We start from the raw sequence: 144,179 nt of genomic DNA on the forward strand, positions 1-144,179 counted from the left end.
ATAAAGAAGCATAACGGTACCACCATCGAAGTAGATAACTACCGGGTTGTTCCATATTCCCCTTTATTATCAAAAACATTTAATTCACGCATAAACGTTGAATACTGTAACTCTGTAAAGGCAATCAAATACATATGTTAATACGTCAACAAAGGCAGTGACATGGCAGTTTTGGGCTTGCAGTCCGAAATCAGTGATATCGACGAAATCGTACAATATCAGACTTGAAGATATATAAACAGTAATGAAGCTGTTTGGTGAATTCTTTCATTTCCGATTAATGAACGAAGTCCACCTGTTGTTCACTTAGCGGTACATTTACAGAATGGTCAACGTGTTTATTTTTTGGAATCCAACGTGCAACAAAGAGCCCTGAATCCACCGGATGCAACGTTAATTGCTTTCTTTTCGTTATGCAAAAATGATTCTTTCGCAAAAAACTGCTGCATACTGAAGTGTCTTCGTATTACACCTGGAATGCTAAAAATAAAGTATTTGAACGTCGAAAACAGGGTATGTCAGTTGACGGCCAACCTACCATCATCAAAGATACGACGATAGGAAGACTACACCGTTCATCCCAATCAACATGAATGCTTCTTTCTATGCCTGCTTTTGATGAATGTACCCGGTCCGACGTCCTTTGAGTATTTGAGAACTGTAAACGGTACTATACATGACACTTACCGTAGTGCATGCCAAGCTCTGAATTTATTGGAGAATGACCAACACCCTATAACTGCATCAATGACGCGTGCGAAACATCAACTCCAAGTCAAATTCGTGCATTGTTTGGAATCATACTAACAACTTGCTCTCCTTCAGCTCCTACAGAGTTATGGGAAAAATATAAATCGAAAATGTCCGAAGATATACTCCATCGAAAACGGTTAGAGACGTCAGATATGACTTTTGATTTTACATCAGAAATTTATAACTACACTTTAGTTATTATTGAAGATTTGTGCGTATGTATGGCAAACAAACCGAAGATATACTCCATCGAAAACAGTTAGAGACGTCAGATATGACTTTTGATTTTACATCAGAAATTTATAACTACACTTTAGTTATTATAGAAGATTTGTGCGCACGTATGGCAAACAAACCTCTTCAGGATTTGGGAATGCCTTCACCTAACCGTATCGCTGCTGTTTCGACATGTGTAGAATTGGATCGTGAAAAAAGTTACAGTACGAATGATCTATTGTCGTATGTACAAATTAACATTTCCAAGTTAACGTCGGAACAAAAAGACATTTATGATAGGATAGACTCAATTTCAGGACGTATACAACTACCTGCTGATTTCTGATGATTTCTTTATGATACGGTAATGTATTGTGTCGATAACAACGTTGGAAAAATTTTATTTTTGGATGCGCCAAGAGGTACTGGTAAAACGTTTGTGATAAAACTGATTCTGGCATCAATTCAATCAAAAAATGATATAGCGTTGGCAATTGCGTCGTCCGGAATAGCCGCAACGTTGCTGCCTGGTGGAAGAACTGCTCATTCCGCTTTGAAATTGCCTCTGAATTTGCATTCTACAGAAACTCCCACGTTCAATATTTCCAAATCATCTGGGATGGGGAAAGTATTGCAGCAATGCAAACTTATTATTTGGGACGAGTGCACAATGGCACACAAAAAATCGCTCGAGGCTCTGGATCAAAATTTGAGAGATTTGCGAGGGAATTCGAAACCCTTTGGCAGCACATTAATGTTGCTTGCGGGAGATTTCAGACAAACATTACCTATAATACCTAGATCAAACCTGCAGACGAAATGAATGCTTGCCTGAAAAATTCTAATTTATGGGCACACGTAAAGACATTAAAATTATTTACAAATGCGTGTCCGATAGCAAAACGATGACTCTGGTCAAACATTTTCAGGTCAATTGCTGGCTATTGGAAACGAAAAGCTCCCAGTAGACTCAATCTTCATGACGTCTTCATGACGACATGATGAAATGACGTCACTCGACAGACCCACAGACAAACAACTTATTTTTATTTATATAGAAGACTAGCTGTTGGGGTGGAGCTTCGCGCCACCCCAACACCTAGTTGGTGGGGCGCTTCGCGCCCCCCACAAGCCCCCCCGCGCATGTAAGTCGTTACGCGCCATATTAGTTACGCGCCATTGTAGTTGTGTCCTTGTGTCCCACCTGTGAATATAGATAGATTTATATATGTGTTTCAATTGCGAATATACAACATTTTTGGCTTTCCCACTACTTGGAGCTTTCCGTTTCCAATTGCCAGCAATTGATCTGAAAATGTTTGACCAGAGTCATCGTTTTGCAATCGGACACGCATATTTGTAGTTAATTTTAATATTTTTACGTGTGCCCATAAATTAGAATTTTTCAGTCAAGCATTCATTTCGTCTGCAGGAGTTAAACTACGTAAAAATTGCGAATATACAACATTCTTGGCTTTCCCATTGTCTGTGCATATACAAAGCCGTTTGCACTAATAATAACGTCATATGCAAACGCTCTTTTTACAAACAAACAAACATGCATACACACAACTCGTTTTTATATAGATAGATAGATAGGTAGATACAATACAAATTAACTGCGTAAAATTTGCGAATATACAACATTTTTCGCTGTTCAATTGTCGCTGCATATAAATAGATTGTCAGGTTTACCGACCCTCGAACATGCAACACACAATTGTCCATGGGAAAAACAATCAGTATTAAGATCTATACCACATTTTTCTAATGATTGACCTTGAGCTTTGTTAATGGTGATTGCAAATGCTAATCGAATTGGGAATTGCAATCTTTTAAATTGAAAAGGCAGATCCGTTGGAATCATGGGAATGCGAGGAATAAGAACAGCCTCAACCTCAAAAGGCCCTGTCAAGATTGTGGCCTCTATTAGGTTTTCCATTGTTTTTTTTTACGGCAAGTCGCGTGCCATTGCAAAGCTTTGGTGGGTTGATATTTCTTAAAAGTATTATTGGTACGCCTATTTTTAGTTGTAGCACGTGTGGTGGAAACCCTGAAAGATCTATAGAATTTAAAAATTCAGATGGATAATTAACCGCTTCATTTGGTTCCAAAACTGTGTCGACTGACTTGTAAAGGACTGCCTGGTCTCGAATCTTGGTCAAAACAATATTGTTGATTTCGTGGACGTCTATATTTTTGGGTGCGAGAATCGCTCTTTCACTTAGCCATTTATTATTTTTATAATTTTTTAGAATATTCGGAAATACTTTTTCAATCAATTAATTTCTGGACGTCACTAAATTACAGAAATCAGCAGGTAGTTGTATACGTCCTGAAATTGAGTCTATCCTATCATAAATGTCTTTTTGCTCCGACGTTAACTTAGAAATGTTATTTTGTACATACGACAATAGATCACTCGTGCTGTAACTTTGTTCACGATCCAATTCTACACATGTCGAAACAGCAGTGGTACGATTAGGTGAAGGCATTCCCAAATCCTGAAGAGGTTTGTTTGCCATACGTGCGCACAAATCTTCTATAATAACTAAAGTGTAGTTATAAATTTCTGATGTAAAATCAAAAGTCATATCTGACGTCTCTAACTGTTTTCGATGGAGTATATCTTCGGACATTTTTGACTTATATTTTTCCCATAACTCTGTAGGAGCCGATGGAGAGCAAGTTGTTAAAATGATGCCAAACAATGCACGAATTTGACTTGGGGTTGACGTTTCGCACTAATGGGGAATATGGAACAACCCACTGGTTATCTACTTCGATGGTGGTACCGTTACCATTGTAGGTTCTTCAGTCATTTTACAATTAGAAATTTCTCTTTCAACGGTCTTCTTACAATTAAAAATTTGTCTTTGAACGATATTCTTAAATACCTGTGTCCTGGTCGTCATTTATATTCCCTGTGTCCCGGCCGTCATTTGTGTCCCGGTATCCCAGTCTGTAATTTCTTTTTGAGTGTCCCGGTCGTTATTTATATTCCCTCTGTCCCGGTCGTCATTTGTGTCCCGGTCTGTAATTTCTCTTTGAATGTTTTTTCTTTTTAGTATTTTTTAGTTTTTTACATTTTTTCTTTTTTCAGTTTTCTTTTTCTTCTTTATTTTTCAGCTTCACTATGAAATACATATCGCCGAACCTTTGTTTTTTTAACTAAAATCTGGTAGGCATTGATGACCTTATCCGAGTCAAAATCCCAAACCCAATCATCATCGCTATCATTTTCAGTTTTGATATGTTTCGATTCTCGCTGTCCAGGTGGATCTTCATCTAACTGCGTGGTTTTGCGTTCTTTAGCCTCAAGCCTGTTTCCTTGCTGTTCTTTTGATTCCTCGGCACGCTTTCTTTTCTGACTTTCTCTATCAGCAGCAAGTTTTTTGGCATAGACTCTTTGAGCATCTTCATCGGCTTTTGCCATTGTAAGTTCATCAGTCATTTTAAACTTAAACATTAATAGATTTCTACGTGAACATATATGTCTTAAATATCTTTAATGACGTCACCGTCATAGCAAAAATGACGACAACTAACTTCATGACGTCAGCTGACACAGAAACATGACGTCACCTGATCCACAGACAGACACACAGACAGACAACTTATTTTTATATATATAGAAGAAGATAAGATGTCTATCTATATTCACAGGTTAGACACAGGGACACAAATACAATGGCGCGTAACTAATATGGCACATAACGACTTTCGCGCGCGGGAGGGCTTGGGGGGGGAAGCTAAGCTCCCCCACCAACTAGGTGTTGGGGTGGTGCGAAGCGCCATCCCAACAGCTAGTATAAAAATAAGTTGTATGTATTTTTGTGTTGAGGGTTTGCATATGACGTCTGAAAAATAAAGAAGAAAAAGAAAACTGAAAAAGGAAAAACGTAAAACACAGAAAAAAAAACAAAAAAAAAGAAAAAAACTAAAAAATAAAAAAAAAATTTAAAAAGAAAAACCGAAAAAGAAAAAACCTAAAGAAATAAAAAAAAAGAAAAAAGGTAAAAACTAAAATGAAAAAAAGCTAAAAAAAACTAAAAAAAAGCTAAAAAACTAAAAAAAGAAAAACTAAAAAAGAAAAATTAAAAAAGAAGAGAAAACATCTATATATATATAAACTGGGAATTGCACAAATATTTCAATATATTTTGACAATAGATTAAAGTAATTCGAAAACCTTAAAACAGATACCCAAAATTTTTAGGTTTATTATAAATTGTTGAGCTTTAGCATGCTTGGCACGTAAAGATTTTTCCAAGTGTCAATATGAGAATGAACACTGACAAATTGAAAAACTTTGAAAAAGATTTAAAAAGAAAAAAATTAAAGCATGTTTGTTTTTGTTTTTTTTTTTAAAAAGAAAAACCTAAAAAGAAACAAAAACTAAAAAAAAGAAAAAAAATAAGAAAGGAAAAAAACTAAAAAGGAAAAAAAATCCAAAAAAAACTAAAAAAGCTACAAAACTAAAAATAGAAAAAACTGAAAAAGAAAATAATTAAAGCATGTTTGTTTTTTTGTATGTTTGAGGGTTTGCATATGACATCTGAAAAATAAAGAAGAAAATGAAAACTAAAAAATAAAGAAAAAGGTAAAAACTAAAAAAAAGAAAACTAAAATAAAAAGGGTAAAAAAGCTAAAAAGAAAAAAGCTAAAAAAGCTACAAAACTAAAAAAAGAAAAACTAAAAAAGAAAAAAAAAATTTAAAAAAGAAAAAATTAAAAAACAGAAAAATCTAAAATGCAAAAAAAAAGAAAAACTAAAAAAAGAATAATATAAAAAAGAAAAAACTAAAAAAGAAACAAACTAAAAAAAGAAAAAACTAAAAAAGAAAAAAATTAAAAAAGAAGCTATATCTATACATCTAAAAATAAGTTGTATATATGCATGTTTGTTTGTTTGTGGGTTTGTATGTGACGTCATTATAAGTATATAAGGCTTTGTAAATGACGTTATTATAAGATGACACTATAGACCGGGACACCGGGACACAAATGACGACCGGGACACTCAAAGAAAAATTGAAGACAGGGACACTGGGACACAAATGACAACCGGGACACCGGGACAGAGGGAATATAAATGACGACTGGGACAGTCAAAGAGAAATTACAGACTGGGATACCGGGACACAAATGACGACCGGGACACAGGGACACAACTACAACAGGGACTCCGGGGGGCACAGGTGGATATATAAATGACGACGGGGACTCAGGGAATGTTCGATTAGCAATCAACATCAACAAAGCTCAAGGGCAATCGTTACAAAAATGCTGTATAGATCTGAATACGGATTGTTTTCCCATGGACAATTATATGTTGCATGTTCAAGAGTAGGTAAACATGACAATCTATTTTATATGGACAGACAATGGGACAGCGAAGAATGTTGTATGTTCGCAAGTTTTACGTAGTTAAAAATATATATATATCCATCTATTTTCACAGGTGGGACACAGGGACACAACTACAATGGCGCGTAACTAATATGGCGCGTAACGACTTACGCGCACGGAGGGGCTTGGGGGGCGTGAAGCGCTCTCGCCAACAAGGTGTTGGGGTGGCGCGAAGCGCCACCCCATCAGCTAGTCTGTTCATAAAAAAATTCATTAAAATTCTAATCCTATGTTTCCAATCAAACCCCTCAGAAATCCCGATCTGCCACTGAATAAGGGAGTATAGATTGCTGTTGCTTCCTGGGGGGATTTTGCCCCCTAAAAATAAATTTGCACATTTTTACATCAGAGGTCGCTTATAATCAAACATTGGAAAGAGGCTTGGGTGGTATTTGGACTAAGGATAGCAAAAACTTTTTTTTCATTTTATAAAATTTGTGTGTTATTTTTCTGATATAGGGTACGTAACCCCATTTACCCCTCTGTTTATAATTGGTCACAAATTATTACCTTTCAAGGGAATGTACTGTAAGATGGCTGAATATTTTGTGCCAAAATGAAATTTTATGTGGTGAAATGCTGAATTTAGTTGCAATGACTATAAGATATACCAGTCATCGTCCCCTTGCGGGTCCCACCTTCTCCTCACAATCATCAATGATTACTCAGGGGATGCAGCTAAGTCCCTGCAACAAAAATAAAACTTTAAGCCAAAAATAACCAATTATTGTTTAAAAGGAAAACAAGAAAAACAATGGTTCCCCATTATTTGCCGTAAACTGTAACTTGTTTAAGATTTTTCTTGTAACGAGTGATTTGAAATTCTTAGGGATCCTGGAAAAATTGGAGAGTTTATCCAAACTAATCTGTTGGCATGGTGAACCCATTTTGGAGGAATTTATTTTTTCACTGGCCTGCTGAAACTTATTTTATTGAAACGATTTTATTTTTTCACTGGCCTGCTGAAACTTGATGTCACTATGCTTATTCAAACGTCATTGACGACATCGATTGACAAATTACGTCATTATTTTCTCTTGGCACAAGTTTTTCTAAGATCATTTTTGACCTTTTTTAATACAAAAGTTAAAAAGAGCAAAATAATTTGATAATTTCGGGCTGCAGATTTGGGTGTCCAAAGTTTTGATTAGTAGAATAATAAAAATAATACTTTCAAAATTCTTTATCATTCGTTCGTCACATAATAATTGCTATTTAAAAAAAATTCCATTCATCAAAATTCTATAAATTTAAAGTGAAAAAGGAGAGAATGACAGTATTTGCTCTTTGTAAATGCTTCTTGAAAACGAATATTTTTATAAAAAAAATTAATCAGCATGTAAAGTATGCCAGTGATGCACAATTTATTCTTGAATACTCATCAGTAATCCAGAGTGCTGGGCTTTCTGTAGATGAAACATTGAAACAAGTTAAAGATGAAGTTGCTAGAAGGAAGAATGTTTTTAATAACAACAAGAAGCGAACTGAGGAAATTAAGATAAAATATAAACGTTTGCATCCAGAAATATTTAAATTACAGGAAAACTATTTTCATGAAAAATTCATTAAAGTTACTAAGTTGGTGTCCAACTCATCCCCTGACCAATTGGCTTTGCAGTTGGAAGGAAATAAGCAAAAAAGATACTATTCGTTTCCTGTATTTTCTAATAAATTCTGTGACCTTCTCTTAGAAGAATTGAAGAACTTTGAAAATGCTGACGTCCCCAAAGGAAGGCCTAATAGTATGAACAAATATGGCGTGCTTTTGGATGAGCTTGGATTCAATGAAGAATTTTTGAATGCTTTTAGGACAGAATATCTTCAACCAATTGCTGTCAAACTTTTTCCAGAATATGTTCTTGACGGACTCGATACCCATAAAGCATTCGTTGTTAAGTATAAAATCGGCGAGGATGTGGACCTCGGATGGCACCATGATAACGCTGAGGTGACTTTAAATATTGCTCTAAATGAGGGTTTCGATGAAGGAAGTCTTTATATTGGCCCAATGGCTGGAGAAGGAAAAAGTGTTACTGTTTCAGAAAGCACAGTTGCAGAATACAGTCATAAGAAAGGATGGGGTCTACTGCACAGAGGTCTTCAAATGCATGGTGCTATGCCAATCGAGCATGGAGAAAGGTACAATATGATAATATGGGCTCGTTCATCATCAGTTCGGAATCACAATTGTCCAATGTGTATGAAGAAACCGGATTTGGAACCTGTTGATGTCGGCTGGGGAGACGGCTTCACTATGTGTACCAGTTAGGCTGTGTAACAATATTTTTTTTTTCAAGTTCTTGCTGTCGGCACCTGAGTAATTATTATATGATAATTTTGTTTATACATAAGAGGTATATTGAAGCCACGTCGAATGGGAGTACGCCAGAAATTTTAGCACTTTTGTTAATTTAAAGGCATATTACCTTTTTCTTTTATCCAATAAATTTCTATTTATTGTTGTGTCATCTCTCATAAACCGTTTAAAATATGGAACGTGAAGAAACTCAAATTTTGACTGAGGCCAAATGCGATGCAACTGACCTTTGTGAAGAATCAGTAGAGTCTACAGGAGCTAGAAATGCCATTGAACAGGATATAAATACTCTTGACAAGCAAATAGCATTACTTAACAAACGATATTCTGAGAATGTTGACAAACAACAAAACGACGTTAGCCATTCTGCTGCGAAAGATGGCGAAAGCACAGAAAGAACTAAAAGACGCAGACACCGAAGGTAAAGGACTAATAAGGCGAGTTGTGTTGATTCTAACACTGATAAAGCACCTGATAGAACAGGTAACGTGGAAACCTGTATTTTGAAGGAGGTCAAACGAGATGTCATTGTTGGGGGTCATCCTTGTATAGAAAGAGTTTCACAGGGCCGGAGCACAAAATGTTATGGATCAACAAGATCAAGAAAATCTGGTAAAGACGGATCCTCGTAAAAATTTAGAAAGCTTGCCGGAAAGAAAGCATAACGCCGAATATGCAATTAGCCTTTACAGAGGCAGAGGGGCTACAAATAGTGACACCTGTGGGAGGGGATATATGCGTGGCATAAACAGAAGCCGAGGACAATCATTTAATTCTAATAAAAAAAGAGGCAGTACGTATGATGGTGATAAAGGCAGAAGAGGATCACACTTCAACAGAGGTGGAAGAACATCTGACGACAGAGGTAGAGGAAGGCCCGACTTTAACAGAGGTAGAGGAATATCTGACAACAGAGGTAGAGGAAGGGCCGACTTTAACGGAGGTAGAGGAATATCTGATGACAGAGGTAGAGAAACGTCTGAATTTAACAGCGATAGAGGAAGGCCAAGTTTTAACCGAGGTCATGGAAGGTCTGAGTTTGGCAGAGACAGCGAAAGAAAATACTTTAACAGTGGCAGTGGAAGGCCAGGTTTTAACAGAAGAAAAGGAAGAAGAAGCAGCTATGTGACAAACGGAGGCAATGCAAGCTACGCTCAAAGCAATCTATATATATAAAAATAAGTTGTTTATGGGTCTGTTGAGTGACGTCATGTCATCATGTCGTCATGAAGTTAGTTGTCGTCATGTTTGTTATGACGATGACGTCATTAAAGGTATTTAAGAAAATCGTTCAAAGACAAATTTTTAATTGTAAGAAGATCGTGGACGGAAAAATGTTTAATTGTAAAAAGACTGAAGAACCTACAATGGCAACAGCCGAGGAAGCTGCTCAAAAGACAAATTTTTAATTGTAAGAAGATAGTGGACGGAAAAATGTTTAATTGTAAAATGACCGAAGAACCTACAATGGCAACAGCCGAGGAAGCTGCTCAAAGAGTCTATGCCAAAAACTTGCGGCTGATAGAGGAAGTAAGAAAAGAAAGCGTGCCGAGGAATAACAAGAACAGCAAGAGAACAGGCTTGCGGCTGGTAGAGAAAGTAAGAACAGAAAGCGTGCTGAGGAATCACAATATATATGTATAAATATATATATATATATATATATATATATATATATATATATATATATATATATATATATAAACTAGCTGTTGGGGTGGGGCGCTTCGCGCCCCCCCCCCCCAAGCCCCCCCGCGCACGTAAGTCGTTACGCGCCATATTAGTTGTATCCCTATGTCCCACCTGTGAATAGATATATATATATATATATATATATATATATATATATATATATATATATATATATATATATATACATATATATATATACTAGCTGTTGGGGTGGCGCTTCGCGCCATCCCAACACCTAGTTGGTGGGGCGCTTCGCGCCCCCCAAGCCCCCCCGCGCGCGTAAGTCGTTACGCGCCATCGTAGTTGTGTCCCTGTGTCCCACCTGTGAATATAGATAGATTTATATATGTGTTTCAAACTACGTAAAAATTGCGAATATACAACATTTTTGGCTTTCCCACTACTGGGAGCTTTCCGTTTCCAATTGCCAGCAATTGATCTGAAAATGTTTGACCAGAGTCATCGTTTTGCAATCGGGCACGCATATTTGTAGTTAATTTTAATATTTTTACGTGTGCCCATAAATTAGAATTTTTCAGGCAAGCATTCATTTCGTCTGCAGGAGCTAAACTACGTAAAAATTGCGAATATACAACATTCTTGGCTTTCCCATTGTCTGTGCATATACAAAGCCGTATGTACTAATAATGACGTCATATGCAAACGCTCTTTTTACAAACAAACAAACATGCATACACACAACTCGTTTTTATATAGATAGATAGATAGATAGATACAATACAAATTAACTGCGTAAAACTTGCGAATATACAACATTTTTCGCTGTCAAATTGTCGCTGCTTATAAATAGATTGTCAGGTTTACCGACCCTCGAACATGCAACGCACAATTGTCCATGGGAAAAACAATCAGTATTAAGATCTATACCACATTTTTCTAATGATTGACCTTGAGCTTTGTTAATGGTGATTGCAAATGCTAATCGAATTGGGAATTGCAATCTTTTAAATTGAAAAGGCAGATCCGTTGGAATCATGGGAATGCGAGGAATAAGAACAGCCTCACCCTCAAAAGGCCCTGTCAAGATTGTGGCCTCTATTAGGTTTTCCATTGTTTTTTTTTACGGCAAGTCGCGTGCCATTGCAAAGCTTTGGTGGGTTGATATTTCTTAGAAGTATTATTGGTACGCCTATTTTTAGTTGTAGCACGTGTGGTAGAAACCCTGAAAGATCTATGGAATTTAAAAATTCAGATGGATAATTAACCGCTTCATTTGGTTCCAAAACTGTGTCGACTGACTTGTAAAGGACTGCCTGGTCTCGAATCTTGGTCAAAACAATATTGTTGATTTCGTGGACGTCTATATTTTTGGGTGCGAGAATCGCTCTTTCACTTAGCCATTTATTATTTTTATAATTTTTTAGAATATTCGGAAATACTTTTTCAATCAATTCATTTTTGGACGTCACTAAATTACAGAAATCAGCAGGTAGTTGTATACGTCCTGAAATTGAGTCTATCGTATCATAAATGTCTTTTTGTTCCGACATTAACTTGGAAATGTTATTTTGTACATACGACAATAGATCATTCGTACTGTAACTTTTTTCACGATCCAATTCTACACATGTCGAAACAGCAGCGATACAGTTAGGTGAAGGCATTCCCAAATCCTGAAGAGGTTTGTTTGCCATATGTACGCACAAATCTTCTATAATAACTAAAGTGTATCTATAAATTTCTGATGTAAAATCAAAAGTCATATCTGACGTCTCTAACTGTTTTCGATGGAGTATATCTTCGGACATTTTTGACTTATATTTTTCCCATAACTCTGTAGGAGCTGATGGAGAGCAAGTTGTTAAAATGATGCCAAACAATGCACGAATTTGACTTGGGGTTGACGTTTCGCACTAATGGGGAATATGGAACAACCCACTGGTTATCTACTTCGATGGTGGTACCGTTGCCATTGTAGGTTCTTCAGTCATTTTACAATTAGAAATTTCTCTTTCAACGGTCTTCTTACAATTAAAAATTTGTCTTTGAACGATATTCTTAAATACCTGTGTCCTGGTCGTCATTTATATTCCCTGTGTCCCGGTCGTCATTTGTTTCCCGGTATCCCAGTCTGTAATTTCTCTTTGAGTGTCCCGGTCGTTATTTATATTCCCTCTGTCCCGGTCGTCATTTGTGTCCCGGTCTGTAATTTCTCTTTGAGTGTTTTTTCTTTTTAGTATTTTTTAGTTTTTTACATTTTTTCTTTTTTCAGTTTTCTTTTTCTTCTTTATTTTTCAGCTTCACTATGAAATACATATCGCCGAACCTTTGTTTTTTTAACTAAAATCTGGTAGGCATTGATGACCTTATCCAAGTCAAAATCCCAAACCCAATCATCATCGCTATCATTTTCAGTTTTGATATGTTTTGACTCTCGCTGTCCAGGTGGATCTTCATCTAACTGCGCGGTTTTGCGTTCTTTAGCCTCAAGCCTGTTTCCTTGCTGTTCTTTTGATTCCTCGGCACGCTTTCTTTTCTGACTTTCTCTATCAGCAGCAAGTTTTTTGGCATAGACTCTTTGAGCATCTTCATCGGCTTTTGCCATTGTAAGTTCATCAGTCATTTTAAACTTAAACATTAATAGATTTCTACGTCAACATATATGTCTTAAATATCTTTAATGACGTCACCGTCATAGCAAAAATGACGACAACTAACTTCATGACGTCAGCCGACACAGAAACATGACGTCACCTGATCCACAGACAGACACACAGACAGACAACTTATTTTTATATATATAGATTCTTTGCTGTACTATTGTCTGTCCATATAAATAGATTGTCAGGTTTACCAACTCTTGAACATGCAACATAATAATTGTCCATGGGAAAACAATCCGTATTCATATCTATACCGCATTTTTCTAACGATTGCCCTTGAGCTTTGTTGATGGTGATTGCTAATCGAACATTCTCTGTGTCCCCGTCGTCATTTAAATATCCCCCTGTGCCCCCGGCGTCCCCGTTGTAGTTGTGTCCCTGTGTCCAGGTCGTCATTTATATTCCCTGTGTCCCGGTCGTCATTTGTGTCCCGGTATCCCAGGCTGTACTTTCTCTTTGAGTGTCCCGGTCGTCATTTATATAGATATATAGATACAGTTTCATTTCAGTTTCTTTTCTTTTTTAGTTTTTTCTTTTCTTAGTTTTTTTCTTTTTTAGTTTTCCTTTTTTAAGTTTCTTCTTTTTATTGATTTGCTTTCTTCAATTTGTCAATTTTCATTCTAACATTGACACTTGGAAAAATCTTTACGTGCCAAGCAAGCTAAAGCTCCAACAATTTATAATAAACCTCAAAATTTTGGGTATCTGTTTTAAGGTTTTCGAATTACCTTAATCTTTTGTCAAAATATATTGAAATATTTGTGCAATTCCCAGTTTTTTTAGTTGTTTAGCTTTTTTTAGTTTTTTTTCTTTTTAGTTTTTTTATTTTTTAGTTTTATTTTTAGTTTTTTACCATTTTTCTTTTTTCAGTTTTCTTTTTCTTCTTTATTTTTCAGACGTTATATGCAAACCCTAAATACAAAAATACATACAACTTATTTTTATATATAGATAAGATATAATCTGGCGTAACAGACATAGTGTAACAGACATAAAAGACAGACAACTTATTTTTATATATATAGATTTTTATATATATAGATACAGTTTCTTCTTTAGTTTTTTTTCTTTTTTAGTTTTTTCTTTTTTTTCAGTTTCTTCTTTTTATTGATTTGTTTTCTTCAATTTGTCAATGTTCATTCTAACATTGACACTTGGAAAAATCTTTACGTGCCAAGCATGCTAGAGCTCCAACAATTTATATTAAACCTCAAATTTGGGGTATCTGTTTTAAGATTTTCGAATTACTTTAATCTATTGTCAAAATATATTGAAATATTTGTGCAATTCCCAGTTTTTTTTAGTTTTTTCTTTTTTTTAGTTTTTTAGCTTTTTTCAGTTTTTTTTTTAGTTTTTTTCTTTTTTTAATTTTTTTAATTTTTAGTTTTTTTTTTAGTTTTTTCTTTTTAGTTTTTTTTTTAAGTTTTTTACCATTTTTCTTTTTTCGAATTACTTTAATCTATTGTCAAAATATTTCGAAATATTTATGCAATTTTCAGTTTTTACATTCTAGTTTGTTTTCTTTTATATATATAGAAGATATAATCTGGCGTAACAGACAGACAACTTATTTTTATATATATAGATATATATATATATATAAATAAGTTGTTTGTGGGTTATGTCTGTCTGTCTGTCTTTCGAGTGACGTCGTGTTTGTCCGCATATGACGACTGAATTATTTCACACTAATACAAAAGAAGAAAAAAACTAAAAAAGGTAAAAACTACAAAAAAACTAAAAAGAAAAATAAAACTAAAAAAGCTAAAAAACTAAAAAAAAGGTAAAAAACTAAAAACTAAAAAAAAAAACAGAAAAAACTAAAAAAAGGCAAAAACTACAAAAAAAAACTAAAAACTAATAAAAAAACTAAAAAAGCTAAAAAACTAAAAAACTAAAAAAAGGTAAAAAAAAGGTAAAAAAAACTAAAAAAACTAAAAACTAAAAAAGAAAAAAACTAAAAAAAAGGAAAAAACTGAAAAATAAAAGAGAAAAAGAAAACTAAAAAAATATGAATAAAAATAAAAAAAATAAAAAAGATAAAAACTACAAAAAAACTAAAAAGAAAAAACGAAAAAAAACTAAAAAAGCTAAAAAAAAGGTAAAAACCAATAAAAAAAACTAAAAAGAAAAAAAGGAAAAAAAAACTAAAAATTTTTTTCATCATATAATATGACGTCTGAATTATTTCATCATATACCAATTCAAAAACGAATGTATTCAAGCCGATGTAGCTGAGTTGATAAGGCGTTATGTTCCAGGTTCTAGGTTCAAGAGGTTCCAGGTTCGAACTTTGGCTTTAGCATTAATATAAAAGAAGCAAAAATCTAAAGAAGGTAAAAACTACAAGAAAAAACTAAAAAGAAAAAAAAGAAAAAAATCTAGAAAAGCTTAAAAACTAAAAAAAACTAAAAAAAAGGTAAAAAACTAAAAAAAAACTAAAAAAAGGAAAAAACCATAAAATAAACTAAAAACTAATAAAAAAAACTAAAAAAAGCTAAAAACTAAAAAAACTAAAAAAAAACTAAAAAAGAAAAAAAAACTAAAAAAGGAAAAAAACTGAAAAATAAAGGAGAAAAAGAAAACTAAAAAATATAAATAAAAATAAATAAACTAAAAAGATAAAAACTTCAAAAAAACTAAAAAGAAAAAAACTAAAAAACCTAAAAAAAAGGTAAAAACCAATAAAAGAAAACTAAAAAGAAAAAAAGGGAAAAAATTAAAAATTTATTTCATCATATACCAATTCAAAAACGAATGTATACCGGGATGACGACCGGGACACAGGGAATATAAATGACGACCGGGACGCAGGGACACAACTACAACGGTGACGCCAGGGGCACAGGGGGGATATATAAATGACGACGGGGTGTGTCCCCGTCGGATTCGAGGCAATGTTCGATTAGCAATCACCATCAACAAAGCTCAAGGGCAATCATTAGAATCATGAGGTATAGATCTGAATATGGATTGTTTTTCCCATGGACAATTATATGTAGCATGTTCAAGAGTCGGTAAACCTGACAATCTATTTATATGCACAGACAATGAGGCAGCGAAGAATGTTGTATATTCACAAGTCTTACGTCGTTAAAAACATAAATTGACTTTGCATCCAGTTGAACTTTATCCTTTTCAATCTTAGACATCGTGACGGATGAAAACTCGGAACAATCTATATATATAAAAATAAGTTGTCTGTGTGTGTGTGGGTCTGTCTGTCGGGTGACGTCATGTTTGTGTGTCGACTGACGTCATGTTTTCAACTGACGAAATTACAGACCGGGACATCGGGACACAAATGACGACCGGGACACCGGCACATAGGGAATATAAATGACGACACTCAAAGAGAAAGCGACCGGGACAAAAGGAATGTTCGATTAGCAATCAACAAAGCACCGGGACACAAATGACGACCGGGACACAGGGAGTATAAATGACGACCAGGACATAAGTAAAAAAAAACTAAAAAAACTAAAAAAAAGGTAAAAACTACAAAAAAAACTAAAAAGAAAAAAAACTTAAAACTAATAAAAAAAACTAAAAAATCTAAAAATCTAAATAAACTAAAAAAGAAAAAAAAAGAAAAAAGGAAAAAAATAAAGGAGAAAAACAAAACTAAAAAACGAATGTATATACAGACCGGGACACCGGGATACAAATGACGACAGAGACACAGGGAATATAAATGACGACCGGGACACAGGGACACAACTACAACGGGGACGCCGGGGGGCACAGGGGGATATAAATGACGACCGGGACACCGGGACACAAGAAATATAAATGACGCCCGGGACACTCAAAGAGAAATCACAGACTGGGACAACGGGACACAAATGACGACCGGGACACAGGGAATATAAATGACGACCGGGACACAGGGACAAAACTACAAAGGGGACGCCGGGGGGCACAGGGGGATATATAAATGACGATGGCGACACAGGGAATGGTCGATTAGCAATCACCATCAACAAAGCTCAAGGGCAATCATTAGAATCATGAGGTATAGATCTGAATACGGATTGTTTTCCCATGGACCATTATATGTTGCATGTTCAAGAGTCGGTAAACCTGACAATCTATTTATATGCACAGACAATGGGACAGCAAAGAATGTTGTATATTCGCAAGTTTTACGTAGTTAAAAACATATATATATATATATATATATATATATATATATATATATATATATATATATATATATATATATATATATATATATATATCACAGGTGGGACATAGGGACACAACTACAATGGCGCGTAACTAATATGGCGCGTAACGACTTACGCGCGCGGGGGGGCTTGGGGGGGGTGGGCGCGAAGCGCCCCCACCAACTAGCTGTTGGGGTGGCGCTTCACGCCCCCCAAGCCCCCCCCCCCGCGCGTAAGTCGTTACGCGCCATATTAGTTACGCACCATTGTAGTTGTGTCCCTGTGTCCCACCTGTGAATATATATATATATATATATATATATATATATATATATATATATATATATATATATATATATAATATATATATATATATATATATATATATATATATATATATATATATATATATATATATATATATATATATATATATATATATATATATATAAATATATATATATATATAAATAGATTGTCAGGTTTACTGATTTTTTGAACATGCAACATATAATTGTCCATGGGAAAAACAATCCGTATTCAGATCTATACCTCATTATTCTAATGATGTGTCCCTGTGTCCCGGTCGTCATTTATATTCCCTGTGTCCCGGTCGTCATTTGTGCCCCGGTCTGTAATTTCTATTCGAACAATCCCTGTGTCCCGGTCGGAAATTCTTTTGGGAAAAAAATGGAACAGGACAAGCCTTCTTGTGCCATTGAGGCCTTAATTAAATGTAATAGGGAACTTTTCCCTAACATGTTCAAGCTACTGAAAATATTTGCTTCTTTGCCAGTGACTATTGCAACTGCTAAGAGGACTTTTTCTACTCTGAGACGATTAAAGACGTACCCGAGAAACGCGTGTGGACAAGACAGACTAAGTGGACTTGGCTCTCATATATTTCCTCCGAAGCCATAAAATCTCAACAGAGGAAGTGATCGATGAATTCGCTGGAAAAAAGAACAGAAGAACGGATTTTGTCATTTAGATTTTGTAGTATTGTTGTATCGCTTTCTTAAGATACAATTACATGTTGTGCTAAACTATTTAAGTCTATTTCACAGTCAACAAATTTACAAGCAAAAATCTTCCCGTACTTGAAATTAAAAGGCAATAAGCTTCCAACTTTTAAATTATTATGCTCAAAGGAACAGATATGATATATTAATGACATTCTGATGTCTCAAACTCCTCTTATTTTTTAATCAAAATTCTCGAGTCAAACCATAGTTTTTGGGTCTATAAACTCTTAAGAGTTTAATTAAAAGTTCTAAACCGCCAAAAAAGCGTGATTTGACAGAAAATTTTTGAAAATTTCCGGGGAAGGACCATACCCACCAGGCCTTACCCCACCGTGCTTTAACCCCTCCCCCAAAACAAAATCTTGAGTAAGACCTTGTGCAGGCCTAAGTGCAGATCAATGTGCAGACTGAGTTCGATGTTTTTTTGCTGCCAAGCACTGTCAAGTATTTCCTTTTGTTTCTTGTCATTGTTGCTTATGACAAATTCTAAAACTATATTTAACACTCTTTTGCAGGACAAACATTGTGCTTTATACCTACCAATAAAGGAAATAATAGGGAATTGTCACGCTCTTTCCTTCTACAATATTGTTGACACCTGAAAAATCAAAAATTTCTATTTTCTTCATCTTTACCCTTCACAGCAATCATTATCTAATTCTGTTCTTTCTTCAATGTGTCTAGTCCATCTGTTTTCTGTTACAAAAAAGAAAGAAAAGTTCCATTTTTAACGTTGGCGATTTCATCAGAACCTATTATCTTTGCTATCGGCTAAGGAGTAAAATTTGACAAAAGTATAAATAAAAAATTATTTTATTAACAATAGAAATGCACACAACTCATTAGCAACTACGCTCATTAGCACAGTTAATGTTAAGTCATGGAGTCATCATAAAAAGAATGTTGACAATTGAGGAACTAGATTCTTTATATTAGACTGCATAATAGTATATAAACAACTTTTAGATTTTCATGAACAATTCAAAACCATCATAAAACTAATTATGAATAATCATAATTAAATAATTTCTAAATTTAAAATAATATTTAATTTATGCTAATAGTCCCCCCCCCCCATCTTCTTTCCCGGTTAAAGTCTATTGTATGAGACAAGCACGCACACAGGGAAAACTTGGAAGCTCGAACCTCTCTTCTTCCAAATTTTACAGTTTTCGAAGCATTCCAAATTGTATCTTAGAATCTTCAGACTATCGCTATTTAGACGAATTTGCCCACCCCAACCCCACCGCGAAGCTACGTTTCAGTGTGTGCACTTGTATCAATATAATTTAAACGGTAACACATTCTAGCAAAAATTTATCAATAATTTTTATAAACATCGAGATGTGGCACAGAGCAAGAAATTTCCCGATTGCTTTTCTCTGCAAGAAAATAATTATCTCTTTCTTGTCTCCGTTTTATAAGTTTAAACTTTGCCATTAGTATTTGCAAAGTCCTTAGATTATATTATGAATACTGGCGTCAATTCAGGGAAAATTAGAAGGGGAGTGGGGCAAATTAGTTGTTTTTTATTTTTTGACTGAACATACTTTAAAAAAGAAATTTTCAATGCAAATACCCCGCAAAACTGCTATATTCATAATTTAGGAGGCACATGCCTCCCTCCAATCGATGCCACTGATTGTGAAAGGTTAAACATATTTTATTTTCAATCAGTAAATAATATACAAAAATAAATTCCATTAAAAAATCCTATAAAATCAAAATTCATCTGAAGGAAACGTAGAAAATAAAGAAGATGATAAACTCAGTAAAGTTTACATGGTTGTCAGAAGGCAGGAAGAGAAATATTCAGACGAGTTTTGAAAAAGACACCCCATTTAAGAATGAACTTTCCCCAAAACATCTGATGCAAATCATTTAAAAATAAATAACTGGACTTCAATTTTTTAAACTGTCGTAACAATTACCCTAATTTCTTCGAACTTTCTTAGAAGTTAAACAGTAATTACGCAGATAAATCTAAAGAACACAAGTTTACTCTTAAAAGACAGAAATACAAAGTCGGCTTTAATCCCAGTAATTGCATTATTGATAGCCAAACAATAACATTAATCAATAATACAAGAACATTTGTAAAACCCCAAAAAGATATTTTTAAACAAGTGAAAGTGTATGAACAGTTAAAATAGTTTATATTGAAAGCGAGCCTTTTCATTAAGCAAAAATTTCTGCACATTTTATAGCCCGATCAAGTTTAGTATTAGATACTCTGGTAAAAGAAATTTACACACAACATGATTTTTATAAGTTTGATGAGAGCACAAATGATTAGCGGCGTCTGTTTGGCCCAAAATAAAATTGGGGGAGAGGAACTCAAATGGAGTTCAAATGGAGAGGAACTCAAATGGAGGCAAACTAGATGTTGTTAAGTCTCATAGAAAAACATCACCAAAATTTTAGGAGATACAAAACAATTTTTCATGTAAGAATTAAAATAATAAAAAGGAGGAGGGTTTTTGGGCTCAAATTACTCCACATCTTAGAATATACATGATAAAAGTACACAAATGAGCGTCTCAAATGGTCCTATGGGGAGGGGATATTCTAGTTATAATCCTTGAATATCAGGAAAGAGGCCAAAACCCCTAAATGAGAAAGAATCTGCGAATTACATTGCTTAGAGGCTTTAACACATTACAGAAAAAGAGGACAATTGCTGGTATATAGAGACACACCGACTCCTCCTCCCCGTCCTATATGTCTTCTGAATACTTCTCTATAGATAGGTACGTTCCGCCTTAAGATGAAGTCAGTCATGCAAATATCAGCAAATTTATTACGCGCTATTTCTGAACTGGACGAACGTTCAAGAGGAAATATGTATCCTTATCATCCACGGGCACTTGCATGGTAACCATAATTAGGTTTATTTCTTTCATCTTCACATGAAAACTTTTACAAGCGCATAAATTTAAGTTTTCACTCCTTAGTAAGTGCAAATAAGGACATGCAAGTAAAAAACACTAGCATTTCACTTCAATAAATTACAAACTTTACAAATATACAGAAAAGAGAAAACACAGAAACAGTAACGAGAAAATTGTTATAACATTATGAGATCAAAACATAAACTATAAATAAAATGAATTTTACACGCAAATGTACATAGTTAATATCACATTGCTAAGATTTTTGAACTCCTCATGTCTTGGGCAAGTTGTCAGAGTTTGGCGAAGACAGAGCTGTTGGTAAAGCTGGGACGACTATTGGCAACAATGTACGAGCACAAACAATTTCTGAAAAAGATATTAAGTCTCATTAAACTAAATACCAAAAAGTAACATCACCATATGTACCGATTAAGAAACTGGGGTGAAGTAAAATTATTCAACGGATTCATGTGTTAATTGAGCTGAGAAAATTAATGTTAATAAATATTGTTATTAAATATTTTATTAAATATTAAATGTTAATAAATATTGTTAATAACACAATTCATGTGTTAATGTGTTGAGAAAAAAGATTCCAAGAAACGAGAGCTCAGGGTTTCCGAGGCAGAATCCCCACATTTCCTTACTAGGTACAACACACAATCATGGGGTACATTTAGAAATCTTCGCACTGAAAATTAAACTAAATAATGAAATGCCAATGAAAGGCATTTTCCCAATTCTAGAGGGGGCAAAAATCTAGGGGGTTATCCCTGTCCCTTCGATTGATGTCCCGAATTTGAAACGCTTCCAACCCCCTTATTGCAAACAATGAGAAAGAGTATATTCACGCAAGTGAATAACAAAATTATGAAACAAATTAGATGAAACTTAGTTCTTCAAATAGTCCCCAAGCGTGAAAAAACAAAGAAACAGAGAGTAAGCGTATACAAGTATTGTGACAAAAAGAAACATTTTTCTCTTTTTACTGGCTTAAAGTTTTCTAAAAAAAAAAAAAAAAAAGAAAATACATTTAGCCTTCTTTTTACCGGCTAAAACATAAAAAAAAAAAATATCTATCCTTCTTTTTAGTGGCTAAAAATTTTCTGAAAAAACGCATTTACGTTTAGATTAATTTTTATTGGTTAAACATTTGACACACAAACTACACGTATCAACATAAGCTCAACTAATCTTGCTAGAAATATGACAATTTACGCATAGTATTTTTTGAGTCGTGGAAATGGACAGGCTATAAAATTCCCCCCCCCAAAAAAAATGAAATGTGATGTCTTTATAACAAGCGCACGAGGGCCGTAGGTGCGAGCGATAGGAGCAAGGCGACAAAAAGCTGGTGAAGATAGTTCTCCTGTTAGTTACAGTTACATGGCTCCCATTAACTAAATTTATTTGATCCAAATTTTTTTTTGATCCAAAGAGTTTAAAAAGATTTTAGTATCAGTGTCTTTCATGAGGGAACTTTATAGCATCTTAAAATAACAAAAAACGTATTCAAGATCGTCCCATATATCCTTTTTTTTCTTTAATAAGTGTTTTAAGCTCCATAAAACTGTGATCTATGACCTATTCTCTAAAATTAAGTTTGCTAAAGATAATCCAAAATATTACCTAGTATACATCAAAGAAGAAAAGAGGAAAATAACGACGTTCTATCTTTATGTGTTGTGAAAGTATAACATTTTGAATAACATAATTCATATTCCGAAAATGTATTAGTCACACTCAACGATAATTCTAAAATATTCCCTTGCAGAACTCTTGTTGATTGCGTACAATACAAAACACCGAAAATATCTGGAGACAGTTTTATGGCATAACAATTTAAAAGCAAGGTATTAAATTCAAGCTTAGCAATGGAACCGACCAGAATAAAATAGCGCCCTTAAAATAACATAAAACTAGACTTAAAACAATACTTAAGGCTTTTTGTCACTCGTCATGTAATTGACATGAACTCGACAATTTATCGCAAAACCAAGATACAATACTGCAATAAAACCTGACCAAATCAAAGCCATTGCCTGCTTAACGTGCATGTGCACAAACTGAGTTCAGAAATAAGAAGTAATAACAGCGGCAGTATAATAAGAAATTTCAAACGAGACTTAATTTTGTTATCTCCAAAAGATTTGGAGATGGACTAAAAAGTTTCAGCAGTCGAAAGGGGGTTTAGAGGGGTTAATGACTACAAACACTGACTAAAAAGCGTCATTTATGAGAGAGAAAAATATCACGAATATCAACCAAAAAAGCAAGATATTTGAAAATTGGCCATTCCTCCATTGTCTTAATCGACTTATTTTTCTAAACTGGTATCAAAAATTCTAGCACGGTTATGACTAAAAGGTTTTCAAAAAAAAATATTCGTCTCATGAGGTTATTAATTTACAAAACAAAAAAGACAAAGAAATTTTAGGTTGTTTTATAGTCATGACTGTAAAAACTAAATTTGGTACATAAAACCACTAGTCCGAAACCAAGCTCCTAAAGCAGCTTCGTTTCGCTTTTTATGTCAACCAATTCTTGTCTCCTCACAACTGTTGGTCTGGTAGCATCTGCTAGTCGCAAAAGTTGCAGCTTCTTCTAGTGGACCGCCAATTCAGCTTCGTTAGCCACACAACAAATTACACTCTTAGTTCTACCACTCGCCGAAATCCATTAGAATCAGAATGGAAAATATCAAATCCCCAAATCACAAATGAGGAAAATGTAGCAATGACAATTGGCTTTATAACAATTATGTGCTTTATCTTTATATACAGAACTTGCTGAATTGACGCTGATAATATGACTAACGTGGAGCAGCTCTATTTTTGACAGAAACTACGATGTTCGTGACACTACTTTTTAATAACCCTGTCGAAGAGTTTGGTCGCAAAGGAGTAATCCTATGGAGAACTATCCTCAGAGGGCTGGCAGCTATGATTAATCACTAGTAAAGGAATTGCAATTCACAATAATAATAAAATAATACGCATTGAAAAAGCCGAGTTCAACTTTACTAAATTCCACAAGCTTGTCAAGTGTCAAAAATAGGATAATAAAAGATATTTTCGAGATTGGATTGAATTACCAGTGAAGCCATAAATACAAAATAGGTAGGAAAAATACCTATTTAACCGCACCTCAAAAGAGCAGCTGTTTTATTACCATGGTTTTTACAGTGATCTCGACTTTTATATCATGGTGTAATTCAAAAGATTACACAGTAAGTGTCAAGGCAAAAGAAACAACTAAAGAGATCCAAAAAGGTTCTCGCCTTTTCAAAGAAAAAAATCTAACTGCTGAAGCTAGGTCTGTTTTCGCCACTCTTCTGTTCGAAAGCTTGGTTCTATATGTGTTTATGATGTGCCACAAAACACGTTTTATAAGATGCCATGATAAAAAAAAAGTGAGATGGAACTAGTATTTTGAGCGGTTGTACAATTTTAATATCAGAATGGTGCTGAGATTCTTGTTTTGTGCTTTTCGGCCATTAGTCTGCGGCCAAACAAAAAACAGGCGATCTCCAGATGGGGTAGAGGAGGGTCACAAGAAAGTAGTCAAATGGGAACTTGTACCACACGGCCAGAACTTTGAATAGATCGGAGGGGAGGAAAAGTGTGGGCATTAGTGGTGCAGCGAGTTGTTCGCAGAAGTAGCAGTGGTATAACAGCACTGGGACTATTGTTATTTTATAACTTCGAATTAAAGGACTCAATTTGCTTAATCAGTAATACCAGCCATCTGCATCAATGAAACCAATACTTGAAAATATCAGTCAATCCTTCAAAATGACACAACCAATAAAGCGAACATTTATCATACTTTAGCTAAAATTATATATTTTTCCATGGATTCTGTTATATTTGCAAAATATATTTGATTTGCGCCACTTCATAAAAACCTGTGTGATATCGCGGTATTGCATTTTTTGATTATGGCGCTGGATGTTAGACACCCTTCCACAGTTAGGAGGGGGGCTATTGGTCATTACCCCGACCCGTAATGGTCAGGATCGTACAATGGGAATTTATGTTGGTAGAACCGCATAATGGAGGGACCGAATTAGGTCGAAACAATCATGAACAAACCAATTAAGACATGGAATTAAAAGTGAATGTTGAAACAATTACAACATCACGGTATTCCAAGGGATACCCCTATGCCCCAACAAACTTTCTAGGTCGCTCACGTAGGCTAGTAATACACCGTCCCATCTTTTTCTATGTAGAGGCTATAAGCTCACCGAAAGCGGCCGTCGTTTTGAAAACTTAAAATGCCACTTGATAAATGAATGCAATAAGAGCTGAAACGAAGAACAATAAGCCCTGATTTTCAAAGCACTATTTAGTCTCTTAGAAGAAAGTAGGGGATTCTTACATAAGTTCTGAAAGAACAACCCTTCTCTGAAGATAGCAAAGCTTTGAAAATGGGCTATTCAAAGCAACAACAAATTGATTCCTTTCCACGTGATGTTAATTCCTTTGAAAAGGACGAACTGAACTTTAGTAGCGCGAATTTACGAAAATTAGAAAATGAAGCATTTTTATCAGAAAACAGAATTTGCCGTTCAGTTTATCATATTGACATAGAAAATGAGACTATATAAATCAGCTATACTTCAACTACCAAATTTTTCGCACAGCTATAAAACAGGGTTCTGATGTTGAATATATGGATCATTTACGTACACAAAAGTTAGTCTCCCTTATCAATAATAGACTACTTTCTCTAAAATTTCCCTGTTTTCGAATCCTCTAACAACAAAATGTTACAAATTTTTTGAAATACATTGATTCCGCCATTCTCGCAGTTTAAACTAAAACGTCTCAATGATTAAACTTGTTACTAAAAATCACAAGTTACAACATTTTATATAAATTAACTAAATATGGTTCTCACCAATGTCTTATTTGTGAAAGAACTGCGAAGTACCAAATCAAAACGAGTTTCAAACAGAAACTAGTTTTGAGCAGTTGTAGTGTCGACGTTGCGTTCAAAATGATAGCAAATCGTTTGTTTTAAAATAAAATTTATAGAAAAAAAGGAGATATCTAGAAATTTTGAAGAGACCACGCTACTTACGTATTATAGCAACCACACTGTTGTTCTCACCCTGTTGCAAAACCGGTTTCTCTGTGTGAACTCGGGGATAATTAGCTTAGCCTAAGTGAGATAAGCTACGTTGTAGATATATTTTAATTAAATAATATATAAGAACCGAAATCACTAATCGATATAGCAGAAGCAAAGTCAGATACGGTGCGTTTAATTCAAGACCCCTTACAACAAAGACATTGTTTTGATATTGGATGGCCAAGGAAAGGACTGGTTCACTTGCCTCATTAATTTGTCATGTCTTTCCTCAGAATAAACAGCAATTTATTAAAAAAAAGTAACAGACACCTTATAATAAGCAATTGATAAAACCGATGAATCACGTGGTCCAAAATAACATAAAAGGCAAAATAATGAAAACGCTTATCATCTATATTTTCACAGTAAAGATCCAAATCTATAGGTTTCATTATTCCTTTGTTGCATTGAATCAGGTAAAAAGGACAAAAAGAATTGATTACCACAACATGCAGCCTAAACAGAAGTTAAAAAAGAAGATCATACAATATGCAGGTTTGATACCTGAATTAAAATACTTCGAAATGGCGTTGACTAGACTGGCGCAACAATGGAACTTCACTGATAAATCATAGACGCGTCAGTGATATACTGACACGCCACAAGATTGCATTTTAGTTCAAATTAGTATCTAAATTAATATACTTATAAAATAAAATAAGCAAAAAATTGGTAGGACTAAACCATTCTGACAAAAGCGCGAGTTGGCGTGTTAACTAATTCAAATCAAAATCCAAAGAATTTGCATTGTGGGTATTAAGTCTAGGAAGGAAATGTAGTAATAAAAGGAGCAAGAGATTTTAACAAAATAAGAAATAGAAATAACGTAAAATAGAATAATTATTTTACTTCTTACTCACGTTATTATTTAATAATGCAAACAAAGTTGCCAGTAAGGCCGTATCCAGGAGGGGGTTTCATAGTCTGACCCCCCCCCCCCAAAAAAATAAAAACAATTGTACGACTCATAAAAACGTTGAATGAGTGTGATTAATAATTATTTCATAGATATAAATAAATACCTTGCATTTAATTTTCTTTTAATTTTATTTATTTTTTATATTTTGGTTTTGTGTTGGTACTTACATACGTTGTGAAAATTCTTCTTCCATCCCATCTTATTTCAAATTTCCGTTCAAGCCAAAAAAATAAGTTTTTTTTTAATTTTACCCTAGGCTAACTTTGAACATCCATTTACTGTTTTAAGAGGTAGAGTTAAGAGAAAGAGTCAAACTTTAGCGTAAAGAGCGGGGTGTTGAAGAGGAAAAGCCCCTTTCATATACGGAGTAATTTCATATAAGAAAGTATGCGCATATTGCCTTTTCGTCAGTTGTACATCCCCCTCATCATTCCCTGAAAGTTTCCACTTAATATTCTTAAGCCATTTATAAAATTAAAAATCTTTATTTTGATCTGAATGTTTCTATGTCTTATAATATCAGAAAAAAACGTTATAACCGAGATTACCGAAAAAAAAATGAATTCAATTCAAAGAAGATGCCTGCAGTATACTGATATGCTGCAGTATTGAACTAGCTCTCAAAGGGATTACACCTGTTTGAAATTTTGAATTGTTTGAACTTGATTCCTTAGCCATGAATTAATTCAGCGACTACAGAAATTGTGCAATCCTTGAATTTATCACACAATCAGATTTTTGGCGTTTTGAATTAAGAAAATTAGATACGATAGCCAAGTGTGGTGTGTAGAGAAAATTGGATATAATTTGCCTGCGCGTTAATTACGCTGTTTAGTGTAGAGAAGGATTAGCAGTTGGGCCGACCTCGCACAGTTTGGACTGATTTTTCACTTGGATACATTAGTGAGGCTCGGCCCTCACGGAAAGATAAGTTTCTTTCACTTTATAATCTTTCATTTACTAGGCAAGAATCCTGCAAACATTAAAATCGGTGATTTATTCCTAGCCAAATTTGCGGGCTATCCCCTCTGGCCAATTCGAATCCTAGAGGTAATGACGACGAATACCGGAGACTGCAAATTTGCTGTTTTTTGCTACGGCAAAAAAGGGGCTGTTCCCTCTTCAACGCCCTGCTCTTTACGCTGAAGTTTGACTCTTTCTCTCAACTCTAATTTTTAAAACAGTATAAACTTTAGCGTAAAGAGCAGGGCGTTGAAGAGGGAACAGCCCCTTTCATATACGGGGTAATTTCTGTTCGTTTTAAGTTTTAATGTTGCTCCTTACTTTCAGTTAAAAAAAACTTGTTTTTTTTTATCTATTTCGGTTAAAGAACCAATTTTCACTCGCAAATATATTTGGTTTAGAGCCATCAGAACTGCCGATTTTCTACACAAGTGGGATGTTATTACGTATTCTCTGAGGTTTCCTTAAGGGAAGGAAGGGGACTTTTACAAATTTTTTCCATGAGGAAATTCTTGATTTCACCCACTAGAATTCTAAGGCTGAGACTAGTTTTCGTTTGAGCTTATTTTTAAGCAAGAATAAACTCAAGAAAATGAGCTTCTTTAGTTAGAGGCACGGTCTACTGCAAATTAAATATTCAACATGGAACTTAAAAGAAAAAATAGTAGACAAATTCACCCTTCTAAATTCGTTAGGAAAATAGGATGAAAAAGATCTGACAGATGGAGACTGAGCGAAGATATCTTAGCAATTTGATATACGACTAGAAAAATCTTGGAAAAGGGAAAAAGGAAAAAGGAAATGGGAAAAAATATAAAATTAGGGGGAACCACTCCAGGAAAGAAATGAGAAAATCACAAAATACTTAAAGCTTCGCTGAAAGTTTCTTAAGTCTTATTATAGAAAGATACAATTCGATGCCAAGCTTAGATATGTCTCTAAAAATTCTGGCCAAGAAAAAATAACGAAGTTATAAAATCTTATGGGCGATAACTTTCTTCATATGGGCTTACCCATTTTGATTGACCACACTATATCATAATATCTAAATAAATAATATCCAAACATAAGTCACAAAATACATGCGATTTCGAATTACTAAGATTTTCTAGTCATGAAATATAAAACTATAAAGCTAATAAACACACTTAAATTATTATCCTAATTTTTCAAATATAATTTTACTTACCGCTTTCCATTAACTTTTGCGCACACAAATATACACACATAGTACGTAGAAGACAATATAATAGTACACGCTAATTAAACTAGTTACCCTGAGCCAACTTCATGTTCCCTCTGAAACAAGCGATTTTGGGACAAGCAAGCAGCAGCAACTTCCCCCAAAAGGACAATATACTTCCTTTCACCATATCGATATGGTAATCTTAGATCTATCGATCTAAGATCTATCGATCTATCGATCTTAGATCGATCGATCTTTCCATATCGATCTTAGATCTATCCATTCACTGAGCCACAGCTATAATATTCCTTAGACCTTAGTTCCTCCAGTGCCTCCAGAGGCACACAGGGCGTCAGTGAGTAGCCTGCAAATCTCTCTCAAATGGCCCGCTGTGCAGATGTCCTCCCACTCTGGGATGAGACTCGTCTGGAGGGCTCTTCTGTCACGCTCGTACGTTCTTCGCTGATAGATCCCTTCCGGTTGCCAGCGGAGGAGCATTTTAGGCAGTCTATGATCTGGCATACGGAGGATATGTCCAGCGTATCGCCATCTTGGTTGATTCACAATGTAGACAGTGTCTGATTGGCATTTGCGAGTATGGCTCTCGATGTTGCTGACAATGTCTCTCCACCTGATCCTTAGGATCCAACGAAGACACTTATTTTCAAAGGCGGTAAGACGTTTCTCCTGTATCGCAGCTAGCTTTAGATATATTACTTATTCTTTATGGGGGGGGGAAGGATCTAAACTTACTTAAAAAACAACAGAAAAATCATCCTTTTTTCAGTGTTTTTCAACCAATTTTCAATGAATTTTCAATCTAAAAAACAATGTACATCAAATTTCGGAAATATACTTCACCAGATGGACAGACCCAAATTGTAGGAGAGCAGAAAAAATAACATACTAAAAATTACAGAGGGAATATAAACCTCAAACCGTTTGCGAGAAAACAACATTCACTTTTCATAGTTTTCCACTACTACCTTAAATTAACGCCTCTCCTACTTTTACTGGGCCCTATAGGGAAAAAAATTAAATAAAATTAGCTTCATATAATGCAAAACAAGCCATTCCCATGATTAATTTTTTTTATCTCCTAAAAATCAGATAAGGCTCATAACAAACGGACAGTGGGAGAAGAATACGAAGTGTAAATCCAATTCAATTAAGTATATAGCCTATGAATAAAAACTTCTGATTTAAGTCTCCGTTTTCCAATTTATAAAAATTTGAGCTAGCTTATGAAGAGGAAATAGAATTTTCGAGAAATAAATTCAAGAAATGCTTGTATATGCAGGATGAAAAATTTCTTACAGCCGTACATTTTCCATCGATCTTTAAACGGTGTATTTATGAAAGAAATTTTAGTGACCAAAGCTAAGTCTTAAAATTATTATTTTTCTTCTCATGAATAATTTCTATTTTTCTGTATACGAGATGTACACACTTGGACCAATACATTTGTTAATTACTGTTAATTTTGTAATACATACCTGGACAATATTTGGATTCCGTGGAATCAAAATCACTTCGAAGGTCACTGCTGGATCCCATTTCACTTTTGCTTTGAAGTTTCCTTCTTCGTAAGAACGTGGCTGCGAATATCATAAAAATGATTAAACATATTCCCACCACAGTTACTAAAACAACCATCGCTTCTACTCGGGAGCCATCTTCAGTACTTTCTAATTTGTTTACTAGAGGTGCGGCTGGAGCTACCCGCTCGTCAGACGTAACCAAGGGTGCCTTACGTGTGTCGATTGTAAGTGATTCACTGCGCTCTTGCTGATTTACTAAGCTATTGACAAGTTCAACCTAAAAATGAAAGATAATTTTAACGTCTTAAAGTTCATCCATGCGTTAAAAAAGCGTTATATTAACTGTTATCATCCTTTTTTTAAAAAAAAAATAGTGCCATTAAATTAAATGGAATATTACACATGAAGATGGTACCTAGGCACTAAATATGAGTCTTTTTACGACACTGCCATAACAAGTGAACAATTCAATTAAACAACAACTGAAAAAGAATCTAAAAAATCAATTAAAGGAATAATGAGTTCCAGCAAGTGACATTTCAACAAATACTCATGATTTAACATTTTGTTATGAATTGATAAAAATACTGTTGATTTGAATTAACGTTAACTGGGAATCCCAGTCTGGGATTACATTATACCTGATTTAGGAATACCCTGAATAGCTTGTGCTGTTCTTGGCCATAAAATGGCTTAATTAAACTTGGATATTATGAAACAAAATAAATAAATGTCTAATAGTCAAGACTGCGTTTTAAGTTCGATGTACTAAATTTGAAAACATACTTCTCGGTGTCTGATGAGTAATGAAAAAAATAATATATAATTCCCTGACCTTTCCCTTCTTCTTTCTATTTTCAATTATCCGTCTTAAAAGATAAAATATTACTTTTCCAAGCAATTTCGACTGTTTTATCAGGAAGAAGTTGTACCTCCTCAAGAAAAATAGGATTCGGTTTATTTTTACGAAAAAACAGCACAGCAGCGGAGGTCATTCCCAGTGACAAAAAAATTCCAAATAAGAGACTTTGTTTTTCTTTTAATGTTGGTACATATCGAATCCTTCAGAGAAGTAGACTAGAAACTCGTCAAGTAGGCATCGGTAGGAAAAAATCGGATGACCCTAGTCGAAAGAGTTATTCACTTACAGAAGGGTCGTACATAAGGGAAGAGGGTCTCCAGTTCTATGTCCCCCTCCCCGATAAATACCAGACTTTTATAACCTATAACTTCTGTTATTTTTGAATAAAATTTACGAGCTTTTCTTCTTTGGGTATGTAGCCAGTTCTCCCAAAAATAAGTTCTTGCAGATATAATTGGTATACAGTTTTTTTATTATTATTAACACAAATACTTATTATGAAACTGCCATTCTTCCCATGAATCACGTTTTTTTAACAGACAATCCAACTGTTTAGGCCAAAATAGAGATTGCGGCTTCCAATTCCAAACGACTTACACCTGATTAAATCAGAGATCAACACCCAGATTCACAAAACTACTGAGAAAGCAGACTTTCACTATCCTTCATCCCCATTACCATTTAATACACGTTACTAGTGAACAGTCCTAAACGGCAAAATGTAGTTCAGATCCAGATTTCTTTAGCCAACCATATCAGTTCGGAAGCTAAATTAATTAAGTACACAATACAAACTACAGAGGAGATACATTGTTGGTTTTCATATTAATGAACCAATTATCTCGTGGTTACCCTTTAATACATGTAACTAGTGAACAGTCCTAGATGGCAACATAGTTCAGATTCAGATTTCTTTAGCCAACCAGATCAGTTCGGAAGCTAAATTAATTAAGTACACAATAGAAACTACAGAGGAGATACATTGTTGGTTTTCATATTTGTGAACCAATCATCTCGTGGTAAAACATCCAGTGTTCTATGTGTTTGATTAAGTGGCTTAAGTTTGATGAAACTTAACATAGGTAAATTTTGACTGAACTTTAAAACGGCTTCTAAAAAGGAATAACATTCAATGGCCAAAAATTTGTTCGGTCTTGTATTTTTTTTTTTACATTATATTTTAGTGTACCGCCTTATCAACAACCTACAAAATAAAGAGACCATCATGTGCATTGATGTTTAAATCTAAAAAATATAAGAATTAAACACCATCAATTTGGATGGTTAATTTGAATGAGAGGCTAATACTTTGACTTTTATTTGCATAATAAACAAAAATATAAACTATTACAGATATAAATCACTACGCTAGGGAAAAGTTTAAATAATAGATGTAGACTGAATGTTTCTTGGGTTTATTTTCAAGCCTAATTCTTTTATTTTATTTTTATTACCGTTCACAAGTATTAAATTAGTAAATTTGCACAAGAAAGCTATATGATAGCTTTTTTGCTAGAAAATTCATAAAGTCGAGGTCAAATCAAGGTCATTCTTAACCTACTTGTATTCTGTTTAAGAGGTACAGAATTAGCAGTATCGCAAAGTAAGAGCTACTTAGCACAAGTCAGCTATTTATATAAGACATGGTCAAGTGAAATATTTGCTTAAGATAGAACTATCCTTGCCTTTTTGGTTTGGTAGTGTTGGTTTAACTATTTAGGCTATTTGCTTTATGAAAGACTATCCTAGTCTCTCGGATTTCATATTGTTGTTTTAACTATTTAACTTGTCATCAAAACACAGAGACAAGTCAAATTAGAAAAATACCTGAGTCATACCAGCTGGACTGAAAGGCGGAAACCTGCTGAATAAGCAGCGCAATTTGGGATCTAATCACATAGGATTGTGTGACTGAGTGATTTTTTTTCCTTCGTTGTGGACAAATAATGGGATGAAACGATGCTTGTCAAAAAACAAGTAAAAATAATTGAAAAAATTATAAAAATAGTATTCATATAAATTGCATACTAACTGCCTTCTCGTCATCTGGTGTTTCAGCATTAGCGTTCAACATGTCGTCCTCCTGACGGCAAATTTCAGATCGAGCGATTACAAAATAAACGAAACTTGCATTCCATATACAACATATTGACAAACAATTCAACTTTTCAGAAAATAAAACTTACTGAAGGGCGTGAAATGAGTTAATCCTCGGCGCAGGCACTTACTCATTTTTTTCAGGGCGGGGAGTGACAATAACACATTTTATTGATAGTTTGAAGAAGAAGTTCCCAGAAAATCGGGAAAATTTTGGATGTTGGGGAGGCACCGAGCCCCGAGGCCAACCACCAGTGTTGGCTACATCGAAATTATTTTGTATTTCACAACTTGTTTGCCTTCACAAAAATGATATGGTAGCTAATTGTGTTCAGGCTCCCAAAAACTCTCTTGAAACTCATTCAAATGACACTTCAAATAGGAGAAATATGGACAGATTAATTCTACCAAAGACCAATTCGGCGTTATCTTTGCACCAAATAATGTCTGAATTTTATCAGTGCTATGACTTTGAGCTAGGGTTGATGAAACATTCTTGCCCTAAAAACACCAATTAAAGGACCCTTATGATTGATGAAGTTTTACTTTTAAAGGAGATGTTCAATGTAGTATTTCGGACACTTTTGTGTAAATGCATTCATTCAGCTTACTTTAAGAAGATTTCGCTCCTTGTGCTATCTTCAGACAGAATAAAAGAAAAACACATAGAAACACAACTTATTCTGACGATTTGTAGGGGGAAAAGTCCAAGTCAGAGGTCTTGAGAAACAACTAATTTCAAGACTGCACTTTGATTTCAAGGGTCTCTCAAAGCTCGTTATACATTAAGGTCGCCTGATTCCCTCGAATGTTTTGGTATTGCGGGAACTCAGAGATAGATAAGAAGATTTATTCACAACATAACCCTACTGGGTCATGGTGATATACAACAAACAAGCAAAATATATAGCATCAAAAAGCAAACTGGCAAAACACTAGAACTTAAAATTCAATAAATTTTATGTGACGCTCCCCCCCCCCCATCCGGAAAAACCTTCCAATATTTTTTATATCGAAAAAACACCTACTTTTTTAAATTTCCAAAATCCAATATCCCTCCTCCATATCTCCCTACCTAAAATTTCCAACCGCAATTCCTTACATTCCCCCGAAAAGTGATGCAAAAACTCATCCATCTCTCCATACATATGACAACTCTAAGGACCATCTCTCAACATAGCCCTCCCCCCTAAATATTTTTTGTTCTCAGAGAGACATAAAATTCCCCCTTATAGAGATAATCCATTTTAAATCTTCCGGACATCCCATTTTTAGATAAACTTCTTCGCCACAGTTCTCTTTGACCTCCACATATAGCCCCAGGGACTGCAAGGAAACTTCTCAGTTTCCCAAAGCTGACCTTTCCTCAGACTCTATCCTGGTAGCAACTAACCTAGATACATTCCAATATTAATAAGACGTGGCGAGATCAGTTATCACAAGCCTACGGATGCAAGTGCTGATGTGACTACGATTGTTTTGTCTGACTGTAATATTACTTCTCTTTCAAAATCTTCATTTGCGCAATATGGCTATAACTCATATAATTAATTCATTGAAACTAACTCTAAAGGTCTTAAAAGGTATTATCTGGACTATTGAAGGCTAAAACTTGTTTTCCTTACTAATGATTGTTATCATTTTTTTTTTAAATAACTATGAAGTATCTTAATTTGACCGAATAAAAAATTGTCCTTAAAAATATACTTTGATAATCTTTGTTCAGCAGGTATATTGTCAATGCGAAAACCCAAGCACGAACCAGACTATCAATGAAATCAGAATTTGTAATCGAATCACCCATAAAATTTGAAAATATACAGCCCAGCCGTCAATGAAAAAGGTCCTTAGATCTTCTGTTGGAACATTAAATTTCCGAGCTTATGTAAAAAGCTTCTTCGTGTTCTTATTTTTTGAGCCGTCGATATGTGCTACAGACGAAGAACGATATGAAATTGCCTTTAAATCCAATTCAGATACGTTTCGAGGAACATCTATTCGGAAGCAGAGCTAAACCGTAAACCAGATGTTATGCATGTCATTTCGTTTAAATTCAAATCTGAGACAAGAGTAATAGGCAGTTGAAACAGTAGCAGAAATTAAGAAAGCATATGGTTGGCTGAACAATGGTAAAAACTCAATCTAGAACCGAACTATTTAATGAACTTAATCACTTATTCCTGCGTGTCTCTAACTAATAGAAAAAACTAAATTATTCAGAATTAACTTAATTGATAAGAAGTAGCAAAGGTAGAATGGTTTCGGGTCGTCTTTTTGCACCGTCTGATAGAACGTATGCATACTACTCAGTCGCGTCATTTAGATTATCATCCTGTCAAATATGGACGTTCATCTTCATTAGGTATAAATAAATCAATTTATGCAAGATTAAGAAAATAATTTTTTGGCGATAATCACAAGAGAATTTAACTTGAAAAGAATGTGTCAAAAAAGGATATCAAATACGCAGAAAGCAACCTCGAACGAATAAAGTCAGTTTTGAATATATATAATGCAGGGTAATTATCTCTTATAGCCACCACACAAGTTCTTGGTCTGAGCAGAACCGGTTTCTTTATGTATCTCAGTATGTACTCGGTGATAATCAGCTTAGCGTGAGAGAGACATATTTTACCTAAATATTTAGTTGGTATTTTGGTTAGGTTAGAAACCATTTAATATAGTACATTCTGGGGGGAGCTCATTTCCATAATTCTCTGTTGTAGTTTCCATAATTTTGTTACTAAAGTTTTTTGTTTTCATTGTACTTAGGTATATTTCGTTAGGATTAGCCTAACTTCACTTCTAGAGTGTGGTGACTATAAGATATAAGTACCAAATGCAATGTATTTTACAGGTTATCAAAAGGATCGCATACAAAAACTAAGGTCAATTACTGTAGCACAGTGGCTATAGGACTATCCTCCTGAGAAAGAAGATTGAAGTTCGAGTCGCATTGCAGTGATGAAAAACTGAAGAACCTAGAAACCGAATCACGAAACCGGTGCAGAGGGTTTGATCTCAGCCTAATAATGCAGGACCCAGAGTTCAAACCCGGCTGTTGCAACATCACAGGATCGACACAATGACCTTAGTAGTCAAGATGCGTCGTTAATCCGACCCAATAAACTACAATTCAAAAATTGAGGCTTGGGGGTGCTGTATAGTTTAACTTTACCCCCTCTTACTTGCAAGGGGTGAGATGTTTATATGAAGACAGCAAACGAACCTAAACAAGCTTAAAATGAAATGCAAAATTTATAAAAAGAATGACCAAAACCGCATGTTTTATACGTGATATCACGCGAGTTAAAATAAGACCTAAAACTGCGTAAAATACCTGTTTTTGCATGTAAAAACAACAATAAATCAAGAAAGAGCATTTTCTTTTCAGCATTGTAGAGGTTTAATAAACAGGCAAAACCTGTTAAGGAATTTGAAATAAAATAATCAAACTTGGGACTTTATGCCACTCTAGCTACGACTGGAAGATAATCATTTATAAATAAAAAAATTAAGATTATTCGGCTTCTGTCTACAAATAGCCTCTTATAATTGCAACTGTAAAATATTTTTATTTCGCCAACACATAATTATGCGAAAAAATCAGTTAGGTCTAGTAGAAAAGTCAGAAATGACAGTATTCTGACTGAGCTAACGAAGCAAAAACAGCAAGTGAATCAAAAGAACTAGAAATTACCTGTTAAATCGAAGATTCTTTTTATTGGCTACATCAATCGTTTAAACCTGTTTGGTTTATAAATCCAGTATCCTATGAGTTTTAGTATGTGTAAATTTGTTACCAGAATCCCTTATTGCCGAAAGAATCCCTTATTGCCGGTTTCACGAATATTCTTGTATTATTCATTGATTTTATTGTCCCTACCAGTATTTCAATTCCTGGGATCGAAACCGACTTTGCATATCCGTCTTATAAAAATAAACTCATGTTTTTTTATATTTTTACTGCGTCGTTATTGTGCAATTTCTAAAATAAAGCAATTTGAATATTATTCTAAAGAACGAGCGAAAAATCAGGCCCAGGAAGCTATTTTGGCGGTCTGTAGCTTGGGCCGAAAAGTTTTTCAGATAATTGCAAAACACATCGGTATCAAACAGTTCGTGGTAACGAACTGTAGTAAGGAGCGACCCGGCTCAATGGTAACCAAAACTCTAAAAAATGGAATTTTGATACCAATAGCTACATCAAAAGAATCGCATTTTAATGCTGGTTTTAAATATATAAGTTTCATCAAGTTTAGTCTTACCCATCAAAAGTTACGAGCCTGAGAAAATTTGCGTTATTTTAGAAAATAGGGGGAAACGCCCCCTAAAAGTCATAGAATCTTAACGAAAATCACACCATCAGATTCAGCGTATCAGAGAACCCTACTGTAGAAGTTTCGAGCTCCTATCTACAAAAATGTGGAATTTTGCATTTTTTGCCAGAAGGCAGATCACGGATGCGTGTTTATTTGTTTTTTTGTTTTTTTGTTTTTTTGTTTTTTTTTTCTTTTCCCCAGGGGTGATCGTATCGACCCAGTTGTCCTAGAATGTTGCAAGAGGGCTCATTCTAACGGAAATGAAAAGTTCTAGTGCCCTTTTTAAGTGACCAAAAAAATTGGAGGGCACCTAGGCCCCCTCCCACGCTAATTATTTTCCCAAAGTCAACGGATCAAAATTCTGAGATAGCCATTTTATTCAGCGTAGTCGAAAAACCTTATAACTATGTCTTTGGGGACGACTTACTCCCCCACAGTCCCCGTGGGAGGGGCAACAAGTTACAAACTTTGACCTGTGCTTACATATAGTAATGGTTATTGGGAAGTATACAGGCGTTTTCAGGAGGATTTTTTTGGTTTGGGGGAGGGGTTGAGAAGAGGGGGATATGCTGGGGGAACTTTCCTTCGAGAATTTGTAATGGGAGAAGAAAATTTCCATGAAAGGAGAGCAGGATTTACTAGCATTATTTAAAAAAAAACAATTAAAAAATAAAAGTGAAAAAGCTTTTTCAGCTGGAAGTAAGGAACAGCAATAAAACTTAAAACAAACAGAAATTATTACCCATATGAGGGGCTCACCTCCTTCTAATACCTCGCTCTTTACGCTAAAGTATTTTCGGTAATTTCAACTACTTATTCTACGGCTTTTGTGATTCAGGGGGTCATTCTTAATGAATTGGGATAAAATTTAAGCTTTAGTGTAAAGAGCGAGGTACTGACGATGGGGCGAATCCCCTCATATATGTAATAAAAACATGAGAATACAAAAGTTCTTTACGTAAGCTAATTTATAAGTTACGTAAATCTTTTACCAATAAAAAGATTCGTAAAAAATTAAAAGTTCTAGTTGCCTTTTTAATTAACCAAAAAATCGGGGGGCAACTAGGCTTCGTCCCCCGCTCTTTTTTTCTCAAAATCATTCGATCAAAATTATGAGAAAGCCATTGAGCCAAAAAAAAAAATATGCAAATTTCGTTTTGATCATTCCTCTGCGGAGAGCCAAAATCAAAACATGCATTGATTCAAAAACGTTCAGAAATTAAATAAAAAAAACAAGTTTTTTCAACTGAAAGTAAGGAGTGACATCAAAACTTAAAACGCACAGAAATTACTTCGTATATGAAAGAGGCTGCTTCCTCATCAACGCCCCGCTCTTTACGCTAAAGTTTTTTACTGTTTTAGAAAGAAGAATTGAGAGAAAGAGTCAAACTTTAGCGTAAAGAGCGGGGCGTTGATGAGGAAGCAGCCTCTTTCATATACGAAGTAATTTCTGTGCGTTTTAAGTTTTGATGTCACTCCTTACTTTCAGTTGAAAAAACTTGTTTTTTTTATTTAATATTATTTAGGGATGAATTTCGACATGTGTACAATTCAATGAAACCAAAGAAAATTAAGGCTAGACCTTGTCTGATTTTCAGAATAATCTACCATTTACATATGGTTTTACATTTGAAAGGATTCATTGAAATTGAAATCCACAAAAATACTATGACGTCGAAGTAGAAGTTAATTAGAATATGTCCTCGTGTACATAGCCGTTCTAGATATGCAATTAGTTTCAATAAAATCAAAGTGTGCCGGTTGGAAAGTAAACTTATTCGCATTCACACTGAAATGTTATCACACTAAAATCCTAAATTAAAACCGTCAAAATTAGGTGAGGAGGGGGGTCTTTAAATAAAATAATACCTTTTAAGGTGTAAATATATCCTGCCTATTTTACTCCAGATTTTGGTTTGTAAGGAGGTCTTAAGGGAGATCTCTGAAAATTTTTTATCCCAGATATATGCAGGTAAGAAAAAATATTCATACCATCAACTAATTGTCATCAAAAATTCGTGAACTCACTTGTATATGATAAACAGTTTCAGGCCAAAGCGAAAGAGTAACAGAGGTTGCATCAGTATACAGATGACCTTTCAAACCGCCTCCATCAACCTCCCAGGTGACCAAATAATCTGCATCTTCTTCATTCTCTATGTTTTTAACACGTTTTTCCCCTGTACGCTGCGCTGGCCATGCCACCTCTGCGATAACCAATACTCTTTGATGAATCAAACTAACCTGAAATATCATATTTATAGTTAAGGCCGGACAGCCTAGTTAAGGCTCTCGACAAAAATGAGCCTACCAGTGGTAATAATGAACAATTAAAGGACCGTTTGGGAGGTTATATTAAACCACAACTCATTCGCTTATGTAGTCATAAAAAATCAGAGGAAGAAACAGTGGTAAACTTATAAAGCGTAACTATTATCATTAATTTTGACAAAAACGGAGCCAGCAGCTTGAATTACTTGAAACTTACCCTAAATGGACGGGTTTTCCAATCGATCAGTTAAAATACATCCATGTTGCAAGTGAACTATCATGACAGGCGGACCCGAGGCAAAGATATAGGTGTGTGATAAAGGGCGCATCCAGGATTTTTGTTCAAGGGAGTGTTTTTTCGGGAGGGAGGGGGGCACGAAAAAACTAAAAAAAACATATAATATTTGTTTATATCCATTTTTGTTTCGATTTTACGAGTCAAGCAACAATTTCGGGGGCAGGGAGGGGGTTCAAACCCCGTAACCCCTCCCCCTGGATACAGCCTTATGTGGGATTCTGTTGTAGTGGCTCATCTTTTTTTCTCAGTTTTTAAATACTTAGTATCAAATTCACTTTAAATTAAGGCAAGTACCGAAAGAACAGAGAGGAAGAGGGAGTGAGAGAATCAACCCTAGCCTCCCTACACTTGGAGGGATATATTTAGACTAATAAAACGTACGTATTGAGGGAGTAACAGCTCCCTCTTAATTTGGAAACCGTCTTTTTTACCGGGAAACGGTAGGTTTTGAATACCAAAGCTTTTGAATAAAAAGGTGACCTTTGGTGCAGAGTGAAGGTTTGATTGGGAGAGGAATCTGCCTCATATTTAGGCAAGTCCTATTTCATTATATAAAATATAAAAGAGGCCCTTATTCTCACAGTTGTTATACAGAAAGTAAATCTAGCGTAAGGAACGAGAAGGGGAGGGTGGAAGCTTCTTCAGATTTAGAATATTCCCGAGCAAAAATAAAATGAATCTTTTAAATGAAAGCAAATTGCGATTTTAAAATTTAAAATGAAAGACATTATCCAATATAAGAGATGTAAATTAGTTATACAACATGGTGAAAAGGCTAGATTCCGCTTGAAACATCATGTACAGATACAACTGCTGTGTCAGTCAACATATCTGCACAGGAAACCCTCCAATGGATAAAATAATAAAATTGATAACCAATGATGTTCCCTTTTATTATTTGGACCCCCCAAATACAAGAGTAGCTATCTATGCCATCAATATAATTAGACCTTTATCTGTGCCAGCCAGTCTAAAATTGGAGATATCTATAACACTTAAACCCGACTTTTCCACGATGCATCTTCGAAACTTCCAAACTTTAGAAAATCCGAAAAAATATAACTTTTCCGACTTTCTATATTTTTAAGTCATTAGGCTAAAGCTTGAAAATGATAAAATTTTATAAGCAGGTGTCAAGAATTGCTTCAGTACTTTTGAAAGAAGAAGCCTAACGAACACTTGAAAAAAGGAGTTCCAGACTTAGTTGGCAAAAAATATCCCACGATCTTCTCATAATAAGGTTACAAAATACAGGAAAATTATAGATCAAAACTTAATCGAATTGGGGCTAAGTTATACGTAAAATAAAGGTAGGCAACATTTACCCTCTGTGTCCCCAAACAAAAGAGTTGAATTTAGAAGAAATTTTTCATATAATTTTCAACATAAACGAGCATTTTTCAAAGGCACATTTCTCAATATGGTTCAAGTCAGGTTACTTAAATATAACTCTTGACCTACAAATTTATATGCAGTCAGGCCCGTAGCCTACAGTTGAAAAATTCAAGATTTTTACAATTTCCTCGTAATTTCGCATAGGTTTTTTTTTTATAAGATTTATATTTTCCTTTTTTCATTTCTTCAGGTTTGCTCCGCTTGGCCCACTTCCCAAGAAACGAATTATGTCATACCGCATGATATCAATATCAACTGATTAATTAGCAATAAATAACTTACGATTAGCTATGAAAGTTAGCCTATTAACAATATATTTTAACCAAAAAGGTCAGTTTCAATGAGGTAAGTAGCCAGAGCCTTCACCGGTCGTCATATAAATGACGACCGGGACACTCAAAGAAAAAGCGACCGGGACACAAGGAATGTTCGATTAGCAATCACCATCAACAAAGCACCGGGACACAAATGACGACCGGGACACAGGGAGTATAAATGACGACCAGGATATAAGTAAAAAAAAAACTAAAAAAAACTAAAAAATAGGTAAAAACTACAAAAAAAAACTAAAAAGAAAAAAAACTAAAAACTAATAAAAAAAATAAAAAAGCTAAAAAACTAAAAAAAAAACTAAAAAAGAAAAAATAAATAAAAAAAGGAAAAAAATGAAAAATAAAGGAGAAAAACAAAACTAAAAAAAAATAAAAATAAAAAATAAATAAAAAGAAAAAAAACTAAAAAAACTAAAAAAAGTAAAAACCAAAATAAAAACTAAAAAGAAAAAAAGGGGAAAATACAAAAATTTATTTCATCATATACCATTTCAAAAACGAATGTATATACAGACCGGGACACCGGGATACAAATGACGACCGGGACACAGGGAATATAAATGACGACCGGGACACAGGGACACAACTACAACGGGGACGCCGGGGGGCACACGGGGATATATAAATGACGACAGGGACACAGGGAATGTTCGATTAGCAATCACCATCAACAAAGCTCAAGGGCAATCATTAGAATCATGAGGTATAACTAAAAAAAACTAAAAAAAAGGTAAAAAACTAACACCTAAAAAAAAGACCAATTCAAAAACGAATGTATATACAGACCGGGACACCGGGACACAAATGACGACCGGGACACCGGGAAACAAGGAATATAAATGACGCCCGGGGACCCTCAAAGAGAAATCACAGACTGGGACACCGGGACACAAATGACGACCGGGACACATGGAATAAAAATGACGACCTGGACACAGGGGCACAACTACAACGGGGACGCCGGGGGGCACAGGGGGATATATAAATGACGACGGCGACACAGGGAATCGTCGATTAGCAATCACCATCAACAAAGCTCAAGGGCAATCATTAGAATCATGAGGTATAGATCTGAATACGGATTGTTTTCCCATGGACCATTATATGTTGCATGTTCAAGAGTCGGTAAACCTGACAATCTATTTATATGCACAGACAATGGGACAGCAAAGAATGTTGTATATTCGCAAGTTTTAAGTAGTTAAAAACATATATATATATATATATATATATATATATATATATATATATATATATATATATATATATTCACAGGTGGGACATAGGGACACAACTACAATGGCGCGTAACTAATATGGCGCGTAACGACTTACGCGCACGGGGGGCTTGGGGGGGAGGGGGGGGCGAAGCGCCCCCTCAAACTAGGTGTTGGGGTGGCGCGAAGCGCCACCCCAACAGCTAGTAATTTATAAATTTGTACACATTTATTAAATATAGGATCCCCGGCAGAATATGTTCTTGGGTAATTGCCTTGTTTTAATAAATATCAAACAGTGGAAAACTGCATTATGTATTTTAACCTTGTTGCCAGAAATCCAGAGTATATGTTACTTGCTAACCAGTGTTCTTTGCATGCGCTAAAATTGGCAAGTAAGGACAGATTATAGCAGCAATCATACTTCTATTTTCGCACAATTTTACATTCTCTTTAAAGTAAAAGCTCTTATTTCAATGAATTGAACAAGAAAAACAAAATTGAAAATTACCCAAGGCTATGAATCTCAGTTTTTGTTCAAAACGTATCGACTATAATTTAGGGTTACCACCTTCGTGCCTTCACATTAGAATACCATATGCAATTAATATTGAAGCCCCGTCATTATCGAGTTTAGAGTAAAAAGAGCAAGAAGTCGGCAGATTCTATACTGACTAAATCTATTCTTGAAAATTACAAATTTCTGATCGATTAGAAGTTTGATCCGTAAGATAGGAAATAAAATCTATATCAAACAGTTCGTGGTAACGAACTGTGGTAACGTGGTAACGTGGTAACAGTTCGTAAGGAGCGACCCGGCTCAATAGTAACCAAAACTCTAAAAAATGGAATTTTGATACCAATAGCTATATCAAAAGAATCGCATTTTAATGCTGGTTTTAAATATATAAGTTTCATCAAGTTTAGTCTTACCCATCAAAAGTTACGAGCCTGAGAAAATTTGCGTTATTTTAGAAAATAGGGCGAAACACCCCCTAAAAGTCATAGAATCTTAACGAAAATCCCACCATCAGATTCAGCGTATCAGAGAACCCTGTTGTAGGAGTTTCGAGCTCCTATCTACAAAAATGTGGAATTTTGCATTTTTTGCCAGAAGGCAGATCACGGATGCGTGTTTATTTTATTTTTTTTTTCCAGGGGTGATCGTATCGACCCAGTTGTCCTAGAATGTTGCAAGAGGGCTCATTCTAACGGAAATGAAAAGTTCTATTGCCCTTTTTAAGTGACCAAAAAAATTGGAGGGCACCTAGGCCCCCTCCCACGCTAATTATTTTCCAAAAGTCATCGGATCAAAATTGTGATATAGCCATTTTATTTGGCATAGTTGAAAAACCATATAACTATGTCTTTGGGGACGACTTACTCCCCCATAGTCCCCGTGGGAGGGGCAACAAGTTACAAACTTTCACCTGTCCTTACATATAGTAATGGTTATTGTGAAGTATACAGGCGTTTTCAGAAGGATTTTTTTGGTTGGGGGGAGGGGTTGAGAAGAGGGGGATATGCTGGGGGAACTTTCCATCGAGAATTTGTCATGAGAGAAGAAAACTTCCATGAAGGGAGAGCAGGATTTACTAGCATTATTTAATTATTTTATTAAATAATAATCGCTCGGATCAAAACTCTGAGATAGCCATTTTATTCAGCGTAGTCGAAAAACCTTATAACTATGTCTTTGGGGACGACTTACTCCCCCATAGTCCCCGTGGGAGGGGCAACAAGTTACAAACTTTCACCTGTGCTTACATATAGTAATGGTTATTGGGAAGTATACAGGCGTTTTCAGGAGGATTTTTTTGGTTGGGGGGAGGGGTTGAGAAGAGGGGGATATGCTGGGGGAACTTTTCATCGAGAATTTGTCATGGGAGAAGAAAACTTCCATGAAGGGAGAGCAGGATTTACTAGCATTATTTAAAAAGAATTAAAAAATAAATGTGAAAAAGCTTTTTCAGCTGGAAGTAAGGAACAGCAATAAAACTTAAAACAAACAGAAATTATTACCCATATGAGGGGCTCACCTCCTTATAATACCTAGCTCTTTACGCTAAAGTATTTTTAGTAATTTCAACTATTTATCCTACGGCTTTTGTGATTCAGGGGTCATTCTTAATGAATTGGGATAAAATTTAAGCTTTAGTGTAAAGAGCGAGGTACTGACGATGGGGCGAATCCCCTCATATATGTAATAAAAACATGAGAATACAAAGGTTCTTTACGTAAGCTAATTTATAAGTTACGTAAATCTTTTACCAATAAAAAGATTCGTAAAAAATTAAAAGTTCTAGTTGCCTTTTTAATTAACCAAAAAATCGGAGGGCAACTAGGCTTCGCCCCCGCTCTTTTTTCTCAAAATCATTCGATCAAAATTATGAGAAAGCCATTTAGCCCAAAAAAAAGAAAATATGCAAATTTCGTTTTGATTATTCCTCTGCGGAGAGCCAAAATCAAAACATGCATTGATTCAAAAACGTTCAGAAATTAAATAAAAAAAACGAGTTTTTTTAACTGAAAGTAAGGAGCGACATTAAAACTTAAAACGCACAGAAATTACTTCGTATATGAAAGAGGCTGCTTCCTCATCAACGCCCCGCTCTTTACGCTAAAGTTTTTTACTGTTTTAAAAAGAAGAATTGAGAGAAAGAGTCAAACTTTAGCGTAAAGAAAGGGGCGCTGCAGCCTCTTTCATATACGAAGTAATTTCTGTGCGTTTTAAGTTTTAATGTCGCTCCTTACTTTCAGTTAAAAAAACTCGTTTTTTTTATTTAATAAGATGACAGACGTGTTTACAAAGCTACAGACTAGTCTCACCAGCCGTGCTATCAATGAACAGTAATATAGCCTACAATTTTTGACTGTGGAAATACAATTTAGTACTATTGAAAATCAAGCAAGAATAAACCTTAATATGAATTCAATTGATTTTTATTAATTTAAAATTTTAATTAAATTAATTTAAATTATATTAATTTAAGCAAGTCGCTTAATGAATTACGTACGAAAGTGCAAGCCGTCTTCTAACAAACAAAAAATATGAGGCTGTTTTCCAAGATACTTGTATTTGTACATGACTGGATTGGTCAATTCTTTATTAAAAAAAGAAAAAAATCGAGGAAAGAAAGATTGATTTTACCTACCAAATTATCTTTCAAGCTAATCTTGAGGCAGGTTGGTAAACATCCCTAAAGAACACTTAAAAACTGACCGGTGAAGTCTGAACTAGAATATCAAAGATTTTCGTCCACGTATTGTCTTATGTCTCCAAGGAACAACTATGAGTGGAGTGAGGGAAGAGAGAGCCGATTTTCTTCAAGATCTTTTTTATCCTAAGTAGCTTTAGTCTTGTTTTGTCTTAAGGGCTCTTGTCTTGTTGCTAGAAAATCATTTGACTCTTTTTTTGTCAAAAATTCTATGATCCATGTTGGAAAAATTATCCATAATTTCCTTTCAATTGATATGCATGACTGTTGTACGAATTTCCTTAAGGGAGGGGGCTAAGAAAGGTGGATGGTAAGAAACATCATTCAATGCAATGCCTTATTAGTGGATAATACGTGTTAATTATAAGGAACACCCCCAAGAAGAGAAGTTAGGTTATTCCTAATGAAATATACCTAATTTGATGAAAATACAATACTTTAGTAACAAAAATATGGAAACTACCAGAGAATTATGGAAAGCAGGCCCCACAGAACGCATTATATTAAATGGTTACTAGCCTAACCAAAATACCAACTAAAATTTTAAATTAAAATATATCTACATTGTAGTTTTTCTCTCTCATGCTAAGCTGATTATCACCGAGTACATACTAAAACACAGAAAGAAACCGGTTTTTGTCGGATCTTACAGAGCCTAAATCTCGAGTGGGTTCCGTTTAATTTATAAGTATCTAGTGGATTTCTCATACAATATAAGGAAAAAGATACATAGGAAATATTTCAACTCTATAAACAATTAAGTAGGCCTACCCCAAGAGTACCCCAAGAGCGAGCAAAAAAAAAAAACAACAATGAAATGGGAGCTTTGAAAATAAATCACTGACTTAAAAATCAGATGAATAAAAAAAAATTAAAAGCCAAACAAAAGAAAAAGCATCTAATATGTAATCTGAATACAACTGAATTATTCCAGTCCAATCTAGAAGTAACTAAATTTATATATCCAATTAATGAATAGCAAAACGAAGAAAAGCAACTTTATTTTATACCAGCTTTGTCATTATTATTCAATTGTGAAACAATTCTTTGGATTTGGACTGGTTGTAATTTTTGTTTACCCTGTTTTCTTAATTGTTTCACAAGTAATTTAGTTTATTTTAGCTGAGTCAATCGTCTTATCGGATGGTTCATTTTTTTATATTTCATAAAATAAACTAGAATATAACTTGTCTAAATCCTTATTAATACCAAGTCTTAAAAAAAATCCTTTTTAAGCTTTAGTTTAAACAAAACGACCGGGGACGTTAAAAGAGGTCCAACAAAAGCAGAATCGAAAGTTTCACAAGTTTTTTAATGCCTTTCGATAGAATTTGGCACTCAATAAGCTATTCCTGTGTGTGTTGGTCCAATGTTTTGCCTTTTCTTTTTTTTCTGACTTTCACGATGTCAGTTCGGCTTTAGATCTTTCAACAAGAGTAAAAGGTTTCAAAATAAACAAAGAGACAATTTCTAGCCTCTTCAAAATAGCAATGTCTTCTGAAAGCAGTTTACAGAAATTATTAATTAATACCTCTTTTAGGCTCCAGTGATTTGGTCGACTTAGGACTGTCGCACCTCGTAGCTCCTTTTCTTCAGGCCGGTAATAACCAAGAAACCCTTCCCGGCCAACCACTAAGATTCGAAGATTATGGGATGACTTTGGTGGAAGGATAAATCTTTCTTCCGTGGTCTGCAAGAAATAGAAGCAGGGTAATAAGAAATCCGTTGAAAGCAAATACATTTTTTTTATTGTTATTTTTTTATTAATTACTCACCCGTAAAGCAGGGACGTCATTTCACACAATAACAACAATAAAAAAAATTCTCCATACCCCCCCCCCCCGTAGACAGGTATTTAAGCAAATATATGTAAGCTTGTTATCATGACATCGCATTTTCGGTTTCCTTTTTGATGTTTGTATTTTTTATAGCCTTTGTTTATTGCTATCTTTCCAAAACTACTCTAAATAAATTTTCACGTTTCTGGTTCGACTAGTTTAATTCATTTTTAAGTTCAAAGAAAAAACTACCCCCCCCCCACCCTAAAGTTACACATAAAATGCCTATAGTTACCAGAGCCAACTATCATAGCCACAGGTAGATAAGATTTAAATATTAGCAGAGTATAGAATCCGGTTTCTTTATACAAAAATGTTCAAGTTCCATAATAGGATAATAAAAACTAGTAAATAGGAACCAAGGTTTGTGATTCGGAAGACTATTTAATGTAGCAAATGGCCCTAATTCGAATTAATCTGGCACTAAGAAGGGTATTTACTCTACTATTCTCTATTGTTACTTATTTCCCCTCTGAACTCAAATAATAGACCCCCTAGTTTTATTTCCGACACTGATCCGCCGACTAAACTCCATTGGCAGTTTTTAAGCTCCATACACACCTGTCTATTGTCAATTTCGATACGGTTGACGGGTTTCACATTTAGCATTACTCACTGTTTGACTACTGGAGGGAAAGGGTCAGTGACAAAAAACTATAAAACCTTACAATGTCTTGGAATTCATTTCCGGTTATTTACTCCTTTTTTTCATCTTAAATCCCTAATCCACAGGAGGTTTCGAGATTATCATTACATATTCGCCAGCGTGTCAATTGACCTAGAGCCAAGACAGTCAAAACAAAATTGGTATAAACAGTCAAAATTTCAGGAGTGAAGAAATCTTCATCTTGTAGTATTGCACGCTACAAGGCGCATCTTTGTTTTTTTCAGCTCCTCGGGGGATTATTTGAATAGATTTCGGGAGGGAGTTCCTCCAATCCATTCCCCCATGCGTAGAGGTATCACTCCGTCCCATCCTCTTTGAAGCTTCCAATGTATTAGCTTATTCTTTATGACCTTTCAACACTCCAACCTAGTCTGGGAGGGTCTGCTTTCCTCTTTCTCCCTCCTAAGATATTAATTGAAACTATCCTGGCAATTTAACCTTTTTTTCTTTTTTAACCTTTTTTGTGGCTAAAGCACAAAAACCTATTTTTAAAATGTCTTTGTCATCCCATCTTATTCCCAAAAATAAGGCTGAATAAAGACGATTTTTTATAGCACTTTTGTTAAATCAATGCCTATTTTTCATAAGTACGAAAAAAGTTTGCTACATCTCCTCAGTTTTTTCGTAATACTACTTTAAGGATAAAATAGGCTTTCTAAACATTATCGTCGAACACACAGCTCTCTTTTGAAGAAGACTAATATACAACGACATCCTTCGTCAGAAGAAGAAAAGGAATTTTGAAAGCAAAAAAAAATCTGAGTGACGCTCTTCTCTCGAAGTTTCCAATTAGAGAAAATGCCTCTCCGACGATATTCTGAAAAGTTTCAAGAGACAATGATTTCACGATGATAATCCTAGGATACATTTTTTTATTTTTTTTAAATATCTCTTATGCCGATGAAAAATGTTGTTTAATGTTTTATTAATCTCGGTAGTTTGCACCTGAATGAAAGATTTGACCATAACTGCTGAAACGTAGTCATAGAAATCCCAATCATTGCTTCACACAGGTCAGACTCTTAGTGAGTAAGTTTCGGTGATTTGAGAATCAGACAATTTTCTTGAGATGGGGGAAGGAGCCTAAAAAAGATATCATTTTTAGACAGCTGTTTTCAAATTTTTCAAGTGGGGATTCTTCAGAACCATCATAGGCTGAGGGAAGGCCCCTCCCTTTTTCCTTCCTGGGAACTCCTCCCCTTTCCTGCTACGCAAATATCTGTACTCTATCGTTATTTTCCTAGACTCTCTGTCCTAGTTAAGCTTTGGGGAGTGGGAAGCATAAGAGACGTTGCTTATTTATAAAATTGTTATTAGATACCTCTTTTGAATAGCTCTTTTGAATAGTTGTGTTTCATCGTAATTTTTTGATTTTAAAAGCCACTTGCACCAAATAGATCCGTTGCCTCCTTTTTTAGGAAGAGTCTACAGGCTACTCATTACAACGCCTTAACTCTTCTAAACTTTTATGACGAGGAACATAAAACTAATAGTATACATTAGAAATTGAAGTACAAATTACTTTATGCTTTTAGCGAGACCTAAATAATAAAAGCAGACTGTCATAACAAATGTAGAATCAAAACTATTAAATATGCACCTAATTGCAGATCTAAGTATATACTATAATTTAGCTGGAAGGATTCTACGAGGTCATACTTACAAATAATCTTTTGATAATTTGCTAAATTACTCTCTTAGACCGGTTTATCTATTCAACAGAAAAAAAGAGCTTTGAACCATTGTTTAAAATCACTTTAATGGCTAAGAATTTGATAGCCATGACCACAACAAATATGATTTACTAACAGCTTTTCCCGGCCTGAAATTATGGCTTCTCTCGTAGAATTAATTACTCAGCTAGACAAGAGTAATAGTAGAAAATGGATGTATGTAATGCTTTAGAAATTTAATGCGGCTCTTTAAAGTAATGGACCTCAACTTGTTTTTATATAAAGTATTCTTTGCTTCTGAGTTTTAGATAAGGGGTTGCGCAAGAAGGCATTTTATGCAAATTAGAGGGACGGGTCATTTATCTGAATCTGCTCCTGGGCTATACAAAGCCTAGGTAGTTTTTTTTGCTCAGTAAATCATGTTATAAACTAACACTTGTAATATATATAGCTGTGCCCTTCTCCTCACGCCCTCGACATCTTTTCTATTCTATCATTTCGTGCTTTGTTTTCTGTCCGTAATTATATTCTTCTTCTTATCTTTTTTCCCTTTTTCTTCACATACATTTATCCTTTTCTCGTGAATGTTTAAAAGATGCTATATGTTTTTGGAATAAAGAGTGATTGTGGTACATCCAAGCGAAGGTAAGCTTGCGGAGATCGCCTTGTTAATTGTGAGTAATTTGTGAATTGTTGTGAATTAGATTTGCTATAGTAAAAATCAAATGCAACCTCATATTGACTTTTTTTCTGACAGGATTACGGCGTCTTACAATTCTTATGGCAAGTCTCAACTAGGGCTAATCTTTATAACTCTTCCTATACACTGACTAATTATATTCTATATTGCATATTTCATAGATCTAAAAATATTTCGAATCTCTATTTTGTTGTAATGTTAATTATTTTAATAATTACAACATAATAAGCGTCAATTAAAGCATAGCAATATATAATCGCCAGTAAATGAAAAACAGATCGAGTAGTTTCTAACTTTACATGTATAAACTCTGTACCACATATCATATGTTTATTTCCTTTAAATTTCCAGATATTAAGGATTTCAACCAGTTTTTTTGTTTAATTTTGTGCAGCTTTGGGGCTCCGATGAAATTCTTGGCCTAAATCTCTTTTTTTTTTCGCATTCAACCTAACATCCATTAGAGAGAGGACTTTGGAGATTCTATATCTGTGTTTTAACCAAAATCGAACTGTAATAGTATTAAACCGTTATGCTGTTTTAAAAGATTGGCTTTAGTACTGGATGTGAATACTTCGACGGTTCTAGATGACATAATCATTTTTTAGCAAGGTTTTGCCTTTTACTGCTCATTAGAATTTTATTTTGCTTTACACGGGGCGATTTAAAAATAGTAGCTTCAACTTTTGACGGAGTTCATTCTTTACGGTCAAGTAATATTTATGCATTTTCTTACTGGTTATTTCGATTTTATTCCTTTCTCAAATTTGAAAATAGACTTTGCTCCTCCCCCTTTTTATGTGAAAAATGCACTTTGCCCTTATCGTCCATCGTGAGTATTTAATTAGTTAGAGATCTCTGCTGTTTGTGCTAAATCTATATCTATATATATAAAAATAAGTTGTCTGTCCGTGGATCTGTGGATCAGGTGACGTCATGTTTCTGTGTCGGCTGACGTCATGAAATTAGTTGTCAGGTGACGTCATGTTTCTGTGTCGGCTGACGTCATGAAATTAGTTGTCGTCATTTTTGCTTTGACGGTGACGTCATTCAAGTTATATAAGACATATGTTCACGTAGAAATCTATTAATGTTTAAGTTTACAATGACTGATGAAGATGCTCAAAGAGTCTATGCCAAAAAACTTGCTGCTGATAGTTCCTCGGCACGCTTTCTTTTCTGACTTTCTCTATCAGCAGCAAGTTTTTTGGCATAGACTCTTTGAGCATCTTCATCAGTCATTGTAAACTTAAGCATTAATAGATTTCTACGTGAACATATGTCTTATATAACTTGAATGACGTCACCGTCAAAGCAAAAATGACGGCAACTAATTTCATGACTTAATTACAGAACTTAATTTCTGTGTTGACTGACGTCATGAAATTAGTTGTCGTCATTTTTGTTATGACGATGCTTAGTATATTGTAAAACACATTAATTTGGTTAATAATATACCATTTAAAACACCAAAATGAACATGCTGGAGTAGTCACTCGGTGAGAGAGGGTGTCAGAACGGAGAATGAAGGTCCCAGGTTCAAATCCTGGTTAGGCTAAAAAAGGTAAAAATCTAAAAACTAAAAAAAACTGAAAAAACTAAAAAAGGCAAAAACTACAAAAAAAACTAAAAACTAATAAAAAAAAATTAAGAATAAAAATAAAAAAAATAAAAAAGATAAAAACTAAAAAAAAAGTAAAAAGAAAAAACGAAAAAAAACTAAAAAAGCTAAAAAAAAAGGTAAAAAACCAATAAAAAACTGAAAAGAAAAAAGGAATAAAACTAAAAAAAATTTCATCTAAAAAACTAAAAAAAACTAAAAAAGGTAAAAACTAAAAGAACTAAAAAGAAAAAAAAAACTAACAAAAGGAAAAAAACTGAAAAATAAAGGAGAAAAAGAAAACTAAAAAATATAAATAAAAATAAAAAAACTAAAAAGATAAAAACTTCAAAAAAAACTAAAAAGAAAAAAGAAAAAAACTAAAAAACCTAAAAAAAGGTCAAAACCAATAAAAAAAAAAACTAAAAGGAAAAAAAGGGAAAAAATTAAAAATTTATTTCATCATATACCAATTCAAAAACGAATGTATACCGGGATGACGACCGGGACACAGGGAATATAAATGACACAACTACAACGGGGACGCCGGGGGGCACAGGGGGATATAAATGACGACCGGGACACCGGGACACAAGGAATATAAATGACGCCCGGGACACTCAAAGAGAAATCAGAGACTGGGACACCGGGACACAAATGACGACCGGGACACAGGGAATATAAATGACGACCGGGACACAGGGACATAACTACAAAGGGGACGCCGGGGTGCACAGGGGGATATATAAATGACGATGGCGACTCAGGGAATGGTCGATTAGCAATCACCATCAACAAAGCTCAAGGGCAATCATTAGAATCATGAGGTATAGATCTGAATACGGATTGTTTTCCCATTGACCATTATATGTTGCATGTTCAAGAGTCGGTAAACCTGACAATCTATTTATATGCACAGACAATGGGACAGCAAAGAATGTTGTATATTCGCAAGTTTTAAGTAGTTAAAAACATATATATATATATATATATATATATATATATATATATATATATATATATATATATATATATATATATATATATATATATATATATCTATATTCACAGGTGGGACATAGGGACACAACTACAATGGCGCGTAACTAATATGGCGCGTAACGACTTACGCGCGCGGGGGGGCTCAGGGGGGGGGGGGGCGCGAAGCGCCCCCACCAACTATGTGTTGGGGTGGCGCGAAGCGCCACCCCAACAGCTAGTAAATTATATATCTATCTGTTACTGACTGAAATCACAAACTCAGGTTTTGCAGAAAATGAAGGGTAAATTTCAAGTACCCGACAAAAAGATATTGTTCTCGATCAAAAGACTGCTCGATAATAAATAAAAACAAAAACAAAAAAACGTGCCTTCATCAGGGGGACACGAGTTGGGGGTGGACAGATTTTGAAGAATGCCTGTTTTTAGTATTTTCATTCAAAAAACGAACAATCCTACAAAACAAATTCAAGAAAACCTGTACTTCACCCCCTATATTTTTACAAATTCGTACCCCTTAGTGTAATCACTTTACAGAAAATTTCGTTGTTCCATAGCCTAGTATCATAATACATGACATAGCTATGATAACTTAATATTTTCACACCATTTTTAATTTATTTTACGTTCTATTTTGACACTTAATTCTTACCACACATAAACGATTTCGGCCCTCCATAATATACTTTCTACTAATCGTTTCTTAAATAAGCATGAAATTCGAAAATAGTTTTTAAAATATGCATTGCTGCTGCGTACAGTAGCTTTATTTCACAGGATCATAACCTTTACTTCACATTCCAAAGTACAATTTATCATCCATCATATTCCACACCGACATTTTGACTAGTTGTTTGCCAAATATTCGCATTTCTCCTACAGGCCTTCTATAATTATGAACTGGATAGGGTTATTAATGGAAACTATTCAAGAGTACACTTGAATCCTCAATAACACCCAGGAATAGAACTAAACGCTTTTTTTGCTCAAGATAGGCCTAGGCCTATATATTTCTCTAGTTAAAATACACTTAATTCGAAAATACATCCAGGATTATCGCATTAATGGAACTTTCGGTGTCATAATTTAGACAGGTTTTTTTTTTTCAAAATATAGGCATTTTTATTTTCCAAATAAACACAAATTCGGTATTACCATTATGACTTATAATCGTTTCACCAAGTTGTTTTCTTGATTAACCACGTAAATACAAATTTTCAAGATTAGATGAAGTGTATTTAAACCCATAAAAAGGCCATCTAAACAAAAAAGAAATAAGCACAAGCACAGTAGCTATCTCTAATATTCCAAATTTATTTGACAACGTTTTAGTGGTTGTATTTTATAAGAGAAGGCGATTGAATGAAGATTAGGAAAAAATACAGCAATAATAAACACTGACATTTCCAAGATTTTTGAATTTTCCAAGAGTTCTACTTTTCGACTGTTTTGTAAGACACAATAAAATTCAGAATTCAAATTGAAAAGTGGGTCATCAAGAATTTATACAACTTAGACAAAATATTGAGCTGTGTTTCAGCAAAAAATATACAGATACACTATTTTGTTATTTTCCATTCAGTTCAATGGTTTAAAAGGTATTTAAAAAAATTCAAGTTAACATGTTCTAGCTGGCACATTTTCACATTTGAAGAAAATATATTGTAACAGCATACAAATAAGTTCCAATTTTTTAGTATGCTCATAGAAATATTGAAAATTACTGAATTATCTAAGTTCAAAGTTTGTAATCTATTTTTGACAAATGGCCAATTTTCACAGAAATTTCAGCTTGGGGAGATATAGAAGGGGTGTCACGTATGGGGGAGAGGGGGTACAACCCTTCGACGATTTAAATTAGTCAATGAAAAAAAATTAGTTTATAAAATAGCGGCAGGGAGGACCATTATTTTACTGGCTCAAATCTTTTTTTTTAGGAAATTGGGCTGATGGAAAACGTAATTGGGCTGATAAAAGCGTGAAATCAGGGAAAGAAGATCAGCTTCTGTCGGTAATTAAATACATAAAAAAAAAAAACTTTTTTTAACGGAAAGTAAGGAGCGACAGTAAAACTTAAAATGAACCAAAATTACTTTGTATATGAAAGGGGTTGCTTCCTCATCAACGCCCCGCTCTTTACGCTAAAGTTTGACTTTTTCTCTTAACTCTACTTTGTAAAACAGTAAAAACTTTAGCGTAAAGAGCGGGGCGTTGATGAGGAAGCAGCCTCTTTCATATACCAAGTAATTTCTGTTCGTTTTAAGTTTTAATATCACTCCTTACTTTCCGTTAAAAAAAATTATTTAATTTCTGAATGTTTTTGAATCAACGCATGTTTTTATTTTGGCTCTCCGTAGATGAATAATTGAAACAAAATTTGCATATTTATATTTTTTGGCTAAATGGCTTTCTCATAGTTTTGATCGAATGATCTTAAGAAAAAAGGGAACGGGAGAGGAGGCCTAGTTGCCCTCCGATTTCTCGGTTACTTAGAAAGGCAAATAGAACTTTTAATTTTTTACGAATGTTTTTATTAGTAAAAGATATACGTAACTTACAAATTAGCTTACGTAACGAACTTCTGTATTCTCATGTTTCTATTACGTAAATGAGGGGGTCCACCCCCTCGTCAGTACCTCGCTCTTTACACAAAAGCTTAAATTTTGTCCCAATTTCTTAAGAATGACCCCTGAATCACAAAAGCCGTAGAATAAATAGTTGAAATTACTAAAAATACTTTAGCGTAGAGAGCAAGGTATTAGGAGGAGGTGAGCCCATCATATGCGTAATAATTTCAGTTCGTTTTAAGTTTGAATGCTGCTCCTTACTTTCAGTTGAAAACAGTTTTTCATATTGATTTTTTTATTGTTTTTTTTTTTTAAATAATGCTAGAAAATCCTGCGCTCCTTTCATGGAAATTTTCTTCCCCCATGACAAATTTCTCCAGGGAAAGTTCTCCCAACATATCCCCTTTTCTCAACCCCTTCCCCGACCGAAAAATCCCCCTGAAAACGTCTGAACACTTCCAAATAACCATTACTATATGTAAGCACTGGTCAAAGTTTGTAACTTGTAGCCCCTGCCACGGGGACTGTGGGGGATTAAGTCGTCCCCAAAGACATAGTTATTAGGTTTTTTGACTACGTTGAATAAAATAGCTATCTCAGAATTTTGATCCGGTAGCTCTGGGAAAATAATTAGCGTGGGAGGGGGCCTAGGTGCCCTCCAATTTTTTTGGTCACTTAAAAAGGGCACTACAACTTTTCATTTCCGTTAGAACGAGCCCTCTCACTAGATTCTAGGACCTTTGGGTCGAATCGATCACCCCTGGGAAAAAATAACAAAAAAAAACTGAAAAAAAACAAACAAACAAATAAACACGCATTTTGAATTTTTGAATTTTTGTAGGTAGGAGCTTGAAACTTCTACAGTAGAGTTCTCTGATACCTGATGGTGTGATTTTCGTTAAGATTCTATTACTTTTAGGGGTTATTTCCCCCTATTTTCTAAAATAAGGCAAATTTTCTCAGGCTCGTAACTTTTGATAGGTAAGACTAAACGTGATGAAATATATATATTTAAAATCAGCATTAAAATGCGATTCTTTTGATGTAGGTATTGGTATCAAAATTTCATTTTTTAGAATTTTGGTTACTATTGAGTCGGGTCACTCCTTACTACAGTTCGTTACCACGAATTGTTTGAAAAATAAAAAATAAATAATTTAATAGCAATGCTACCCGAGCCAATCCGTAAAACCGATCAACCAGTCGGTAAATTCTATTGTCCCCACACCCAAAACATTCTGGCTAGTGACAGTTCTGGAACCTTAGAAAATATTGGTTCACATTATATTTTAGAATTTTTCTTAATTAGAATACCATCTAACTAGAAATTAAATTTAAAATTTGTAATCGCCTTTTTTGCCACCCTTTGACTGAACGGGCTAGGTACAGTATATATATATATATATATATATATATATATATATATATATATATATATATATATATATATATATATATATATATATATATATATATATATATATATATATATATCGACTTATTACCAATACTTACAATACTTATGCCTAAGATATTAACACTCCTTTTGGCACTCCCTGGGGTTTATTTTTCTTTAAGTTGAAGAGTAATAAAAAAAAGATCAATATTATTACTTGTATAATTGATATTTTCCCTCTAAGTTTAATATATTGCAATAATGAATATCATTAACAGCAATAAACGTGACTTCATAGTTTTTATGCTGAAGAAGATTTATTGTATAATTAGCTCACTTTATAGATCCTAGATTTCGTAATCCCTACCGAAACTGTAACAATTTCTAGAACAATTTTATAAATTTTCATTTGATCCCACGTTTTTATGGCACTCGGTATTAACCAAGTGACATATAGCAATCGCAAATTCTGTCGGCCTGTCGGTCCCGGTTTTGCTACTTTAGGCACTTACAGGTAAGCTAGGACGATGAAATTTGGCAGGCGTATCAGGGACCGGACCAGATTAAATTATAAAGAGTTGTTTTCCCGATTGGTAATTCTGAAAAATTAGAAAAAATGAGGTATTTTGAACTTACGAACGGGTGATCGGATCTCAATGAAACTTGAGATTTAGAAGGATATCGTGTCTCAGAGCTCTTATTTTAAATCCCGACCGGATCTGGTGACATTGGGGGGAGTTTGGGGCGAAGGAACCTAAAATCATAGAAAATGCTTAGATTGGAGGGATCGGGATGAAATTTGGTGGAAAAAATAATCAGAAGTCTTAGATACGTGATTTAAATAATTGGAACGGATCCGCTCTATGGGGGGGGGGGTTAATTCTGAAAAATTAGAAAAAATTACGTATTAACTTACGAAGGAGTGATCGGATATTCATGAAACTCCATATTTAGAAGGATCTTGTAACTCAGATCTCTTATTTTAAATCTCAACCGGATCCAGCGTAATTGGTGGGGGCAGTTGGGGGGACCGGAAATCTTAGAAAATACTTAAAGCGGTGATATCAGGATGAAACTGGATGGGAAGAATAAAAACCTGTCTAAGATACGTGACTGACATAACCGGACCGGATCTGCTTTCTTTGGTGGAGTTGGGGGGGGGGGGTTAATTTTGAAAATTGAGGTATTTGTAACTTACGAAAAGGTGACCAGATCTTAATGAAATTTGATATTTAGAAGGATCTTGTTCTTTAAAGCTCCAATCTTAAATTCCGACCAGATCCTGTGACATTGGGGAGGATTGGAGGGGGAAACCGAAATTCATGGAAAACGTAAAAATTGGGGTATTTTTATCTTACGAATAGGTGATCAGATTTCAATGAAATTTGATATTTAGAAGGAATTCATGTCCCAGAGCTCTTATTTCAAATCCCGACCATATCTTTGACATTGGGGGAGTTGGAGGGGGAAATCTTGGAAAACACTTGGAGCGCAGGAATCGGGATGAAGCTTGGTGGATAGAATAAGCAAATGTCCTTGATACGTCATTTACGGAACCGTGTTGGATTCGCTCTCTTTGGGGGAGTTGGGAGCAGGGGTTCAGTGATTTGGCGAGTCAGGTGCTTCTGGACGTGCTAGGACGATGAAAATCGATAGGCGTGTCAGGGACCTGCACAAATTGACTTGATAAAGTCGTTTTCCCAGATTCGACCATCTGGAGGGGTAAGAGGAGAGGAAATATTAGAAAAAATTAGGTATTTATAACTTACGAGTGGGTGACCGGATCTTAATGACTTTTGATACTTAGAAGGACATCGTGACTCAGAGCTCTTATTTTAAATCCTGACCGGCATTAAGCCTCTTATTTTCCTTTAAATCAATCTATTTATTCATAGAATTTTGTTAGAGCTCATACCATATGATCTCTTGGCTCTTAGCTCTTCTTGCCTCGTCACAAGTGCTGTATGAGCTCTTAGCTCTTGTTTTGATGCTGCCGGCCAACCGGAAAAAAATCATGCGTGCCTGCTTAAGCCTCTTTCTTGGCAGAGCTGAATATTCAAGAATTACTGGCTAAGGCAAAGCTCATCAGGATTATCTCTCTTAAGGAACCTGCTGGAAGGAATGTTAAAATCTGTAGATTTATCCCAACATAGTGGCGTCCCTGCTGGGGTGTTTCCGATTAAAGTCAGTAAATTCAACCCTTTTCTGACAAAGTAACATAAATCACTAAGGACTTGTGGCGAATGATTTTAAAAATGACGTCAGGAAAAAAGGTCAAATTAAAACTGCCAATGAACATTAACTTCAACAAAACATTCAAAAAAGTTACATATAGTTTTTAGCTATACCTGCGCAAGTTGGTGCCAGATATCTGGACTTTCTTTTTGAATTAGGACGTACACAATTTTCTTTTTGTCTTTCTTTGGCCATTCGGCAAGGTCCCCTGTTAGTTTAATAGCTGGCTCCCCCATTGTTGGTATAACTGGGTCTTTTTGTGCAGCATCTAGAGGATTATTCCGATGAAAGGCACACGCCTCTTGACATCCTGGAAACTGAAAAACAAAGACAATTTTAATTATATAAGTGGAAAGTGTCCATAACCAGTGGCACCAATTGGGAAGATTGTCCCTATTATTTCTACTTTGTATTTCTTTGTTATGGAAAGGCAGTGTGGTCTTCGTCGCTATTTTCGTCTAGCCTATGGGGAGCAGTTGACCCATGATATCTTTTATTTTATTAGTCTAGGTAAAAAAAATGCTAATATTATCAATCAACAAAAATTTTTAGAATCCTGTAGAAATGAAAACCTTATTCCCAAGTCTTTATGATATAAATTACATTTAAATACCCGGAAAGAAGCGCAATTCGCCCATACACTACAGTTAAAAACCTTAGTCCATATTATTAAGGACAAAAAACAGAAAAGACATAATTTCTTCAGAGAGAAAATCGTTGGAAACTTTTTTGCTGGAAAACCTGTCCACTGTTGATTTTGCTCAAGTTGTTAGATTAGAAAGGAATTTGTTTCGCCACGATTTTCGCTTGTTCAAGGAACGCCTCTGTAAAAAATTGGAAGGCTTGCGAAATGAATCTTTGATGAAAAACCGTATTTATTCTCCAAGATTCACTCCTGGACCTGCTATTGTTAACCTCTCTTCTAAAACACTGGAACCCCAGGAAATCGAAACACTGGAAAAAGGTCCAAAATTCTCTTTTCTATTCGGAACAGGTTCCTGTGGCAGATATAGTTTCCTCTCTAGAGTCCGCTTTGCATAAACACTATCCTTCTGTTTCTAACCCTGATGAAGTTAGATCTGGTCTTATAAATACTCTTTATAACAGCCAAAAAAAGTTTAAGCCTCCTCACTTCCACACTAAAAAATTTGCACGACGTAAAAACACTATCTAATCTCCGAAAAGATCCTTCTATTATAATAACTAGAGCCGACAAAAGCAATTCATTTGTTGTCATGAATACGACAGACTATGACAACAAAATTCTTTCTTATTTAAATGATACAATTACATATAAAACAATAAGTCATGATCCTACTGATCAGTTTGCTAATAATATTATAAATGAATCAAAGCAGCTAAAACAAAATGGTAAAATCACCCCACAATTATACAATAATTTTTTTCCTCGTGGTAGTTTCTGTCCTAAACTCTACGGTTTATCAAAAATACATAAACAGGGTATTCCCTTAAGACCTATCGTAGCGTGTACTAAAGCCCCTGCTGCTAATATTGGGAAATGACTTTGCACAGCTTTCAAACCTTTATTGCATTCTCAAAATTCCTATATTCGTAATTCTGCAGATTTGGTTGAAAAACTTATTAACACAAGTATTTCAGAAAACACAATAGTTAGTACTTTTGACATTGTTTCCATCTATACAAATATAGATGTGACTATTCCTAAGGAATTATTAAAAAACAAAATAGAAGAAAATTACCACTTAATCGAGGCTTCAGCGACGGGAATTGATTGTGAAGTTTTAATGACTCTGGTTAAAATTTGTAATAAGTTTTCTATGTATTTTCAATTTCGCGATTCTTTTTATCAGCAAAAAAATAGGTTGCCCATGGGGGCACCTTTATCCGGGCTACTGGCAAATATTTATGTCGAGAACCTTGAAAATTGGGCATTAAATTCTTATTTCTTAAAACATGTCTATTGGGGTCGTTATATGGATGACGTAATTTAACTTTGGAATCTACAGTAGGGTTCTCTGATACGCTGAATCTGATGGTGTGATTTTCGTTAAAATTCTACGACTTTTAGGGGGTGTTTCCCCCTATTTTCTAAAATAGTAACTTTTGATGGGTAAGACTAAACTTGATGAAACTTATATATTTAAAATCAGCATTAGAATGCGATTCTTTTGATGTAGCTATTGGCATCAAAATTCCATTTTTTAGAGTTTTGGTTACTATTGAGCCGGGTCGCTCCTTACTATTCGTTACCATACTACAGTTACCTTACTACAGTTCGTTACCACGAACTGTGATGATATATATATATATACTTACCTGATGATATATATATATATATATATATATATATATATATATATATATATATATATATATATATATATATATATATATATATATATATATATATATATATCCCGATATAAATAACAGGAACGGGACGTAGTCTCGATATTTTACAGAAGAAACATAATAATAATGAAAATAGAGATAAATATAGTTGGGACTGTTATAAACCATACAAGGATATTTAAATTTATGTCAGCAATGTCAAACGCGACTGATTCTGTGAGCTGAAATATTAGGGTTTTTTGTCTTCCGGTATATCTTCACCTCAGAAAACAACAAACCTAATTTAAGGTATTATGTCGAAAATGCTCTGAAAAAAACGAGTGAGGCTATACACCGGGTACCCAAAGAGAATATTTCCTATAATACATCTTAAAATCAGTCGGACTATATAGATTTTCAAACCTCGCAAGAGAGTAAATGCGCCGGTTTTTCTCTCCTTTTATTTGTTTCGTTGGACAGGCTCTGCAGCTAGTCATATACATTGTACGAAAATATCAGGGTTGCATGCCATATGCTATTCTTTTTTTAATTATAGATGCACATTGTTTTGTAGTTATCGATACGCCCTATTCGCAATGAGATTTTATTAATACCGAAAATTACCTAGCACTAATTTTAAGCCAATCAAAATTTTCGTACGATTGTTAAGCCAATCAGAAAATTCTACGAAAAATCGGATTGGCTCGAATCATCGCTAGCTAAATCTCGATATTAGCAAAGTTTGATTGTGCAGTCAGATTAAGATTTCAATTAAAAAATATAAAGAGCTATTGCATTACAATTAACATGAAAAAACTAACAGAAGTGAGCCTTTTACTTTTAAAATACAGTTGTTCACTTGTAACGGTTTGCAAAAACAATAACTATAACCTAAGAAATGTTCCGAAAATATTTTGACTTCATTGCACTTAATTTTTTTTATCTTGACAAAAAAAAAATATATGAAATTTTGAATAGGTCAACATGCCTGGAATTAATAAAATTTGAATGCGTATTCTCCCGTTTTTTAATTTGGATCTTTTTTGTGAGCTTATAAACTTAGTATAAACCTACAAAAATTATTATAACTCTTTTATTATTAAAAAGGTGATTACAAATATTATTACAAAAGTTTATTATAAACCTGTAAAACATCAACTTAAACTGAAGTTTGCAACTAACATAAATACTTACACAGAGTCGAGGTTGGTTACACATCATGCTCCAAAACGGAAAACTGTCTTGTAGAACAGCGCAATTCTCCCAACACTGAAAAAAAGAATAAAAATTCAAGTATTTCTACCAATAACCCAAATTTAAAAGACATTTTTTCTTTTAATCTTTTGTGAAAAGAAATCTCGAAAGACATTATTCTAACTACAAAATAATTGTCTGCTTCGCAAAACTTCCTAAAAATAGCATAAATACATAACTATTGATTGTCCGAATTTTTAAGTTTTCTAACGTTCGCTTAGTTAGGGGAGGAAGGAGGGGTCACTCTTAACTGAGGCGTCACTACAGTGACAGATAATGAACAAAAAATTACCTTTACCTGTGTTACAGGCACTTGTAGAAAATTTGTTCCGTAGCGGGGTTGTCATTACGAAGGGACAAATTAAAAAGAACAATTTACATTGAAGGCATAAGAAATTAGAAGGAAACCATAAAATTTGGGGGGGAGAAGGCTCGGGTACAAAGGTTCCCAGTCTCTGTACGCGCAAACTGTACCTTAGATTAAATATTTTCAAACATGGTTAAGCTGCAATGGATTTCACCGAGACCCCTTACTTAATAAATAGCCTAATAATACTTTGTATCCAAAAGTACTTGCCATGCTGTGCGGTAAATTTCAAGCTCAAAATGGCTTAGCGAACAGAGACGACATAATTTAAGCCGTTAGGGGTGCCAAATTGCTTTCTTTAAATATAACTGCCTAAAAATAGCCCTCAAACAAAAATTAACCTAAATGATACTTCTTCTCAGAGGATTTAATGCGAGTGGGTTTGAGACTAACATTAATTACGGTGTAATTTTCTAAATTTCAATTATTATGAAAGACACAGGAAAAGGTTAACAAATGAAAGCCGCATTTCGTTTTTAAGTAATTAGAAACCCCATGCTGAGAATACATAATTACTAATTAGGATGCAAGGTAGGCTAACAAAACCAGATCGAAAAACTTGCTTTTTTTGCCTAATCTTCAACTAATAGTCTTTTATTAATAAAGCTTGGGATAATAGGCGATTCAAGCTACCCCAAGGCTTTTTTTGCTGGAGAGAGGTGCTGAGTAACCAAGAATGTGTGTTTTGTGAGATTTTTCGCGAGAGAAGGCTCCTTTAGTTTGATGTTAGAAAAGAAGTGCTTGTACCCTGTGTCTGTCCTATGTAGCTTATTTTTTCTTCTTTTTCGTCTTCTTTCAGCAGTACTAAAAGCAAAGACACTAAGCAATTCCAAGAGTTAAATTCAATATATCATGTGGCATACTGATAATACAAAAAACGTATTTTGATGAATAAGAAGGCACGATTTTCTCCTTTTTTAATTTTTGTCCAAGACAAGTACAGATACAGCAGGAAAGGGTCCATAATCCCCTTTTTTATACCCCGCATGTTAAGATTTTTGTTTCTTGTGATTTCTTACAAATTTTTGGTGTAAATCCTGAGTTTTTTGCTTCTTTTCAACTAGAGGCTTACCCTCCTTCTCCCCTTCCAATAGAATATGACTATACTTACGTATCGAGCTTGAGACCTTGAGTTTCAACACCTCATTGAGAGGATTTATCTTTAAATCATTGGGTTCTCGCTTTGTCAAGAACTTGAAAGTAATTTTCTTACATTCAGTCAAGGAGCAGTTAAATAAGTTTCAACCCATTAGATAGTCACAACTGAGCAGGTAACACCACATAGACGTATTTGGATATGGGTTATGCACTGAGCAGATAAAAAACGTGAATGATCAGTATTCTATACATTTCTTTGGCCTTTTCTCCTCCTAGGAATATAATTGGACCCGACCTCTGTTTAGGCTCCTTGAAAGTCAAAACTAAGGGCTTTTGACTTCCCCTATTGGTATGTTTGGTCATACGCCTATCTTCAGGCACTGATCAAATACTTCCCTCACTTTTGCCTCAACATTCAAACTAGCTTGACGAAAACGACTAATGTCAGTGAAATAAGAAGCGAATGATTGGTTTCTTTCAATTAGAGATTTTGGTTCGTTCCTTACAACTAATAAGTAATTTTGTAATCCGAGTAACCTCAGTTTCTACGCCAAGATTCAACTTTGAAATTCAATCTTGGCGCTTGAAACAAAAAACACACGATTTCTTTAGAATGATAAGAGATATCAATTTCCAGTTGAGCTGCAGTGATCTTGTTGCATAGGGTAATATCTGCAATGTCTTATGATGGTGATGGACCGATCGACTTACAAATGAGCCAATGTACATTAGGAAAGTGAGCACAGACAAAAATTTTGGAGGAATAATACCACTGTCTAGGAGGGAAGTTAGAGTTGAAACCCGTTTCTAAAAGTACGAAATAGGTGCACCGGCCTTGCAAGAAACCTCGAAAAGCCTACGATGGGCTGTTAAGAGTTAATTAGTAAATATTTATCTTTGGAATAATTCACTATTGTATCAAATTCTCGTCGATGATGAATTTCTCAATGCCATCTGAAAACTGACACCCCACTTATGCATTTCCCAAACCAATCCACTTGTATTGTCCCGCATCACGTTCGCGAAGCCATATACGTATTCTACTACAACGGACAGATCTACTTGTGGATTCAGGTGGCTTAAATGTTTTTGTTGTGGTTTGGCAGTCCAAAATCAAAAAGTAGTGTACTGCAATAGTGGATGTTTGTTTTAAATAAACGGAATTGTTTTCACCAGAATCGAACCCACGGCTTCCTGAATTCTTGATAGGTGTCATAGGACTAAACTATGGTGGCTTGTCAGATACCATTATCCACCGAAATGATTAAAAGCAGGGACCCATCGATATAGAAAACACCAGGCATGTACGCAAGAGAGGAGGGGTAACCCTTGAAACCTAAATTTTCTTATTTTTCTTGGCATTTCTTTGATGGTCAGTCAATCCTCTGTACATTTTACAGTGACAAAACCTACTGATTATATTCATTTGGTTTAAAGGCGCAAAATCTTTGCATTTTCTTGGTAATTTTATGTCTTAAAATGTGAAACCATCAAATGTTAATCCACCCCACCATGTCAGAGGCCCGAAATCCTGAGATAATATTCTTCACAATAGTAAATCTGAGGCAGCAGAAAAATAGCTTGCACAATTGTGTCGCCCTATTTCGCAACAAATTCTCCGCAATGATATGCACATTGGAGAGAAAGAGATAAGATACGGGAAAGCTGAATTGTAACCATAGCTTCGTCAGTAACTCCTTTCTCTTTCTATTCATTATGAAAACTACAAAGCCTTTTGCATTGTTATGCTAAAATTCTGTAGTAAAACGCGCATAGCATTTTGGAGCAATAGTTGCACCAGTATTGAGTTAAATACCTACAAAAGCATTGTATTTTTTGTTTGTTTATGTTTTCGAAAATAGGCTTACCATTACTCAATACCAAATTAAAATTTAGTTTTCCTAGTTTTGGATACTATAGTGTATTCACAGTTTTAACTTCTTAGACTCAGTCAGTAGATAACAATGGAAACTCACCATAAAACAATCAGGATCTTGGAGACACGTATCATCCAATTTCCCTTGCTTCACAAACTGGAAAAGAAAGCTTAGTTAAAATAAACGATTAGAAAAATCCATTGTGAGCAAAATTCAAACTGATGAATCTTAAATTTGTGGATAATAAGATTTTTCCAGTTCCCAATATTTAGGCTCCAATTGCTTTATTAAAATTATAAGAGAAGGCACAAGTGATGAAAACTAAAACCGTCTTAGCAGTCGAGAGCTTTATTTTCAGTTCTCCTTAGGTCGTAGTTTACATCTTCTGAATGTGAACAATGGTGAATTTTCTATTAAATGGCGTAATCCCGAGTTTTTCTAGTCTTGAAATATCCAAAATCTTTGCTCTTGCTCACGAACACGCACGTAAGGTTTTTTTTAGGGTGAGGAACTTGAAAAAAGTGAAAAATAATTCAATTGGATGGGAAAAATCAAAAATGAAAGGGGTAAGTGTCCCAAATCTCAAGACTTCGGGGCATCATTGGCCCGAAGACCCATACCCCTGCAGTTGCCGGCTCCAAAGGATAAACAAAGTGAAGGCTCTGAGGGCAAAGTTGTCATTTATTTTGTTAATCCCAATTACTTTTATCTCTGTGTAAATATATGCCCTAAACTTGCAAGAGAAACAGAGTATACATTTATTACTATTTCTACCTTTTGTAGAGTTTTCACGAACCATTTCCATTAGCATATGTTTTTCTTGAGATACTCATTAATTTAAAATGACTTCGGTTCATGGCCATACCCAGAGACGGTACATTAAATTCTCCCCCCCCCCATAAAGAAAGTAAAAACAGGACATAAGAGCGAACAAGTAAAAAAAACTTTGCACACTTAGACTCACACACCCGGCTGGGGGATCCCCTAGGAATCAAAATTTTGTATACAGTGCTGCTACTATATATAAACTAAAAGACACTAGCTTTGGCAGAACTGTTTCGAACATTGTACTTTCAATAGAATGCTCTTATGGCTAAGGAGGGGGAAGGAGTCTAATACAGCTGATTCTTTTACAAGTGGATTAACATTTGTAACTTTTTTGTAAGAGTTTTGTGGAGAGTTAGAATACCAACTCTGACTCTTGTGGTTGTAGCATAGTTTAATTCCAGGGCCATGCTTGGTAGAATATAATTTATGAGGGGATGGAGGTGCCTATTGTAATCTTGGAAGACAATACAATTAATAGCGCCAAGAAGATTCAGAAGCAAATAACGATATTCAAGCAAACGACGATATTCAAGCAAACGACGATATTCAAGCAAACGACGATATTCAAGCAAACGACGATATTCGATATTTCATCTGTTCTAAACTTATGCACCTGTAGTTTTATTGGTTCAATCAGAAAACAGTACCTAATGACTTTCATATAAATCTTAGCCATAGTTTTTTTTTTATCACTTCCATTTTCGGTATTCTATATAAGGTACAGTAAGTTTGAATTTTCTTGTAAAATGTAACTTGACTACCTGTTCATAGCTATCCAGCATAATTCTGAGATATATGAAGAATGTTATTATAAAAGAAAAATTTCTGATGTTTTTGATTCCATACGAGTTCTGTTCATCATAACGTCAAAATTGTATTTTTGTAAAATAGAAGACGTCAATAATAAACTGTGCCCAAGGCAGATATTTGAAAGTTCTTAATTCCTACCATAAAAACTCGCGCATAAGGCAACAAATACGCAACTCCATGATGACGTTCAAAGAGCCTGCGACCAACATTTCTTCCGAAAATAGAGCATCCTTCTCAAAGCACAACCCTAGAACTCCTTTCTCCCATCTATTTCTATTACACAATGGACGGGGGGAGTAACTTAACACCAGATGTCATAAGAGTTGTACAATGCCCATAAAGATCATCCGGTATTAATACCTATGTCTTCTACATAAAATTTTCTTGTTATGTTAGGAAGTACTTGTTTACTATAAACAGACCGTCAGGTTTTGAAACACCTTTGAAATGCCCATAAGCCTTGGATAGGTTAGATATAATGATGGTATATTACTAATGAGCTGAACTATCTACAATAATTCAATTAAAGTAGAGACGACTGAAGTTCATATGTCAATAAATTCAAACACGCAAGTTCACACTTGTCATACAAGGTGATTCTAGTTAAATAAGACCCCTCTCACTTCAATAATTTTGGTACAAGACAAGCGTCTTGGAATTTTTCAAGAATCCACGAAAATAAGCAACAATAGCAAAGGGGCACCTCTGCCTATCATATCATTTACAATGGGACTTAGGTAGCACTCGTAAAGATTTCTACTTGAACTGGTTTGAATAGGGGCAGTCGTGCGAATAGTGAAATTCACAAAAGCCCGGTAGCTAATTTTGACATTTTAGAAATGTCTTATGTTAGGTCCTGTCAGCAGATTTTGTAAGGAAGGAAGGAAACAACAGGAGGCGAAGGTGAGAAAATTGGAAAGGTCTTATCCGTCGAATGGAATCCAATATGCTTCATTGAACAAAGCATGGATCTATTATATACCCAGGAGTTTTGAATGCTTTGAGGACGCTAATACCTAAATCACAGAAATTCTCAACCCTTTTTCCTAAACCTACCCAAGAACTATTGACTATAGTCACTGATAAATAGACTAGCGTCTACTGTATCCAGAGAGAATAGAAGACAAGGGATAAATATATATATATATATATATATATATATATATATATATATATATATATATATATATATATATATATATATATATATATATATATATATATATATATATATATATAGAAAATATATTTAAGCCACTTTAGAAAGAAAATCAACTCTCTGTGACAGTATTCTTTTTTAAGAACTCATTAAGACTTCGAGCACAGACAAGGGTGAGATAGTTCCTATTTATTCTCAAATAGGAGGATATTGTAGGCTGGGAGTGGAGTAATGAAACATAAATATGCGAATTGTCGAAAAAAATATAGGGATAAAGCGTAATTTTTGGGTGATTCAGTGAGGACGAGAGGTTTAGGTCCAAGTTCCCTGCTCATGCATTATTGCTTACCCTAAAAGTTTAAAGTAATCAAAAGTAATATCCCATCAATACGATAAAGAGAAAAATTATCAACAATATTAAATTTGGGCTACACTTTTGCTTCAATTTCAAGTTGGGACTAAGTTCGATTTTTATAATTTAGCGATATCCCATAAAATGAGTTTTAACTAAATATTCTTTTGCATTTCTTCCTCCTTTTTGTTTGTTTTTGAGAAAAAATTGCAAAACTTCCAGTATCACTATGACCTGAGACAAAACAAACCAATTTTTTCTGGTATTGTGGAATTTCTATTCTAGGGATTTGTTCCGTTGAGAGGCTTTCACATTTTTTTTTCTAGCAAGACTTCCATGTCTAGCCAGAGATACATGTGGACACAATTAATTAGCATCAATGAAAAACACAGTGAAAACAGAATCTTCCTGATCGGTAGAATTTAGGATTATAGACAAGAGTTCTAGGTCATAGAACTTAATGCATAGCTATAACCGAACCTACATGTGAACAGGAACTATCTGATTATTCATGTGTGCACAAACACGTGTCTAGACTGGTAATTTAACTAGACACGCATTAAACACCACTTACACATTTTATTCCGACTTTGCGTTATTTATCCCAAGAGGCGAAAACTTACTACCTCCTCGCGTACACCTCGGAATGCCAAGTGGGCCACACAGTTCTGCCACGCTTGAAACATTTCCTCCACGCTTGCCATAGTCCTCAAAACACTTGACACACTCCCCAAATCGCTTGGCATATTCGCTAACATTGTTGGCACAGTTCCGCCACTCATCACCTGGTACACATGATTTCTGAGAGAACAACCCCTCAATTTTTCTCTAATCATGGTTTAATTAATATTGATTTTGCCATAGTCTTAGTCCATTGCTCGATCAACTTTGACATGCAGCCAAAGAGTATGGGTAACTACAATTATGCAAGTTACCCATACTCTTAGAATTGCGGCTTTAATACCAAGTGAGTGTCCAATGCTCATCGGTTTTGAGATAAGTAAAAACAGAGTATAAACTCGTTTGAAAGCCCGGTTTCTAAAATGAAAAGTTAAGCCTACCGTGCATAATAAGAAAGACGCCCTTTTAACATTAGAACTGCAACTTAATGCACTGCGTTGTATAAAACTATAAATATTAAATAACTGCATTTTAAAAATAGAAATTAATTTCTGCTGCACGATTTTGTATCAATAAAAGGACACAAAATCAAAAACATAAATATAAAACAAAATTTAATTTTTAACAGCGAAAGTAAGATTTAATTAACATTAGAGTATAGTAGAATTAAACAAATTGCTCAGTATTATGGCAAATAAATTTCGAAGAAGAAACCAAATTAAAAAGGGACAAAAACATAGATAGCAATTTATTTGACAATAAAGGCATTATTTCATAACAGCAATCTTCTAAAGGTGTTATTCACTCTCAGGGGTTAGCTGCATCATTAAATCGTTGTATTGTTTAGCACTAAAGCCAAAACCATAGCCACTATTAATATCGTGAACAATTTAATTGGTCCTATATTAAATTTAGAATCCATTTTTTCTGATACTAGTATATTTCCAGTTTCCTATATTTAACCGAAATTCCTGATTTTATTTTGGAAGGATCCGTTCTGATTTTACCTCAAGGTTCAATACAACGTCAGCCATCCAAAGCAATGACGGATCCAGGGGCGGAGGGACCCCCCCAAAGATTTTACTGCCTCCTTCATTTCTTGTTTTTTATATTTTTTTTACTCTTTTTTAGAATGAATTTGTCAATTTGGTCAATTATTGACACCTTTGTCACATTGCCCCCCCCCAAGATTTTTTTCATTGGTCCCCTTGTCACATTGGGCCTACCCCAAGATTTTACTCTAGATCCGCCCCTGATCCAAAGGTAAAATCACGTAAAGGGTATTTGCACTTTCACGATTATAAAAAATCGTGGGGTGAGGTCTTTCCCAGTTTATAAAGGTTTATGATATAGGTATAGTTTACAATGGTACTGAATACCATGTTCACTGATCCTGGAAGTTAAACTTAATAAAAACATTAAATAAAAATCAATAAGTGGCCTTCTAATATGTCAATTAGGTCTTCAATTATATTACTTGCAGTAGCGTGGCAAAGGTAGATGCCACTTTCATCATGGCAGTTAAAAAGTGAGATGGCCCGAAGAATGACCCTGGGGACGGGTTTGAGTAAAATTATTGGAAACGGGGAAGGGGACAAGAGAAAATATCTGAAAATTTGTCTCTAAATCTAGAACCCGTTACCCTCAATGTTAAAGTAGGTTTATTGGAAGAAAAAAAAGAATCAGATCATTTGGAGACAAAGTAAAGGGAATAAAAAATGGGTAACTACGTAATAAATAGACTACAGGACCCACGACGGTGCATAAAATAAGCTATACATCACATGTATATTGTTAAAAATTAAATTATTTGTACTGAAGGTACTATGATATTGTGGGCGTTGAATTTAAGGTTCATAGAACGTCTTACGTAGATAAGTCTAAGCACTCCTGTATCAAATAAAAAGAAAAGAAAACAAAAACATATATGCTTACAGGAAATATATGTTGTCAACAGCGAGTTGAAATCTGTTTAGCAGATAAATTTCTTTTAATTTTTTACCACACTACGAATATGAACATTCTAATCTTATAACGCATAATAGTCGTTCCCTAGTTAATCCCTCCTTCATTGGATGAGTTAGATTTATCCAAAAAGGGATTCTGGCTACGCCCCTTCAATCAGGTTTTCTTACTATGAGAGGTGTACTTAATTTAAATACATACTATTAGTCCCTTAGTAGCAGCTCCATTAAGATACCTGTCCTTTGTACTACCGGCATCATTATATCCCAGAAGGTAAATTTGGCGAGACTTGGGTAGCCATAGCAAATCGGTAATGCGACCGGTAGTCTCTTAGTGTCTACCCCACGCCGTGTCAAAAGCACTACGGGGTTACCTCGTGTTTTGAAAAGATTTCTAAGCATAAAGGTCACGCTTTGGTCCTCATAAATGATACTGAACAAAAGAACGAATAAAGACCAGACAGAACGAATAAAAGATCTTAAGAGGAATTTCGTTGGAAAAGTAAAACTGAAAAATCCGTTTATTATAGTAAAATATGTTAAAGAACAAGAATGATTAAACTGAAGGACAAAATTAAACTGAACATAATTAAATCAAATTTTTAGTTCTGAAGAGTACATAAAAAACAACGAAGTTCATGAGTCTATGAGTTTACGAGACTATGAGTCAAAATTTGTATTCGGTCATTGGCTTTACTTCCCCACAGACTCGGTTTAACTTTAAAATTTTGACCGAGTTAATTTTTTTTATTATTATTGGTGCATTCAGAAGTTTGCAGAAAGAACCTGTGCCCAAACCCTGGATCGACCAAAAAAATCAGGAATATAAGATCCAGAAAGAACTTCGTGCTGTGGCGCTCAAAAGAGTCAGTTAATATAGCTTGATTAAGCTTGCAATACTATTTCTATTAACTTACTTCCTACAACCTTTTGGATCGGTCTTATTGTACAGAAGAAAGAAAACAGTAACCCAATAACGATTTGGGAAAATTAACGGCTCATATAATTTTTTGAAATTTGAAAGCGTTTCATAAATATTTAAAAATACTCCCTCAAGGACGTGGGTGGGGATTTTGGCTCAGTTCGTCTTCTGTCAGAACGTAGCTTTACACTCCCTCTGAGGCGCTTTTCTAGGAGCCAATGAGTTTTCTACAGGGTACTAACATCGCCTAGCCTAATCCTTAAAGCTGTTTCCGTGTCCCCTCCTCAAAAGATACTTGGGAGTCTAAATTCTATCATCATGCGTTTTAATAGATGTTGCAAAGTTTTCTCATACAAACATGGGATTTGCACATAACTGAACTCCAATTTTCAAGATTTAGTTTTTGTATCCTTTTACATTCCAGGTATTATTCCATGTATGTATACTTTTTACATACATGCCGTCTGCTTTATCTTTTACAGAAAAAAAAAAAAAAATCCCGAATCAGGAATTAAAAGACAACTTCTCTGCCTTACTAATAAGAGTTAATCTACAACTTGAAAAAAAGTTGGACGTTTTACATCTGAATTCCACTAATTTCGATGTTCATGTGTTTAAATAATGGCTAAAAAATATATTTACTAAAACAAAAATATCATCAATCGGCAAGATCGTATCTACTGGGGGAGGGGGGTCAACAGGGTTTGACCCCCCCCCAAATTTAGCTCAATTCGTCAAAACATAAGAATACATAAAAATGAATTTTTGAGACTCTCACCAGAATTAATCTTGGGTGCGCTCATGCCTTACGGTTAAAAAGTTATGACCTGTTAATGGTAGAGAATCTAGTGATGACTCATTTTTAGCAAAATATATTTTACCAAATGTAGTTTGAGTTAGTTTCCAAACCTACCTTACACTTTCTTCCTTGTTTTCGCCGTCTATAAAATTAGATTTAATTTAAGAGGTTTTCTAGTGAGAAGCCTTTCCTGAGACATGTGGAAAGAAGGCTTCTTGATAGATAAAAGCATGAAGCCTTTAGTGGGAGAATATATATATATATATATATATATATATATATATATATATATATATATATATATATATATATATATATATATATATATATATATATATATAATAAATAGGACAAGAAATCTACGACTCCAGCGATACTGGAATTCTTCAATTACAGTATATGAAAGAAATAAATTACAACAAATCATGGGCATCAACAGTGTTTTTAATCAGAAAAATGTTGGCTTATTAGCAAAGGCTTAATCTGGTCAGCCGAAAATTGATTCGGATATTAGAAGGTTGATTCTTCGGCACTTGTCTGTTAAAAGAAACAAACCCAAGAAGTGAAGTTCAGTTACTCGTTGTGAAATATACGAAAACAAATTGATAATACAATACTTAAGAAACAAAATTATGGAAACTAAGACAAAGAATTATGGAAAACAGGCCGCGCAGAACGCAATATATTAAACACCCAACCTAACCCCTAACCACCTCTATATATTAAATATTTAAGTCAAATATAGCTAAATTGTATTTTTTTTCTCACTCAAAATAAGCAAATCATTACTGATTTCGATGAGGCAAACCGGTTATTGTTAGGTCTTACACAGCGCAATTCTTGAATGTGTTTCGTTTAGTCTTAGTTCCAAACTGAAGGGTATCCTGAAATGGTTTCAAAACCTGTACGGTCATTATTAAAAAAAAAGAAAAATATTGACAATACAACAGCCAGTGCATGGGACGCTTTATGCATAATAAGTATCAGATTCTTTGCAATTTCTGATTTAGACAATTCTGTCTTTTGCAACTTCTATTGCGTTTGCTTTTTTAGTCAAATTATTTCTCCATCGTCAGCTTTTTTGGAAATTTTCCGTTAAAGGAGCACCATTATTTATAATTTTTTTAATTTTAAAACCGTTAACTGGCTACCACTAACATTCTAGTTCTGGAAATAGTTTATTTAATTAGTAAATAGTAAACATAAAAAAAGACATCTACATTTAATCTCAAGGATAAAAAAAAACCTAACCTGACATTACATTCATTTGCTACCATAAGAATATTCGCTGCGGTTAGGTTTGAGGGACCAAAGCGGCCTGGTCTTCAGATAAGTCTATGCCTACTGGTATTGGTAGTAATCCCTTAACGAACAAATTCAATTTTTTCTTATTATTTGAGTTCGTTCGTTTACAAGCCAAATAGAGGCTCACAGGGTTGGGAAACATAGCAACTCATGCTTGTGCCCCTCTCCAAGGAGAAAAAAAATCACAAGATTTTATAGTTTTTTTATAATAGGCTATATACAAACACTCGAATTGTCACATGTTTTGTCTTTTTGTCAAAGTTGTACCCCCCCCCCCTTGAAACTAAACCCTGCATTCGGGCCTAGTCAGCAACCTTTCTTAACTTTATACTCTGTCATGAATCATTTCATCAACTATATTATAAAATCATCAAAATCAATTATAAAATTTAAATTATCAGTGCAACTGTCTATTACCTTTCCGCCTCTACTGGTACGACCCTCTGTGGGCATTTAACCGCAAGTGTGCCTAGTATGCATCCCTTTAATCCCCTACAGAGAATTTTTCCAAACATAAAAAAGACCTTACGCCCTGTCAGCCCAGCCAATTACCATTTGTCAATATTAATTATGGTTTCAAGCCTAAAGATTGCAAAAACCTTAAAAACCCTTCGGATGTCCATCTGAATGGATTTAATTTTCTATACAGGGGCCAGGACATGAATAGATGTTCATGGATTATGCTGCAGGTAGCCGAATATGCCTTAAAGCTTTAAAATGTAATCCATTTGCATGTAAAGGTATAAAGCCGATCCGTTTAGGTGAACCTTTTTTTTTTCATGTGGGACTATATAGGGGAATATTTTTAAACTAATCTAATGTAGTCCCTATTCACGGAGGAGCTCAAGGGCAATCATTAGAATAATAAGGTATAGATCTGAATACGGATTGTTTTTCCCATGGACAACCGGGCCACAAAAGACGACCGGGGCACAGGGAATATAAATGACGACCGGGACACTCAAAGAGAAATTACAGACCGGGACACCGGGACACAAATGACGACCGGGACACAGGGAATATAAATGACGACCGGGACACTCAAAGAGAAATTACAGACTGGGACACCGGGACACACATGACGACCGGGACACAGGGAATATAAATGACGACCGGGACACAAGGACACGACTACAACGGGGACGCTGGGGGGCACAGGGGGGATATATAAATGACGACGGGGACACAGGGAATGTTCGATTAGCAATCACCATGAACAAAGCTCAAGGGCAATCATAAGAATAATGAGGTATAGATCTGAATACGGATTGTTTTTCCCATGGACAAATGGCGACCGGGATACCGGGACACAGGGAATATAAATGACGACCGGGACACTCAAAGAGAAATTACAGACTGGGACACAGGGACACAAATAACGACCGGGACACAGGGGATATAAATGACGACCGGGGCACAGGGACACAGCTACAACGGGGACACCAGGGGGCACAGGGGGATATATAAATGACGACCGGGACACAGCGAATGTTCAATTAGCAATCACCATCAACAAAGCTCAAGGGCAATCATTAGAATAATGAGAGAAATTACAGACGGGACACCGGGACACAAATGACGACCGGGACACCGGGACACAGGGAATATAAATGACGACCGGGACACTCAAAGAGAAATTACAGACCGGGACACCGGGACACAAATGACGACCGGGACACAGGGAATATAAATGACGACCGGGACACTCAAAGAGAAATTACAGACTGGGACACCGGGACACACATGACGACCGGGACATAGGGAATATAAATGACGACCGGGACACAAGGACACGACTACAACGGGGACGCTGGGGGGCACAGGGGGGATATATAAATGACGACGGGGACACAGGGAATGTTCGATTAGCAATCACCATGAACAAAGCTCAAGGGCAATCATAAGAATAATGAGGTATAGATCTGAATACGGATTGTTTTTCCCATGGACAAATGGCGACCGGGACACAGGGAATATAAATGACGACCGGGACACTCAAAGAGAAATTACAGACTGGGACACAGGGACACAAATAACGACCGGGACACAGGGGATATAAATGACGACCGGGGCACAGGGACACAGCTACAACGGGGACACCAGGGGGCACAGGGGGATATATAAATGACGACCGGGACACAGCGAATGTTCAATTAACAATCACCATCAACAAAGCTCAAGGGCAATCATTAGAATAATGAGAGAAATTACAGACGGGACACCGGGACACAAATGACGACCGGGACACCGGGGCACAGGGAATATAAATGACGACCGGGACACTCAAAGAGAAATTACAGACTGGGACGCCGGGACACAAATGACGACCGGGACACAGGGAATATAAATGCCGACCGGGACACAGGGACACAACTACAACGGGGACGCCGGGGGCACAGGGGGGATATATAAATGACGACGGGGACACAGGGAATGTTTGATTAGCAATCATCATCAACAAAGCTCAAGGGCAATCATTAGAATAATGAGGTATAGATCTGAATTCGGATTGTTTTTCCCGTGGACAATTATATGCTGCATGTTCAAGAGTCGGTAAACCTGACAATCTATTTATATGCACAGGCTGTTGGGTGGCGCGAAGCGCCACCCCAACAGCTAGTATATATATATATATATATATATATATATATATATATATATATATATATATATATATATATATATATATATATATATATATATATATATATTTGCTTTTTTACGCCTGAAAGCAAGCGAAGTTTTCTCAATGTAAAGATTTTATCCAAACAGGTTTCATTAAAAAGTAACTGCTTGTTTTGCCTCGGAACTTGTACTTGTGCATCTTTAGACGGGGATCTAGACTTGTCCATCTTTAACTCTAACAAAATGTAATGAAAAAATGTAATGATAAAATGTAATGTAATGAAATGTAATGAGTGACCTATGTGCACCTCAGCCCATGGATAACCAGACACAACTCATTACATTTATTCCTGGTAAAAAGAGTTCACGAGTCAATCCAATACATTTGTAATTTGATGTATCTTTTTCGATGGCCTAAGTTTAAGGCAGACTCAGACACAAATCCCACAGTCAAGTATCCTTACACAATCCCATAATTTATTGTTATTTTTAAAGACTCAAGTCCGTAACTTGTAAACAATTTTTCACTTCTGTTGCTGAAACAAACTCACGTGCAAACACAACAAACTCTCTTTAAAAATACCAGCTTATGTAATTGACAAAACATAACTTTTAACAAAACCAGTTCATAAAAAATAGAGATGATTTCTCTCTAAAGATTCCTCCCTGGAATTAAGAAACCTCGCAGCAGGCTACCTTCGATTCTTTAGCACGAAGTGTTGCAAATTTACGTCTAATGTGCGATTTCATTTTAATTTTCGAATTATAATTCCTCATACTTAATATCCAAGATCACTTAAAGACCAAGTAATTCTTCCTTGAAATTGATCAATAAAATTATAACGATATTCTCAGGACCAATGAATCTGATTTTTCATTGTGTTTTCATGATATCGTATAAAAGGAATAGAGAAAAACAAGACTGAGGAATTGAACAATTTCTGTCAACTTTATTGTCTATAAAAATCTGCAAGATATAGCAAAAAGAGGATATAAAAGGGAACATGCAGGAGACTCTGATAAAAATATACGTTTCCAAATCCAGCACTAATACACTCATGGGAATTTTCTGAAAATTACCTTAAAACAATCATAAATTTTAAATTTTCTCATTCTTTAATTGTATTACTTCACAATACATGAAGGATAAATATACAGTCTTTTCTATGTATTAAAACTATATTTTTCAATAGCACGACTCCTTTCTTCTTATTATTTTACGACGAACACTAATCAATTCGGGAGGGGAAAGTCAACCCTAAGAATAGTGTGAATATTTATAGTGGGATGTATGTATCAGTGGGGAGTGAGGATTAAGTGAACCAATTCACTTTTAAATTGATATAATTAATATTTATGATTTTTTTAAAGTAGTTTTCAGAAATTTTGGTAACAATTATATGTTAACAAAATTACCAATGAGGGACGAGATGTCACTTTAAGGGTCCCTTTACGTGGTCAAAATAAAATTTGTGAAGTAAGCGATTAGCATATCAGGAGAGAGCATAAGAAGGCCCATCGAGTTGTGTGTTCCCATAACTGTATATCAGTAACTGTAGTAACTGTATATCTGTATATCATAATCACTGTATATCAGGAACTCAAATCTAACTTTCTGCGTTCTCACCTAAATTTTCACTAAAGACTGTCGACATAATTGACAGCAAAACCTAATTAAGAAACATATTTAATAATAAACGAATGAATTTTTTCTTGAAGATAGCGACTGTACCTTTTATTCCAATGCTGAATACGCCTAGGCAGTCGTTTTGTTTTTGTTTTTCATTTACTTTCCAATGGCTTATTTTTAGACATTCGAAACCTAACCTCCAATAACCTCATTTAATACAAAATGAAGACATAACCGACAATATAAATCTGTCAACTCTGTGATAACATTTTCCAGCAGATATAAACCTTTCTAGAGTCGCAGTATATTTTATATCTCCTGGCAAATTTTCCAGATGAACAAATCGGCTTTCAACGCTCAAAAGAAATTCGGAATGCCAACGCAAGTCCGACGTTTTGAAAAGAAAACAAGACGCCAGAAACATCGGGGCTCAATTAATTCCCGGGCCTGTCAAACGTCGCAATCTGTGCTTTTAGAAAAACATCAAACGCCATCCAGGATGAATTTGTCGCACTGTCATTTTTTAAAGATATCTTGGAACAAGTTTGGATCAACCAATAGGATTTGCAGATACTTACCTGCTGTCGTAAAAAAAGCACATTAAACTGAGAATTGCCGTATTTTGATTTAATATATCAACAAAAATTTCTTAAAAATGAATACAATGAGCAGACACGTAATTATAGCAATAAAATATCCCAAAACATACCTTGGGGCGAACATCAGCATTTTGCAGCAAAAACAGATTGTATATTTTAGCAGGATTTAGCCCTCGAAACATTGTGGCTAAGATGTTTAGGTAAAAAGTGATTAGGGAAGTCTTGATGATTTTATTTGGGCTGCAAGTATGGCTAGTTTGACATATTTCCCAAATGACGAACTAGTCTTGCTTTGTTTCAAATCAATCATGCAAATATTTTCAAATCATATGATTTGAGGGCCCTCAGTAAGTTCCCTGGGTCTGTCTCCCCATCTACTCAATAAAATTCGCAAATATTGACATCATGTATCTATTTTGACTGATGATTACACAGGAATTATTTGGGAATGGTACATATCCACAAGTGGCGGTTAGACTACTGAGACCAAGAAACATTACACGCATATTTCACAAATGGTGGACATTTTACACCTCCTTGAAATCAGCGTCATGTGATGACTTGCAATTTATATGATTAGAGGCCTAAAAAGGGAGGCTTTGGAACCGTGTCGCCTCAAAACAATCCCTGCCCTCACCCAGGGTCACTTTGGAACAATACATTTAACCTCTTTCAACTCATTATCATCAAGAGATTACTCGGAGAATGGCCTAAAATGATTATATTTTAATCGTTATCCCTGAGATCGTAATCCTAATGTCCTAGACCTTAACACACTCAGAACACTACAAACATCACAAAGTTTGTAGTTTTTTTCACCGTTTTTCACACGTTTTATTTTCACCAAAGCTGGTACTTAAGAAACCTCTGATCTTGCTAATTACATATCGGAGACAATGTCACACCGTAGACGTTGGAAATCAAAACATGTTAAGTACATACTTCGTTAATGGTAGATGTTCAACACCTAGCTGAGGTCCGAGGCATACAGTGATATTCAAAATATATATGCAGAGAGCTCAAAATGGGGCTCTTGACCCCGTACCCTTTCAGATAAGGACACTTCCACCTTTTTCCATGTAGACATGTTGTGCCTCTTTGAACTCAGAATGTATAAGGGAATTTTTAAGGAATGAATGTTTCAAATGCTCCGTTTAATTCAAAATGGTCCAAAAGGAATAAATGTTTCATCATAAAGCAGTAAAAAAGTTAGTATGACCGTTTTAAATCAAAACACTAAGTAAGTATTTTACAGATAGTTTTCAAACCTCACTAGAGATGGTGAAAAATCTGATGCCACTGTTGAAATACAAAATAACGACCCCTTAAGTACGTATTTCACAAAGAGCACTGGGTTTTTATAAAAGTGGGTAATTAACGACTTCTAGGATTGATAACGAACTTGAAGTCGGCATTAGGCTAGTCTTAGTTTCAATCAGAGTCATACAAAGATTTTGATTCTTTGTGGCTGTAAGGCACAGTAGAACTACCGAGTCCATAGTAGTAACCTCTGATTTGTCAAAAACTGGAATTGTCTACATCCTTTTACTAAAAACCATTGAGGGAATATTTAAGCCATTAAAATTCTATCATTAAAAATTATTCAGTTTGTAGAACAGCCTTTATAAGAAAAAAAACACTAAATAATCTCAAAAGGACAATTTAATTAAAACTCAAGAACAGTACTTACGTACTATACGAGAAACGCTCGAGAAGTAAAGTTTGGTTAATGCTAATGAAATATACCTAAGTAAGATAAAATATAATAGTTTCGAAACAAATTTGGGCTATATATTTGGACATTTGGGGTGGGAGGGGAGGGTAAAACATAACATATATTAAATACGTAACCTAAACAAACGTATTCTAACCAAAACTAACCAAAATATGAACTAAATATTTAATTACAATATAGCTACTATGTATTTGGTACTTTTCTATTATATAATACAAACTCGAGAACCTAACCTAGCCTAACCAAAATAGCAATTAAATATTTAATTTAATATAGATATAATATAGTTTCCCAACGATTCGAAGGTAATTGTATGGTATAGACAGCGTGAAAGCGGGTATTGTCACATCTTCGCAATACAAATTCTCGAGTGTGTATTATATGTGTATTAGATAAGTACCATGTATTTTCTACAGCTAATTGTCTGGTATTATCACCGTGAAAAGCGGGCAATGTCTCATGTTCGCGATCCAAATTCTCGAGTGTTTCTTGTATAATACTTAAGAACCCCAAAAACACCCCCCACCCAAAAACGCCCCTGTTTAAACTTCCATGATTTTGACACGTCTTACTTAAAATTCCCAAACTTCTATGAGTTCGTTTTTTTACATCTTTTCGTAGAAATTGATTTAGTTTTACTAGTCCTAAAAGCAATAAATTTACATAAATGGTTTCTTCTTTTTTAAATCACTTCCTTTCATATGTAGACTATATAAAATCGTTCGCCAAGACAAATTTCCAAGTTAAGTTATTTATGTAGTTTTCAGTAATTGTAAATCAGGGTTTGTGGTAAAATCCAACTTATTGCTGGTAAAATTTATCGAAATAAAATATTTTCAACAGCTAAAACTATTTAAATTACTTTTTTTCACTGCTTTCTTCCTTTTAAATCCATTTTTATCAAATATACAAAACGATGGCTAAAAAAGCTTTCATAATAAGCAATATATTTAGTTTTCTACATAGCGCAAATGGCACACGGACATTTTGGGCTGGGGGGTTTAAGGGTGTTGCAACACTGCCCTTAGTTATGGTGATTTTTGTTATTTTTAGTTTTCACTTCTTTATTTATAGCAATTACTGCTCGAGTTGGGTTTTGAATTTGCTCTGTACTTGTGGTAAAAAAAAAAAATTAGCTTTCAGTTAATTTTATATTTGATTATTTATATCTAGTTAATTTGGTTATTTTTTATTTTAATTTATATTTAGTTAATTTGTTTTTAGTTGAAGAACGAAAACAATTTAAAACAATTTTGCACCGTAAAGCCAGAAAGGTGACTTTACAATAAAGGTGAGTCAGAAAGTACATGTGACAAGTTTAAAAATCATTAACTTTTGTAAAATCGGCAACATTTTCCTCTATCTTCCAACTCAAACTGTATAGTAGTAAACTAATTATTATTAATTTTGATTTGCATCATGAGTCATAAAGAGAAGCTTTCGGTATGATTAACAATCTGTCTATTTTGCTATACCTTTTCCAATCCAACCTTCACTAATCACAATAGTAGGCGAACCGGGCATTTACGCGGGGGAGGAGGTATTCATACCCGCACTCATTTAAAATCCTGGTATGTATGGTTCTTCTTGTCTATGTTTTTCCCAGTTTGATCAAATTCAAGCTATTCCCCCAGAAATTTCGGCCCTCCAAAATAAATTTCCGTCTTGTGTTTAAAGAAGAAGAAAATAGCAAAAGTTGGATTGTAAAAGGGACTAATAAAACAAAAATATGAAACATAATAAGGCCAAAGAAAAGTTCTTAAACCATTTTCAAATAAAAAGGAGCCTGTATACCATTTTCATTAAATTTACTTTAAATCCCCAAGGCTGGTATACGTCCCAGCTTTTCATCTTCGGTTCGCCTCTAACTCAAACGAATTCTAATTTATATTCCTCCTTTGAAAACGTATGTCATCTTCCTTCTGTCATACAGTGAAAAGGTGTGTCATAAAATAAAGGACGCTAAAACTGATGAATTATACTTTAGCGCAATAACCGCATTTCTTCTCTGATGCAAAGAAGCGTTTATCTTAACATATCTTATAAAACATGCCATTTTACCTTATATGATAGTATTTATTTGACTTGCAGAAGCACGGAATACTTTATTATTGTTTTTTTTTAGTTACACAGAAATTGAATTATGTATGCTTTGCAGTAAGAAAACCCTGTATATAAATCCAACATCTATAAGATTATATGTCCGTTTTTGTTTATACTGTATATGATGGTTTATCCGCTTATCAGTTGTGGGAATATGCAACCTCAGCTTGCGAGAGAGAGAAAGACGGGTTTATTAATATAAATAAACAAAACAAAACAAGCAAATGGCCCGAAGCAAAGATTGTTTGAGCTTACAACCCCAATACACATACAAACAAAAACAATACGAAAAATGAGAGGAAAATAAAAAAATAAAAGGAAAAAAAGAAAAGAAAAAATATTCAATTACCCTCCCTTTCGATCGATGTGGGATTACACTTCAAAAAAGACAAAAAGGACGAAACAAAAAGACACTAAAACCACTTGACCAGTATCGCCTAAAACAAAGCCAACATCTTGGCTCCACTTGAGGTCCACTCAACTATCAAAACCGTAAATATTAAGGCAAAATAGCTTGAATTCCCTCAAGCAATATTTGCAAAGCAATATTAACACTAGACCTCCGTTGCCTGTGCAACGGGAAGTGTTGCAGCAACTGTGCCCTGTTCCTTAGGGCACAGTTGCGGAGCAACACGTGCAACTGTGCCCTACGGGACACAGTTGCTATTTCCGGGAAATCTGAAAGAGATACGGAAATAACGTCTTATAGTTTTCTGCTTTACTTTTGATGGTCTAAACTAGGAAAATATAAAACAAACCAAATTCACCAGAAAATTTAAATTGCCCCGAGGGCATGACAAAACTTCCAAATAGAAAAACCCAAAGAAGGAATTTTATTTCGGAGAAACTATTGTAAGTTCCAGTTGTTAGGAGATCGAGACCTGTCGAACCGCGTTGGAAAAAAAATTCTAGCTGGTCCAGAACAGAAGTTACCTCTAGAATGTCGAAACTTCGGAAATTATTTCTTAGAGAACGAAGCAACTTGGTATATAGAACACTTCACTTCTTCTTGCATACTTTTCATAGCACTACTCGATAAAAATATAAGAAACATCAAAATCGAAAATTTGAGAAAATTCCAAAAAAAAATCGGAACGAGATGGACTTTTCCGGAATTATTTCCGGGAAATCTGTAAGAGCTACGGAATTTTGTGCTCCGGTTCTTGAAGAGACAAATGAAAGTTCTACATGAGTTCAGCATAACTGTATTTCTAACAAGTTTATTTCCGAAGCTAGGGTCGTCTTAACTTGACGCCAAACATCGAACGCACAGTTTCTAAGAAAAAAACCGTTTTATTTTTTTTATGGAAAACTGTTAGAAATTTTAGGAACTTCTCTGGAACTTTTTTACTCTGTTTCACGTTTCCCTTCCCTCTGAAAAATCTCAAATTTTTAACTCTTACCACTTCGGAACTACAGGTCGCTGATCACGGTGAAAAAAAAAAAAAAAAAAACTACGAAAGCAGTAGTGTTGCTCCGCAACACAGTTAAAGTTGGGACAGGGGTGAGGTACTTTGAACAGAAATACGACTTAGAAATTTGAACAAAAGTCGGATGGATACCTGCAATAAAAAAGCAGCCATGTACGCTGGAATTCATTCACCTTTCTTTAAATTTAAAAGAATACCGCCCCCAAATATGGTGTTTTATTTATGAAGGTGGATCGCGAGCAGAACCTGATATCTCACGACCAACACGTCTTCCTTAGAGTGCCAAATTTTACGTATCCATATTGCCTTGGATATTTGGACCATTTTTGTAATTGGTCCACCTTCCTAAATAAAACACCATATTTGGGGGCGGTATTCTTTTAAATTTAAAGAAAGGTGAATTACTGTTTAATTTTTCGACCGTTTTTACATCTTTTTTGGATTTCCGCCAGACAACTGTTAGCTACAATTTCTTTTGGTTTGCAAAAAAAAAACCATTAGCATGTAAAAAATATCTTGCTAACAAAGATCATTTTGGTAAGATGGTGGGAACATGGCTATATTCATTTATGGTCCAATTAAATTACGACCGTAACTAAACTATAAATATGCTTCTTCTAAAAAATGAGAATGGTATCATAATCAGCTTCCATAGAGAGAAAGAAAACCAAAACCATCATTACTAATGCGGCCATTAATTAACGGTTGCGGGTAAAAACTGGAGAGAAAGAGAAATGACAAATAGCAAAACATTTCGGGAATTGTTTGTTGATAGGTTTCACAGAATGGGAATCGGAAATCGGGATACCAATTAATCTGATGTTTATTAGCTTTTCCTTCTTCCGCCAGGAAAAAAGAGAGCAGAGTATTAGAGGCTATTGAGAAAGCCATCCCAAATCCTATTTCTGAAAGGATGTAGGACTGTATTGAAAGCCAAATATACAGTTTGGATATAAAACAAATTTGTTGAAGGTTTTGATATATCGCCACTAGCTAAGTAGATACGAGCAATTTTTTTAATGAGCTATCAAAAATCTATCTAAGATGTTCTGGTAGTCTGCTATCCCAACCCCTTAAGAAACGGCACAAAAAGTGCCAAATTTTTCACAAAATTGGCACAAAATTTTCGTGCCAAATGGCATTTGCAGATGGCAGAATTTATATAAACAACGTACATATGAGAAATAGCTTTTGAATGAGCTCTTAAACATCTCTCTATGATGTTCTAGTAACCCTCTAGGCCTGGGTAAAACAAGCAAAAAACACCGTTTTAACGTTTTTTTTAACTTTAAGTTACTATGGGGTATGAGTCGCTCTTTACTAGATTCCAGCTAATTTTTCAACCACCAAAAAGAGTTCATTACAAATTCTCCCCAGAAACTAGTTAACATTGAAATCTGTTAAATATAGTAGATGGTAGATATTTGTAAAAACCAAGTAAGTATAAGCAATAGCTTTTAATTAAGCCATTAAACATCTATCTACGATGGTATGGTTGCCTGATAATGTTTTAGTAGCTTACTGATGAAGAGAATATTTATGAGACTATCTAAGGGGGCTGGGAGGGGGAGTGTGCGGGAGGGGTTCTTGTAAACCTCCAGTCAAGGGTTCTGGAGTACAACTATTACAATAGCACCTGTTTTGCACTTCAGAGCTTTTCCACTTAAGAAGTGGCACCAAGGTATTGTTTTCAGTGCTATATCGTACTTACTGGATAAAAAAAAAAAAAAACATGTAGATATGAGCAATAGCTTTCAAATGAGTCATTAAACATAACTCTTATAAGTTCTGCTAGCCCAGTAGCCCTAGCTTTTCCTCTTGAGACATCGCACCAAAAAGTGTCGCTTTTAGTGCCGTTTGGAACTTACAGATGGTAGAATTTATAGGATGAACATAGATATGAGCAATGTCTTTTATATGAGCTAAAAAAGAATGTGTCTACTATGTTCTGATAGCCTGCTAATGCCACCCCTTGTGAAATGGCATAAAAACTGCCATCTTAGTTCCGTATGACACTTGCAGATGATGGAATTTGTAAAGAGCAGGTACATATGAGAAATAGATTTTGAATGAACCATTAAGTATCTCTATATGATGTTTTGGTAGCTTGCTACGACTGCTGAAAAAAAAAGAAAGAAAAACAGGAGACAGACCGGTGCTAGCGATGCAAAAGAGATTTTCCTTGCTGCTCAAGGAGGGGGACTGTAATTCCCCTGCCTTAGGTTTTCGACTAAGCTGATTCCAAAGGTACACTTTTTATTTTGATCTCATACCAATTTCAAGAGGTTTCAGGCTTTTTTTTCGAAATCACCATAAATCTCTTTCCGCAATAAACTTTTACTTTTAAGACGGACCGAAATAATAGATACCATTCCTGAGTCAGTGTCAGACGGCAATTTTTTTCACTAGGTAGCTTTTTTTAATACGGTTATTAACTTTTGGTTACTATGGGCTGTGGTTCTCCCTTTGCTAGTTTTCAGCTGCCACTACAGCCATGATAAAAACCAGAGTGGGATTGGCTCTTTACTGAAAACGATATGTATTTCGAGCAGTGTGTTGTAAAAAAATAATACCAAAGCCAATCAAGGTCTTCAACTAAGAGTGAGGTAATTCCCCCTCCTTCTCAAACCCTTCAGGCGGCTGACTGTCATATGTATTTTATTGAAAAGGGCATGTATTTTGAACGGTGAGGTTTTTATTTGTCAATATATTTGACAAAACATAAGAAAGAAGAAAATTACCATAATAACTAAGATTACTCTACAGACAAGAATTAACAAAAACAGATTGATTGTTAGTATAACGATACGAATTCCTGGAAGTGCCAGAAATTTTGATTCTTCAGTATTATTTTTACAATGAAGAAAAATTATATATATATACTTTTACTAAAATCGGTCTTTCGCTTAATGTTGATAAATGTGAGTATCTTTCTTTCAATGTTCCCTGTTCTCCTAGGCCTCTAATTTTTCAAAATTTTTCTATCCCTCATGTAGATTCGATCCGGTGGTTGGGTATTACAATTACAAAAAATCTCAAAACTCTTCGGGAGCGTGCTGTCTGGGATGCTAGAGTGAAAATCCAGATTGGTTACTCTAAAATTGTAGCCAATCGAGGGAAATACAATCGTATTGCCCTTGGTAAGCTTTATTCTACTTTTTCCGATCATTCTGTTCTTTACCTTTCTGGGCTTTACCCTATATTTAAGAAAAAAGATATTAGCGATATTCGATCCTCTTATTTCCGTTTCTGTAAATTTCTTCTCTATCTTCCTCTGTGGTATAAGAATCGAAAGATAATCAAAAAGTTCCATCTTCCGAACATTACTGAGAAGCTGACTGATCTACACAAAAAGCTCTCAGAAACGGCGTATCGGCGTTTGTCGCCTCACCACGGTCTGATCCGTTTGTATGATTAATGTCTATTGTTGACTCTCGTTTTTTTTTGTTATTTGTTTTTTTATTTTGTTATTTGTTTTCCGTTTTTCTTCAAGTTTTTACTCCACTATTTATCTTTTTGATGTATGTGGGTTAGAAATAAATATTAATATTATATATTATATATATATATATATATATATATATATATATATATATATATATATATATATATATATATATATATATATATATATATATATATATATATATATATATATATATATATATATATATATATATATATAGGAAGCGATTGAATTGTCACAACATGCACTTCACTATAATTCTCAAGCAACTAACATATAACTGTACCCGAAAGTCTTGGGGAAAAAATCTAAGGACCCGCGTCTTAAAAAATTTTTAATTAGAACTATGGTAAAATTTAGGCATAAATAAAAGAAAAAGTCTTTATTGGCTTTTCACTAAAAATTTCAAACGGTACAGTGCATAAAATTCGATTGAATTATTTAAAAATTTTATGATATAAAAAAATGACATTAATAGGACAGTGTATATTAATTACCAAAGAACAAATTTTCAAAAGCAAAGAAAAACCCATTTATTTCTCAGCCGTCAGCTATAATTATACCCTCTCCCTGAGAATTTAATAGAAGAAAGGGCATAAATATATGGGTGGTAATTAAAAATGAATTCGTCAAATTGGCAATTGTATTCAGAATCACGACTAAAGATTTGATAAAAATTTGCATAATTTGAACGGGTAAAGTTATTGTAAACCATACAATGTTTGGGACGGATTATAAAATATTGATATTAAAGCCCGTAAGACTTAAACATAGTACTAGGACAAACCATGAACATCTTTACAGGCACATGCTCAAGTAGGTATGCTCCCCTCCCCTCTCCAGAAAAAAAAATCACCGTACGTCCCACTGATTCAGGGACAATCTTTTTAGTGTAAATATAGGACGAATGTTAATGTAGAAAAATTTGATCAACCTCAAAGTAAAATGTGGTTTTTACTTTTAACTTCTTTAGTTTCAAAATCTTTTTTTTTTTTTGTATTTTATTACGGGTAAAACTTCGAACTAAATTGAACTAAATAAAATGATGAATCTCAAATATAGTCATTCGTTTCAAAAGAATGAACTATTAAATCAATTCGGTCTACTTGGTTTATTGCTTCAATTCAAATTTTTAAATGTTGCCTTTCTATTCGTTCATTTTATTCATAAATTAAAACGCAGCGTAGCCTAAGAAATTTTTGACGCAATGTCAATATTAAAATGGTCATTATCTAAAAATAAGATTGATTGAAATATACCTTTTGTATTCAGGAGTAAATGTACTTAGGAGAAAGTTTGTAGAGACAATTGACCTTGTTTCCAAATTACAGAAACCAAGATACGTCTCTAAGAAATGCATTAAAATTAAAAAAAAAATGTTTATACTAAAAATGAGAAGTGAAGGAAATCCCGAGGTTTTAGTTCTGACATAATCGGAGATCCTACCAACGTAGCTTTATAAGGAAAATTTAGATAAAAAAGAAGAATATGACTTATTTTCGATTAAAAGTTATGATGCTTTTTCTTATCTGCTTTGCCTGCCCAAAATTTTACTCTTTATCTCCTCTTCATTTCCTTTTGTCCCCCCTGACTTACTATAATAAAAATACATTCCACAACCTCACTTTTAAACCCTCAACAAAAATGTGTGCACAAGAACCAAAACTCTATACATTAACTGAATAAACGGCAAATAAGCAATCAATTATCATTCATTTTTTTTTCTTTTATATTAAAAAATACAGTGCATCAAAAATGATTCCTTTATTTGAGAAAGTACGCTAAAACTCATCTATATAAGGCATTTCGCTTAAGAGCTTTCTTCTGCTTCCTTAAAAGTATCTCGGAAGAGAATATGAAAACCACTTCAAAGGTTCTCAATTTAATTAGCTATACTTTCTTGTTTACTTTGATAGCTATTTTTTTCTTTTCACAAAGAAGATTTCTCCTTCCAAAACTATGTTTTAGAAGTTATTTCAAAAAATGTCTTTGGATTTTTACAAGGAATACTTTGCCTTTCTGAAAAGTAATTCTCAAGGAATGGTCTACAGAAACTTTGACCCTGCATGGTCTTAAGCTCTATTTCAACTTTAGAGTCTCTTAACACGCCCTTCATTGACATCAATAGCGTGATAGGTACAAAATATCTGGGAACTGAACAAACGTCCATCATTAAATTATTTTAGTCCACGATTCGATGTAAGAAAAGCACAGAACACAAAATAAATTACTAAAAGATGTCCATAGAATGTCTTAGGCATTACAAGGTAATTTTCACAATCCGAGAAAAATTTACATGGTAGCAAATAAAAGTAATAATTAATCACAAAAAAAGTTTTAATGGTTGTTTTTTTATGAATAAGTAGCATACTACAAGGAAAAAATTCTAGAAATTCCTTAAGAAATTCCGCGATAAATATTTAACTTAATGGAGGCAGTCTCTTACATCATAGGTGAACATATATTAATCTTCGGAATGGCGGGAGGGTAGAGAATTTTTTTGAGAAGTTGTGGGAAAGGTCGAACATGAAAATGTATCTTTCTCAAAATCTTTCTGAGGATCCTTTAAAATATTCTAGAGGGAAAAAAGTCCCCCTTATCTACCGCCTTGTTTCCGAGAAGGCCTTAACTCTCCCATATCAAGGAGAAATAAGCAAAAATCAATTGAATATGCACAGAATCGGGCAGATTGTGAACAAGTGTGTAAGATGTAAATAAACTTAAACTGAAATACAGTACAAGAGAGTAACCAACTTCATAGCAAACGACAAAATGAAATAGGAAATGAAAACGAATGAATGCAATGGTCATCAGACACAGCTTATCAGGGAATTGACCGAAAATGGGAAAAGTTTAGCATTTCATGTGGGTGGGTTTCACGGCCCCACTCAGTGTACACCCCCTAACAATGGACTGTCGTTAGTTGGTATGTTTTTTAGACGCTTTGAATCCCCGACGTCCAATTGTAAGCACACGGCTATTGCCATATATTTAATTATCCAAATTAAAAAGGTGGTATGCTGCACAACATAATTTTACAAGAGAGCAAAATCAAGGAGCAAACCATCACACAAGAATTTTTTTTTTGTTTATTCTTCACTATAATACAAAAAAAATACGTATATCCAGCCTGCCGAATTTTGACTATTTCTTCAAGAAGAAAAGGAGATGTAGTCTATTTTGGAGAAAAAATAGCAACTTATTATTAACCGAAGAACGCTAAAGATACAGAAAGAGAGATTGAACGAATCGATTGAGAAACATCACTTGACAGGGGGGTTTATAGACATTTGACAAACACTGTCATATAACTTCTTTTAAATTACAGCCAATGTATTAGCTGGGAAAATAATGGTTTAGAACAGGTCATAATCGTCGCTGTGATACCTATCATACAGTCGAGATAACTGCCAAAACTGTTTGCTAAGATGTTCTAAAAGAGAGGAGACATAGATCAGGCAGATCAAAGGGAGATTAAGCATACATTGTCCCATTGATACTAATTTTGAGAACTACTTAGACAACATTTTTGGAAATTATCTTAGAAGTTTGGAAATGTAAGATAACACCTTTACACGTGACAACAAAGGCAATAATGTTGTGGATGTCCACGCCTATAAAATCAATTTCAAGATATGTTTTTATACTTTTCATGAATCTGTCTGATCAATTATAAGGATCTGATTGACTGTCTACAAAATATATTTAAATACAGTGACATACGCCATCTCTGTCTTCTTCGCAGGTCTTTTTTTTTTCTTTTTATTTTTAGTATCTTCCGTGTAAGATGCATTCGATGTGCTTCTATCGGGTTATTTATAATACCAAAATAATATAATTACGAACCAGCTTAACGTGTGGTCCCCAACAATAATTTCGCCGATACTTTGTTAAAAGGTTCAGAAAAATTTGAAGTAAGCAGGAAGAGGGTTTGCCATCATTAAGATTTACGAAACAGTAGGCTGCTATTAAATAATCTTAATCAGACAGGAAGAAGCACACCTGCCCGGGTATGGGTGCATTTTGAAAATACCCAACGCTACTTTGAGTCCAGTAGAACAGTTTTATTAAGGTAAGAATGTGCGCGGTTCAAAGAGCCTAGATTGACGTCTAACCACGTCATTCTACGTGAAAAATAGTCGCACCTAGAACAAATTACAACAAAAATTATTTTTTCACGAAAACCTTTGAAGTGGAGAACAACATACTAAAGTATGCGAAAAGCCAAAGCCGGGAAATGTGCCAAAATCACATTTAAATACCCAAATTTTAGCCAAAAAATCTAAAATAAATTTGGCTTTGAATGGGTTTTTAATGGCCTTTTACCGTGTTTTCGAACCTGATGAGAACGAATACACCTTTAAAATTGCTTTATACCTCACTTTCTTCCTAGAAAAAGGTCAAAAATTTATTTTTCATCAAAAATATCCTGGAATGTCGCTTTAAACCTTATTTTACCCCTTGAATTACACAAAATTTAGGTACGAAAGTCCATACGACCTCAAATTCGCATAGCCAGAATCTTTTAAACAGCTCAAAATTGAGCAGCAACTCCAAGAACCAAGGGGGGGGTGATTTTTCTGTTTTTGTCAATGAAAACACAAAAATAGACATTTTCAATGAAAATGTCCCAAAAAAGGTAATTTTTCAAAATCTACGGCGGGTAAAAAATCTAGGGGACAAACGCCACTTCTCTCAATAGACGCCAATGGTTGCTGCACAGAACACCGCGGCAAGAATGTATATCTTATGGGGCTATTTCTGACTGCTATGTGGCTTATTTCAGGGAGCATTTCAAAATGCGGATTTTGTCTTTGACTGGAATAATCGTTGAATATTTACCGAAGATTTCGCTCATCAAAAAAAAGAGCAAAAGGATTCTCTGGTTGCGAGATCAAGTTCACATCTTCTAGATTTTCTGGTTCTACTGGTCCACCACTCAGAAGAAAACACCAACCGCCTTGTCGATCAAGTTGAAAGCAAGCTAAATGCGAAGCATTTCAATACTCTAAAAGTGAAGGAAAAGGTGAGCCTCGGTGAGGCTGCAGCTGACTTTCTGTTTTTGCTTGTCTTTCTTAATTGTGTAACAACATCAAGACTGCAAGGTCTTATTAAGTCGATCTGACTCGCGCTTGTGAAACTTGGCAAGCGTTTTCATTAAGCTGTTTTAGTGTTCAACACAGCGTCGTAATATGAACTAGTTAAGGTTGGAGAGCAGGTGCTACTCAACCTTTAAAACTCGAAAAGGGTTAAACGCTCTTTTCCCTACGACGCAGGCTTATTTTCAGCAAGCTGTACGTCGACATACTTTGTCAGCACTGAGGGACTTCCACTCACACCCTCAGCAGCTTTATACCACTTCTATCGAGTGTTCTTTTCCATAGCTGAATGGAGTGGAAATTCTTACCGCTACTTTTTGCGAAGAGCTTAAAGCTGGTTGTTTGGTTGAAATTAGATTCAACGACTATTTGCGCTTAATTTCCTTGTCTCACGAGTCCAGTACAGCGGGAAACGCTTCTTTTTTTAGAAGAAAATGTGTTTTTAGACTTTTGGCTAAATTTTGGGATATCTAAGAAGTTTTTGTTGCATGAATTTGAGGTTGTAAGGACATAAATGCCTAAATTTTGTGTAATTTGGCAGGTAAGATAGGAAATAAAATGAAATTCCCAAAAAAAAATTTTTAAGAAAAGTAAATTTTATAGCTCTTTCCGTGAAATTGGGCTTTTATATGTTTTTGGACGAAACAGCAACTTTAAAGCTGATATTCGTTCTAAGTAGGTTCAAGTACATGGCAAAAGGCCCTTAAAACTCTATTCACAGCCAAAGCATTTGTTTATTGATTTTTTGGCTAAAATTCAGGCCTTCAAAGACGATTTTTGGGCATTAGTCGGTGTCGGTGTCAGGTATTCTACAGATCTTGCTGAAACTTTTTGTGCAGAAACCATTCAGCATTGCAATCTGTTCCCCTCAAAGCGTAGCCTCTAACTAGTGTATTAAAGATTTTAATTTCCGAGAGTTCGTCTCAACCTTTGTTCTATTTCCTCCTCTATTTTTTCTTGTTTTAATTTCAATGTGCTATTTCCTTTGACGACAACCAAATGACTTTTACATTACTTGCAACGTGTAACCATCGCTACTGATTCACTTACTATCTGAATTACTGTCTTAGCTAACAACGCTTGTTTAGACCGTAAGCTTAAAAAAAAAAAAAAAAAAAAAAAAAAAAAAAAAAAAAGAGAGACAAAGAATATAACAAGAAAGTTCAAAATCCTGAATATGAGATTTTATACAATTTACGAACGCAGAGCTAAATATGCAGGAACTGTTCCTTCGGAAAAATTGCATTTCAGGAGGGGGGGGGGTTGACAATTGAAAAATTATACGTAATTTCAGGATCAATCAAAAAAATTTCTCAGTGCGAGGGCCTACCGATGTATATTTCTGTTAAAAACCATTTTCTTTGTCAAAAAAAGAATCTCTTAGTGTATCATTTCCGAAGTAAACATAAAACGACAGAAACTTATACTAAAGCTTCATGAAGTGACTTAGGAGCCAAAGAAAAGGTTAAATGATCCGCTGAACTTAATCGACTTTGCATCTGACGTGCATATGCGCCCTAATTATCAAAGACTAGAAAAGACCTTTTATGTTAATGACTAAACGATATGTCCTGAGAATAGCAGCTGAAGTGAGGTAGAAGGGAAAGTTTATTAAAGTGTTTTGAATAGAAATGACCTTGTTTTAAGAGAAAAACAGGAACTTGAAAACACATTGGAGTTTCCTCATTCTGTAAATGAGACTCTCTAAATACTTTTTTATAAAGAATCCTAAAGAGAATGAAACTACTTCCACGACTCTCTAGTAGGCTACATTATGCCAGCATAGCTTTTAAACACTTTTCGAAATCGTTAATAAAATTAATATGTATTCCTTGATATTTAACAAATGCAGGTTAAGACGCTTTTATGACTATTTAAATAACTTACTAAACTAATGATAAGTAGACATACGTTTAAAGCGGGGTAATCTGGGCAAAACACTAGGTAAAATAATAATGTAAAAGTCCACATATATTTTCAGAGTTTGAAAAAGAGACACTATTTGTGGTTACTACCACTGAATCGATTGAGGGGGTTCTTGAAGCTGTAAGATGTCCCTTTTTTTACTCAACCTAATCTGAAAGTACAACCTGATCTAGTCTGCATATAAAACAAAAAAAGCTGGCCTGCAATAATCAGCGTACTTACCGTTTCGTTTTTGTGCCCTTAGTATTAATTTCAAATTAATAAAAAAGACCAAACAACCATTTTAGTGAGGAAAAACCGACATCCTTTGGAAGTTGTTTATCTCAAACCTACTACTTTGCAGGGAATGTTTTATGAAACGGGAAGACGGAGCTTCCATACGCTTCCCATTAAGCAAAGGCTTATCACAGAAGCCAAGCTTTCTCGAAAGTTGGTAAAAGAACAATCTTCACCTTATCTTCCGCGAGAAAGTCTCACGAGATAAACTGCACTAGCTTCTTTCTATTTTACTGTCCTATTTTTCAGGGGATTCTTTTTCATAGGGAGCTTGTTTCTACCTACAATTTACTGAAGATTTATAGCTTGTTTTTGCTTAAGAGGGTGAAATTAACAACAGTTCTAATAGTGAGCAAGTGACTTCTTGTTTTACTTTGTTGTTATGGGCCAAAATGACAAAATAGTCAGGGTTTATAGCACCATCAAGGCTAACAGTCAAGGCGTGGGGGTTATGAATAGTGCCCATCTCCTGGCACAAAATGAAATTCGGTGGGAAAGGGTAAAATTTAAAATTGTGATGACGCTGGAGAAAAAGAAATATAGTAATAAGATAGTAAGCTTACTATAAGGAAAGATTTACTCACTTAACTTTGCTCTTTAGCTTAATTTCCGGTAGGCGCAAGGCCACACTATTTAATGATTGTTTTTTTAATATAGTAATAAGGAAAGTTCTTAAAATTAGTGTAATATAAGGTAAATGATCAACGCAATGTCAATTTGTATCTATTTCAAATTACATTTATGAGAAAAAGCTAGCAATCTTCATCTCAATTCCGACTCTAAAGAAGAAGCGAACGCCGATAGAGCAACACAGGGGTACTTGCGCACAAAAAAATGTTTACAGAACAAGAAACGTTTATACTAATATTAAAATCCATCCAAGGACTAAATTCTATTACGTCACATAACTCCAAATTTCTAAAAATGGATGAACTTTTAGAAAAAAAGATCGACGAAACAAAGCACCATTCAAAATTCCAAAGCAAAATTATTCACTGTCAGGAAACAGCATGACAGTATGCCAAGAGATCCCGAATATTTATAAGGTATTTGTCAAATTTCTTGGGAGAAATGAATGGTTGGCAATGAGTAGGTAAAAGTCGGTGTCTTACTTCTACGTTTTTTTTTTTTTTTTTAAGAAACAGGAAATTTTGACAAGTAGTCAAATGGTATGCCTGAGAAAGCGCAAGAAAAAAGCCAAATTTAAAGAAATGACATCTTACGATTCAAACTGACAAAATAATTAAATAGTGGCATAGACGTCTTTAGGATATAAAGAGCATGCAGAAACTGGGCTTTCAAGAGAGGCAAAAAGTGATAAATTGAAAATAACATCCTGGTTATCTGAATAAACGACAAGCTTTGGCTGCGATGCGTAAAAACGCAAATTAAAAAACGAGAAATAAGAATAAAAGAAAAAACGTAAATAAGAAATAAATGATACCATATTTTTTATGATTAATTGTCAATTTTGGTAGAGTTTCCAGTCCCATTTCGTCTAAAGAAACTAATATTAAAAGTATGGGCAAACACATAGGTTTAATCCTTTGAGAGAAGGGACAATAACGGTTTTTGTCTCTCTTGTGCCCAGGGCAAAATCTTGATTAGCACCGCCTACCCCTGTCTCCCAAAGATTTCCAGGCCAAATTTTAACAAAATTTTCATTTATTAACAAAATTGAATTCAAAATATCACAAAAACACATCAAAATGCATTAAATTAGGTCTACTTGCTTTTACTTTCAAGGAATTGTGATGAAGATATGGGAAAATGATTATTTCAGATTTATTTTGGTTATACTTACTGCCAACTGCCCGCTCTATTCTATTTTCGTAAAGATTAAATTCAAAATAACAAAAAGATTAAAATCGATATATTATTTCTTTGAAATTTTGCGCCTGTGAAATCTCTGCATCCGGAGGAAGCGCCCCCTCCCCCCTAGAGCACCCCTGGGAAGGGAGGTTGGTCGGATGATTTTTCCAGGAGGTAAAGAAGAGGCAAAAACATTAAAAATAACTGTCTTAAGACAAATTTTTCGAACAGTTCAGAAGCCTTCGAACCAGTCTTCTGTGGGGGGACTCCCTTTGCCCAATGTTTGCAGACATGGTCATACATATACATCATTTAGTACATCCGTCCCTTTCTCATGCTTCTCTGATCACTTGTAAACTTACTTCGGGTTTAAAACTAAGTTACCAAGAGAGCAGACTCCTATAAGCAGGTGTAAAACCAGGGAATATGGGGCGTGAGTCACCCCAAGACAAGTTTTGGAGTTGTTTTGCCCCACTCCTCCCGAAAAATAGCCTGAAATCATAGACTCAGAAAGACGAGGGAGGGTTTGCTAGATGTTTTCCAGAGAAATTGCCTACGGATTATTCTGGGTACCCATCTGACCCTGTATCTTTAACACTAAGCTGTAAGAAAATGTGGTTCAATCCCACTTTCTAGGGCTTTAATTGGTGACAGATTTAGATGGCTAAGACATGCTCTGCAGATTATGGATGACAAATTGCCAAAGATCGTCCTTGTCGGCTAACCATCTAGGGTCAAAGGAAAACTAGGTCATCCCCGAGTGGGATAAGAGGTTTAAAGAGGGGAGCTTTGAATAGGCTGAAATGGAGAAGAAGAATACGTAGCTGTGTTGGCCTTGGTGATGTAGTCAGTTAACACGATACCCTTGGTAGGTCAAAGCCCAAAGAAGTTGTATATTTGTTAGTGATGGAAAAATTTTAGACAAGATTTCGGCTCAAACATGAAAAATTAAATAGTTCATAAAAAAAGTTCCTTATTTTTTTATTTTTTTTTTCATTCTTGTATAGATTCAAAAGGTCAAGAATTAAAGCAAGAAAAACAATCATACAATTCAATTAAAAATGATGAAAGACAGAAGAAGAGAAAAATTACATGTCAAAAAATAAACAAAAGGCTCTGAATGACCGTCGAGACAAAAGAAATTAAAGACCTCACTTGCGGCGACACTAGGGGACATAATCGTCGAACCTCAGTTGCAAGCTGAAACGTCAAACTAATTAAATTGAAAAATATCGACATCTATCAACGACTGAAAACTTAAAATGATACTATCTCAATGACAGAACGAAGAGGAACTGAACTATAGACTGTGATTTTACAAGTAGATAAAGGACTTGGAATGAAAGACCCAATCAAACCTGAATTATCGTTAGAAATCTATACGGACAGCCAAAAGCTTATTGATAAACTGTTGACAACTTGTGAAAAACTGCCCCTGTCCAAAAATGAAGTTACAACCCACTTTCTGCAATTATCTTGCTTGACAAGAAAAACAACTTCCATTATAAGAATAATATTCATAGCACAAAGAAAGGACATAAATGCCACTTAAAAGTTGTTCATTTCGTGTGGCTGAGACGCAAAGCAGTAATAGGTATTATTTTTTTTTTTTTTTTTTTTTTTGCTTGGATAAATCAACTAGTAAACATATAATAATTACTTTGGGAATCTCTGAAAGATAGAAATTTTTAAATGCGCTCAAGAGCGAGTAGAGAATCCAAAAATGGAGGAAAGTAGGTATTTCTGAACTCCCCCACTAGACAAAAACAAAATTGAGGACCATCAGAAGCACAAGAACTTATTTTGAACTTATAAACATATAATAATTGAATTGCTTTGGAAATCTCTGAAAGATAAAAACTAAGGAAGACAGACATTTTTAGATGCACTCGGGAGCGAGTAGGGAATCCAAATATGGAGGAAAATAGGTCTTTCTGAATTCCCCCACTTCCTAAAGACAAAATAGAGGACCATCAGAAGCACAAGAACTTATTTTCAGACATGGCTCCGGAAATCTGAAGATACCGCTTTTTTGGAACGACATTTCACCATATAATGATTAGTCCTACCCTAATCTGATTAGTCTAAGAGTGAAGTGCTTGTTAATGATGCAGAACTGGAAAAGGATTGGAAACGATAACAAAATATCTTGAAAAATAGTTGTCGAACCTCAGTTGCGAGTCAAAACGTTAAACTAGTTTTTTTGTTTTTTTTTTTTTTTTGTTTTTTTTTACCACTATCAACGACAGAAAATTTGACATGCCACTGTCTGAACCACAGAAGATTTTGAAACTGATAATGCTGTTTAGTACACCATATCACTGCTTATAAGAAAAACCTGAAACGAGAACCTTAAAAAGGGTAGCCTATTTGTGTCTTCGATCATTGAGTAGGGCAACTGAGAATACCGTACCCAACCAACATTCCTTGAGCAAAATATTCCCCAAAGAAACCCACATCCAAGAAATGTCAGACCTTTTGCCCCAGACTGAAACAAGTCTTGACTAAGACTCAAAGATATCAACTTACTTTTATTCCCTCCTCCCCCAAACATTTTTAGGGATTTAAGAGGCAAATCCCCTTCCTCCGGCTTCGTCTTTTATTATGTGCCATTTTCATCATTGCCTTCTTAATGTTTATGTTAAACTAAGTTTTTAGGACTTTAAAATGATTTTATGTGATACCTTTATAGTTCCAGTTTCGATTTTCGATGTAAAATTAGAATTAGTGTAATTGAAAATGAAACATGATTCGCACTGTATCTCATCAGTCTATGCGGGAAACGCTTGTAAACCCTGAGTTAACAGTGAAAGATGATAAAATATAAAATAAAAGATTTTATAAAAAAAATATATATATATAAATTATACAAAAATTATAAAAAAATTATAAAAAATTTTATTTTATAAAATAAAATGAAAGAGAATAAAATAGCCAGCTAAATCTTGTCAATTCAAATTTTTATTGTAACCGAAAATTGTAGGTCTATGTAAAACATACATATATGTATATAAATATATATATATATATATATATATATATATATATATATATATATATATATATATATATATATATATATATATATATGTATATATATACATGTTCATAGATATATATATATATATATATATATATATATATATATATATATATATATATATATATATCTTTTAAATATGTTCAATAGTCCCATTTCGATAAGATATACGTGGAAAGCCTATTAATAGATGAAATGTTCGATATTTTGATACACAAATGTACTTTATTTTAAATTTTTTTTTTTCTCAATGTTTCCCTAAAAAGATCATAAGACGATTTTCAAGGACACTCATTCTATTCATGTTGTGTCAAGAGGGGCTAGTTTAAAAAGTGACAACTATATTTCGTAGCTATTCAACAATAGACAGCCATTTAAGTTTTCCACAATTCCTTATTTTTTCTTTACTTGATATACTTTGTTTAAATAATTCTAGCCGTTTATTTAAATTTAGTTTGGCCCTCTGAAATTAAAATATATTAACTACGAATAAGTTTTGAAAAACCACAGTTTTACGCGGTTTAATTGCAGGTGATAGCTAATGACGTGCTTTTTAATAAAAACAAACCAAGAAGGTGAGCTCTAGCAACTTCGAGATATCGGCAATCAGCATAACAGGGCCGATTATCAAAAGGGATTTAGAACCTTAAGGCAGCTGCTGATTTATTATTGAAATATTGCAAAATTATACAAATATAACAAAATGCACTTGGGAACAATCCCAATATTCGAAAAAAAAATCCGATATGTTGAACAATAATAATGGGTAGCACGGATAAATTTTTATATGTTCATGTTTAATACACATACTTTTCGCAAGATCTCAAGCTCAGGACTGAAATCCTCGGGACTTTCGTAGTAGCTAGCCAATAATACTTGAGATTTTCTTTAATAAGCCGTTTGGTGCGAACAATTCAACCACAAGTTCAATAGATTGGGGGCCAAACCAAAGGCAAAAAAATATATTGCCTTAAATCTTAACACAATTTTTTTTATCTCGGAATCTTTCAGGTTCACCCGCATCACTAGAAAGGTCTTTCTTCCTTAGCTAAAATCTTTTTAAAAGCACACCCCCTCTTTAATGAGCCGTTTGACTCAACCAAATTCCGCCACGTAAGTTCCACACATGGAGGTCGGGATAAACTAAACCATTTCTTTTCTTCCTCGCGAAAAAAAAATGGATCTAATCTAAGTAAATTGGATTTTGAGTAAAAATGAAATAGCACTCCAGCTCCGGGGGAGATAAGCCGATATTAGAGTCATCTATGGATAAATTATTGGGCTGGTTGACTTCATGGGTGGGCATTTTACTGCATTTAACTATTTGTGGTTGATGTGCCCGATAATTATTTCCTTAATTAGAGAAATGGAAGTATAAGGATCATTAATGTTTTTAATGTTCTATTTCAAAGACATTCGGTTTGATTTAGTAGCCAAACTTGACTGCAGTATTTAATTTAAATCGTGGAAACTAGCTTAAGAAATCAAACTAATGACTACAGGCTGCTGGCAATGCGGAATTTTCAAAGGCTACTGTGGACAAGTCACAGCACTCGGTGCTGATTTTGGTGCAGGCTAGAGCATTTCTCCACTAAAAATATTTTCTGGAAATACGTTTTTTTAAATTGATAGTACAAATCAAAAAGTCAAACATAAAAAAAAAACTTTTGTTCCTGGGTAAATATTTGCACACAGAGGAGAACACCCCTGAGTTCGGTATAAAAAAAAAAAAAAACCTCCTTTCTTTTTGGTGAAAATATGTCAAACCGATTGAGCTTTGGATACCCGGCCCTACGAGCCTACCTTGCTTAGACCTTTATGGTAAGATCTCTTGGTCTTACTCAGTGTCTGCATGAGTTAAACATCTTTGGCACATTTCTAATACTTTCAGCCAAGAGGTATTCTCTGTATTCTCTATTGACATGATTTTTTAGCAGCCACGTAAGCAAAATTTTCGTTTGGGCCAATTTTAAAAAGTAAACAAATTCTATCCCATAATCTGGGTAAGAAGTACCCGAGACCCCTTTGTTCGCATCAATATAATATTTACTTCAGTGGGAGATGGGCAGATTTTAGAAAACATCAATAAAGAAAATTATATGAGCAGTAAGGAAAGAATGGTGACAATCGTCGAAATCTTTTTATGGGGGAGGGGGACTTAAGGCTGTACACTTACCTATCTCCAGTACCCCAAACATGATTTTCCACATTTGATTTGTGCAAAATTACAATTTATTTTTCAGACTGCATTAATCATTCTCAATGTTCTTTCTTTAGCTAGTGAAATTAGTGAGAAAAAAAGTTTTCTGCTGATGATGTTCTATGTAAAACTTGAATTAATTAATTAGAAATCAAAAGAGTTACGAGTTAAAAACAATGCACATTAGAAAATATCCCTGAAAAGGGGGACCCACCGAGGAGTATCAGGAATACACATTTTTTAAAGTAATAAATTCAAACTTCCAGTAATGCATATATTTGAGATCAATGTCTTTCTAACCATTAAAAAAATTCCATAAAAAACTAGAAGGGAAAGACTAAAACTTTAAGCCCCCTACAGGCAAACCCTCCCCTAAACTTAGAGCCTCACACTTCCCATTTTTCTTCATAGGATAACACTGGCCAGTATGGTTTTCCCAAATCAGAGGATTTTTTCGGGGGGGGCTACAAAAATAAAATGACAAAAATTTTGGAGGGGGTTTGAGCCGTAACCCCCCCCCCCCACTGGATACGGCCTTGTCTGTGTTGTATACAAATCTATATTTATAAAACGGTGAAAGATCGAGCCTCTCAAAAGTGACTTCAGAAATGCTAAAGAATCTTTACACATCAAGGTCTTTGCAATTACAACCACAATAATAACCGTTATTACTCATAGCTTTTTCTGCAAAACTGTCATCCCTCAGTGATAAAAAGACATTGCTGAGTCATGATTCTCGAAGACCGGGATTAATTGACTCAGTCTTACAGCCCAATGTCAAATTAAAGAATTAAAAACAAAAGAAAATACGAAAAAAATTAGCGTCACGGTCCTATTAAACATGTGATGGTAGAGCAGCTGGTGGTATCTGATTTTTTTTTCAAGCCTGCATCCAGGAAGAAGAGGTTACAGGGTTTGAATCCCCCCTCCTGAAATTTTTGTTCGGTCAGTGAAAAAGTAACAAAATTGCATATAAACAAATTTTTGATTCGTTCGAATTTTTTTTTTAGTAGCCTCCCGTCCCCGAACAAAAATCCTGGATGCACCTTAGTTGTTTTCAAACCACTTTCTTTAGTAGGGAATTTCATTGCCAACATCTCTTTGTCTGATAGGAAGAAAGGTATGAAATTAAACTAAAGGCTCGAGATATAGTCTAATTTTCTAGGCCTTATTTTCTAAAGCTTCTTAAAAAGTAAATTCTATTTAATTAGAACACAATATATGATTGTTCAATCTCGAAAGAGTCTTGAACTAAGACCACGTTACCTTTGGTAATTAGGTTTATTTTGATACATCCTTCTGTCAAAAGTAATAAGGTGGCGAGATTTAACTTTTGACAGGGTTGTGTTTATAAAAGCTCTAACAGACCTACACTTGTCTCTGCAGCGATCGTAGCTACCCTGTTAATTAGAATAACAAATCTGTAAATTTTACATAAAATATGAAAATAAAGTAAAAAAAAAATTGAAAGGTTTTAATACCGGCTGAATAGTGCAGCGAGAAAGACTGCGTGAATAGCATATTCATTATGGCACACGCAGGAACTAAAAAGCTGTTAGAATTCGCTTTTTTTATGAGTAAGGTAATCATCTTCAGAAATGTGAGTCCTATTAAGAAAAGAAAGAATGTCATGGTAAGATTTTATTTGCAAATTCCATTAGGTCATCTCTCATTGGTCATTATATTTTGTGCTGTTAAATTACCAAATTGCAGTTACTTTCTGAGCAGTATCTGCAGTAAATCAGCGTTAGTCGTTGTAACGTAGTGGTAAGGAGCAGTGGAGCAAGATACAGTGGTAAGAAGAACCAGTAGCCAAAATCTTATTTGGTTGCAGGTTAGTAACATTTACCCAATAAATTTTAATTTTGCGTTCTTAATGGCAATAATACCTTTTTTCGCTTATAATATTCCACCAATCCCGAATTAAGACATGCAAATAATATATATATATATATATATATATATATATATATATATATATATATAGTAATTGTTAGTTAAACAGAACACACTCAAGAATTACGTTCTGTAAGATCTGAGAAAATCGGTTTTAAAGCTACAAAGACATGTGACGGGTGACAGAATGCATTGGACTTACATAATCTGGGCTATATATCTGCAAATTAGGGGGGGGGGGTAAAGTAAAGCGGATATACATGCAAAATGTCATAGATACAATCATTCTGCCTACTATGAAGTAAAAATTGTTTTCTAAATTCACGCTGTCAAATACTACAAACCATAGACCAATAAAGGAAGAAAATGTCGTTACCCTGACTAAACATAGTTTATAAACAAATGAGGTGAATATAACCTTTTCAGGCTAAAAGCGGAAAATCTATTTTGACAACAAACAATATGGATTCCAATAGCAGTGGGTTGGGCTATGAATTATAAATTTTACAGCAGTTTTTATTACCGAGCACAAATAGCGATCGTTATCGTGTCTACTTTTGCCTGATCATACAATAGTCCTATCAAGAGATCAAACAACTTATACATGCATGGCAGGCATACCAAGGTTTGCAACCCCCCTCTCTTTCACATAGGGAAATGCGTGAAGGAATATTGCAATCTTACCGTCATCTGCGACAATTCATGAATTTGCAGTTTGAAATAGATGAGCGAAACATTTCATGGCCGTTTATAAAATGCACATAAAATTGAATTTATCAATTTGTAAATTGCAGATTTTGTAGCAGTTAATTTTTGTCGTAGACAAATTGTTTTTACTTCTTCTCCTGCCTAATCTTTTTTATTAAATCAGGAAAAGTGTGTGAGATTATCCAGTTATTCTGGGGAGACCATAAGCCTTGAGCAGTTCAGCAGAGATATAATGGTTAATCCGGTTCGGCATTATTTATAATTAACACAAGATGGTATAAAGTTTAAAAACAAATATTGTGGGGGCTTTTTTTCGATTTTTGATAGTCCAACATGCCTGATTGAATTAACATTGAACTAATATAGTTAAACATTTCAGACGTCAAATTTAGCTTGATAGTACATCACCTTAGAAAAATGTGATTAATTGTTGATTTTTGAGAGATTTATGGGGAAATCTCCCAGAAATTCCGGATGATAACGTTTCTTCTTGAAATTTCAAAAACTATATTATCCAAGTGCTTCTATTTCAGTTTATCAGCCCCTACAGCAGTAGCAAATTTCTGTCATTACTTCCATGTGTATATCCTTTCCTAATGACAGATCTTTCCAAGGTACTGTATTAATATTTCATTCTAATGATCCATATGAATTTCAGTCTTATTATAAATGTCACCCCTTTAATCGTTTCGCATGACTGACAACGGCAATCTCTCTGACCTTAATCATTATAAGGGAATAAGAAGATGCAAACGGAAATTACAGAATGAAGCCATCCCTTAGCGGCATTCTTAGAGCCGAATGAAATATTACTCTTTGGAATTCTTACCACTAAAATCTCGCAAGAAACGCTTTACTACGATTATGAAGGCTAGAAGATCATGTTAGGCACGATACCAGTTCACAGAGGCCTCTCCCCCCATCCCACCAAAGCCTGGTAAAAGTCCGGCAGCATATCTTAAAGCGTATGTCAATGTAAATGCATTTATACATTCGAGCCAACCAGCAAACTACTTCTGGCATCATACTCTAAACACGCAAAAGATGGCCACCAGAAGACTTAAAATATTCCCGGTTATGTATTGTTTTTCACGCAATGCACGCGTTTTCTTCAAGCTTGGCACCTCTTCCTCTAAATACTGGTCTTTCTAAATAGATTTCTGCATCCATACCTGTTGGTACCCTATTACCCATTAGAAAAATATAACTGACTTTCCCGAATCAAATATACCTACAACTTTTTGACAGGGAGGTATTCATATGCTCCTTAATCACCCAAGTTCGCATGTTCTTTAGGCAGACGGTGATCCTTCGACAAGAATCTAAAGGCACACTGTCTCGACATTACTAAGACAAAATAAATCCTAGGCCCCAATGTTTGTAATCGGCGGAGCCCATCTTAACAACCCCTTATGATACCATTCAGCAAGATCATTCAAGTATCGCTTTCATCAAACCCTAAAAGCCACATAAATTCTACGATAGATAAATGATAAGGAAGCAGAACCAGCCGAGTGGAAACTAGTGGACATAAAAGAATGCGGAGACATAATTAAAGAATCGAAATAATAAATGAGTCCCTTTTCAGAAAACTTTTCGGAAATGTCTATATCGAGAGTTGTTTTACTTTTCACCAAGGGTACTCCCACTTAAAAAATTAATACGAGGATCTTCACCGAGGGATCCTCTCGATTTCAAATCGAGGAATTCTCATTTCAAAATCCGAGCAGAGGCTAATGTCGATTGCTCTTCTAAATGCGGTCATACCAACAGCTACAATGGCAAAAACTTCTAATACAACTGAACTTAGCCGCCCTACTAATAAACTCCAACTCCTAGGGTCGGGGAAGACCTCGCCTAAGTATTACTATCCAATTGAAGTGCATTTAAATCTCACTTATGTAGCACCATAATATTTTTTTTGTGACATAATTTAGAGAACTAATTGGTTGCAGAACTGTGGTTTTGTCCATCAATGGGATAGATTTTCTTCTGAAATGTGTCTTCGGGCCTAGGTTGCCAATTCTGTTACAAGGGTCTGCAAGGATTTTCGCCAATTAAACTTAATCAAATCAAGAGGGAAGTGCTTGTTTCCAAGCGCTTCCCGCGGAAATTTATCCCTGCTGTAGGCTGTTAAATTATATTGAAGATAACCAAGTAATTATTTTTTCAAACCAACAAATAAACGAAAGTACCGTAATAGTATTAAGTTCAATTAAAGTTTTAAATTTAATCTATTTAATAGTAATTTTTTGAAAAATGTTCAAAATAGCAGTTTAAAATGGCGACAGAAGAAACAATACCATTTTGATCGGCTTTGGCAATCCTCTGCCGCCAACCCTACGATAGAGAAGAAGACGATTACTACCAATGACGGAAGAGAAATCTCATGCCACAATTGCGGATATTTAGAAGAAAATAAAACATTTTAATCGACATATTTGTGTCTTGTAAGCTACACGGTTGTTTACAATCAAAACAATGTCTCTTGGCCTGTCTCTAATATTCAGAGAACGTTTTTTGACTTCAGACAACTGACCTGTCATGCTTTTTAAATGAAGTAGCAATTAATTTTGGAATAATAAAATCAGTATAATTAAACAATTGAAAGCTAGACTTCAGTAAAAAAATAAATGGAAGAAAGATTTCAAATTGTAAATCTTGTAAGTTTTATAAAGGAAAACAAACAAAATATTCACTTTTTTTAAGCTCTCAACCCTTGCAGCCTTTCCAACAACAGTTTCCCCACGAAGCAAAATATACTACAAAGTAAACCACCCAAAATACCCCCAACGTCTCTGTGTTGTATATTCCTCTTCCAAAATGGACATAAGAATAACATCAGATTGGAGCTTAAGAATCCATTCTATTTACGTACATTGCCGTTAATTGGAAAAGCAATTGACCATTCACCCTCGGAAATCAATTCTTTCCTCAAAGAACATGGCTCTTCCAGCATCTTCATCTTTGAAATTAAAGATATATCTATCCTGAAGATTTTATTGAATTGGCATTATTGAGGAAGAAACTACGCTACGAATGATTTATGAAGACAGGAAGCACTGGAAAATTGGAGTTCTGGTAGCCTTTCGGTTGAGCGAATATCTGATATTTGTCTAGTAGGATAATTACTAAATGAGCACTGAGGTACCCTCGTGCACACGCTAAACGATATATTTCACATTTTTTCCAAGTTAGCAAGATCTCTGTAGTGGCTTTTGGTCCACTAATCACATTTGAAGAAGTGTTTATACTTGGAAAGGTTTTTTGTTTGGTTGCCGTTTGATCTGTGGGCTATAGTTCAAACCACTGGTGGAACCAGGGGGACCTGTCCCCCGCCAAGATTGTTCTGGCGCCACTTTCCCAGTTTTTCACTCTTTTTTCAGAATAAATTTGTCCATTTCGTAAATTATTGGCACCTTTGTCACATCGGCTCTCCCCCCCGAGATTTTGCTCATTGGTGCTCTTGTCACATTACCCCCCCCCAATATTCTGCTCTAGATCAGCCCCTGGCTCAAACTGCTACCAAACAAAACTTTACGTACTAATCTATACCAAAATGAAGCGAAATCATTAAGGTATTAATTGTATTTTAATTTTAAATACGTTTCTTTTAAATACCATATCACATAATACAGTTTCCAGCGAGATTTTTAGCAATTAAGTAATTATTTTACCACAAATTAAAGTAATTTTTGCACTTTTTTCTCGTCAACAGTCAGTTCGCAATGCAAATTTGAAAAAAAAAAATTGTGTTTAGTCTAGAGCTAGATGCAGAATGGTGGACATTACCACGGTAGTTACTACTATATTTGGGAAGAATGTTTCTTGGGGAAATTGAATAATATTACTGCTTTCTCATTAAAGTGTCATGTCCAGAAAAGAACTCGTGCTCCCAGATTACCCAAGTCTGTATAAATTAATCAAAGCTCCCGAATCTGTTTATGTACTCCAGTACAAATTGTATTATAACAAACTGAGACTACTACTGTTCTAACTCACCACATGACCCAGCCGCTTAAGATCAAAACTGCTGCGCAAGCTCTTGCATCACCTCACTCTAATCAAAGCCTCGCTCTTTACCCCATCCTATAAAGGTTCCTGTTTCCTTTGGGTACAGACAATTGGTCAGGAAGGACAATTCGTCTTCTTTGATCCGTAAGACGAGGCCTAGCCATCTTAGTCTTTTCATTATAGCCCTAGAAAGTGGGATCGAACCGTATTTTCGTAGAGCTTATTTTTTTATATACGACAAGTCAAATGAGTAGCCTACCTAAATTTATCGGTACACAATTTATCTGGTTAACATTAAATAAACTTTCCTCTACCTTTGATTTCACAGACTTATCTTCCTATTTTTCCCAAATTTCTTCAACTGCGAAAAAAAATCCCGGGCCATTGTTATTCTACTTCTTACTACACATTTGCTACATATCTTCACAGCAACCAAAGCCATATCCTGGGCTGAGGTAGGGTGTTTGAATCCCACCCCACGAAAAAACGTAGTGTAGCCCTGAATGTAGCCACAATCTTTACTAACAATGCTCCGAAGAGAAGTAACGCTAGATCAATTTTCTCGTTACCAAACATCTCCTCTTGGCCCTCATTTATTCCTAGCCTAAGTAACATAGTTTTCGTAATCTTAATTTTCAAATATATTAGTGTACCCTGAACTCTCAAAAACCTCCGAAATTCCTTCTTTTCACTAAATACTTTATCTTAGACACGCGATTCATCTACATAATCCACTTTTAGCTTCCCATATGACAGCATGTTTTCTTATAACCTTTACCCAGTAGCAGTTTTCGGTTTCATAATCTAGGAGAAGGGGCAAGGTATATTATAGGAGTGTAAAAATATAAAATAAAAGGAATATAATGTCAGGTGTAAGGAAAATAGGGGGACAGCTGACTTCCTGCCTAGGCGTACAAGCGCCACTGCCTTTACCCTGTTCCTTACGACATACTTCGTCAAAATAACCTGTAGAAAGGGGAATAGAAAGTTACCCCCACGTTCTGGTTCCAGCCTACACTGCTCCAACTACTAACCTCACTTCCTACATTAGCCGCAGCAATATTATTCTTGAGCATACCACTAATCCCTGCAGGGCTTCAATGTACTTATCTGGTATGGAATACAAGGATGGGACCTTCAATAACGCTTTTTTATTGTTGAAGCAAATGTATGTTCATAATCAACAAAACTGAGCACTAAAAGGACCTTAGGGTTTAGAATATTTATCAATTATGAGTCTAGGGGTGAAAACTTGGTCAAGGAATCCTGTTCCCTTCCTAGAACCATAACAATCTTCTCTTAAAATGTATCTATAGTCGGCCCAAGGATTCTTGCCCCCCCTGTACCCTTCCCTTGGGTGCGAAAATGTTTCCAAAGCCAAAGTAACAACAAATTTCTATTAAAAACTTTACCTTTCCTAAACAATGTGCTCTACACTGAGCAACTCTCAAAGGTGATCCCAGGTCATGTTGACCATTAATACTCATGCTAGCCACCATGCCAACAGCACATACCAACACATATCCAAATAAATTCAACATTTCTACTCAGAGTTTAAGAAGTTACTACCGAATAATAATCAACTTCTTGAGCCTAGAGATTTTGCCTCCCTTTAGGCTAGTCGGGAACAATTGTGGGACCGCCTACTCTGAGTCAAATGTAAAGTTCTAATGACCATCCCGATATAAAGAGTAAAAATAAAACCCCAAAGTGACAGAAAAAGAATTTGCTAATATAAAGGAAGTTAACCATAAGAATGGGTATACTCATTATCAGTATTCCTGTGTAAAAACCTTGCTGTTACTTTTTTAGCAGACCATACTGTTTGACTTTGATAAATATTTGTAGATTCAAAAGTGCGGCCATATATACTATGCTCATTGAAGATACGGTTGGAATTCAAATTTGGATCTTCATTTTGTTGCTTTTATTTCATTTACAAACATTGAAATCGTGCTAAATCCCCCCTTTGCGTTTTAGTTTTGAGGCTCAAAACCGGATTTTTGCTAAACTATAGTGATATATTAGCTTGAAAATGAAGATTGCGTGTCGTTACTTGAACAGCGTGGAAGGATTAAATTAGTACAAAATACTATGGACAACGCCCAACTTAGGAGGGAGGTTCTGACAAGGAGGTCCAAAACTGGAGAAAAAAGTGTTTTCAGTTTAAGTTATTTTTTGTTTGTATGAGTCATAATATTTTTCTAAGAATTTTCTTAAAGATGGACTTTGAACGGAGAAAGACCAGTGGCTTCACCAGCGGTAATACATAGGTGGAATAAATAGCTGTCTAGGTCAGTATGTCTAGAGGGGTAACAAAATCAATTTCTATATTCTATTTTATGTTTCTATAGATAGAAATAAAAAAATTCAATTTTTCAAAAATGATTCCCAAGCATGTTTTGACCACTTCTTTTTATTGTTTATTCTAGGGTTTGTTTCGTGATAAAATAATAATATTATGTAAAAAAAATACACTTTTTCCATGTTTTTGGCAATACTTTTTATTCAACTTTTTGGGTTCCGAAGTATAGATAATCAATATTATCCCTCCAGCGCTTTGTTTTTGTAAACGAGACAATGCTTTTTTAGGTTTATGTTTTTCCGGTTGGCGTTAGGCTAAGTTAGTAAGTAAGACGTGCTCTGAATCTTTTTAATGGGTGTAGTTTTATCCTCAAGATATTAAAAGTTTCCTTTTTTGTTTCGTTTTTTTTTCATAACGAGTCATACCTATTCTTATCACTCAGTGAAAAAATGTTTAGATAGAAGCTTTTGATTTAATGTTTTTCAGTTGTAGCCTACCTCAAAACCTGAAAAAAACGTATAAATGCAACATTTGGTTCGCAACAGCTAGATGGCATAATCCTGAACTCTTTACGAAGTATTTTACTCTTTACGAAGGCTTTACTAAGCATTTTCATAAGTTGAGATGGACCTTTTATTTCTGCCATAATTGATGTAACATGTTTGAGACGGTAAAACCGTTATAGGTCTGAATTGGTGATGCCTCCTCATTGACAGCGAAATTTTACCCAGAAGACTAAAAGCCGTGCATCTTCAGGTTAAAGTTACATATCCATCTCCTCGAAATAGCTCAATGAGTCCAAAGCTTGGACCTTTCTAAAGGTTATCTCCAACCTTTTGGAGATATCTCCAAAAGGTTGGCTGCAGCATCAATCGATTCCTATGTGCACCGGACTACAATGAGCATTGAAGGGAAGTCATCAGAGATTTGAAATTGATAGGATTTGTGATAGGTCTCAAGGGGTGTTTACCTAGTTCCCTTATTATCTTAAGGGACAACGGGGACACTAAAATGTACTAAAAAACTATCCCCAGAGGACTAAGCTCTCAATAGGAAGAAATAATATCAAGTAGGGACTAATGGTAGATACCCAATAGGTGTTTATGCCTCCACTATATATTAACTGTGTCTCACTAAACAGTTTGTCGAAAATTAATACAAAAACTCAGAAGGTCTCCTCTAGTGAAAGATCTGAAGCCAAACTGGCCAGCTGTTTGTTTTTTCAAAATGGATATTTCTTCTTCTGTTGTTCTTTGTCTTCACTAGTCATTTTACTTTTTCTAACCTTCGAGACTGCACCCTATGCAGTCGAAGACAAACATCAGCGCTCATTTCTTCATGGATCTACAGCTAAAGAATCTCATAACGGACCAAGGATTTCTTAAGAAGCTCAGTAAGAAAGAAAAAGCAGCTAGAAATAGTGGTTTGATGGTTAAAGGATTGAACAACTTAAAGTTCGAAAGCCATGTAGAACGAATGCTAACTGTTTAAGTACTTCAGCAAAATAAATTGCAAAATTCCCTGAAAGCTCGTTTCTCAAAGCTCGCCTATAAAATTTTCAAGGTAATGCAAAAGCGTTCTTAGAGGAGGAAGGTGAGCGTGTCGTTGCAACACGGGTGCCGTTTTATTAGAAATAGGAAGCTTTTTGAAAAGTGCTGACAGCTTTAGGGTAAAGAGCAAGGTATTGAGGAGGAGGTAACCCTTCATGCATGGAATGATTTCTGTTCTTTTTTCAAATAATGCCGGTAAATCTGGCTTATCCTCTATGGAATTTACCCCTTTCCCTCACAAAAACTCCTCTGTGGAAATTTCATCCAGCGTAAAGTGCACTCTCCCCCGTCAAATTTTTTCAAGACAGTTCCATCCTCGCTGAGAATCTCCCCTCCCTGTAAAATTGCTTGCGGACGATTCAGCCTGAAAAATTATCCTTAGCTTCATTTGAATAAGGCTTTAACCTCTAATCGGTTTCTCGACCACTCTAGAAATGCCCCCTTCCGTGGAAACTATTTCCCAGGAATCAACCGTTGATGAGCAATTAAAAAAAAATTGCATATTGATTTTGGCAGATTTAATTTCATTACTTACAGACCTCTCCCCACAGACTTTGGGGGAGGGGGTCATTTTAAACCTAAAGACATAATTATTTGATCCTTCAACTATAATGAACAAAATGGCTATTTCAAAATTTTGATCACATAATTTGAGGGGAAAATGGGTGTGGGAGGGGCCCATTTGCCCTCCAATCTTTTTGTCACTTAACAAGAGCGCTAGAACTTTTAATTTCAGTTTTAATGCACCCTCTCCTGGTCTTCTCGGGCTACTAGTTCTATATAATCTTCCCTGGGAAAAACAAACAAACAAAAAACAAATAAACACTTATCCCTGATCTGTCTTCTGGCAAAAATAGCAAACTTTCACATTTTTGAAGATAGGAGCTTCATAACTTTTACCGTAGGGCTCTGGCACGGTCAAACTAATGGTGTGATTCTCATCAAGGTTCCTTTAACTTTAGGGGGCGTTTCCTTCCTTTTTCAAAAATCGGGCAAATTTTCTCAGACTAAGTACTTTTGATGGGTAACACTAAACTTGATGAATCTTATATATTTGGAATCAGCATAGTAAACTAATTTTTTTTTATTTATCTATTGATATTAAAATTGCATTTTTAGAGTTCCGGCTACTATTGAGCCGAGTCACTCTCTATTCACAGTTCGGTACCAGTATTTAGGTATTTCAGGGCACAAGCATTAGGTATTTCAAGGACACAAGTATGATGATTAGAGCCTCTTCTGAATCTGTTCTAGTCTGCTACACTGATGAGTAGCTAGTTGCCTGAAACTTGAGTCTTATTGGTGCCATTGGGGGGAGGGGGCAAGGAGAGGTTTCCCTCTAATAGTTTGGAAAATATTCTAATTTATTAAGTAAACATAAGAGCGATAATTGGTGAGAAACTGGTTTATGTGTCGCCAGATTTTATTTTTTTCTAAAGCATAAATTGGACTAAGTTAAGAGTAAATTTTGAATTAACTTTTTAAAGAACTAACGTTGACAGGGCATTAATTAAGATAGCGCTAGTTTTGTTTCAAGTTTGATGATGTAAAGTAAGTGTTTGCCAGTGGTTGTTGTTGCTTAGTTAACGTATGAGCGAATCAACCGCTTATATACGTGCAATCCTCTATTAAGTATTGGGCTTCAAGTGGAGCCAAGTCACTTTGAGTATCACACAGATACAGATTCGGCACAAGCCATGTCAGCACTTAAAAACATCATGGGGTAGTACTAAGATGTTGTACAGAGTGTTCACTAACATTAGTCTACATATCACATCACAATCCCGCTATGGTTGTCACATAAAATGCTTAGAAATATATAAACTAAAATTTAAAAGAGCAAACTAATTTAAAAGAAATAAATAAAATAAAATATATAAGTAAAATACATTATACGTAAATTCAATATAGAAAAAAAATTATAAAACATTATATAGATTACAAATTTTTATATACTTAGTCAATAAGGATGTAGCCTTTCTATGGGCCCACTTAGGGGACTTTGCATGACATAGGATTGCTCTCATTGTAAGTGCACCAAATACTTTAAAATTAAATTTTTAATTACATTTCTTTGTACATCATATTTCCTACACTTTGTTGGGATATCATACTCATTACAAATATCACAATAAGGGGAGCTAACTCTGCCCCATTTATGCAAAACAGAACGGGTTTCGGCATGACCCGCCCTCAGTCTGAAAATAGTACCAGCAACATATCTAATATCATGTATCTAATATAATAAGGCTCTAAAATTGGATTTGCACAATTTCTAACATAATCATTAGTATCTCTATCGCCCAATACCTTATAAAATGCGTGTTATATATTCACTTTGTGCGGGTTTTACAATTATACTCTGGCCATTTAGAATACATCATTTAGCTATATTATCAGCAGATGCATTTCCAGCAATTTCAGCATGAGCTGGGACCCGGAACAGAAGTATATTATTCCCAACACGCTCTAATGACCTAACTATTTGATGAATACTATAAACTATCGAACGACCAGTTTCTCCCTAATAATTTTGAAAATATTCCAATTTATTAAGTAAACCTAAGAGTGATAATTAGTGAGAAACTGGTTTATGTGTCGCCAGATTTTTTTTTATAATAAAATTGGACTAGGTTAAAACTAAAATCTTAAACTAAATTTTTAAAGAATTGTCGTCGATATTGCATTAATTAAGACAGCGCTACTTTGGTTTCAAGTTCGATAAGGTAAAGTAAGTGTACAAAAATAAATACGCGCAGGGCATGCCGGTTGCTGAGAATCTGCCGGTAAGCCTCCGCCACCGGACGGTCGCGGAAAAACGTCTTGGGAATTTGTTGGATAGCATCTTTACTAAAGAATAACTTTTCTTCGTTACTGTTTGAAGGACAAATGTGCTACAGAAGACTTAGGGTAGGCCCATACCACCATTACTGTTTTACCGTTTGGTGTTCGGTACCTATCATAAACAATTTCCCTATATATGTTTACAAACAGCTTAAAAACACGTTTAGACTTGTATTTCTCATAAGCATTCTCTGAAAGAACTATTGGAAATCACTTTTTACCTATGGGGTAGCCCATACAACTGGACCCCTCGGATGTAGACTCCCTCTTGCCTTACCTCCCGCCCAATCAAAAGTCTGAAATTATTACACTCATGTGGAGCCTCCACAAGCAAAGTATATTTTAAAGCAGATCTTATGAAACTGCAGTAAATACGAAGAAACTGAGATGAAGGTGTTCAAAATTTTCACATGAAAGTGTTTCTTATATATATTCACCACTATATTAATGAAATATATACGGCTGTTTTGTGTTTACTGTGTATCTGCTTGTAACGATTGATATAACTGCCACTCTGCATAATAAAGAACAAAACTTAGGATCGCATATTTTTTTTCTATTAAACTCACATTTCACATAAATGTAAGGGACTTAAAAGATTGGGGCTAGAGAAAGAAAGGGAAAAGAGAGAGAGAGAGATAAAGACGGAGAGAGCAATGCTTAGAGCAGTATATACAAGTGAATTGTTCAACTACTTACGTTTCTGTACATATTCATTTTAATATATGTCAGTATAAACCTAAGTATAAGATAGGACATCACTTCATTGAACCTCGGGAGCCAAGAAATCGTCTCACCTCCTTTTAAAAGCAGTCACTTTTCAAAAACAGGAGCTTTTGAGATTTGGAAAGGAAGGGTGGCAAGTACTCAAAATATTTTCAATCTTCAATTATTCTGTTCATAAAAGAAGAAAAATAATCTAAGAAAAGCTTGTGCAACCCCGTTAGTGCAAACAATAATATTTAATCAGATTTATTGAGCACATAAAACTAGTATTATTAGGATAATTTTAGTCAATGTCAAAATATAGCAACATAAAACTAATATCCAGCTCTCTGTTCATCCTCAAGATATATGGGCTTCCAGATGTATTCCATTTTATGCAGTTGGTGATTGAATTTGAAAACATACTTCGTAATGGAGTGTTTACTTGTTTTCTTTTTCCTCAAAACCTTATCTATTCTTTGAAATTGTTGTGAAATCCCAAAGGGCACTTCCCGTTTTCTAAAAATAAGATCGATGAGCACTATTCCTTATTAGTTTACACATTATAACGAGCTAGATTTCGCAAGGGTATATTGTATTATGAATTCAATGTTCCAAAAAATGGTCCATTATTAGCTTCTAAATCGCCGCTCATGTACAATAGCCAGTAAAAAATGTATATAGCTCAAATAGATACAAAATAGGGCAGAGAACGTAGATCAACAACAAATCAATTTTTGATAAGTAGTTATCAAAGCCGCCCCTTTTAGGTAAGTCGGATAATTCAGCAGTTCAAAAATGTCATAAAATGGTTCCTCCCTATGTAAGGTAGCAATTTCCGTCCTGTCAACAACATCACTGTGAAATCCAGCCTTTGAGTTTAGAGCCGATTTATTGCATAGGAAATTGAGGGAGTACAAGTGCATCTCATTGAGACTTTGCTGTACCCAACACCAAACTTGATTAGCTGAGATTTGTTTGGAACTACTCATATTTGCATATTGGTTCACCGTGCTGAGTAGCACTGCTTGTTCTTTTGTTCAACCACAGCAATTATCATTAACGGTAAGCTATAACTAAAACAAAAAAAACTTTTGGGCATAAATCTCTAGGAAAGTTGGTTTTTACAATTTTAAAAGGCCATAGAATGCTTGGCTGGTCGTATACTTGTAAAATTAAGCTTTGAATTATGAATAATATCCATACAAAGTATTGGGAAACTGTTGTATTTGAATCCAATGTTTTTTTTTTTCTTATGCTGCATCTAGAGGCCACCAAGTTCTTTTAAGTTCAATTTAATAAAGAAGTAGGAGAGATCCCAAATGATAAATAAAACATTTGTCAGGAATCTCGTTAACTCTCTTAAATAATTGATGACTTTCGTCCTAGCCAAGCGATTAGCACGCTAGACTGTAACCCTTTGTTCTTAAGGACAGGGTTTCGCGTCCTGGTACCGCTGGTTATTTATTTTTTTTACAACAATAGTCAGTGGCGTGACTCTGTAAGCTCAGACAGAGTCGACCCCGCTCTAAATGGGTACCTGGAGAAACCTGGGGAAGGCAAATAGGAAGCGAGTGCGAAAGCATATAATGGCTGGCCCCCAGCCCCCAATGCACTTTCTGGCTGAAGGACCATGAAACGGATGTCAGCTTCGCCTGTAGGAACTGTAAAGTTCCTTATACGGAATTAGTCAAATTATAAATTGCTCGCATGTGACAAAAATAGCCTAGAACTCCAAATCATAGTTGCTAAAATTTGTAAATTTATATCTTATTACAACCTCTTGAATCCTCAGAAAAAAAAATTATGTCACGAAATAAGGCACACATTCGAGAGGACCTTCAGGCCCATGATTCTTTTTAAAACTCTAAGAAGTTCATAGTTTTCCTTTAATTTTCAGCATTTGCCAAGCAATTGCTTTCTTTTATTTTCTCCCCCCCCCCTTTCTACATGGGTCTACTTCTTCAAAGATGTAATTTCTCAGATATCAAATAAGTTCAGATGACGACAAAAAGAAAACGCTCCTTTTTGCATCTTAATCCTAAATATTTTTACAAGGATTATAAGATATTCTTATAAATAGGAATTTCATTTTTAGGCAAACGATTTGCAGAGTATATTGAACAACAAAAATATGAGAAGCAATAAAGAAAAGAAGATTGTAATAAGAAACAGAAAAAAAAGACATTGGTGTTGGTCTGTTTAAGGTTTCGACTGTATTTATTCTGTTCTTCCGTAGCGTGTACTAAGGCTGACATTTTTTTTTCTCCCTTTTTTAAGATACTGAAAAATTATGCAAAGGAGAATTCACGATTTGTGGCACACCAAATGGAAAAAAACAATTTGTTTGTATTTGCTGGGTAGTAATTTTCCCTGTTCGGGCCAAATTTCTATTGCATGGCACAAAAAGGCCGAAAAAATTGCCTGGCTAGAATGTCATCTCAATTTTTACTGAGAAAACGCACTGCGGTTCATATTCTCATTCAGAAGAGTCTTCTTCCATATTCTATGATGGCTGATTCATTGTGATTAATAAAAAAAAATCAAAAAGCAATAGTAACTACAGCTGCAACTTCTCAAAAAAACATTCTTGGGTTCTCAAATGTTTCATAAATAAGAGCACTTTTACAGAAGACTCTACCACCGTTTTGGGGTGATGTATCCGTTTCCTAAAACAAGAGTTTAGCCTTTTCCAGTTTGTCTCGTGAGGGAATAGAAATGCTCATTTATTTGTGTTTGCTTTAATGGTATACATAGTTATATCATTTCAATGGTATATCATTTATTTGTTTGCTTTAATGGTATACATAGATATATCATTTCAATGGTATATCATTTATTTGTGTTTGCTACGATATATACATAGAATACCTATAATTACCACCGCATATGTTACTTCTTCATTGGTTTTCAACAAAGGACAAGTCAGGCGTTAGACGAAAAACGAGGGTTAAGAAATAGAAATCCTGTTTATATTTTAGATATTTTTATATAACTTCGAAGACAACACTACCTTTCCTTCACGACAATATAACAGTTCAAAATAGGGATGAAACCTTTTAATAGACAGTGAAACAAATATGAAATTTTAATTGAATATTTCGGACACATATACAGTCCTTTATTTGTGAATTTGTTTCACTGTCTATTAAAAGGTTTCGTCCCTATTTTGAACTGTTATATTTTAGATATTTTTTAGTTCGTTTTAAACATTGATTGTACGGGATAAGCTTATAAAAATTAATAGATAAAAGATGGTTTATTTATCATTTAGTATCAAAGTTTACAACCAGTTTTGAAATACCAGCTGAGCTTCACTCACTGAGCTTCGGGATATTTTAACACGAATTAAATACTTTGCGTTTGGAAACATTCTTAAAGACTTTCAAAAAAAAATAAATCCTGCTTTCAGACTTTTTAATAGAGGCTGTTATACCAATTTTTAGCTTTATTTTGTACATTTTCTCATAGCTACATATTTTTCATCAACAAAGCATCTTTGTATGAAAACATTTCAAATTTTACTAGTGAAAAAGTTGCTAGTGTTTAATTTTTGTTTTTTCTTTTTTAAGACACGCGTTACAAAAAGTTATGTTTTCAGCGAAACGTTAAGAGCACCATTAAAGCTTAAAACGAGACAAAGGTATCTCAAAGGAAGAAGTGTATTACCAGTCTAACTATCCTAAAGATGCTAATGCCAAAGAATGCACACAACTAACGTTTACATTTTTGGACTCTTCGTCTTGTCTTCAGTCAAGTCTTCTTACGAAACTTTAAATAGTTATGCCAGGTTTTATTTTAATACAGAAGACTTTCGATGGTTTTATTTTCATTTGAAATTTTCTGCTTATACTCTCTTTTTTTTCTTTTTGACTTATTTCGCGTCACAAATGACTTGACTGTTTAGAGACCTCATTTTGACAAACTACATCAGTGTCATCTATCTTTTGTTTTATAAGCACATGTGTCGCGATCGAGGTTTCTTCCAATGATATCACAAAAGAACTTTTAGGAATAAAACAGGCTTAAAACATAGAATGCAAAAATTTGTTTTTTGAAGTGCCCGGAGTTCGAAAAGTTTCCAACGTAAAATAAAGAATAAAAATTGTTATGAAGGACACTTTGGGTCCAAAACAATAAATGTATTTTTCTTATAAAAAAGAAGACGAAAAATGGCCTGCTTCTATACAAAACTTTTATGAAAAATACCCCTGGGCTTAAGAATCCAAAAACTTAAATGCTAGTTTTTCAAAGTGGGTGGCGCCATTAATTCCATCTGAAGTAGAAACTGAATGAGAAAGAATATAAAAGAAGAAATTTCAGGGAGACTAACAAGGTAAACTGTGATTTTACCCCAGAAAGGTATTTTACAAGATCTAAGGCTGGGGGGACTAGGGGGAGTTCTTACTCTACCTACCTAATTACCACCGCTGATTTTGGATGCCACTCGAAAGAAAATTTTTAACTGGTAGTGCATTCTTCCTATCGTAATGCCGAGTTAAAAAGAGAAAAGGGCTTCTGTCAACTTTTGAGGATCTTGATCTGGTGGTCGCATTTTTAGTGGCGTATCTATTTCATACAAAATGGACAAGAACTCTTTTTTTGTGACTTCATTAGCGGGTCATTAGCATTTACTATGGTACACTGTTTTATGTGCTATTGGTATATGAATATATTTATGCGCACTGGCTATGTTGAAGTAAATTATTAAGTGGTAAAACTATATAAAGAACTTTGAAAAATAGTTTAAGCTTGCTTCTTAGGTTTTATTTAGGTTTCTTATATTTTAGTCCCTGAGAATGTTTAAAGTTTTGAATCATACATGAATCTTCTGCTTTCAAATTACTATATTTTTTAGTGAATCTGGTCGCTTAAAAAAAAGGGGCATTGCCTTAGGTGAAATATGTTTTGCCCAAAAGCTCAGCTACTTTCAAATTTTTGAGTTGTTAAAATTTTAAGAGGCAGATATATGGATGCAGCATCAGAAAAATATTAATATGATATGACGCATATGCCCTCAGTGAAATTTCCTTGTAAGGCTCCTAAGAAAAATAATGTTTAGATTTTACAGTTAAAAAAAAAGATGTCACGTTAGTCCGAACTCTAACTCATTAATATTGAAATTGCGAAGAATTTAGAATCGAATATTAAGAATTTAGGTAAGTAAAGGATAAATGCCATCTACCTAGACAGAGACTTTCTATAGGATAATTTAATGTGATATATGTTTAAGAGATAGCCTGGATTCCAAATAGACATTTTGAATGTAACCCTTGGCAGTGTGGTAGAAATCAAGTTTGCGAATGTTTAGAAAATCTAATGGTATGTTCATTTGCGACACTGAATGAACTTCATAAAAGAAAATTATAGCAAGGTCTTTTTATATTCCAAGGAAAAGAATGTATAATCTCGATCAATATCCCTCTCCCTATTAACATTCTAATCTTCAAGGAATTTCGCTCCCAACCTTGGCAGTCAGACGTGTTACTCTTTGCACTATTTCGAGAATAATCTGCGTCTTAACCCACGTTTTCAATATCTACTCCCGGCCCCATATTGCCCACCAAAGCCCCGTTTACTTCGACCAAAAGCACAAGGAATTCCGGTTCTAAACCTGTCAATACAAGAACTGAGCGTTACGAAAAGAGCTTTTTGCCAGTATTTGTTGAAATCCTAAATAAATTAAATTGTACCCTTATCTTATAATGTGGCAGTTTGTTTGTTAGTGTTTTTAAAAGACAGACGAGTTGGGAACATTGTTTTATGTTTTTATAATGTACCTGACAAGAAAAAGACAAATGACAAAGACAAAAGACAAAAAAGATGAAATGACAAAAAAGACAAATGACAAAAGATGAAATGACAAAAAAGACAAATGACAAAAGATGAAATGACAAAAGACAAAAAAGACAAATGACAAAGACAAAGACAAAAAAGATGAAATGACAAAAAAGACAAATGACAAAAGATGAAATGACAAAAGACAAAAAAGACAAATGACAAAGACAAAAAAGATGAAATGACAAAAAAGACAAATGACAAAAGATAAAATGATAAAAGACAAAAAAGACAAATAACAAAAACAAAGACAAAAAAGACAGGCAGTTTAATGCTTTGAAAGCTCGTTTTTAAATAAAATATCATTCATTCATTCATTACAACCAGAGAAACTATGATAGTTCCGTTTAAGTTGATAAGAAAAATAGCACCTAGACTCCAAGGTTTAAAAATATAACAGTGAATTTACATTTTGTCTTGCTCTTCGTCTTCGCTTAAGGTACGAAAAACAAAATAAAAAAGAAATCAGAGAAAGAAACTATATCTGGAGCACCTTTCAGACAGGTAGCTTAAAAAAAATTAAAGCAATTTTTTCACTCATTTTTAATGTGCTTTATAATATTTCGAGTTACTACATTTAGCTGCGTCACCGCTACATCGCCTTAAACCAGGGATATTAAGATAAATTTGTGAAAGAAGAGGATTATGGAGAAATAATCCCAGATTCAAAGGCTGGATAGTAACAGTAGTCCCCCCTCCCCAGGAATGGAAACAGATAGAAAAGCAATGGTTTTTACAATAGATAAGTAGAATATAAAATCTATGGAGATATAATGAATGATAAGAAAAGCTCTGTTTATCATAAGAACCCATCCGAGAGGGGGAGAGGCAGCGTACCTGCCTGAAGGATCTTACGGGCATTAATAAACTTTCTTGAAAACAGTAACAATTACTATTAGTTAGAAAATATTTTTATTTATGTTTCTAGTAGTTCACAATTTTCCAACATTAGTTTTCAAAATTACCCATACTCTCCAAAGAAAGGCTCAAGAGAAAGGAAGTTCTTTTTGGTCTGCAGTTAATGGTTCATTTACATTTTGCGGACACCCGTCCGTATCTTTTCACGATGGCCTAGAGAACGGTACCTTTTAAGGCAAAATTTTCAAATAAATACATCAGCTTCACTCTCTTCTGAAAGCTGATCAGCAATAGAGAGCCGAATGACACCATTTTTCTTCGTTTTCTTTTAGCCTAAGTGAGCAGTATTATATAAACTGGAGTAGCCTTGATCCAACGTTATATGATCATGAAGCTTTTGATGATCCATAGTCACTGTTTTATTCATTTAAAAACCTTTCCAGGAATCCGTCTTGATTTGACCAAATCGTTGAGGAAAGTTAGAGAGCTTTTCAAGCACAAAAACGAACGGAATATCCGCACGAATTGCTAAACCTGGACGGATTTTCACAATGAGTATGCTTGTCACAATCAGCGCAATAGCTCTAATTTGTAAAGCAGTGACATCTGCCATGTTTTTTTCTCGCCATATGACGTAGAATAGGTGATCTCAGAAGGCTGGAGAAGTGTTCATTTAGTCACCAATTCCGAGACCTAGTACCCTTTTTAAGTTACGAAACCGATAAGAGGGAATCCACAGACCCTTACGAAAATGCGACGATTTGTCTCCGACGCACCAAAATGAACACCTGCTGAAAATTTTAAGACGGGATTTTCAATTGTAGTAATTGGAGGCACAGTAAGTATGCCTCTTAAAACACATGCGCCCCGATTTATCCCAATCCAACTGAAGTTTCGTAAGCATACATTAGTAGAAAGGTGGGCATGTTGCACTTTGCTGAGATAGAGATCATGCAAAAATATTTGCTTGCTTGAATGCTAGCTTTGAGCTGTCCCTCCTACGACCGAGCTTCTTCCTCTTGGGTTGGGACCCCTATCCACTCCATCATCATGAACATAGACATGTGACACTTCTTTCGACTTGTTAGTGTCCAGTAGCTATTTAAAATGTGATCCCAAATGCTCATAGGGTCGTTCGAAACTAAAATACAATAAATACACATTTTTATATTTAATGTTTGATTTCCATCAACATTGGCATCTATGGGTTTTGAAATCACTAATTACAAAAAAGACAAAAATTGAAATTTTATCTATGCATTTTTAATTTTGAAGGCTACGATTCGAAGGCCTTCTAGGCAAAGATCAAAAGTTATTGAAAATACCCTTTATAAAGTTTTTATAAAACTTTTCGTAGAATAGTCTTATGTCTCATTGAGATCAAGATATTTTTTTGACATTGGCCTGCACAATCAGTTTTCAAAAAACTAGGCCCTGGGAGCCACACGGTCTAGGGCAAGAGCAGATATCGAATTTAGATTTTTTTTTGAGGGAGGGTAACAACGAAAATGAAGTTACCCCATTGGGGTTTTCACTCTCTACCACTGAAATCAGCGCGATTTTCAACCTTCTGAGGAGATATGTGTCCCTGTGCCTCCCCTAGATCCCAGTTATTAAACCCTCGGCAAATATCTTTAGAGATTGACTATTCTTTTTTTCTCCAAAGTATTCCGACCAAAATTTTGAGAAAGCCCTTTTGTTCAGCATAGCTGAAGAGCCCACCAACTATGCCTCTGGGGTTGACAAGTCTCCTCACATCACCTGGAGAATAAGCTGCCAGTTATGAAATTAGTCTATTGTTTACTTATAGTATTTGTTATTGGAAAGTATGCTGACATTTTTCGCGGGGGAATTTCTTTGTTGGGGGGGAGGGGATTTACCATAGGGAGGATTTTTCGTAGAGATGAATATTTCTGGGGTGAATTTGTACACGGGGAGAATTTTCCAGAATTCCGATGTGAAATTCTCTTTTTTTCGTCTTACTTTCTCTTTGATGACTTAATATTGCATGTGGATATGTGCCAGTTGAATTGTCAGAGGAATTTCTTTTAGCAGGGTGGGAATTGTTTGGGGGATTTTTCCGTGGGTGGGGGGGGGTCTCTTTGGCAGAAAATTCCCCATTGGGAGTTTGCCGATAGACAAAATTTTCGTTAGGAATAGAGGGCGGGAAAATTTTCCACGGAGGGGGGTTTTTCTGCATGGTTAGAAAAACCATTAAAAATTAAATAAAATAAGTCTTTTTTTCAATGAAAGTAAAGAGGAGTTTCCAGGCGAAATTTTCTGCGAGGATTGCATTGTCCCTGAAATATTTTCTGGGGGGATTTTTCATGGAAGAATTTTTATTAGGGGTGGAGGTGGGGTTGGAAACTTTAATGGAGGGGGGAGGCACATTTACCAGTATTATTTGAGAAACAATCTGAAATAAAATATTAAAACAAGTGTTTTTCAACTGAAAGTAAGGAGCAACATTAAAACTTTAAAAGAACAGAAACTATTGCATACAAGGGGGAGGGGGATGGCAGTTTTCATGGAGGGGGAGGCAGATTTACAGGCATTATTTGTGAAAGGATCTGAAATAAAATGAAAAAATAATTATTTTTCAACTGAAAGTAAGGAGCAACATTAAAACTTTAAAAGAACAGGAGGTATTGCATACAAGGGAAACTGACCCTTATTCAGTACATCACTCTTTATGCTAAAGCTTAGGATTTGTGTCCCAATTATTTATGAATGACTACTGAAACAAAAGAGCCGGTTAATTGGAATGAGAAACCTTTCTAAAGTACTAAAAGGCTTTAGGGTACCACTCTCTAATCACTTCTTATTTGAATTACTGCTCAGTTGTAAATCTTAATACATTTTGGAAGCATATAAAACCCTTATAGGTACTACAAAATAGGGCAATAAGAATGCTTGGAAATTTCTTACATCAACCTTCAAAACTTGAAAATTTTTCGGAAACTAAAACATTATTTATCCAAAATTCTAAAAACTATTTCTATGACAAATCTCTGTTAATTTTACTTCCTCGTTCGGATTGTCGGAGGTCTGGGATGTACCGAATTCCTTTTGTAAGTTCTGAAAGGTCAAGGTTTTCGATTAGGTACCAAATACCCTTCATTGCTAACAATTATAAGCTGAATGATAAAATTCTGTTTGATCCATCCCAAAAATCTCAGCTAAATTAAAAAAAGTTAATATTAAAGATTGTTTGCTAAAATTTTGATTATTCACCATTGATGATGGAAAATTAAATTATTTTATCTTCTTATTTGTGTGTTTTGTTTTTGTGTCCCTGTGTCTGGGATGGCCTCCCACGCCCCTCCTGCCTGATATTTATTTATTTACTTATCCTTGTTACTTCTCTTTTATGAGTTTTTTCTATTTTGTTTGTTTTTTGCCGTATTAAATTTTGGAATCATTATTACGATGAGATGTTGATATTTTTTTTCTATGTTTTTGCACTGTCCCAGCCTTACGAGCTCTGCTCTCTGTTGGGGCATAATATTGTTTTTGTATTATTTAAGTTGAATAAAGAAAACTTTGAAGCTGAAAGTTGGTAAAGGGTGATGAGTGGAGGAGGTGGCATCCCCCTTCATGTACGAAACTATTTCTGTTTGTCTTAAGTTTTGATGTTGCTCCTTACTTTCAGCCGAAAAAATTGCTTTTTTATTTAGTATCATTAGGATTAACCTAAATATTAGTTAGCCTACTATTACTGAATTGGCTTTAATAGCAGTTTTTTTCTTGAGTTGTTTTTTGTTGACACAATTATAAATTTTTGGCTACTACTGACCGTCATTCACTCTTTACTAGTTTGCAGCTACTGCTGTAGAAATCTTCGTCTACGAAATCTGATTCGGGGATCTTCATCAAAATCTTACAGTATATCACTGATATTTGGCAGCCAGTTAAAAAAAATACCATTGCTTTTTTATTTAGTATCATTAGGATTAAACAGTTTTTTTCTTGAGTTGTTTTTTGTTGACACAATTATAAATTTTTGGCTACTACTGACCGTCATTCACTCTTTACTAGTTTACAGCTACTGCTGCAGAAATCTTCGTCTACGAAATCTGATGCGGGGATCTTCATCAAAATTTTACAGTATATCACTGATATTTGACAGCCAGTTAAAAAAAATACCTTTCGAAAATAAAGTATTATTTGTCCCACTGAAAATACTTGACAGGTTGTAATGATATACGTAAGTTCTTGATTAAAAGCCTTCGTTTAGGAAGTTGATAAATAACTTAAGAATGAAATCAGGGTTATAATTTAATATTTAAAATGGTGCTCTTTTTAACACTACAAATTCCTTCACTTTTAGAAACAAAAACATTATCCAATGTTTCTCAGCTGGATTTTCCTCTTTTTTAGGGGGGAGAGGTAAAAATTCATAAATTTCTACCGATATACTTTATGCTTGTGTGTGGAAAATACATAAGATTATAGGAACAATTTAGAATTTTTTTAGGGGTAAATCATCTCCCTTGAAATTCCCCAATTTTTGGGTACACACCGTTTTTTGGTTGTGACTGGTGACCACCAATTTCTTTGACATTGTATGATCAATCGGGTAAAATAAGCCAGATTTCTAGTTTACTGATAGAAAGTCATTTTGGCTTTATTGCTTTTTTGAAGAAATCCAAAGTCAAAGGAAATAAAACAGTCTGGTAAGTTTTAATTTAGGTGTCAGCCGACATCTCTTTTGTTTTGGCTTCTAAATGCTTAACCTACAAAAAATGATCTAATCGTCGTCTAATCCTACTCTAGTTCGTTATCTAATATTATTTCTTTTCTAAAATCTCGATGTGACTTGTCAGCTTTTGTATAACACTCTTTGAGTATGTTAAGGCGGGAATCGTCCGTAAGCGTCCGACTATAAATACAAGTTTATGGCATGGAATTTTAAGTTTGCTACACTCCCTTGTGTAACCATGTTTGACATTATTTCGGCTCATCGTCGCAAACAAAAGGTATTTAGAACTTAGGAAACATTTAGCTAACCTCCCTGCTATTATTATGTCTTGTGACTACAAGTTATCATGGTGTGTACCTATTTCTTATAGCCTATAATTAAAATTTGCACGGTGATTATCAGTTTATTGGCTTATTAAAATAACAATAGCCTACATGAATACTAAATTGTGATGATACACCTTTAAAAACTTGCTACATACCCGACTAAAGCTCATAGCCAATAGTCAAGTTTAACATGAACAGCTTCACATATAAGTATTGTAGAATTACTCTTAAGCGTTCTATGAAATTCATTTTCTAGGGAGGAGAACAGTTTTTTTTTTTTATTTGGGAGCCCCATACCGTATATATTACTAGAACGGATAAGTCTCGAAGTGACTCGAAGTGATAATACACCCGTATCATCACCATCCATTTCCAGTAAGGCAAAACATTTTTTTAACTGCTTGGGTTACATGGAGAATTTGATGCTTACTCAGGATAGCTAGCTAGATTTAAGGTGTACCTGAGGTTGGACTACACGGAAAAAAACTCAGCAGCGACCAAGAATCTGCTGATGATTTTAAAATAAACTTTGCAGAATATATATCTAAATATCAAATGAATAGCATAATGCCATTCCATTTATTACTTGTTCCCAGTGTTATGTTTTAAAGATAAGTTTTAATAAGCGTAATGTTTTCAATGTCCCTATAATCTTTTCATCTTACATGCATATTATTCACGACATTCGACTGTTTTGCAACCTGTTTTATCAATCGTCTAAGTTGAGTAGTTAGCGCGCTAGACTTGAAATCCTTTGGCAATGAGGATAGGGGTTCGACTCCTGCCCTGGTGTAGCTGGTTATTTGGTTTGGAACAGGTGTCAGTAACTTGACCCTGCTAGTATAGCCAGAGTCAAGGAAGCTCTAAATGGGTACATAGAAAAAAACTGAGGAAGGTAAATATAAAAGCTGAGTGAAAGTAGAGGATGGTTGGTCCCCAGCCCCAATTGGGTATCCTGACTGAAGGGCCATCGAAGAGAGATCAACACCGCCGGTAGGCATTATAAAGTAACAATCGGCAAGGGACAATCTACTAGGCTCGTAAGATTTGCATTTGGTCTTTCAGGCTTTCAAACAAAGCAGTAACCGTATTATAGCTTAAAAATTTTATTCCGTTCTAAAGATTTGGTTTTCATAAGCAGCGCAATAGCGCTGCCTAAGTAGAGAACAAAGTATTATTTATTTGTTTATTTTACATCAGGGTACTTTGTATCGAAGAAGCAGTCGGTTGAAACTTGGAAAAGGGCTAATTCAATTGGAAATTGAGAAGACTAGAGCCCTTTTTAATAGTTAAAATTGATTGGAGGCCAACTATCCCCCAACGCCCATCATTTTCCCAAACACATCCAGTCAAAATTTTGAGATATCCATTTTATTCAACGTAGTTTAAAAATCCCGGAATCATATCTTAAGGGATGAGAACCCCTCTAAAGCCCTCAGGGCAAGACTTGTAAGTAATGCCTTGGAGACATGTAAGTTTGTTTTTTTTTATAAGAGAGTAGTCGTAAAGACTTCAAGAAGTGTTGTTTTTATTGGTAATCAGAAGTTCTACTGATCTTTCACAAAGTCAAAGTGATTTGAGGCCATATCCCCCCCACAAGCTCGTATTTTTTCGAAATGTATCCTACTGAAACTTTCAGCTATCTATTTTGTTCAACGGAGTTGAAAAGTTCGGTAAATATGTCCTTCAGAATGACAACCCTCCCCCACCTCACTGACCTCAGGTCAAGAGTTGTAAGTTGTGCCCTGGGGGGCATATAAGGTTTTTTTTTAGAAAATTTTGTCTTAACAACTTTAAAATGAGCTCATTCGATCAGAAATTGAGAAGACTAGTACCCTTTTCAGTAGTTGAAAGTGATCGAAGGCCAAATTCCCCCCACGTCCATCATTTCCTTAAATACTTCTGATCAAAATTATGGGATAGCTGTTTACTTCAACATAGTTGAAAGGTCTAGAATTATGTCTTTGAAATTATGTCTTTGACCTAGCATGCACTTTCAGCTGCAACAGAGTTTGTGCGTGTTAATCTGGACAAGGGCTTGTGTGTTTTGGGTTTATTTCTTGACTTTTCAAATGCCTTTGATATGGCTGATCACTACGTTCTCGTGTCTAAACCATCTTTATTTGGAGTGCGTGGAGTCTCACTTGAATGATCTTATCTGTAAAGATCTTATCTGTCAAGGAGATCTCAGCATGTTTCGGTTAATGATACTTCTTCCTCTATTTTGCCTACCGAAAGGTGTTCCACAGGGACACCTTTTTCATTGTTGCAGTGGACCTGCCATCCACTAATTCCCATAGCTCAAGTTCTTCTTGATAAAGTAAAGGATTGGTGCTGGTCAAATGGTATGGCTCTTAACTGAGGGAAGAATGCCATTGTCAATTTCAGGACCCCATATCGTATGAGAGACATACAGGGAGCCAATCACCCTGACTTATGGGAACGACATTATACCACAAGCTACTATGGTGAAAGTTCTTGGTGTTTATCTTGACTGTTTTCTTTCTTTTACACCATATATAACTCACACCTGTTCTCTTATCCTCCGCCAGTCTTCAATGTCGCACCGGGTTAACTCGTCTCTTCCTCCAGATGTTATAGTTTCTCTTGATTATGCTTTTATTTATCCTTACCTTTCGCATTGCTGCTCTGTCTGGAGTAGTACTTATAAATCTCTTCTCTACTCACTTCAAAGAGCCCAAACTAGGGTAGTGAGGGCTATTTTTCTTTTCCCTCGGCTTCACCCTTCCCTTGATCTTTATAATGATACTGGAATAGCTGGAATAGCTGTAAGTAAAAGTAATTTTTATTTACCTCATTCCGCTTTTCTAGTTACACTTCCACCGCATGTGCAGCAATTTTTTTTCAAGGACAGACTCAGGTAGGTGCTATTCTTTTTACATAGTCCTCCTCAAAGATTTATTTTACCCAAACGATCATCAACAGTAGCACAGAGGCGTCCTGTTTATTAATCAATTTTACTATGGAACTCCCTTCCTCCAGAAGTCCCTCTATTTCCTTCTGCAAAGGCAGTTTTTCGTCGGCTCTTTCCAGTTTAATAGTTTCTCTCTCTCTCCTTTGTTTTTATTTTTCCTGTTTTCTCTTATCTTATTGTTTCTCCCTTTTGGAATTCTTTCCCAACTGATATCTCTCTCCTATTCCTTTTAAAAATTGTTTTCAGGAATCTTCTTAACTTTTAAAGTCCTTGTTGATTTGTCTTTTTTTCTGATGTTCTAATGTCAACTTCGTCTTTCCTGTTCCTCTACTTTCTTGGTTTCTACTTACTTCTATTATTATAATTACTACCATTTTTTTACTGTATGCTAGTGTTTATTCCCCTTCATCTATATTTCACATCTATTGTTTGATTTAGGGTATTATTTATGGTTCTTTTAGTGCTTCTTGGACCGAATAACATTTTTACTTCTTTAATAGTGTTTTAATATTAATGAAATGATTGATGATTGATTGAAATTGACAATAATGATGCCTCTTAGGAATCTAGAAGGCCCATAGAGGATATACTATTGGATGTATTAACCCCTCAAAACACTATTACGCGTACGTGGGTCTTATACAATACGATAGTGCACCTGCACCTGCAACGGTATAGTATACTTGTTTGTTACATCATACGGAATGTTTTCTAAGATACGCAGGTGTTAGTTAAATGATAGAGTGTAGTTTCTTTGATTGTTCAAACAACTTGCGAGAGTCAGGAAAAACCTTCAAAGGAGCTCGCCAAATCATGTTGTCTTTGGATGGTATGTAGGCCTAATAGGAATTGTTAGAGTTTAGAGCCCTGCCAAATCAAGGTGCAAACGTTTATGTTTGCATCATTTTTTTTCTTAGATTATTGATAAATCCGTGAGAGCCAGAAAAAAATTTCAGTGACACTCCCAAGTAGGAATATAGTCACAATTGATCATGGCTCAGTATCCTTCTGCTTCACACAGGGCCTTTGTTGTCAGTAAACAAAAGGACTTTCCCGTAAATTCCAGGAATAATGGCGAACCGTTACACAGTCTTGACGTCTATTGATTTTCTAGGAACAAGGGCTTGTTATTCTTCTAACAGGATTAGGCAATTTCCATTGTTCCCGAAGGTACAAAATCGGGTATCAAACGAGCATTTTCATGAGTCTTATATTGGATCTGCAACATGCAACTCGATTTTCTAAATGAATGCAAACTCACCTAGAAATTTATAAAAGAATTACATTTCTGCTTGTATGCAGGTAAGCCTCTATCCCCCCCAAAAGTACCAATATTATGGTCAAATCTGAGCTACAATAATTCATTATATTGTATTAACAACTAAAAACCTACCCCCTACCCCATGAAAAGTTTTATCGGAGCTCTAATAATCTTATTTTGTTCCGTCGTATAGATTTACTGTAAATTTGTCTGCTATTTCAAAAGCCCCATGCTAATCGAAGAAAATTTTGACAGATCGGCAAACATTCATTAATTATTATCCCTTGTGCGTATGGTATATATCCACTAGGCCTTATTTACCGTGAGCAGGTATCATCTGACATAAGGGTTCAACAAGTGGATAAAAAGGTTCAACTTCAGCACCTGATTTCGTCTGCAATATTAGATACATTTAGTTAAATATTTACGTAAATAATAAGAACAAGAGCTAAGAGCTCATATGGCATGAGCTCTACAAAATTCTAAGAATTTTGAGTTGAAAGAATATTCAAAAGGAATATCAGAAGCTTAAAGCCGGTCGGGATTTAAAATAAGAGCTCTGAGAGACGAGGTCCTTCTAAATGTCAAAATTCATTAAGATTCAATATTCCACTCCTAAGTTAAAATACCTCAGTTTTTCAAATTTTTCCCCTCCCTTCAGCTTCCCAGATAGTCGAATCGGGGAAAACGACTTTATCAAGTCAATTTGTGCAGGTCCCTGACACGCCTACCAATTTTCATCGTCCTAGCACGTCCTGAAGCACCGAACTTACCAAAGCACAGGACCCCCTAACTTCCCCAAAGAGAGCAGATCCATTTCGGTTATGTCAGTCACGTATCTACGACATTTGCTTATCCTACCCACAAAGTTTCATGCCGATATCTCGACTCTAAGCGTTTTCCAAGATATCTGGTTTCTACCTCCAACTCCCCCCAATGTCACCAGATCTGGTCGGGATTTAAGATAAGAGCTCTGAGACATGAGTTCATTCTAAATATCAAATTTTATCAAGATCCAAAAACCCTTTCGTAAGTTAAAAATGCCACATTTTTTTCCATTTTTCCTCTCCCTCCAGCCCTCCAGATGGTCGAATCGAGGAAACGACCGTTATGAAGTCAATTTGTGCAGGTCCCTGACAAGTCTACAAATTTGCATCGTCCTAGCACGTCCAGAAGCACTGAACTTGCCAAAGCACTGGAATACCCCCCCCCCCCCCCCAACTCCCCCAAAGAGAGCGGATCAGGTCCAATTATGTCAATCACGTATCTAGAAATTGCACTTATTCTTCCCATCAAGTTTCATCCCGAACTCTCCACTCTAATGGTTTTCGAAGATTTCTGTTCCCCCTCCAACCCCCCGTGTCTCCGTATCCGATTCGAATTAAAATTGGGCATCTGAGACATTAGATCTTTCTAAATATCAAGTGACATTAAGATCTGATCATCCATTCGTAGAGCAGATCTGTTGCGGTTATGTCAATCACTTATCTAAGACTAGGTGCTTGTTTTTCCCACAAAGTTTCTCCCCTATCCCTCCACCCTAAGCGTTTTCCGAAGATTTTACGTTTCCCCCTCCAACTCATCCAATGTCACCGGCTCCGGTTGGTATTTATAATAAGAGCTGTGAGACATGATATCCTTCTAAATATCAAATTTCATTGAGATCCGACCGATCGTTCGAAAGTTAAAAATATCTCATTTTTTTCTAATTTTCCGAATTAACCGTCCACCCAACCCCTCCCAGGCGGTCGAATCGAGAAAATGACTATTTCTAATTTAATCTGGACGGGTCCCTGATACGCCTGCCAAATTTCTCGTCCTAGTTTATCTGGAAGTGCCTAAACTAGCAAAACTGGGACCGACAGACAGACCGACAGAATTAGCGATCGCTATATGTCACTTGGTAAATAACAATTAACATAAATAGCACATTATATTTAAACTAAATCCTTGATTTGTTAGGGAGGTGGAGGAGGATATGATTGCTATTTTCATGTGAAAAAATGAGATAAGATCAAATTTAACTAGTCAAGGTTTATTTTGGGAAGGGACGCATTGGTTGAGCTTAAGTTATAAGTCGTTAGTTAAGTGTGGAAAGCGAGCAAATATTCAATGAAAAAGGTGTATTTTTTTCGCTTGGAAAATTTTGGCACATCGCAATATTTATATTTATCAAAAAAGATATTGGCATTGAATATTTAAAGAAAACTAGCAATTTGGAGAGTATTCTAAGGAGGAAAGGCTTTTTGTATTTTTATTGAAAATATTTTGAAACAGCAAATCCTTTCACTCTAGATATTAAAAATAGATCTCGTGCCTCTTTATTCTTGCGAGCTTATACCACTTCCTGACCTTGGTATAGTGAGGGGGAGGGCTGCAGTTGGACCTGAAGTGACTTTGTGAGAGCCAGAAATAGGAATTTTGCGAATGTTAAGGAATTAGACTGTTAAGGCTCAAGTTATTTAGAAATACTAAAAGATTTTCTTTTTTATTATAAGAATTTTGACGATACGCTTGGGGTCATGGGCGGCTCTGCGTGAGCTAATAGAAGCAAATTTAACTGGAGAATGTTAAAACTAGGCTCAAGTTCTTTGAAAAAACTAAAAAATCTTATCTTTTATTACAAGAATTTAGATGATATGCTTGGGGGCATAGGCAACTATGCGTGAGGTACTAGAAGCGAATATAACTAGGGACATGTTAAAATTAGGTTCAAGTTATATGGAAAAAACTAAAATATTTTATTTTTTATTACCCGAGTTTTGATGATATGCTTGGGGACGTGGGCAGCTTTGCGTGAGCTGCTAGAAGTGAGTTTAACTGGGGACATGTCAAAATTAGGCTCAAGTTATTTGGAAAAACTAAAACATTTAACTTTTTTTACATGAATTTTGATTACATATTTGGCGAATATGAGCAGCTATGCATGAGCTATTAGAAGTGAATTTATCTAGGGGCATAATCTTACATATTTCTCGAAAAGCCTAATGTTTTTTTCAGCATTATGAATCCATTCTTTTAGAGGTTAACAAAAGGAAAATAATTAGGATCTCGGTAACCTTGTTTGCTACTCCTGGGGGGGGGGGGGTTAATGGAATTGCCCCATCCTAAAAATAGGTTTCTTTACAGCTTAATGGTGGGAACCTCTCGATAGTTTTGAGGGGCTTTGAGGATCCCCCAAAGCCCCCAAAGAAATAGCTAAAACAACATTTTTTGCCTTAATAAAGCGGGAATATCTTTATTAAGCGGGGGATATAATAAAGCGAGGGATCCTGCTGCTTCTAAAAACAATGCATTCTTTTAGCGATTAGTAGCGATTTACTGAGGAAAGGGAACCTTGTTCGGAGAAGGGGATTTAAGATAATTGCCCATTAGGTTTTTTCATCAAAATTGAAATACCAGATTCTTTTTTTAAAAGCAATATTTTTGTCAACTCAAGGGGACGAGAACCCTGGGTCTTAATAATGTATTCTTTTTAAAGCTTGAAGTCACAAGTGTTTCAAGGGAATAAAAACTTTTATTCTTTTTTCAGATCGCACCAAAAATAACAGCGATTGAGGGGGTTGATGTAGCACCGGATTAGGTCAGGCCTTTACTGGTAGGTTCTTCAGAACACCAAAAATAGACACGACCTCGTCCTCAGGAAGTATCTTAAGATCCATAATTTCAAGGAAGAACTTTGTAATAACCAAAGCGCAAAGGGGGTAGCCTACCCCGACGTATATAGCCTAAGTAATTTCTGGCTCTTAAACTCTTACCTGGTAGAACGGGATAACTACATCCGAACATTCACTTAGGGTCCATGTATGGAATAATTTCTGGTCAATAAACCTTTAGGTGATATAAGACCCTCAATACATCCGAACACGTACTTGGCCGCCTGCAATTACCATCTAATAAAGTTGGGAGGGTACTAGCAGAAAAGGTGCCCACCCCTCACAGTGAGAGTGATATGGGGGAAGCAGGACAAAGTGGAAGTGGTTCACCCCCTATATTACCAGATTTCATTTTAGCCGATTTCGCTTTGCAAAATATTTATGTTCTTAGGGCTGTGTTTGGTGCCCCTTTTAATAATAGTAAAAGTAGCAGTATTTAAGTGGATCCAGTTGACATAGTGCACTCCTATGTAGGCAGAATCCAGGCCCGTCTTGAAAAACAAATTCAGGAGGTGGGGTTAGGAACAGCGTTAAAGCGTCCATCGCACAAAAAATTTTTTTTATGAAAAGTCGGGTGAAGTGTATTCGTATTACCTACAAAGGGAGAAGCAGACTCTTCACATGGACTTACAAAATTTTGAGGGCGTTTTTTTTCCAGAGTGATTGGGTAGCATTTTTAATAGGGTGGGGAACTACCGTGAGAATAGGAGTGGTTCAATAGTATTATTTATCGATAATTTAGATTGAAATATAAAAAAATTAAAAGGAATTTATTTTAAGAGGTGGGAGGAGGGAAGAGGGTGTAAAATATAATGCAGATTTAAGGGGTTGTAAAGTTGTACAATGATTTGGTTTCGACACTGGACTTCAGTGCTTCAAGTATGCAGTCCTTGTCACTGGCCATAAACTCGTCGCAAAGCGATGGATGCTTTGACACTGTCCTTAGCCCCACTTCCTGAATTTGTTTTTCCGTGAATATATTCCATTAATATATTTACATGGGCAGTAATCACAAATATTTAAAACGACACTTAGAAATAAATCCCACCACCGGAGGGTAGGGGCGGCTGAAGGCTGGGGAGGAGCGGAAGGTGTGATACCTCCTGCCGGGGTGGGAAAAGCCGATGACGTTTGCATTGCTGGTAAAAATAGTAGCATAATATTCAGAACTTTTTTTTTTAAAAACGATCCCACTTTGCGCTTAAAAAACAAATAAATAAAACATATAAAAACACACTGCTGAGCCTAAGTTCACCAGACATAAAATTCATACAAGGACATGTTTAATACTATTGAGCGAAACTCGTGGTTGATTATTGATGATTTAGCTGAATCCACTGAAGAATGGTATCTGGATAGGTTATAGTTATTTGCGGTCCAGTCTCATCCCGAAAAAAATCCATAACTGTTTTTCTCCACCATCTCTTTCATCGGAGTTAATGTGTGAGAACACTTGCTCTGAATTGTAATTTCTATATCATATACAGGGTTGTGTTTGATTCAAGTTCTCTTATAACTTTAAACAAACAAATATATTCCGGTGAACCTAAAAATTTCTACTCTCGGCATACAATCAAGCTACAAATAAACCCTAAAGTTACTTTCTATTGGATCTCAGTCACAACACACCCGATGAGTTACGTTTAGTCACGGATATTTTGACAATGAAATTACCCTATATCTACCCGAGAATAGTAGAAAAACATCATTAGTTGCCATCATGACAATGAAGAAAATACAGGAAAACAAACATTTATTTCTAATCCTAGGCAATTCAAAACCGTGCCTTAAGAAGGCCATACTCAAACACGGCATTGACAATGACTTTATTTAATATCCTATCTCAACTTTGTTTAGATTTAACTAAAAGCAATGTTCAACTACCAGAAGTATTTAAACAACAGACAAAGCAATATTGTTCACTTTTACATGCTTTAGCTTGCAAAAACGAAGGAAAAGGTTTTAAAAGAAAACGGCTTGTTCAAGCGGGTGGAAGTTTCTTTTCACTGTTACTACCAACAATCGCGGGACTTGTAAACATATTTTCTAGAAATGGCTAAACCCTCGAAATTGACAAAACTCGCTTTCACCATAAGAGCAATTTGAAGAACATCTTGATAAATTTATTACTAGCAATAAGCAATGTATGATTAATTTATTAGCAATGAAATATTGGTCGATGATGAAAAAGATTTTGCTCTAGAATACTCCTTGACGTGTTGAAAAAAATATAAATCCTACAATCAAACACAGCTCATCGCAATGTCATCGATCAACATCAAAATTCACCGTCCACACCCCCCCCCCTACAACCACCACCAAAGAAAGGAAGAAGATTTATCTAGAGTTTCACCAAGTGTTGTAGACCTAACACCTCATTTGTATTGGAAGCAAAGCAAAAGACTCTTAACCTATATCGCTAAAAATGAACATATGCAAATTGACGAAAAAAGAGTGAAGTTATAATACACGGCAAGAGTTATAATTCAATTGTTTTGGTATCAGAATTAATTGTAAATTGTATAAGACTTGAATCATTTGATAGTCATTTGTATAAATTTTTAAATCTCTGTATTTTCCAGAAAGTTTTATGGGGAATAAAATATTTTAAACCGATTAACGGAATATAGAGAAATATCAAAAGATGTTTTTAAATGTCAGCGCAATATCTGCTAGTAAACAAAAGGGTAGCTGAAGCTTCACACCACGTTTAACTCAAAAGGACTCAAGCTTTGAAACGTGTTTATGAAAATATTGGCGAAGCGGGAAGTTTAAATTCCCCCTCAAAACTTGCCCGAGTCGCTGGAGTTGAAAAGAAGTTAGCGGAAAAGTAATTACAGAGTGAACCAACCTGCTATCTTCATTGATATCATAAAATTTGCAGGAATCATTATTGAACATCTAAAGACTTTTCCATTTGCATATAATGCAAGCAGATCTTTTGACTGTAGATGAGATACAAAGACACAACAATAACCCGTACAAGTATGTTGTACTTGCAATGAGTTTTTTAGTCCCTATGCATATGCCATACCATTGCATTAAAAAAGAAATGGTGAAGATGCTAGAGCCGTTTAATCTATCCTTGAACAAGATTCTTATAGAAAAATTCAAAGGGACATGAAAGTAAATTTTTTAATCCACATGTAGAAAAGGGTTCATTAAAATATAAAACAATACTCTATCATAGTCATAGCAGAATGAATATCATATTCATTGATAACAGAAATTCAATTTTTAATCTCAAGTTATTGTACATTGAAACATACTGCTGCTTTTATTCAAGATTTAGATATAATCATGTTCATTTATAATCAAATTCCTCATCGATCCCTCTCAAATAATAGTCTTCTTGAAGTTCATCAGGGTAACATACATTTAATATCTTAAGCAATATTCCAATGAAGGAAAGGAAGTGAGAAATAAAAACTTTAATGTTGGTGATACAGTTCAAACCAATCAAACAAGCAATAGTTTTGAAAAGAGAAATAACTTGAGGTCTACTGAACTTTTTAAGATGTCAAAAGTCCTAGACGCTAAACATGTATCGTATCGTCAACTTGATATGACAGATGTCGAGATTCCTGGCTACTAATACGAAAATACACAATGGAACGTTGGTTAGCACAAACAACAATCTTTCAAGTGATGCAAGTTATATACAATTCATGTTGATGCCTCCAATGTTCTATACGCTATTGGGAGGTTCAGTTGTTGGATATGATTATAAAAAGTTCACTGACACTGCACAATATACTTAGAGATACGAAAACTAAAGATTTACATTTGGTTGGGAATACAAATCATGAAATATTTAATGTAACTTAATGGATGCTCACAATGTTAATATTGATGTAAAGCCACATCTTGCTCCATCCAATTTTATTCATCGAAAAGAACTTGGTACTGTACCTGATGTAACAGTCTCCATAACCTCGGCAATAATTCAAGTATGCAAACAGCAGGTTAAGAATTGTGTTGCCTTGGCAATTGAGAAATTTAGAGCTAGTTGAATTAATATCAAACTGCTCGTTCTGCATACAATCACAAATCAACGACATAATGCTACGGGCACACGTACCTATACCCCTTCCTCATTTATAAATGGCGAAATTCCTTCAAAAAGTGCATGGGTCTTAGTAAAAAGTGCTAGTACTGTACGGTCATGTGCAAATTCTCCACAAAACTTTTAAGTGTTTGGGTAAAGTAAATGGAATTCTACTCTACAATTTATCCTTTGATAAATCCCATATGACTCTATATGAATTGACAACTCAGTCCCTAGATCTAGAAGCAGAACTATTTGAAAGTGGTATAACCCAAGAAATATTTGCAAAAACTTGTGGTATTATTGTATTGAACTGTCTGTTACTCAAGATATGAGGATTGTCCGAACGGAGAAAATACGTTTAGGGTGTACCTTTGCCGAACCGTTGGAGGAGAATATAGTATTAATATCGCTAAAAACAATTTGAAACCTATTGGAAAATTAGCCTTGATGGCAGTGTTCTATTATACTTGGTGCCAATAAAGCAAACTGAATAATCAATGTATTCAATTGGGATCCCTACATGTCCAAATACAAATCCATTGCATACCATCGGATTTCCTCGACCATATTCAAAGTCTTAACAATACCCTTATCATTGCAAATAGTAGTCCATCAACTGTAAAGACAGGACAATGGCTATGCATCTTTCAAACAGTGAAGAATATTAAATTTGTCGATCCTCTTGGCCTAACTTATGCTTTCTACACAATTCACATGAAAAACTTTCTTGGTCAAAGTGGAAAATCTATTATTCAAAATAGGATGCGAATACAAGATTTTCAACCAAAAGTCTTTCATGCACTATCATATTCTATTTTTTGATGTCGTAGATATACTTATGGTGAATTTTTTAGCATCCACGTAAAAAGTCCTCGACTGAACGATTTTCTAGTTGAAAATACACTTTCCTACCTGTATAACGTAAATTTCAGTACTCTAAGAGTGGAATGCTTTAAAAACTTTTGTAAATTTGATTGGTAACTAAACTTGTATGTACAATGAAAAGTTTGTGTTCTTTAGATTTCTTCCTCCACGTACAGGCAACGTAGGCAATGATATGTGGCAGCAGTTCGCCGGAACTCAACTTGCATTCATCTTTGTATTCGAGGTCAGGGTCACATTTTCACTCCATTCACATTTTCACTTCATTTTTATTATATTTCTTCGTAAAGTCATTAATACCATTTGATTTATATTATAAAATTCACATTTTCAATATCCTTATTAGAAGCAATGTCAAACACAAAATTTTAATATGAAGAATTACTTTCTGTTGCAGCCAAACAAAAATCAGTAGATTTATAATCATTTATGCTAGTATCTTCACGGTGATGTCATAAAAACCAGACTCTCTTCTTATTCCAGCAATGGAAGCGTAGACCAGGTAAAATTTAAAACCAGGTGATTTGAGAGCAACCAGCCTCCTCCATGCCCATCCCGTTAACATCTCCCATCAAAATTTGGAGATAGCAATTTTGTTCATCGTAGTTTAAGGGTCTGGAAATTAAGTTTGTGAGGAAGACAACCTTCTACCCCTAGAGCTCCCAGAGCAAGAGTTTTAAGTTATGCTCTATGGATATTGTAGTTGAAGGAACCGGAAATTATATTTTTGAGGAAGACACCCCTACCCCCACAACCCTCAGGGCAATGATTGTAAGTTATCCCCTGGGGGCATATATGCTTTTTATGGAAAGGGTAGTTGTATATACTATGGAGGGGATTTGTTGGATTGGTAATAAGAATTTCTAGTGCCCTTTTTAAAAGTCAAACTGATCAGAGGGCAGCTATCCCCCTTACACGTTGTGTTTTCCAGAAATGGATCTGAGACAGTCGTTTTATTCAAAATAATACAAAGATCCTGTAAGAAGGCTTTTGAATCGGATATAGGCTACCAGAGCCTGGGGTCGGGGGTTGTAATTTATGCCATGGAGGCATTTAATGCCTTTACGGAAGGGATGGCTGTTTAACTTTAGAAGAGGCTAATTTGGGTGTAAATCGAAAGTTTTAGTTCCCTTTGAACAGTCTAAAGTGATGGAGGGGATTTAGACCCCCCCTTCCTAGACAACACCTCTTTTCACCAAACGTATCTGATTGAAATTATGGATCATGAATTTGCTCAAAATTGTCCAAAGAACATATAATAATGCCTATAGGGCTGAGGAAACCCTTCAGTGCCCTAGGGATAGGTTGTAAGTTATGTCAAGAGCGCATATGAGGTTTTCATGAAAATCTACGTTATAATCCTACGAAAAGGAAGTTTTATGAGAACTTTATACAGTAGTCATATAAAGTTCAGATGTGGCTCACAGGATTTGAAATTGGAGTTTATATTGCCCTTTTTAAGAGTAAAAGTGATTTGAGAGCAACCAGGCCCCCTCTACAATC

General features: G+C 34.9%; 2 protein-coding genes across 2 annotated transcripts; one reads left to right on the forward strand and one right to left on the reverse strand.

The window, feature by feature from the left end:
* The first annotated feature begins 7,650 nt into the window (after positions 1-7,650).
* On the forward strand, positions 7,651-8,649 carry LOC136029695 (2-oxoglutarate and iron-dependent oxygenase domain-containing protein 2-like). The gene has a single exon (XM_065708200.1). The coding sequence runs from the start codon at positions 7,651-7,653 to the stop codon at positions 8,647-8,649; it is 999 nt and encodes a 332-aa protein (XP_065564272.1).
* A 10,357-nt stretch (positions 8,650-19,006) lies between these two features.
* Positions 19,007-112,330, reverse strand: LOC136029316 (uncharacterized). Its single transcript, XM_065707584.1, has 8 exons — positions 112,176-112,330; positions 67,544-67,600; positions 64,043-64,117; positions 60,649-60,852; positions 48,392-48,550; positions 40,159-40,374; positions 30,805-31,126; positions 19,007-21,467 (listed from the first exon to the last, which is right to left on the reverse strand). Exons 1-8 carry the CDS (start codon positions 112,302-112,304, stop codon positions 21,373-21,375), a joined length of 1,257 nt encoding a protein of 418 aa, XP_065563656.1. The 5' UTR covers positions 112,305-112,330; the 3' UTR covers positions 19,007-21,372.
* Positions 112,331-144,179: the final 31,849 nt, after the last annotated feature.

This window comes from Artemia franciscana, chromosome 7 (assembly GCF_032884065.1).
Source record: "Artemia franciscana chromosome 7, ASM3288406v1, whole genome shotgun sequence".
NCBI classification, from domain to species: Eukaryota; Metazoa; Arthropoda; class Branchiopoda; order Anostraca; family Artemiidae; genus Artemia; species Artemia franciscana.

Coding starts and splice junctions, on each gene's coding strand:
- LOC136029695 (XM_065708200.1), top strand. CDS start 7,651: ATGACAGTATTTGCTCTTTGTAAATGCTTCTTGAAAACGAATATTTTT.
- LOC136029316 (XM_065707584.1), bottom strand. CDS start 112,304: ATGTTGAATTTATTTGGATATGTGTTGGTATGTGCTGTTGGCATGGTG. Junction 67,601..112,175: donor GAGCACATTGTTTAGGAAAG/GTAAAGTTTTTA, acceptor TTTCTTTTCCAG/TTTGTGAAGCAAGGGAAATT. Junction 64,118..67,543: donor AAGATCCTGATTGTTTTATG/GTGAGTTTCCAT, acceptor TCTTTTTTTCAG/TGTTGGGAGAATTGCGCTGT.